General features: G+C 43.4%; 3 protein-coding genes and 1 long non-coding RNA gene across 11 annotated transcripts; 2 read left to right on the top strand and 2 right to left on the bottom strand.

The window, feature by feature from the left end:
* Positions 1-15,454: 15,454 nt before the first annotated feature.
* B9D1 (B9 domain containing 1) lies at positions 15,455-24,320 on the top strand. Its single transcript, XM_067534125.1, has 7 exons — positions 15,455-15,994; positions 16,376-16,444; positions 17,396-17,507; positions 18,484-18,580; positions 19,007-19,069; positions 23,686-23,753; positions 23,938-24,320. Exons 1-7 carry the CDS (start codon positions 15,923-15,925, stop codon positions 24,081-24,083), a joined length of 627 nt encoding a protein of 208 aa, XP_067390226.1. The 5' UTR covers positions 15,455-15,922; the 3' UTR covers positions 24,084-24,320.
* Positions 24,321-26,732: 2,412 nt separating this feature from the next.
* LOC137144064 (melanin-concentrating hormone receptor 1-like) lies at positions 26,733-29,192 on the bottom strand. The gene has a single exon (XM_067534195.1). The coding sequence runs from the start codon at positions 29,190-29,192 to the stop codon at positions 28,131-28,133; it is 1,062 nt and encodes a 353-aa protein (XP_067390296.1). The 3' UTR covers positions 26,733-28,130.
* A 17,303-nt stretch (positions 29,193-46,495) lies between these two features.
* LOC137144131 (uncharacterized) lies at positions 46,496-49,090 on the top strand. The gene is made up of 3 exons (XR_010917332.1): positions 46,496-46,608; positions 47,176-47,225; positions 48,839-49,090. It is a non-coding gene; the product is annotated as an uncharacterized lncRNA (long non-coding RNA).
* An 897-nt stretch (positions 49,091-49,987) lies between these two features.
* Positions 49,988-113,978, bottom strand: EPN2 (epsin 2). 8 transcript variants are annotated; one of them, XR_010917335.1, is made up of 10 exons: positions 113,107-113,214; positions 87,526-88,300; positions 71,039-71,151; positions 68,917-69,009; positions 68,501-68,657; positions 63,045-63,218; positions 61,104-61,196; positions 59,844-60,059; positions 55,404-56,366; positions 51,041-51,135 (listed from the first exon to the last, which is right to left on the bottom strand). XR_010917335.1 is itself a non-coding variant. In XM_067534320.1 (10 exons), exons 2-9 carry the CDS (start codon positions 88,118-88,120, stop codon positions 58,859-58,861), a joined length of 1,473 nt encoding a protein of 490 aa, XP_067390421.1. In that variant the 5' UTR covers positions 88,121-88,300; positions 113,107-113,214; the 3' UTR covers positions 56,244-56,366; positions 58,816-58,858. The 8 variants fall into 8 exon arrangements, 7 of the variants coding, with proteins under 7 accessions (XP_067390419.1, XP_067390418.1, XP_067390417.1 ...); XM_067534320.1 differs by lacking the exon at positions 51,041-51,135 and adding an exon at positions 58,816-58,890 and having other exon boundaries at positions 56,244-56,366; XM_067534318.1 differs by lacking the exon at positions 55,404-56,366 and having other exon boundaries at positions 49,988-51,135.
* Positions 113,979-123,181: the final 9,203 nt, after the last annotated feature.

Here is a 123,181-nt window from a genome sequence, read left to right as displayed (position 1 = left end):
GCTAAGCAGAGCATGAAGGGCAGCAGAGTTTTACCTTTTTACCATTAGCGTGTCAATCAGCCCAGATTCTCGTTATGAAAACACCTCTCTGCCAGGTGCTGTCCATAATGGGACACACGCTGTGCTTCTAGACACCATGTGTCTGGCAGAATGTGACCTACTCTGTACAGCAGGTAGTAAAATAAGGCACCATAGCATTGCACAGTATCGTAGGCCCATCTCTCCCTGGTCTCTCCTTTATTCGGGAAGGTGGCTTGTTTTAGACTCATGGGTACTCCCAGACGTGGTGTTACCTTATTTAAAAACTAAACTAAACAAAACTCTGTGGTACTCAAGAGTAATTGCCCTGAATGTTATAGTAATATCAGTTTAAGCGGTACTGTCTGGGATGCATTTGCTATAGTGTTCTTTAAAAAAACCAAGCTGTGTATGTCCATTTTTCTTTTAAACATTACTGTATTAATGGCAAAAATTCTTCATGATGAAACTGAGAAAATATTAGTGACCCTAATTATATTGAGATATGAAATAAATAACATTAATTATATGAAATACATTTAATATCCATTTAAAATTCCTTGAGCTGCTTGTTTTCTTCACGTCCCTCCTGTTTTGCATTTGTCCCATTTTGAGGCTTTAGCAGACTAAAGCATGTGACAATGAAATCTAACACTATCTACAACATTACACATATAGAGCACCTTTCATCCCATCAGTTCCCCCAGCATTACATATTCTGGCTGCTGAAATGCAGCCAGCTCTGGGGTGGAATGCTGCAGCGGTGGAACGGTGCACAGAAACACTGCACAATACCTTAAGGGCCCCTGTCTCTAAAAACACTTCAACATGTACTTAACTCCTATTAAGTCAATGAGACATAAGCCCTTGTTTAGCGCTAAAAACGCATCGAAGTGCTGTGCCGAAGCAGGGCCTAAAACAGGTAACGAGGAACCCTGTATCCACGTGACACTATAGGGGCATTTGGTGGGCAACGCTATAGGGCAGGGCCTGTCTTTTTGCTCTGACTTTGTACATGCCTAGCACAATGGGTCCATGACTGGGGCTCCTAGGTGTTATGGTAATACAAATCATTAACAATAATAATATATTCTACCTGACACCCACCTTGAAAGCTCCATTAATTCCTGAAAGGGGACGTCAGCCCACCTGGTGCGTAAGAGGTAAAGATGCCACAGCTCTAAGGCATGATCTAAATGAAAACCCCCTGAACGGTAATGAGAAACAGGGAATGTTGTCAAGTGCTCGATCCTAATTGGTTCCTGCACCCAGCTGGGAAACTCCTCACAGCAGCTTTTCTTCTTGGTAAGGAAAAGCTCCCAAATCACAAAGACACCAGCTTGAATTTTAATGGAATGTGAGCTCTCCTCTGCCTACCCCGCTGCTCCTGAGAGCTGGCATGGCTGATTGACTCATCGTTTTTATTTCCTCGCTTCAGTCACTTTGCTTTGTATCCGGCTCATCCGCATCACCCACAAAACTGCACAGCACCTGCTGCCAGGACAGGAGCTTTGGAAGAGTTGTGGGCTTCCATGAAGATGTGAGTCCAGCTGATGGGGGGGGGGGGGGAACCGCTGTAAGAAAGGTCTCACCCCCAATGCAAGACTCTTCTCCATCTGGACCTAGTGAGAGGTGAGTGGTAGGGTTTTGGGGCGCTCAAGCCATGGGAAAGGACCCTCTTCCACCAGCATTCAGGTAGGAATCTCTCTCCTGGAGAGTCAGGTGAGGTATGGCACCTCACCTCTTGTTGTAAGCATGTTTGGCATGTGGGAGATGCTAGCTGAATTAGCTAAGCTGGGCTGTCTTCCTAGGTATCTATTTTAAATATTTCTCAGGTGTCAGTCACCTCGGTGTCTAAGCACTGACTTCTGGGGTGTGATGAAATGGGGGCGGGGGTCCCAATCAAGACCATTTTTGTTATTGCAATACATGCAGTGTTGCTATGGTGACTGGTGACCACATACAGGGCCCCCGGTTAGCAGCCATCCACAGAAGCACAGTAGCTGCGATCTTTAGTCCCAGCCCCACCATGTCTGCTGGCGCAGGAAGCTGAGGGAACGCAGGCCCACTTTTCTAGGTGCTCAGATGCAAACATGGGCCAGCGAGGAGCATCCGGGCAGTGCAAATCAAGACGGGGCGGGGGCGTTTCAGCCTCTGGGAGTTGAAAGGCATTTATCCCTGGGGGGAACTCTAAGTCATGGAGCCTGCCAGTGGAAGGCATCCCCGTCTCTCTCCGTAACACGGCTCAGCCCTTAATCCGATTTTATTTATCGCCCTTGTTACCGATTCGCTTATAGACGTTGACTGCCCAGCCAGGATCCAGGGGCTCAGCTGCCTCTCGCCCTGCCCTGAATGGCCGCGTGTAATTTATTCTGACTGGCTCTGATGGCGGCACTAATGAATTGTCCTCGTTTAAAATAAAATTAAACAAACGGTAGCGAATTCCAATGCAAATGAATTCTTCATAGAGCACCAGGCATTTCACAAATCATTGACAATCGCTCTTCCTGGAAGCCCGGGCACTCTGACCGGGTTAATAGTCCAACGAGCTGCATAGCGGCGCTGAGGTTCTGTTGCTCTACTGCCGTGAGAGGAAGGCCTGCTCGTCAGTTTTCTACTCTTCACCCCGTGTCACTTCACCTTTCAAACGTTCCTTTTCTGCACTTGTGGCGTTAGAGAGCATGCTGTGCCCTTCGACATACAAACCCTGGGAGCAGCCTGTTTTCTCTCTCTCTCGTGTGTTAGAGTTCCAGATTCCATAAAATAAAAGAGTGAGACACGGCAACCCTCCAGCGAAAGCATGTGATGGGTTTTTCTTGACCTAACTTTTCTGCGTGGATGCCGTGAACATACCCGAAACCTGCTGACTCACTGTGCCAGGTGTGGCTCATTAACTGTGTCTAGAATATAAGGCGGGGGGAGCAGCTCTCCAGGAAGAAAAAACTAGCACCCTAGGACATAGGAGGTGCTGGAGGGAAACCCTAGCTGGGGGATAGCCAGGAAGCTCACATCAAGGGTTATGTTTGGAAAGGGATGAGTTTGGCAGATAACTCAGATTAACAATGGTGTGGAGTCTCAGCACATTCACACACTTCAGGAAGCGACCTGATTACAGAGATGCGGAGATGCCAAGAGCATTTGGTGGGGGGTGCTCAGCACCTAGGAAACCAGGCCCCTTAAGTGCCCGATTTTAAGCAACCAACTTGCATTCGTTGGCCTAGCTGCCCATGGAAGCACACCATGCCTTCAGCCCTGCCTTGCAGCTTGAATTTGGAAGAAGGATCTGGTACATGGTGAAAGAAGGGCCACATGGGAAAGGGCCACAGTGGCTGATTTTCAAGGGAATCCAGTCATAGAATCATAGAAGATGAGGGTTGGAAGGGACTTCAGGAGGTCACCTAGTGCAACCCCCTGCTCAAAGCAGGAGCAACCCCAACTAAACCATCCCAGCCAGGGCTTTGTCAAGCTGCACCTTAAAAACCTCTAAGGATGGAGATTCCACCACCTCCCTAGGTAACCCATTCCCCTCATCGTTTTAGATTTTATTTTATATGTGATATGCTATATGTTCACTAGAGTATTGCTTGGTTATTGAGCTCTCTTGACCACACCCATCAGACCATATTAACCCTTCTGTTAACACCAGCCTTCCTTGGATTTTGAAAGAGTTTTTACTAATCCCCCAATCTGTCTAGCCCAGTTCTTGCTTGTATTTCCTCAATGGCCCATCAAGCTCAGGCAGATGATGCAGACAAACTCCGGATGCATTAGTTTGTTTTTTTCCCCCTTCTGACCCATCAAAACTCTAAGAGCAAATATATTAATCTAGCAGGTGTATTCCTCCCAAAATTCAATCCTTTCAGTGTAGTTCCTTGTCAATTAGTTTCAACAGCAGGGGGAGAGACTTCTAAGAACAGAAGTAAAAAGGCCATTAAAAAAAAGGGCAATGAATATGTTTGTCTCTCTTTATTAGAGATAAAGGCTGGCTGGGATGAGCCAAACTCACAGCTCTGTGCAAACAGACTCAAAATAAAACAACTTTATTGCAGATTAATGACACCATAAAAATGTATTTCACTGTCCATTTAGCAAATGTTGATCATAAATATTTTGGATTAAAAAGAAACTCTCTAATGTGCTGCTCTATTGTGATTTCTGTCTCTCCTGCCTCCCCCTTGAGCACTTTATGGGTAGCCATGAGTTATCCCTGGGGTTAGTTTCATCAGAGTTTAAAATACGGTGATAAAGTCTCCAACTTTCTAGGCATTGGTCTCAGATTCTGTACTGCCGCGGCTCTTTCGTTCAGGTAACAGCGTGTACCAATCATCATAACCGCCGCTCAGAGACAAATTTTTGCCCAGTCTTTGGTACTTCAGGGTAGGTCTTTTTCCCCTTTTACTCGCACTGAATAGTACTTACAAGGCACTGCCATTGAATGCTGCTGCCCTTACAACCAACCCTCTGTACCTTGGTGTGCAAAGGTGTGAGAAGACAGGATATGTGCCGAATAGCACACCCAGATTTCTTAGAGTGAAAAGGTTACGTGAAAAAGTGTGGTTATGTGAAAAGGAATGCACTCACAGCACCACTACCCCTTTCTTCCCAAAAAACCCTGAACAACCAAAAACACCACAAACTCCAATCCCTGGAACTAGTCAACCTAAAAACCCTCCAAAATCCATTCATGGGTTTTTGGGGGGTTTTTTTTTTTTAAATCAAAATAAAAACCCTCCCCCAAGTACAGTTTTCACCCCAAAGCGGGAGAAGTGCCAGAGACTCCCTGAGTCCCACTTCGTTATTGCTGTTGACTTTACATGGAAGGCCTCCAGTTACTAGGGCGATGGGCATCAGGATAAAATCCTCAGGCAGATAGCTGTGTTATGGCGCAACTAATGACATAGCATCTGCTATCCCCATTGAATCAGAGGGCCGGATTTTGATATCGTGGCTCAGTGAGTAGCACCTGAAGCTGATTTCAGTGGGACGACTGAATCGAGTGCGGAGCTCAGAAATAGAGCTGGGTGGCCACCTAGGCCTCATCCTGCCTCAACTCATTCTGAGGAAGGTTTTCCTGATATTCGGACTAATTTCTCCATATCTTACTTTAGTCCTTTCCCCCCAGTTACTCCCACGTGTATCTCATTGACTAATTCCTCTCCCTCCTTGGTGTTTACACCCTCCAGCTAGTTGCAGACGGCTCCCAGGGCTGCCTTAGTCATGGCTTAGCCAAGCCGTACAGCTCAGCTCTTTGGCTAAGTCAGTCCCCTCCGGCCCCTAGCTCCTTCTAGCTGCTCCTCTGATGTTCAAAGAGCTTTACAAACATTAGCTTGACTGAGCCTCCCACTGTGCCAGGGAGGGCGGTGCCGCCTTTCTGCATATTGAACAGGCCGTAAAAGAAAAGGGGTTTTCTCCTCAATGGGCCAGATCCAGAAATACCTCACTTCAACTCAGCACTTCCGTAGGCTAAACCTTCACTTGGACCAATGGAAGCGCTGCCTCAGTAAGGGTCATGTAAAATGGGGGAGTACCTCTGGGTTTGGCCCACTGGACCTTTAGTCTGAGTGAGAGCAGCTGTTATTCCCCCCTGTATTCAGGGGTTTGCATATCATCGGTCAGGGCTTTAACTCTGTGTCAGACTTGGGGTTGTTGTTTTTTTCCTCTGGAAAGGCCTGAAAGCTCCAACTCTGGCCTGTGCTTCAGCAGAGTGTTAAAGTGTGGAGCAGGATAAAGGGGAGTGTATCAGAGTGCTTTGAGTTAGCGCCGCACCTTGCTAGCCAGTTACACACGGACCAGCACAGCCTGTCTCCTGGCTGCGGTGTGTAGTCTCCACATTTAGGGTCTGAGGCTCTGTCCCTTACTCATAGGAGCAATCCCACGGCACTCATGTTTCAGGCTGTGCCATAGTCTCCGTGGGGGCTGGAAAGCTGGAGCGCTAAAACATCCTGCAAGGGCACAATTCTGCGTTCGCCCCAGGGGATGGGTTGAGCTTTCTCATTTCTAACCTCTCTGATGCTGTGACAATGAAAAGTGGGAAGTCACTCCGGGTTTCCTAACGTGTATGCACACAGGTGTCAATTACGTGCCATAATAGATGGGAGTTATTGCAAAAGCCCGTTTGTGTGGGGGGTGGGCGGGTAGCACTAACGGGGGTAACACTGCCTTCCCCTCCCCCCACCAGCGTGGCCCTAAAAGTCTGCACTCCTGTGTGCTGGGACGTTCAGCTTGGCAGAGGAGCCCTTTGCGCAAGTTGTGCACAGAGAGCAATGTCAGCAACTCAGACAACATTATCCAGTCCTTGAGCATTAGCCATCCCTAAAGCTCATCTGTGACTGATGTGAAGAGCAAATCCTATTTTAGTGGCGCTTCCAGAAACATGTTACTTGCCCTGGACCGGGAGAATTTTGCAAATCTGCTCTTGCTGGGACACAAAAGCCAGCCTTCTGGGAAGGCTGCGCTCCGTTCTGAACGGGCCAACTCAGCTTTTTATAGTTTGCCAGTAGCTGTTATTCTCCATTTGCATGTCCTCTTTCAGAGAGCAATTGAAGGGACCTCTCCTGCACTGTACACACCTGACAAGCGTCTGCCTTTGATGTAGGAATGAGTCATGCATTAACCGCTGGGACAGGATACGCATGCAAACAGCAGAGCCACTTGTTCTGCAAAAGGGAAAAGTCAGACATCAACAAACAGGTCTCCTTTGTGCACGATGTAGGAATTAGGACTGATACAGCACCCTTTACCATGGGAGGCCTTGATTTATTTCTTTCACAAGAGGTAACATCATATAACTCAGGGGTGAAGAAGGAGAGTAATATTTTACCTTGGCCAAAAAGCAATACCAGCATCATTAAATAATGTGCATGGAATCGCAGTGATACACGATTTTTCATTAAAGCCAGAAAGCAAACTCCCTGCTGCATTATTTGAGTTTTCTGTCCAGGTAAAAAGCCCTTCTGCCTGAGATTGCATTATATTCATAAAGATTAAAAATGAAGCTAATTAGAGAGAGGTTGGCAAGAAAAATCGCTCACCGAGCCCGGGAGGGGGTGGAAACTGTACATGAAGCATTTACAAATGACCCTTCTTCAGAACTGATAGCAGCCTCTAGCAAATGAATAACCTTGATACCATGTTGCTGCTATGGGGCAGGTATCACGGTGCTGATTTTAACTCCTTTAGCAGCCTGCTGATTTGAACAGTATCTTGACAATGGCTCGACTGCTGGTGTGCGGAAACCGCTGACTAGTGTTGGCTCATTGTTTCCTTGTACTCCCTTATCTGGCTATATCCATCCGTTGATTCTTGGCTTGTACTTAGACTGGAATCTCTTTGGGGCAGGGACTGTCTTCTTGTTCTGTGTTCGTACAGCGCCTAGTGCAGTGGGCTCCTGGTCCATGACTGGGGCTCCTAGGTGCGTTAATAGCACGACTAATTAATAACACTAATTCACAGGACTCTCAAAATTGCTCTCAGCTAGATCTGATGTAGCTGCTGGAGAAAACAGCCAGTGTTAATTAAAGGCCAGCTCTTGCTGCATCACAGCCATACCTGGTTAGTAAATCTTTTCTTTTTCCCTGGGAAAAATGTGGATGGAAATATGATTTTGTTTTCTTTTACATTTTTCTCTGATGTTTTGGGGATTTTTTTTTGTCCACAAAACCAAAACCTGAAAAATGTTGTGGCTTTGGTGGCTGAAAACTGAGAATAGGTTGGGGGGGAGGGGGGAGTGTCTGACCAAAACCTGAAAAATGTTGAAAATTGATATTTCCTGTGGACATGTCCATTTGGACACACCAGCTATTTTCTACCAAAAACTGCCTAGAGGTGAAAGTGGGAGAGTCTTAAAGACATTGATTCAATCCCACAGAGGAGAGAGAATCAAGTAACTGCAGCTCCTGAGGCCTGTGGGGAGGGCAGATCCAGGGGAGTGTCACTAATCTGAACCAATTACCAGACCCTTAAGCCTCCAAAGGTGTTCTTAAAACTAATGGATCCAGCAGCCTACCCAAAACGCCACATTTCTGAGCCTCCCTTCTTCCAGAAACAGTTGTCTACACATGACCCTTGCAGAATGAGGAGAAAGGACATCACTGCAAACTAGCAAACGTGTGCACACTTGCTAACCCAAGCCCCTAGACCTGATCACCCCAAGAGCACCGACAGTTTGGATCCAAATCAGAACTGCAAGGAACTAGAAACTGACCCAGCCCATGTGCAAAGGATTCAATTGCCCAGAAAAAGCCAAGCACCTCTGAAGAGGGAAGTCACTGGAACAACTTAGAATCAAGCCAGCAAACTCTTCAATTAGGTTCAATTCTAACACCATCCAATACGATGCAAAGTGCAAATGTCCTCTCTGCTGGACGGAATAGAGGCCTATGAGGAGGGAGTGGTCTCCTGCAATGGTAGACAGCATATCATCCAGCAGCACAGGCGAAATGTACATTTAATGACAGCAGGTAAGAGCTGAGCAAATATCCAGTTCCCTGGGATTTTTACCAGCTAGCCACCCTTCCAGAAAGTGTTTGGTGTCGAGATGTCATTCAAATTCCCCAGGATTGCTTGCAACTGCAGTCCCTTGTCTGGAACTGTGGGGGCGGCTAGTGAGGTGAAACGCAGCAAGCGATTTGCTAGATCTTATTGGATTTCGACCACAGTCGAAATTGCTAGGCTTCCCGTTGTGTTCTGTGACATTTACACAGATATGAGTGTAGGCGTGAGGGATTCCCGTGACTAAAGGCTGCATATGCATATTGCTGCTGGCATCACGAATGCACAGAGCGCTTGCCCATCTGAGCCCAGAGACAGCATTCCATTCTGAATGGCTGTAGAGAAATGATAAAAGCACAGCTGTGGTGCATAGATTTCAATAGGATTCATTCTTCAAAAGATTTCTTTACCTAAGAAATTAAAGCACATAGAATATCCATGAAAAGGTCCCTAATATATCCCCTATTTATTAAAGTTGTATGTCTTTAACTATCCTGGTATAATTAAAGTGGTACAATTCCCCTTAAGGTATATCAAAATAAAAGTGCTTATACAGGTATTGCTTATTCCCTTACAGGAACGGGTATAAACTTTTATACTGGTATAACTACACATGCACTAGAGATTGTACCAGTATAATAATACAATTTAAAAAAAAAATCAAACCCCTAGACACCCCTAACCAAAATAGTTACACCAGTATGAAGCTATGTGTGGCTCAGACTGTAGACAGGGGGTCAGTGCAGGGAGATAACGATGCACTGATACATTCCCACATGACACTCTCATAAGTAAACTAGGGAAATGTGGTCTCAATAAAATCACTATAAGATGGGTGCACAGCTGGTTGAAAAACTGTACTCAAAGAGTAGTTATCAGTGGTTTGCTGTCAAACTGTGAGGATATATTTAGTGGGGTCCCGCAGGGGTCAGTCCTGGGTCTGGTACTATTCAATATTTAAACTAATGACTAGGATAGTGGAGTGGAGAGTGTGCTTATAAGATTTGCAGATGACATCAGCCTGAAGGAGGCTGCAAGCACTTTGGAGGTCAGAATTAGAATTCAAAGCAACCTTGACAAATTAGAGAATTGGTCTGAAATTAACAGGATGCAATTCAATAACGACAAATGCAAAGTACTTCACGTAGGAAGGAAAAATCACATGCACAGCTACAAAATGGGAAATAACTGGGTAAGTGGTAGTACTGCTGAAAAGGACTTGGGAGTTATAGTGGATCACAAATTGAATATGAGTCAGCAATCTGATGCAGTTGCAAAAAAGGCTAATGTCACTCTGGAGTGCATTAACAGAGTGTTGTATGTAAGAATGGGAGGTAATTGTCTCGCTACACTCAGCACGGGTGAGACCTCTATCCATTTTGGGCATCACACTTCAGGAAAGCTGTGGACAAATTGGAAGGAGTCCAGAGAGCAACAAAAATGATAAAAGATTTAGAAAACCTGACCTCTGAGGAAAGGTTAAAAGAACCTGGCATGTTTAGTCTCAAGAAAAGGAGAGTGAGGCTGGGACTCGATAATAAACTTCAAATCAGGCAAGGGCTGAGGTTAAAAGGATGGGGATCAGTTGTTCTCTAGATCCAGTGAAGGTAGGAAAAGAAGTAATGGGCTTAATCTGCAGCAAGAGAGATTTAGGATGGGTATTAGGAAAATCTTTCTAACAATAAGGGTAGTTAAGCTCTGGGATAGGCTTTGTGGAATTCCTATCTCTGGAGGTTTTTAAGAACAGGTTGGACACTCACCAGTCTACATTTAGTTGGTCCTGCCTCAGTGCTGGGAGCTGGCCTGGACAACTTTCCTGCCTGCTATTTCTATGATTCTGTAACTACCATGATTGTGCCACTCTCGGCCAAAGTCCAGCTGCTCAAAGGTATGGAAGCCCCTAACTCCCATTGATTTCAATGTGAGGTGCTAAGCACCCACTGCACATCTTGGTATTTATGTTATGCTCTTTGCCATAGGGGCTGAGCACCACTGATATCAATGAGAGTGCAGAGCAAAGCGTATCTTACCGGAAGCACTCAGCACCTCACCGACTTGGGCCATTGAGAAGCTCTGGTTTAGGGATGGATAATAACTCAGTGATGACATGCTGTTCCATGCCCTGTCTGTGTACGGCTATTTGTTAGGAGACCCTGGGTGAGATCTCAGAGCCAGTCTGTGCTTTGTGGACATTAACAATCCTGTGTATCAGAACAGTTGTTTGCTCTGGGTGAAAGCCACTGATTAGGGTGTGTTATATGTCTCCAATCCACAGAAGATGTGGAGCTGTTACAACTCCCCTACAGAACGTGGCTCTGTAGTTCACACTGCAAAGACTCAGGCTTTGTCTACACTAGAAAGGGCTTGCCAGTAGAGCTATACCAGCAATGCTACGCCAGCAAACCCTCTGAGTGGAGACAGTTTATACTGGCCAAAGAGTGCTTCTGCCAGCACCTTATATCAGGTCCCCAAACAAAATTAGCAACACCAGCAAAAGGACTTTTTTTGCTGGTGTAACTATCTATGCTCAGGTCTTTCTGGCAGAGCTATGTGGGGGTGGAGGGGTGATTTTTTTTCACACTCCTAACAGACACAGCTATGTCAGCCAAAATTTGAAGCATAGACCAGGCTTTTAGCACTGGATGATCCCCAGTTCAGTCCCTGGTGTACCAGCCAAAAGAGCATCCATCTCTCTTAGGCAAAATTTCCCTTCTCCCCACTGTTCTGTGCTAGCTGGATACCCCACGGAACCCCGAAGGAGGCTGCGTTGCAGAGGGATTGTAGGCAGACCAACTGTGAAGCAGTTTTGGCTCCGTGAGATGATAGACTGTATATTAAATACTATCATGTTAATTTTATTATGCAGTCCTCTCCCGTAAAATGCAGTGGAAAGCCTTTCTTTATAATAACATGTACCTCATCGTAATTCCCCTCTGATAACATCACCTGCAAGAGTGATCGTAGAGTGCCAGAGCTCCTTAGATACCATGAGCTTATGTGTTTAACAGTTATTGTGCAGAAATTATATGAGTTCCAGAGGGGTAGCCGTGTTAGTCTGTTTTTAGCAAAAAATGAGAGTCCTGTGTCACCTTAAAGACTAACAAATTTATTTGGGCATAAGCTTTCGTGGGCAGAAACCCACTTTGTCAGATGCATGAAGAGGAAACTTCAGTTTGGTAGGTACATATACAGATGCAAGGATGGGTGAGGTACATCACAGTGAGGAGGGCAAATGTTAACGAGGTTAATTCAATCAGGGTGGATGAGGCAATACACAATAGTTGATGAGAAGGTGTGAATGCCAAAAGAGGGAACATTATTTTTTGTAGTGGGCTAGCCACTCCCACGCTCTATTCAGACCAGAAATTATATGGTTATTTTTGCCATGTAAAATATTGTGGTGCCTTCAAACTTTATTTCAACATTAATATGTAACATATTTCCTTTTAATGATTCTAGCACTTCTGTGCTGCAACTGGTAAAGCACTGGTGATATCTAGTGGCCATTAGCAGTGTTACATAGGTATACAGTAATGTAGTTTGATTTAAGTGCTGGAGGACCAAAACAGCCTTTGATCATTTGTGTTTTAATGTAAAAAGCAAGCAGAAGAATCTTTATTTTGGAATAAAGCAACTTTGAAGCTATCTTTACACAACTATAATGTGTACACATTTTTTCTTTCATTTGCAGTTCATCTGCACAATGACTGCTAGAATCTGCTCAGTATATGTAAGATGATGTTAGTAGTTTGCTGTTTTATGGATCAGGTTGCAGGGAGCATTTGGATATTAGAGAACAAATTGGAATTTGCTTGAACTGATTCTTATACTGGGAATATACCGCATGTATAATAAATAAATATGGTAAGTCTCTTTCACCAACAGAAGTAGGTCCAGTAAAAGATATGACCTCGCCCACTTTGTCTCTGTTCTTGCCCTGTTCAACTCCTATTAAAGTCAATGGGAAAACTTCCATGCAAGTTGAACTGGGCCTGTGGTAACTGAATGCTACTGTGATTGTACATACTGGATAGGGTGACCAGTCATCCCTTATTTTAAGTGACATCCCTTGACCATTTTAAACGTCACATTGAAGTTTATGGTAATTGCATTGTATACTTGACGGCAGTAGAAATGTACACTTGGGAGAAAATTCATGATATGCTAAGGGAAATGGTATTTACCTAAAATGTCCCTTTTAAAAAGAAAAAGTGTTGTCCCTTATTTTTTCATGTGGTTTTCCCTTATCTCCATCCAAAAAGGTGCTCACCCTAATACTGGATAAATTAGACAAACGAAAATCAGAGTGGACTGGAACATTCACATAGCAACAGCATTCGTCTAAGCACTCAGTGTCATTAAGATGTGAGGTCAGTTTATACAATGATCAGATTTTTACGCATCAAATCCAGGCAACCAAGCAGGCATCCTGGGTGTGCCATGCTGTTGGGTGTAAATAGCAGGATGGAGTTTGGAGGCCTGGAGAGATAAGGCTGCCCATTTCTGCCACGTTCCCGCTACCTGAGATCCAAGTACAGAGGTGCTCTTTCTCCTCTTCCCCCAGCAGACATCCTTCCTCCTGTGACACCCACTTTGGTCCATCCCGTGTGGTGCACCAGCAGGTTCAGGCTGGGGGAGATCTATCATCACAGCATGGGCCTGACCCCAAAACCTTCTTTTCCAACTAGCTTCTGGGTGGGCTAGATGGGCTGTAAATGGAGAGGCAGAGTCACTCCACTGACTACTACCCATTATAACAGAGCCCGCTGTGCTGATTCAGCGTCTCATATGGCCACTAGGCTGCTCAAGAAGACGGAAACCAAAGGCTGAGACAGATTCCAGAAACCAAGAGATTCCCAGTTTTCTGGGGTCTCTAAAACAGCTCCTCAGTAGTTACTGCTGACACAATCGGCCTATCAGACATACCCGAAAAATAAAGCCACCTGCATTGTGGATTTTAAATGGAATGTCCAGTGGTTCTCATGTTTCAGGCAGTAGCATAGCTATTTTTTATTAACTTGCTTCTGCAATATTGGCCAGTCACCACTGCATTATTTTCATCAATGTTTCTAACTTTAAAGTGCTCCATGAGCTCTGTGAATATTTTATACAGGGCTGAATATTTCTAAATGTCAGAGGGTCTTCCTTGAAGCCTTCGGCTGCAGAAAATTTTGTTCAGATGAAGAATTAAGCCTCTTCCCTGCCTCAGCTATGATTTTCTGCAGACGAGGGAAGGCCAGGAATATATGAACTGCTATGCAGGATCAGGTCCATGCCCTATCTAGCCCAGTATCCTGTCTCTGATAGTGCTCCAGTAACAAATGCTTCAGGACAAGATGCAAGAAACCCTGCCCTGGATGATTATGGAATAAATCTCTTCCTAACCCCTGACAGCGGCTGACTACTGCATGATTGGAATTTGCACCCCCTGCCAAGGGGTAAGAAAGGACAGGCAATCTATGAGATATAACAAATAAAGTGCAGGTCAGCTAGATTTTAGATCAGCAATGATTTTAAAATCAGGTCATGCCTCTGGTCTCTTTTAGGTTTGCATTTCAAATTTGTGTGGGGAAACTGTGACATCTAGTGGCCTCCAAGGCTCATCACACATGTGCGTCCCCATGACTCAATGTGGCCAACTTTTGTGCTATTTAGTGTTCTTCTAAAAGCCTCAGCACCTGGAGTCATGTGCCTATGGGAGTTTTTGTTTTTTAAAGAAGTTAGTTTCTAGCCCTCGTGCAAAGGAAAGTGTGAGCCCTAAAATGCTGAAAACCAGGACGCAAATTTAAAAACAGACCCAACATTTATTATTTGGCTTAAAAAGTATTTATTTTTTAAATGTCATGATTGTTGAACACACAGGATTGGCAATCTAAGGGTATGTCTACATTGCAGTCGGAGGCGAGGCTGTAGCACATGCAGATATCTCCAGCTTGCTTTGAAAAGCTAGCTCATGTACCTATAGCACTAAAGCTACAGCAGCACTGGCTAGCCACCTGGGTATGTACCCTAGGTCCCTAGCCAGTGTGTACAACCCATGCTGCCTCAACTTAACTGCTCTTGTTATACAAACTAGCTAGATCAAAGCTGTAGTCACGCCTCTGACTGCAACATAGATATCCTAACCCACTGCTGCGGAAAGCATTGGGATGGGGAGGGAAAGAGTAATCTATTGACTGGAATTTTCTAGGGCAGAGAGCCATTGCACCCAGAGTCAGAGATGAGATAAATGACAGAGAGTCTGAGGTCCATGGGACACAAGGCCCTGGCTACATTAGTAGGTGGCACTAGCATAGCAAGTATATTGATCCTGGTGCAAGGCCCTGATGTAGACGCACCGCACCCTTGTAAATCGGGTTGGAAGGATTCAATTTTTATCGGTAAATGGCAGTAAACATCCATTTCTATGAACACACACAAACCGATGAAAAATACTTCCAGCGATAATCATCTAAATTTACACATCGGCAAAGTAAGAAAAATGCTGCCTGAGACCTTACGAGAGTTTAAGGGTATTTACGTTGTATATTTTGACACCAGATGTTGACAGTTTGTGTTTTAATGGCTGTAAAACTTTAATCATTTCAGTCTCAAGGTCTGCCTCATTTAATCCTCACTGCCGGACACACCCACCCCAATCATTTCCTGCAACTGTGAAAATTTAAATCGATACAAATAAGAGCTTAACTCCCTTCGTTTTGCACAAGTGTGAAAACTGAAATGAGCTAAAAGTAGAAGAAAAGGAACTTCACTGTTAAGAAACAAACAAAAAAATCAAATTCTGCCAAGTCAGCTGGTGGCGTAAGGCTGGTGCAGGTGCTGGTTTGATGGGGGGGGGATGAATTGGTGCCTACATAAGACAACGCCCCAAATATCAGGATGTTCCTATAAAATCAGGACACGTGGTCACCCTCGTCTGCAGGGGTGTTGTAGCCGGGATGTTAGCTAGACGAGGCGGGGGAGGTAATATCTTTTATTGGGCCGACTTCATCTGCTGGTGGAAGAGACCAGCTGCCACCCAGCTCTCCTAGGAGCCCCGGGCACCACCCACGGCAGCAGCCAGGCCTTAGGCATGACTGGCAAAAACCTTCCCCTGCAGCACCCGCCCCAGGGAGGCAGCGGGCAGGGCAGCGGGCAGCCTCTCCTGTGTGTGGGGGAGGGGGCCTGGCACGCCCTCTCCTTGGGGGGGTAGCACCCCGGTTCTTCCCGCCCCTTTGCGAAGGAGGGGGTGGGAGACCCCTCTCCTGGGGGGGGTCCTCTCTTCTGAAGAGGCAGGATTTTGCCCCCCAGCCTTTGGGCCAGGCACCGCCCGCTTCGCGGACGGCGAAATTTGTCCCGGCCGCCTCGCCGTCCGGTATCCAAGGCGGGCCGAGAAAGCGGCCCTTAGCAACGGGCCGGATGGGCCCCCGGCGCCATGGCAGCCGCCGCCGCCGCCGGTCCTACCGTCTTCCTGCTCATGGTGAACGGGCAGATCGAGAGCGCCCAGGTGAGTGCGCGGGGCCCCGAGGCCTCTCTCCCGAGCCCGGGCTGGCAGGAGCCCCGAGGCTCTTTCGGCGGGCGCGCCTGAGGGGTGCCGGTGAGGGGCGGGCGGGCGCTGGAGAAGCCTCGAGCCGGGCTCTGGTGAAGCGAGGGCCGCCGCCCCCCGGCTCGGGGCGGGGTGAGCCCCTGTGGGGCGGCTCTGGGGCAGGCCTCAGACTAGGAGCCACGGGCCCGGGCACCCATCACCCCCCGTCCCACAGGCCACCCAAGGCGTTTGTCTCCCTTTCCCCTCCCCCCCCCGGCCCCACAGAGGGGGTAGATCGTGGAGGGGGATGGGCGGGAAGCGCCCGTGACCTGTGTGACCTGCTGTCTTCCGTTTCCTCTCCAGTTCCCCGAGTTTGACGACCTCTACTGCAAGTACTGCTTCGTCTACGGCCACGACTGGGCCCCCACCACGGTAAGTGCCCAGCTCACGCCCCGCCGGGCTGCCCGCCACCGCCTCGCAGGGAAACGGGGCACAGAATGCCCATAGGCTGGGGCCGGGGTGAGCTCGGTAGGTGAGGCTTGTGGGTATTCGAAATGTGAGCTCCGTGGGGCAGGGACTGCCTGCGCTGTGTTTGTACAGCACCTAGCGTAATGGGGGCTCGGTCCATGGCTGGGACTCCTAGGTGCTACCCCACTACAAATAATAAATAAACATAACTCAGCCAATACACGCAATAGGATGTGTGTGGGGGGGGAGAGTGCTATGAGTCTTTCCCGTTATGTTGCCTTGGAAAGGCGAGGTGGTCTAGTGAACTGAGCACAGAGCTGGGACTCTATCCTGAACTCCAGTACCAGCTCTGCCACTGAATTTTGAGCAAGTCATTTCACTTTCCTGTGTCGTCTTATTCTCTCCTTTAGAAAACGAGATTAATTCTTTCTTCCCACTTCACAGAGGACGTGCAAAGATCTATTAATGTTGGGATAGCGCTTTGAAAAAATAGAATGCTGTGTATGTGCGTGGCTTAGTTATACTTACCCCTTGTTTTGTGGTTGACCTGTTCAAAGCACTTCAAACTGTTGTTATGAATCCAATCAATGCTTTTCGTAAATGTTGATAAGATTAGCTACTTGCAAATTAGTATGAATACGGGTCAGATTTTAAATGGGTTTAATTGTGCATCAGTTTGCACATGCAACCCTGAATTTGCGCATGCAAAATTCTGTGTATACAAATTGAAGGGAAGGAGCAGTGGGTATTAGAAATATAAGCTCTTTGGGGCCAGGACTGGAGCTTGGCCCTGATGATCTATCCAAAACAGTCAACGAAGTTTTACATACACTAAAAGCATATGCACTGTCCACTCTGTAATGTGGGTGAATATCAGCAGCTTGTATTTGTTAACTGTATAAGCTCTTGTTTTAGGGTTTGGAAGAGGGAATATCTCAGATCACCTCTAAAAACAGAGATGCACAGCAAGCCCTTGTCTGGAATTTTCCAATTGACATCACCTTTAAAAGTACCAACCCCTATGGCTGTAAGTAAATCTCAAAGAAGACAAATGGCTGAATACAGGTACTTGGTACATGAAGACTGTGGTTCTGGTCTGGAATGGTGGGAGGCTGCGAGCCCTTCGATGCGTCTCCATGGCATATGCTGGCATGACCTTCTGAATAATGAAGATTTTGTCACAAATATACATGGTTCTGCATGTCACCTATTGCCTTTTGAATGAAGGAAAAACCAACAGTACAGCTTAATCTTTTTTTTCTATTGAGTCCAGTTTGTGTTTTTTCTTGGTAGTGCTTTTAGGCAATTCAGTTTTTGAAGTTTCTCAAAATGAAATTACTGTGGGCTTCCCCTTTATCATTTTCTGGCAATTAAACGTGCTTGGAGTAGACCAGGGGTTCTCAAACTGGGGGTTGGGACCCCTCAAGCGGTCCCGAGATTATTTGGGGCGGGGGGGTCGCGAGCTGTCAGCCCCTGAACATGCTGTGGCTGCATCTGTCAGCCCTGTGCATGGCTGACAGCCAGAGCCCTTCAGATCTGGGTGGCCAGAGAGCAGTGGCTGCTGTCTGGGTGCTCTGAAGGCAACACCGCCCTCAGCAGCAGTACAGAAGTAAGGGTGGCATGGCATAAGGGGGTCGTCACAGCCTGAAATATTTTCAAAGGGGTTCCCAGAAAAAAAGTTTGAGAACCCCTGGAATAGACTCTTTGGGGAACCATATTCCTTTAAACCACCTTTTCTGAATGAGATAATTTCTTAGAAACCAGAAAACTTTACATTAATTCAGTAATACAGTTAACACTGTTTGCTTTCTTATACCCACTGACTTTTAGTTCCCTAATATAGGTAAATAAATTTTTGGACCTGCAGTTCTTGAAATTTTATAGTTGTTTTCAGGTAATGTTAAATAACAGTAAATTAGTAATGGGATTAGGAGATTATAGGAGTAAATCCATCCCCTTCCTTGCCATTGACTACCTTGATATTAACTCCTTTTGTTTTTAAGGGCCGCAAATAGTAGTAAGTGTCTATGGACCTGATATTTTTGGAAATGATGTTGTCCGAGGTTATGGAGCTGTTCACGTTCCCTTCACACCTGGAAGGTTGGTTAATCTTTCACTTTCAGATGTTCCTCTCAAATACAATTTGACTTCAGCTCCCTCTTCTTATTTTCTAAGGTGAAATAATCAGAGCCAAAATAAATGCCCCCAAGCGTCTTTATAACTTGCTTGCATCATGGGCATGGAATCTATTCTCTGGTAGAAGCCCTTGGTCATTAGACCTGAACCTTGATGCCTTTTATTCAGTGCAGTTCAGCTTTAGTTTGTGGGTGGCAGGGCAGTTGAACAAGCTGGCCCAGATCCTCAAAGGGATTGAGGTACCTAACCCCCCATTTCTTGTGGGTGTCTCACCTCATTTTTTAAATCTGTATTTGGACTTTCATTATCATAATGAATATAGGAGTATTGGAAATTGGCATTAGGTGCATTTCATCAATAAGTTCTGTCTCTTTATCAATTCCATTTTAGTCACAGAAGAACCATTCCTATGTTTGTTCCAGAATCTACATCTAAGCTGCAAATGTTTACAAGGTAATAATCAAAGGAGTTATTAGTAACGTGGGACAGGATATTTTTGTTTACATTGATGGTGTCTCTAACTACTTGTGTGCATGCACATGTGAGTTTTTGTATGGTTAAAGACTTTCCTATGAGTTTCATGGGCAGGGTGGTTGTATCCATTAAAGCCTTACCTTAAAATTAAATGTTAGCAATCTTCTTGGAGTAATGCTCTTTAACATCATCCTTTTTTATATCCGTGCGTTTGAACAGTGTGAATTTGAAAAGCACTTGCTGTATTCCTGCCAAGATAGAGCTAGCTATGTCTTTTTGAAAACTAGCCACCAAATGATAGCAAAGGCAAACAACCACACATTTTTTCGCTGAAGCTTCCAAGAGAAAAAACATTGACCCTGATGACACTGTGTGAGTAACGGTACAAACCAAATTGGCTTCCTAGGTAGAATTGAAGTAAACACGTTAATTTCTTTTTAGTGTGGATTTTCACTAGTATTACACTTATTTTTCTTCATGTAAAATTCAGAAAAATCTACTGCAGGAATTACTCCAAAATGACCACGATCATTATGAGGATACAGAATGTTAAGTGTAGCATAAAAAGCTTTAAAAATGTAATATAAATATAAAATGTTCCACAAGGGATGTTTTTACTTTCTAAGAATGAGTGTCTGAATTTATGGGTTGTAATCAGTTCATTTTCTTGAGCAGTAAGTGCCTCTTTCATCTTTCTACATTAATTTTTGTTGTTTTTTCTCCCTCATATTTTTCCTCCATCCTGGTATAAAATATCAGTGTTTAAGAGCCAGAACTGATGGGGGGACCATGGGCTTCACAAGAAATGTTTGTAGAAAATGGGACATCCCATATCCAGCTGCAGTGGGCGAGTGGTTAAGGTGCTGATCATGAAACTCATTGGGATGTCCTTGTACACATGAGTCCTGCTCACAGCAGCTGTGGTTTAAGGAGGCAGTGTGGCCTAGCAGATAGAGCACTGGACTGGGACTCAGGATATCTGGGTTCTATTCCTAACTTGGCCACTGGCCTGCTAAGTGACCTTGGGCAAGTCGCTTCACCTCTATGTGCCTGTTTCCCCATTTGTAAAAGGGGGTAATGGTGCTTACCTCCTTTATAAAAACACTTTCATCACTAGATCTCAAATGTGGTGCTATGAAGATGAGTGCTAGGAATTATTATTTAATTTAATGGGACCTGGGCATTGAAATCTATTAGGCCGCTATGAAAATCAGCCTCTATGTCTAAATAATGGGTGGAATTTTCAAAAACACTTGAGTTAATTGGAACTACAAGTCTTGTTGAAAATCAATGTAACTTACGTGCTTTTGAAAATTCCATGCAATGGCAATAATTAGCCCCATTTGTAGTTGCAGAAATCTAAGACACAGAGAGACTGCAAGACTTGTCCTTCATGCAGCAAATCAGTGTCAAGACTGTCATTCAAATCCAATTTTTCTCTCTCTCCTACTCATAAACACACAGGGTCCCATGCTGTGTCCACTGGACCTTGTCAGCTCTCAGTTGAATAGCCACAGAAATATCAATTCAATTCCCTTATAGTGAAAAGCAAAAGGCATTATGGAGGGAATGATTCTTAACTTTTGAATCCTGTGGCTCTTGACACCTTGTGTTATACCTTACCATTATTTAAATGAATCTTCTTTTAATTTAACAGTAACAACTTTCAAGACAGGTTGCAAAGCAGGAAGTATTTTGATGGCCAAATGATATATATTGAATTATTGTTAATTTCCTAACATCAGTCCTGCCAATCCTTTCATTATTGCTGTTAGGTTAATGATTTCTTGGGTTAAATAAGGTTAAGCAAATGTGAGAAATCATTTTCTGAGAGCTGCTATTACGGGAATTGACACTGAACTAAACAGGAACAGGTAATTTGGTAAGGGACGAAACTCTAATTTTAAAACATCACTAGACCTAAAACGTTACACATGCTGTAAGAATCTACAATATGCTTGGCTTCTGTGCACCTTGTCCACTTAAAACTCTAATCTGTTTTATTACTTATATTACATTTTGTGCAGTAAAATCAGAAGGCAAGATGCATTCAATCAGTAGCCAGTGATCCTTCTGTTGCAGGAGGCTCTCATTGGTTTTCAGTAACTTGTCAGGTGACATCCTGATAGTGATGTGTTGATTGCTGGAAAAGCTCAAATTCACTCTCACTCAGACTGGCTAATTCTGAATTTGTGCTAGTGACCAGCTGTGATGGGTGGAAATTACACATTGGACTAAGCTGTAGGTGGTTAGGACATTGACAGACTTGGGCTTCTTTAAACTGGTGATGAAGTGGGACTGCTAGAGGCTGTCTGAGCCCCAATATACTGCTCCTGTTATAATCTTTATCTGTTCTGATTAACATATATTAACCATTGCATACTGCATGTAATTTTGTATGGCTTTTTTTAACTCTGTTAAAGGAATGGCTCTTTGAGGTTAAGTGCAGCTGGTCATTTTGCAGTGAATCCAGATTTGGACTGCCTGTTCAAAATTTTTCTTAACTGAATTGTCCACTAGTCTCTTGTCTGGGAAAGGGCCGCACATATTGACAGAATACCCTTTAGTCCAGTGGTTTTTAACCTTTTTTTCGTTTGTGGCCCCCTAAAAAATTTCAAATGGAGATGTGGACCTTTTTGGAAATCTTAGACAGTCTGCGGACCCCAGGTTGAAAACCACTCTTCTATGGTAAAGACAATCTTTTGTGGACATTACACACAGTCTGCGGATCCCTAGGGGTCTGCAGACCACTGGTTGAAACCCACTACTCTAGTCTGTCTTAGTGAAAATTCCAACATTCATACTCCAGAAGTAGCTGAGCTAATTGAACATTTCAGACAGATTTGTCAGTCTTTATTAAAATCAGTGATCCACAGGGAAACAGTTTATAGAGTCCCAGAGTTTGTTTGTGAAATGTCACAGAGCCCTGAGCTAGATTCAGTTGTTGTAATGTCTCTGACAATAGAGATTAAAACATACCAGGCAAGCCAGATAGAAATACCCTGTGGAATGATTTGGGCTATTTGTTGAATAGGTTAAGCAGTTCAATAGTGGGTAACGAGTTAAGACTCAAAATGGCTTTGCAGCAGCAGAAATATAGCTGAGTTTAGAGAGGGCGAGAGAGAGTTGTAATCAGCTAAATCAGGGTAGCCTCTCTCTGTTTTAATTAACACATTGATGTAGTTGCAGTTCTGTTATGATTATACTAATTCTCTTTTGAAAGATGAACATTTCTGGCACCAGAGAACAAACTGTACTGCCTCAGATATGTGTATTAAAGAAAGAAAAACAGAAATTCTTCCCAAAGTCTGGGCAGTTTTTTAACCTTTTAATTGTCTATTCTAGCATTGTCGGTATAATGTGTTAGCAATTGCAATATGGCAGAGCAGCGTAGAAATGCAATAGATAATAAGGATTTTAAAATATGAATTAAAGGATCGGTAGAGGAGGTAGGAAAGCATTTCCTAATATATCGATGAGTGAGCCTTTCCTTTGTGGGCAGCTAGAATAGAACCAGCAGTGTGAGGACATACATCTTTTTAACTAGTGATCTGTGGTTCAACCCTGGTTTATTCTGGTTGTACAAAGAAGTTCCACTGAGAGTAAACACTTCCTAGTTTTAGCATGCGAGTCTTTAAGGATCAGATCATGCTACCTCAACATTAATAAGTAGTCTTCTTCATTTCAATGGGACTTCTTGCAGCATAAGATACTACTCAAGGTGCCTGGTCCACTGATCAATGAAGTTAACAGAAGGATTCGCATTGCATTCAGTGCATATTGATAAGGCCCAGTGTGAGTAGGTATTTTGCAATCTGTCCTTAAATTAGTCTTAAACTACTGCTGTATAAGACAATCTATAAAAGAATGCAAAAACAACGAGTTCTGTAGCACCTTAAAGACTAACAAATGTCTGCGTGCATAAGCTTTTGTGGGCTGCAACCCACTTCATCAGATGCACCCCATGAAAGCTTATGCCCGCATTCATTTGTTAGTCTTTAAGGTGCTACAGAACTCTCATTGTTTTTGCTGTATACAGACTAACACGGCTACCCCTCTGGAACTTATAAAGAAATGGTACAGCATAAACTTGAGAAATCTCTCCTGAATGAGGACTCGTGGTCATAACTTTTTCCTTGTCCAGTGTATATTTGTTATAATGAATGGCACACAGATAGGTTTAATATACACCGATCCTGCACAGCATAACAAAGCATTAGGTGTCGTCCGTCCGTCCCCTCTTCTCCCCTCCCCCCCATCCTTAAAGTTAGGTGTTATTAAAATATCTTTGACATAAACTGACTTTCCCTCACCCAGAAATAACTTCTATTTAATAGAATGTATGTGAAATTAGGAAAAAAAGGAAAACTGGTAAAAAATCCAGAGGTAACATTTATCTTTGATCAAAGTAGATAAGAAGTAGCAAGGGAAAAAAAATCAAACTTTAAAAATTCCTACTATGAACGGGGGGAAGATTTTTTTTATTTATTTATTTATTTTTAATTTCAATGCATACGATGAACCTTCTTATAACAAGTCTAAATCCTACCAAGTGTGACCCATGAGTAAATTGTTTTCTTTTCTCCTTCTCCAAGTTGGTTTATGGGAAGACGTCCAGAGTTCACTGACCCAAAAGTGGTTGCACAGGGAGAAGGACGAGAAGGTAAATGATCAGGAATTACGATCTCTGACTCCTCTGTAACTATGGACCAGACTTTGGCCATTCAGTTTCTTTGTTAAAAGTTTAGAAGGTTAATTGAGCATATTGAGAACAACCACATACAGCTATTCTGTGTTCTGTAATGATTGTTCAATAATAGCTAATGGTGGTGTCCTCCTATTTATAGTGACCATGGTGCGATCCCAAGGCTTTGTGACTATTTCCTTCAATGTGGTGACTAAAGACATGAAGAAGCTGGGCTATGATGTAAGCTCAACTGACATGCAGAATCCTTCAATAGTATCGCTAACAGATGGGATTCATAAATATTAAACGGTTTGGGGGTGGGAGATTTTCAAAGGCACAGATGGGAGGTAGGCACAATACTTGTATTGATTTTCTATTTTAATATGCAAGCTCAAACCATAAAGTGTGATGCAAAATATCTTTCTATCAATACCTTTTGTACAATTTTCAGTTCATGAATAACCAGTTTACATATTTTTTAAAAAAGTTCCATGTATTCAAAACATCAGTGCAGGCATAAAATTGTTTATTAATGTTTTTGAAGTGGTAGTGGGAAATTCAAATTGCAAAACCTTCCAAAAGGAAAGTAATCTGAGAACGTTTAAGTGTAACATTCATGCACTTCCCTCTGCTAAAGCAATATTTCTTCTTCATGCTGCTACTGCAGTTTTTCATTATAAACCCTTTTGGAAGTTCTTTAGAACTTGCTTTCTAAAATATTTTATATGCAATAGGAGTAAATCCTTCCAGAATTTTCAATGAAAGCAGTTTGGCTTTTGCTTTTAAAACAAGTATGAGACACAAAAATACAACTCTTCCATTTCCAGTTCCCTTCCCCCTTCTGCAATCAAGCTTAAGTATACCAACAGCTACCAAAAAAAAGTGGCTTGTTTGGCCGGGGGGGATTCACAGAGAGCTAAGTGTTTAATATCTGCTTTCAACTTCCATTGGCACCACTGAGATTTAAGTGCCGATATTAAGGGAGAAATAGATCTCTTAGTGTGAGGATCTGGAAAAGAGCCCAAGTAAACAGAACGTGCACTCAGCCATGACAGTGGGGAATCCTCTGCCCCAACCTGTTACAGAGACACTCTGCTACAGGGGTTGCCAGGAGTAGTCGTCAGGGCCACCTCTCCCTCTTTATGCAACTTTTTGGAATTTGTGCATTCTTTTTGTTACTGCTGAAGCTACTTCTCCCCTTGCCTTCTTAGCCCAGCTCTTTCTTACGCTTGATTGCAAGCAAAATTAATAATTCCGTGATCCTGGCATCAGCCTTTTGCCAATGAAATGAGTGTGATATCACAAATTCAACATTCTAATGACATTGCAGGCTGGGCTGTGAGGCAGATAATGGTTTACGTGGATCTGTCATGGCTTTCAGTAACCAATAAACATGGTAAGGAAAATGATAGACATGAATGTGCTGACATTCAAGTTTGATTTCTGAAGGTTTTCCTCACTGTTTGTATAACCTTAGAAATTGCCATAATATTTGTTACGGAAGTACATGGCAACGGCTCGAAAGCTAACATGCTCTTCTCCGACGGCGGCAGTGTGAGGGTACAAAACATGACCTTCATTCTGAGGATATGTCCGCGCCTCAGTAAAGACGTGGCAAGGCCACAGCCAGCTCAGATCAAGCTGTAAAATTGCTGTGTAGATGTTTGGACTGAGGCTGGTGTCTAGGCTCTAAGACCCTGCCAGGGGAGTGGGTCTCCGAGCCCAGTGCCAGCCTGAGTCCAAATATCTACGCTGCCATTTTTAGCCCTGCAGCTCAAACCCAAGTCAGCTGCCCCAGCCTTTCAGACTCAGTGCCACGAATTTTTGATTGCAGTGTAGACGTACTCTGAATGTCCTTCCTTCCCAGACCTTTCACTTGATTCTCAGAGAAGCTGATATTAGAGCTCTGCATTTGGGTTGAGTAAACCCGGCTAGCTAAATATTTATACTTTTGTCTTTTGTGTGCTTTTTTTTTTTTCTTTGAGGGAGCCAATTATTAGTAAAAAATAACACAAACTCTAGTCGTCTTAGGATATTTCCACCATCCTTTATTTCTGAACTTAAATCCATAGTGAGACATCTGATTTGAGAGACTATATTTGGGCACATAGGTTTGCAAACTTTGACTTCAGCTACCACAAGAAGACCAGACTTAATATTATTTCAGCCCTATTTATAAATCACTGAGACATTAAAAGCCTGTGGAAAAACAAGCACAAAGAAAAACAAATTTTGAACCGCTGCACATCCATGGTGATATTAAATAAAGCATGCTACTTATATTACTATCATTTCTTATGCATGTGAAGCTGTACACTACAAACACTTTATTATGTAAATGATGAAGGTAATGTAAATCATCTTTAAATTTTGCTCTGTTCGCTCATCATTTTTTACTTCTACAAATGATTTTACAAATGTCTGGTGCACAGATTATTTTTCATATGTCAGCTCTTGTTCTTTATTGTCGTTGTCCTCCTTTTTGGAATTATAACATTAACACCCATTATAATTAGCTGCTCTACAGCAAAGCCATAACTGAGCTCAAATTATTCAGACTATTTTTCCTATTTATTGGTTGATGTAGGAGAAAGAGATATTGGATTATTGCAGTTTTTTAAATACTTCTTTAAAAATGTTGGGTTACAGTGGTGAGGGCAGCCATAAAAGTACCTTGATAGACCAGTTTTGAAATGTGTGAAAAGCAGAGATAAATAGCCTAGCATAAGTTATATATAATACACAGGAGATTTTTATTCACTTGAGATTACTTAACTCCCCTGTCCAATTAGAGCAAAACTGCATGATCTGATGATTCCATTAAACTCAGGAAAAAGTCCAAACTTCACGCCGACCGTGATACAATGAATTTATTCATTTCCAACTCTGTAGTGCATTTTGGATACATGAGCTCATCTATTTACCAATTTTAAGGAGATTTCACATAAAAATTGCACATAGTAGTTTGAAGTTGGCTATTTGTACTATTGCACATAGTAGTTTGAAGTTGGCTATTTATACTATTCGTGGATCCTTCCTCCTGTGTCCATCTTCTGCTATCTTTTCTTGGCTGAAACTGGCAAGTGCTCCTCTGGTTAAGGCTATAAGAACATACCTGGCTTGGCCACCCTGTCCATGTAGAATCATGACCTGGCGAACTGAGCAGCAGGACCCCATATGGCTAAAAAGCAGTGTAGACAGGGAGGTGTGGCATGGGCGAGTAGAGAGCCATGTAGGTATGTACTCGGGTACACAGCTACACCTTTCAGATATGTCTTTATTTTCTCACCTAAGCAGTTCCTCACCATCTCCACTTCAGTTTATACCCATGCCAAGGAGGCTGCCCATATTTGTACTCTACACACCACCAAACAAAGTCACAGTGTAGACATACCTTGCGTGAAAAAGGGGTACATGCTCCACTGAGGACATGGCTATGTTCTAATAACATAATGAGGATAAGGAAGAGAAGAGATCACAGCCTAATGCTCAGAGGGAAAGAGGGTGACGGGACAGTGTCCCAGGCACAAATCATTATATTTAACAATTAAGATAGTTACAGTTTGCGAGAAATCTGTTGAGATTTTGTATGTGCAACTAGTACAAATTTACTAAATGTTAGAGTTCTTGTTATAAAAGGGACGTAGCCCTAAATTAATATATCTCTAAAGCCATTTCTTTCTGCTCCTTCCTCAGTGAACTGTAACCACGCCAATGGTTTCCAGTGCATTCTCCCTATCCCAGTGTGCTGGTCACCTTACTATCACCAATTGTGGTGATGATAAGCTTATACTTTATTAGACTGAAGTCTTCCAGACAGTCAAAAATTGCAGAACTGGTGATCGTTAACCACCCACAAGATTGAAAATATACATAACTCAAGCCAGTCAGAAACCAGCATATCCATACCATCCAATGGGAGCAGTATTAGAAGAATGCACTTTTCTGGAAGCCAGGTGAGGTGTTTAACGGGCTTCAGCTAAACAACTAACAGAACCAGAGACTGTAAAGATGGGTAAGAGCCACATGGTCATTTAGCTCTCAGCCAGTTCAGAATCCTTCCTTTCAATGTACTCTTGAGTGCTTTGTCAAATCAGGTTTTAGTGCTGTGACTCGAGCAATGAGGTTTCCAGTACAGCCCTTACAAAATTATCATCCCACCATGTAGCAGGTCTCACAGTAAGGAATTCTTCTTTATATTCAGCCTAAATGATGTTTTGCTCCGGTTCACCCCATTCCTTCTAAAGACAAAACTAAACTGTTAGTTTTACTCCTTGGAGTCTGCAACCTCAAAAGCCCATACATTTATTTGTACCACCTGGCCATCATTTAGCTAAGTCGTGCTGGTTCCCTCTAAGGAACCAAGACGGAAAGAGAGATACAATTGTCTATATTATGAGAGTATGTCATGCTAAGATAGGTCTCCTGATTTGGCCCAGGACTTATTTTCACAGGGGGACTGACTTTCCCAGTGGCGTGTCTATCACCTCTTCTGGCCTGCTGTCCCGGGCAGATGGCCTTCACCAGGTTCCTTTGGAAAGTATCACTCAGCACAATGTATATGAAAGGGTTGATGCAGCTGCTTGCATAACCCAGGCTGATAGCTACGTTATAGGCATAGAGGAACATAATGGAGGGCTGGGTGACTTTGAGATGGACCAACTGCAGTATATAATAGGGTGCCCAGCAGATAAAAAAGGCAGAGCAGATAGTTATTGCCATCCGCATGATCTTCTTAGTCCTGGCTCTGAAGTTTCTCTGTGGCAATGGCAGCACGGTGCATGAAATGTGCTTCTGTATCTTCAGGTACACGGTGCAGATGACTGAGAGCGGGATGACAAACGCCAGGAAGAACTGGTAGAGCGTGTACCAATAGATATCGACTGAGAGGTTGGGTAGGATGATGCCACACCCAGCTTTGCTGCCAGGCAGAGCAATTGGCTGGGTGTACATGAACACGGGCACGATGGTTAGGAGAGACAGGAGGTAGAGCAGCAGGATCACCAGGGCGGCTGTGCAGGGAGTGCGCATGTAGGCGGAGCGGATGGGGTATACCGTGGCCAGGTAGCGGTCAATGGACATTGCCGTGAGGATGTATGTGCTGGCGAACTGGCTGTTGGCATCTAAAGCAGTGATGATGGTGCACATGGTAGCCCCGAAAAGCCAGACCCCGTTCCCTAGGAGCTGGTGGATGAGAAAGGGCATGCCCAGCAGGAACAGGAGGTCTGTGATGGAGAGGCTCACGATGAAGACATCTGCCGTGTTGTGGTTTCTCTCTGGTCTTTTGGTGATGGTGTAGATCACAATGCAGTTCCCCACAGTACCTACCAGGCAAATTATGCCAAAAATGACAGGCAGAACGATGCTACTGTGGTCTTCCATTTCCCTGGCACCTGCAGAGAAAAAGAACAACATGCTGGCTACAACTACCACTTGGACACAAGCCTCACAGCCAGAGGATGGAAAAGTTGTGAGATATTCCTCTGTCGATCTGCCCCTCCCCCATACACCTGCACATACGTTACTGGGAATCAACCAGGGAAAGGCAGAATAAATAAGAATCTAACTCAGCTTCCTCCCAAGAATCAACCCAGACCTGCTTTGAGGTCGGAAAATGTTTAGATGGTCTTTAGCATTAGCTTATTGTATACCAGGAGCAGAAGCATCAAATACTGTTCTCTTGTGGTATTTCCAGTCCTACAGGAAGCAGGAGCTACTGGCAATTGCATGAGAATTTTGTTCATGTCATCTACCTGGAAAACAGACCTTCTCAAAGGTCATTGTGAGGCAGCTCTCCCCCACCCCTTGTTATGATCATCTGCCGAGCTCCCTACAAAATTAATTGTCAGAGCACTTTGGAAATATCTCTGCCCTGGCATAGAACTGCAGAAGTGTATTAGGGCTACCTGTGAAGGTTCGGTATCAAGCCGTGAGCCTCAAAGATAAATCTTCCAAGGATGTTATCAAGGGAGGGGAATATTCAAGGTCACCTCCTCCCCCTTCTGCCCTTACATTGTTCCTCTTGTCCACATCCCTGCTAGCAGGCAGCCTTAAATGGTGGGTTTTCATTCATCCCGCAAGTCACGCTCTAGTAGGTGGTCGAGCTAAGGCAAGCCCACATTCTCCGGCTTAGCACCGTGACCGCAAACTGACTTAGACGCCTGCAGACACAGGGAGCTAATTGGACACCTCAGTGAGAAGTCACCTTTGAAAAATGAACTTTTGACAAAAGCCAAAATTTCACATTTTAATTAAAAATAAAATACAAGCAGCATCTGTCATAGCAGATCCCACTCCAGCCCCGATTTCTCCAACTTCCTGCCTTATGCTAATTATGGCATGGATCAGCTGGTTATTCCAAAGTTGCTTGACATCTTCGTGTCCAAAGGCCAGCCCCAACTGCCACTGACTTTGATAGGAGCTGGATTGGGCCATAAACCTGGAATCTTTTGGTTCTGACTGATTAGCATCTCAATAAGATAGCACTGTCAACCTTTAATGTCTTTCGCAGCATCAGTGTTTAAGCTGTTACTAATTATCCTCCATCTGAGAACATTGTTACTTCAGAATGGCTAAAAATCAATACAAAACAAAACCCCACCATAGTGCTTTTCCTTTTTAGGAGCAGCAAGATGGGCCATCATGTATTCTGTTGGGTTCTTTTTTTTTAATAGAAGAAACCAATTGTACTTTCCTTTATAAGTAAAGTACATTCCTCCTTTTGCTATGGCTCTGCTAATTGGGCAGATGACTGGAAGGAAGGAAGGAGAGTTGCACAAAGGCAATTAAGAAGCTCAGCTTCATTGCAGAGCCTTGGAGAAGATAAACCTAAGAAGCAGGAAAGGGGTAGCTGGAGCTTACAAGGTTGCCCTGTTTTATTAGCCAGCCTGCACAGCAGATTTGGGGCCAAATGTTCAGTCAAGCTCTAAACCCTGTGCACGCAGATCATGAGCTTCTAACAGCCATGGGATGACTTTCACATGCAAATCCATCGGGGGCCGGTGTATGTGAATCCTCTGTCCTGTGTGTACAGAAAGGTTACGGTCACATGGGAGACTTGCATTTGGGCATAGGGTTTAAGGTGACCCTCTCTACTGCCACCAAGAGGTCATGAAAATAACCTTAAGCTGCACACTTACTGATGTGCCAAAGCCCATTAAAGTCGATGGAACTTAGGTGGGTTTTGGATTAGCCCCAAAGTACAAGGTAAAATGCTGAGAGGACAGCCTACAGAGTGTCCCTTTAGTCTGCAGCAGATAAAAGAATGATGTTGCCTCTGTCCCCGAAAGCATGGCGCCCACACTGGCAGGAGTGCAAACCTAGCACTCTAATGCCAGGAGATTCTTCTCCCCGGGGGTAGCGTCCCCCTCTGTGCCCCTGAGCTTACACGAGCAGCCCCAGCCTGCTCCTGCTTGCTGTGGTTGGAAACCCCCCAGCCAACAAGCAGCAGCTTTCTAACCTTCCGTGCCATTGGCCAGTGAAAATCCTGAAATGCGCCATGAAAAAAAGCCACCCACTCTACGGATTTGCTTAGTAATTGGGATGGGAAAATCAACTGGCAGCTCATTAGCTGTAGCACTTTGCTTTTAAGTGGGCTTTTGTCCATTAGCTGCCTGGCAGGGAAGAGAAGGGTATGTGTATTGATATCTTCCCGTTAAAGTACAGTTGGGGCTGGGCTGTGCCAGAAGCTGGGGATGGGAGACGGGATGGATTACCTATTCTGTTCATTCCCTCTGAAGCACCTGCCATTGGCCACTGTTGGAAGACAGGATACCGGGCTAGATGGACCATTGGCCTGATCCAGTCTGGCTGTTGTTATGTGCTACCCTGGAAACTTACATTGGCTTAGCTATGTCTCTCAGGATGTGAAAAATCCACATCCCCTGGGAGATGCAGTTAAGACGACTTAACCCCTGATGTAGACAGTGCTAGGTCGATGGAAGAATTCTTCCATCAGCCTAGCTACCGCCTCTCAGGGAGGTGGATTACCTACAGCAATGGGAGAACCGCCCCCGTCGCTGTAATGAGTGTCTGCACCGATGTGCTGCAGCCCAGAAACAGCAGCACACGGAGCACAGAGGCCAAATTTTCAAAAGGGGCACTTAAAATTAGGCTCTAGCTCTCCAAAGCTGAGCCTCCACCCCCCCCCCCCCCCCCCCCCAAAAAAAAACCCTGAGACGCCCCAAACTAAAGGCCACTTTCAGCACAGCCCATCCACCCACTCCTCGGTAGCCAATGTCCTAGCTGCCTCACAGTACTGGCAGTGAATCCCAGCCTCTCTGGTTTGCTAATTTCCCCTGTGGCCCGGTGGCAAATGTTTTACTGAAGGCCGAATATATCAGAGCTACTGCAGTTCCCTGAGCTAAAAAAAACTGAATGTATTTCCTCAAAGAAGGAACTCGGGCTAGTCTGCCATGAGCTGCTTGTGGTAAACCCATGCTGCATTGCAGCCCCTTTACCATTTACCTCCACGGTAAATTAGCTTACACTCATTAAGCATAATTAGCATGCCGTTACAAATTGCTCCAAATCCTCACAGTACTGCTGAAATCTCCCGGTGCAGAGCATGGTTCAGGACCAGGGCAGTTTTTCAAAGCTGCCTAAGGGAATTAGATACCCATAGCCCACTGACATTCAATAAGAGCTGGGGGCTTGACTCACTTGGGTCCCTTTGCAAAGCTTAGCCCATGCCCCCTGGCTGTAGAGTACAGTCTGGTGCAGGGCTGGCTGAGCAGTGAAACGGGTGCATTTCAGACATTTGCTCAGCCAGGCCAGGCTCTAATCCATGGTGTCAACCCCCATGCGCCAAGCATCCATTTTCAGAGGTGCAGCCAGCTGCTTGTGACAGGATTACTCACAATTGTTTTACCTCTTTAGCAGGCACTAATGACGTGCCCTCGTTCCAGAAGGCCATAAATCCTTACACTAATTACACTGCTGGGAGGTGCACTCTGGAAAACACGCCACGCACTGTGAATGAAAGCAGAACAAGGAAACCCACCCACCCGACCACACTCCTGTGAATTAAACACAAGGGCTGCATACCCGCAGCTATACTCTCACTCCCTCGCTGCCCACATAAAATATGCCTGCAGTGCACATGCCGTGCATTCCTCAGAGCTCAGGCACAAGGGGGCCTGCTTTAATGACTCTCGAGAGGTGGGATGAGCACGGGCAGGGCCACGGTTTCTGTATGTTTCCCTCAGTGCCAAGTGTGTGTGTGTGGGACTGATGTAATGCTTGTCCAGGGTGTTGGTTCCACTTTGCTGTGACTGCTTGGGATTAAACAGAGTCCGCTTCAACACTCCTTGATGTCAGTGGAAAGTTTCCTGTTGCCTTTAACGAGGTTTGGCTTGGCCCCTTGACGAGAAAGTTGCATTTACCATTGGGCTATAGCAGATGCTGTCTGCACTCGCGAGGAGGAGACAGCGGCTGCAGCCCCCTGGAGGACGGTTTGGGGCGACTACCTATGGTGAGTGAACAGCAGAATCAAGTGTGGGTAACAGGTCAAACACAGAGCCCTGGAGCCAAACACCTCCAAAACACTAGGGGTATTTGACACACTAGTCCACCTACAGAAGGAAATTAACACACTCAGATTTTTTTCCATATGCTGCTATTGTGTAAATGATGGTAGATGGGGCGGGATGAATGGCTTGGCCACGTTTCTAATGGTTAACTATGTCCCTGACTTTTCGAAATAGGTAGTAGAGGCTAGTTGTGTGGCAAGCTCAGGACTTGACTAGCAAGGGGGCTGTAAGGCAGGCTTGAGGGAGCTCAGCACAGCAGGATGTGGGGAACCCAGGACTGGAAGAGCAGGGGTCTTCATGAAAGGCTTAGAGAGCCCTGGCAGAACAGCTGAGGTGGGGAGCCCAGAACTGGAAAAAAACCCAAGGGGGTTGAGATTGCAGCGCATCAGCAGAGCTGTGTGTGGGGGGGGGGGGGCCGGAACTTGGCTTCTCGCCGTCCTGCAACACAGCTCAATTAAAAATGAAATCGGTACTGGGTTTCCCAGGCCTCCATGCAGCCCTCTGCAGTAGCTCATAAACAGACTGAAACATGAGCGGCAGGAAAACACAGTCTCAGCCTACTTCAGTAAAACACAGCCTGTGCTGCAGGTTCTAGTGGGGTTGCTTTTAACCGAAGATTTTTGCCAGAGGGAGCCGGCAACCCTTGAGTGTGATGACCTGCCCTTCCTCATGTGGGTGAGCACAGCTGTCCTGCACCTCACGGGCACTTGTGGCTACTAAAGAAGTAGCAAACAGCCAAGCCTTTTGTTTCAGGTCAGAGTATGTGAATTGCAGCAGTACACAAAGCACTGATACTGCAGCATGAGAGGGGCAGCCACTTATAGTCACAGCGGGAGCTTCACTCTTGTGCAGAGGGCCAGCAGAAAGCCTAGGCACCACTTCATTGCCTGGGACTAGCACAAAAGCGTAGCTGAGATTAGGGTTAGATGAGCGTTAGCAAGAGAACAAACAACTGGGCCTGTCCGCGTACAAACAGCCCTGGATCCCTGCTTGAAATCGCAGGGTTACTTCTGAGGAAGTTAAATTCACAATATTTTACCGGTTCTTTTCCACTCGTGCAGCTATTGCTGCATGCCCTGGCTCTGGCAGGGGCTGGGAGCATAAGAGCGCCCGTAAACTACCATGAGAACGTGGCAAACATTTTGGCCGGCACCTCTCCTGCACCAGTGAGCGGTTTGGATGAGGTTTCAGGCAATTTCTCCCAACCAGCCTCGCGCCTCTAGGGTTTAACTCATCTCCTCTGCATTGGGCCAAGGCAAGAGAGCATCACTGTAATGTACAACCCCAGCTTTTAGCTGATCTACATCAGAGGGAAAAGATCATGTGGGGGGGGGGGGGTATCTAGCGAGAAATGGGGGCTGTTAGGCCTTGTCTACACTCACGGTTATGCTGGCAAAATTTTGGCAAACTTATGCCAGCAAAGCTGTTCAGGAATGGGGAGGTATTTGGGGCAGAGACAGATTAAAGGACAGAGTGTAGGTGAAGCAGCACAAGGTGCATCCTCAGTGAACTTTGCCGCACTGCTCAGCGCTGCAGTTTATTCCATGCCTGCTGAAATAACTGACTTAGCATAAGCCCTGGTCTACGCTACAAACTTACGTTGCAATGACTACATGGCTCAGGGGTGTGGATTTTCCACATGATTTTCCACATGTGGATTTCCCTGAGTGACATGATTATACCAACTGAACTCCCAGTGTAGACAGCACTCTGTTGACAGGAGGGCGTCTTCCATCAACATAACCACCGCCTCTCGGGGTGGTGGATTAGCTACACCGACGGGAGAAATGCGCCCCCTCAGCATAGGTAGCGTCTTCACTGAAACGCTCCAGCGGCGCAGCTCCATTGGTGCAGGCGTTGTAAGTGTAGACGCTCTAGTAACAGACGTTATTTGTGGGTGTGTACCTAAACACACACTGGCCTGCTGGGTGACCTTGGGCAAGTTACATCGCTGCTCTGTTCCTCAGTTTCCCCAGCTGTTCTATAGGGCTAATGATACTGCCTCCCCTTCAGGAAGTGCTTGGAGACCTACTGATGAAAAGTGCTATATAAAGCTAGGAGGCGTTAGTGTTGCTATGGCTGGTCATGATATCCATGGACTAAACTAAGTTTGACTGGAGTTAAATGTGTGACGTAAAATGGCAAATCTCAGGCCATAAAAAGCTTTGAATATAGACTTTTAGTTATGAGTCAACATTGTGGTGCAAGTTACTTTGTGGGTGCATGCAGCGTCCCTACGTGTAGACAGAGCATGCCTGTGAATGTGTATACGACACGGAAATCTAACTTGGACAGCCGGTAGCTGTGTCAGTGCCAGGCTGCTGCACAACGTCACTCACATGGGGATGTGTCAGATTTGGAACCTGGGGCAGGGACAAGACCGAGAAATAAACACGGAGTGAAAGGACGGCACGTTACCTGCCCAAAGCGCAGCTGTCATGTTGGAATCGTTCAGTCCCCACAAGCGGCTAAAGTAATTGCTCTTGGGATCAGCCATCTCTCTCTAGGATTCAAGAACACGTTCAGTCCCAGTCTGTGGTCTAACACGAGTACCTGTTTGTAACACATCCTGCCACTTTCCCCAGAGGAAGCCAGAAGACTCAGCCAGGAGCTATTCAAAGAGTGATAGTACCCGAAACATGATTAACAAGTGATCACATCAGTCACTAATAGGCACTTACTTTGGAATAACGGCTCCATAGAAGAAAAGCTAAGCCAAACCAGAGACAGCCGCCTACACAGAAAACCCAGCCTTCTAAAAAGCCATTAGCTCTTTCAAATATAACTGTATCTCTAAGCACCATTTAATTCTCTATTTATGTGTGTTCTTTCTTACTCAGATCGATTGATTTAAGGTACTCTGAGTCAGCACACGCGCCCAGAAACATACTTAGTCATCTGGCTCAGCGATTAAAGGCTATTCATCAGTATAAAACATATTTTCAGCTTTAGGGCAGCTTACAAAAGATTGCATGGGGTGGGGAAGGGGGAGAAACTAAAGGGTCCTCACAAAGAAACCAATGCCACAGTAATCTTCTCATTTAGACCAGCGCTTTTGTATGCTGGTCTTTTTGCTCTGAGCTATGCTTGCATTTAAACATATGTAACTAGCTGAAGAAGTGCTTTAATCACAGAATACACTCAACAATAATTTGGTATGGTGGTGAGCATGGAATAGATGTTAAGGCACGCACTGGTGAGATGTGATGGTTCGCACCAGCGTGTAAATGAAAGATGCAGTGTTGTGCGCACAGGTGATTCAGATAGATGGTTACATGAGCGATACATCACCGTTAGTGTTAGTGCCTGTGTGTCCTGGCTAGCATGCACTCAGATCCCACCCCGGTCATCTGCCCTCGCTCCTGTTGGTCTATCAGCGAGCAAATCCTTGATTGTAAAGAAAAGGAAGCAATTAACAATACCTCTAAAGCTGCTTGGCGCTGCCGCCAGTTTGTCTCGTCAGTGACCACCGACGCTGGTCCCCTCCTGGTGCCTTGTGTGTCTCGCTGCTGAACGGAGCTGATTTACTAAGCGTTAGTGCCTGGTGTGGAGCAGTCAGCCAATAGAAAAACAGACCAGCCAGCGCAACGGTAACACAAAGATCTGTTCCCACCATTCTGGCAGTATTTGATCCCTCATCAACCCAGCCCCGGTAAAACGTCTGGGCGTGACACATGCACAGAATGTACAGCTGGGTTTTCATCAGTGAGCATTAAGGAAACAATAGTTACCTCTATACACAGGCGTCACCAGCAAATCTAGACTCACAGACTTTACGGTCAGAAGGGACCCGCATGATCCTCTAGACTGACCCGCCCGCACGTTGCACCCACAGACCCTGACCCCCTAACCTCTGGCTGAGTTACTGACAGTCTCAAATCACAGTTTAAAGACATCGCATTACAGAGGACCCGTTTTACTCCAGTTTAAACTTGCACATGACCCGTCCCCCCGTGCTGCGGAAGAAGGTGAAAATCCCCCAGGGTCTCTGCCAATCTGACCTGGGGGGATTCCTTCTTCACCCCCCCCCCCCCCCCCCCAAATATGATGATCAGTTAGATCTAGCTAGGCCCATGTGATGCAGTCACTTTCTAGCACCCAGACAAAGGATGCAGCTCCAGCCCTGGCCATCGCTGAGCTCCAGTGCGATAAGGCAGCTGAGGTCTGAGCTGTAGGGCCGTGTTCAATGCCAGTCATGGCACCCATCCTGCTGCTGTGAACTAATCATGTACTAATACCTTACAATGCCAGCACCTTTCGCTCCGCAGATGCTACCCTGCTTTCCAGGGACAGCCCCATCGTCATGCACTGGGCAGGAGGCCTGGTGAGGTGGTTATGAACAAGGTATCCAAACAAGCCCCAGCCAGGGCTGCGTGGCTCTGTGTACATGCCCTAGCGGGACTAAGGGACCCTCTGGAGCTGGCTCTGGGGGTGGGGGCCACAGAGTCACAGGCGCCATGCCTCAGATCTCCACTCTCAGAGCGTGGCAAAGCATTGCCCGACTCATAGCTCTGCTCTTCCTGCTTGGGAGCAGAACCTTGACCGCAGGTGTCCCCATCCCAGGGGAGGGCTGTGAGCAGCCGTGTGTTGGGGGGGGGGGAATATTCAATTTGTGCCAGGGCTGAGCCCCGGCACCGCTTTCATTCCAAATGAAGCACTGGGAGATGGCCCGGGGGGGGGGGGGCTCGCTCGCTGGAGCTGTTGTGCTTTGTGTAAATAATTAAATGTTCATTGCGCCAGCAGGCGCGTGGGTCACACCAGGCCAGCAGCACGGGCGCTCACGCGGGAGAATCAGGGCCAAGTCCCTGCTCCACAGAACATTTAATTATTTATACGGAGTGGAACAACTCAGACCGAGAGACACCCACCCCAGGGGCGCACGGAGGGGGCCAGCCCCCGCTTCTGTTCAGACAAAACCAGGCTCCCAGCCTGGGTCGCCTGTCTCCCCGCTGTGTGCCCTAACCCCCGGGCTACTGGCATGCCAGCCAGGCAACCCCGGACACCCTCGCTCCCGACGGCCGTCGTGCAGAGGCCAGCCTGGGAAACATGCTCTGAGACGCCAGGCCCTGCTGCGGAGACCAGCCGAGGAACACGGATGCTGAGCCGCCCGGCCGTGCACGAAGGGTCTGAGCAGCTCATTAGCTGTGAGGCTGCATCAGGACGTCAGGTGGCTTTAGGCACCCCCAGGGCTAGGCAGCAGCTGAGCGATGGCTTTGAGAATATGGGTGGCCCCTACAGGTTGGAGCTAGGTGGCTGAAGAGGCTCTAGCCATAGGAGACTTAACGCGGCAGCCTTTCTGCCCAGCGCAGGCCTGCGGCGGGAATGAGATGAACGCTGCCGTTCTCAGCCATTTGCAAGCCTGTCCGTCAGCCGGGGTTGAAGTGCCCGTGCAGGAGCTGGTGCACGAGTCAGAATGAGCCCTGAGACGCTGTGCGCAGAAGGGGCCGGTCCAGGGCCAAACGTGCACACGGCAGCTCATCCCATCTGCCCCTTGGCCTCAGCAAGCGTCTGGCCTCATGCTGCAGGAAAATGCTTGTAAGACTCCAATGAAGGTAGGTGTGTGATGTACGCCGGGGGTGGAGGGGCTGTTTGAGAAGCCCCACGCCTGCGACTAGAGGGGACCCTCCCTTCCAGCCACGCGTTCGCTCATTTCCAGGGCTGGCCGCTCCAAGCTGGCGCCACCTGCCATACGGTGCGGTCCCCAGCGAGCCGGCGAAGGGCCTCGTTCGCAAAGCGGCATCCCAGCGACGGGCAGCACAAAGCGCTGCCGCTGAGTGTTATATGGGGCGGGAGAAGGGGTTAGCCGTGAAAGCACAGGACCGGGAGCCTGGGGTTGTGCTGTGGGCGGGTGGCAAATCAGGGCCCCTCTCGCTGTGTAACACAGACAATAGTAATTGCCTGGCTCTGGATGGAGCATGTAAAGACGTGGGATGCTCCCTTCATAGCCCTGACGCTGGAACGACCACAGGAGAGATTTTCCCCAGCTGCTGCCTACCAGCCCCAAGTCACTCGCTTGGCACAGCCCTGGGAACAGTCCCGCCCAGCCGCGGTTACCGATGTCACTAGCTGTCCCACTCTGCGGTGCCCAGAGCTATTCCCCTCGCTGCACTTGCAGTCACCTTAAACCAACTGAGCCAGCGCCTTCCCTTCCCTGTGGCCAGTGCAGCTGCTAGCCGGGTAAAGGGGGCGTAGCTGGCTCAGTGTCACATGCAGCCAGCCCCCCATCCTCGCCGCCAGCCCCTCACTCCTTGGGCCCAGCACACGTTGGCTGGCCTGAAGACCTGGCCCGCTGGCTCTGCGACCCACGTCTGGCTACGGCGTTGAAGACACGCTGTGCTGCGTCCAGCTGGCCGTCCGCCAGCCGTCTGCACGTCCTTCGCCAGCATGGCAGGGTTCAGGGCAAACCACCGAGGTCTGGGGTGCTGCAATGCCAGGCTGATGAGGTCTGCGAGACAAACAAGCGCCACTGATTCACCTCATGGACACCCAGCGGCCAGAGAGACACATCCCAGCCCAGGCCACACACAGGCAAACTCGGCAACTGTCGAGCACTGAGGAGCTTACAGCACCTCCAGCGCCGAGGTCCAGCTACAACGCACTTCCCGGAGGTTATGGGGTTTGCAAGCTGAACGATGCGTGCGGCCCAGAACACAGCACACAGCGCTGCCCTTGAGGGCAAGCGTGGCCCCGGGGTCTTTGCAGTGCCGGCCTAGCCCAGGTGCCCATTACAGCGCGTCAGCCTGGCTCGTGGCGATTGTTATTGATGGAGCCAGAGTTAGCCTCAACCATTGCTGCTCCCCCAATGCTGCAAAGGCTCCAAGCGGCAGCCCTGGAGAACCAGGCCAGGAGCGCCCGCCCAGAAGCTGGTCCGATTCCCGGGCAGAGGTCTGTGAACTTTCGTGTGTAGCCGGGCCCGAGGCCAGGTGTGTGTTCAGTGGTTTCAGGTTTCCAACATAAGAACAGCCAGACTGGGTCAGCTCAATGGTCCATCTAGCCCAGTACCCTGTCTTCCAACAGCGGCCGATGCTGGGTTCTTCAGAGGGAATGAACAGAACAGGGCAGGCATGAAATGATCCATCCCACAGCCATTCCCAGCCTCTGGCAAACAGCAATCCCTGCCCATCCTGGCTAATAGCCATTGATGGACCTATCCTCCATGAAATTATCTAGTTCTTTTTTGAACCCCATTATAGTCTTGGCCTTCACAGCATCCTCTGGCAAGGAGTTCCACAGATTGACTGTGCGTTGTGTGAAGAAATACTTCCTTTTGTTTGTTTTAAACCTGCTGCCTATTAGTTTCAGTTGGTGACCCCCAGTTCCTGTGTTATGAGGAGTAAATAACACATCCTTAGTTACTTTCTCCACCCAACACATGATTTTACAGACCTCTGCCATATCCCTCCTTCATCGTCTCTTTTCCAAGCTGAAAAGTCCCAGTTTTATTAATCTCGCCTCCTATTGAAGCTTTTCCATCCCCCTCATCATTTTCGTTGCCCTTTTCTGTACTTTTTCCAGTTCCAATATATCTTTATTGAGATGGGGTGACCAGATCTGCACCCGGGATTCAAGCTGTGGGTGACCATGGATTTATAAAGCGGTGATGTGCTAGTTTCTATCTTGTGATCTGGCCGTTTCCTAAGGCTTCCCAACATTTCGTTAGCCTTTTCTTCCTTGGGATGCTGGGTCAGTGCTCGAAGCTCAGTTCTGACCTGGGCTGAGTTCCCAGTGAAGTCAAGGACCCATTGCAAGCTGAGCACGAGGTCAGGGTTTGAGCATTACTCAAACTATCAGCAGTACTAGGGGGTTTGGGTGCTTAACTCCTGGCAGGCGCCAGGGGCTCCTTGCATCTCCCCCATGGGCTCCCTGGGTGCCACCTTCCCAGCTTCTTCGATGTCAGGAACTCACTACAGTGCCCCCCCCCCCAGGCCAGTGGCTGTGTGTGCACCCCAATTCCCATAGCCCCCACTATGCCTTCTAGGGCTAGGGCTCCATGTGACACCCCCCCCCCCCCCAGACTACATTTCCCCTATTTCCCTGCACCAGGAGGTGTCTATCTTTCATTCCCCTCCCCCAATTCCCAGCTGCCATTCTCCCCCCCATTCCCAGGGCTCTGTGTGTACCCCCATTTCACCCTCTTCCCTGTACCAGGCTCTCCCGTCCCCCCCGTCCCCCCCCCACACACACACACACCCCATTGCCAGGAGCTGACTGCTGAGCTGCAAATAGCATTCAACCCGCCCCCCTCAAAAACGGTGCAGTGCCCCACCCACTAGGTCATGCTGCTTCTAGGATGAGCGGACCAGGCCCGACAGCAACATGGGCCTGTGCAGTCCCGGCGCTTGGGGCACGCGCACACCGGTCTGTGCTGAACGGCCTTCGGGTGAAGCATTCACTGGTTCGTACCCGTAATTATTGTTTCAGGCTAGGGCCCGGGGTGAACAGGTGCATCTGGACCAGCCCCACTGCCCCAGGGGGACACAGGGCCCTGGGGGCCAGATGGCTGGTTTCTGACCGGAAAGTCCAGTTGAAAAGGGAACCTGGCCATGTCCCGTCAGCAAAAGTCCGGGTAGCCGGCCTCCCGGAGCAGCTGGAGCCTGGAGGAGCTGCTCCACTTAGCTGCTGACGTCTGATGGAGAGAACTGGCTGGCTCCTGGACCAGGCTCCGAATTAGATACCGCTGCCGCCACCTGGGGTGGAATACACCCGGGGGGGGGGGAGGGAACCCCCACCCCGATGTGCCCCAATTTCCCCATCGCAGCCCCTCACTCTGGTGGCCTACTCCCTCCCTTCTTCCCGCTGTGCCCCGATTTCCCCATCTCCTCCCCACACTCCAGGGGCTGTCACCCACGCCTCTCTGTGCCCCTCACTCCAGGGACTGACCCCCGTCTGTGCCCCGATGGGGTGTGGCCTCAGGAAAGGGGGCAGGCCATGGGCGGGGCCTCAGGGAAGGGGCAGGGCAACGGTGTTCAATTTTCAGCGGTTAGAAAGTTTGTCACACTAGCGTGACATCAGTGTCCCCGCTGAATGGCTGCTGGGGGTAAGGTGGAGCATCTCTGGGCAGCTCAGGACAGCAGCTAAGGCCTGGCGGAGCGTTGGACGGGCTTGTGTGAAAGGCTGGGGGGGTTGTGTATTTGTGTTGGGCTGCGTACGCGGGCGGTGGCATGTGTGTTTGGATTATACAGCGTGTGTTTTGGGTTGTGCTGTGTGCGGTTAGGTTGGGTGTGGATGGACCGGGCACAATTCTTTTGCTTTCTTTCCACAGTGACAGTTTTGGGGCCCGGTCCTGCACGTTCACGTCCCAGAATCACTTTTGCTCGTGCAAGCAAATCCGCCTGCCTGCAAACTGACCTCAGCGGTCAGATGAAAAAGGGTTTTCAGCCCCAGGTCCTGAACCGTGGCTCCGTCCCTTTTAACTTTTCCCCTTCAACATCTTCAAAGCACGGACACCTTGTTTAGTGAGAATCCAATGCCAGTTTTAGTTTTAAAGAGGAGCGAATGGGGCCTGGGACGGAGGGGGCGGAGCTGGGGGCGGGGCCTCAGGGGAAGGGGGCGGAGCAGGGGTGTCCGGTTTTCAGAAATTGGAATGTTGGCAACCCCACGGGAGGGCCCGGGGCCCTCCCCAGCCACTGCCATCTGCCCGAAAGCTGCTGGCGCAAGCCGTGTTCTGCTCCCCACCCGGAGGAAGCAGGGCGCCGCCGGGAGTCCTGCATTATCGACCTGAAATCGACCGCAGCCTGACATCCTGCAGATCAATGCTCACATCCGCTCCCCTTTCTGCCTTTGGAAGAAACCCAATCCCCAGAGCTACATCCTGGCCCCACACTCCCCCTGGAGAACCACTGGTTGGGGGGACAAGAGAAACGGGTGCCCCTCACCGATCGCTTGGAAGGTTGCCACCTGACTAGGTTTTCCCAGCATCATCCCTTGGTCGAGGGTGCCGTCCTGGGAAGTCTGTAGGGGGTAAGCCCAGTTTTATGGGCTCGGATCAGCCCGATGGTCTGGTTTTTTGTACCTCAGCCACACAGCCCCATGCTCCAGCTAGGGCCTCAGAGCTGCTGGAATCCGGGGCAGTACCTGGCTGGGAGCCCAGCCAAGCCCCAGCTCAGAGGCACTTGGTAGCAGACAGCCCTCTCCCAACGTGAATGGACTAAGAGCCCGTCCTCCCATAGGCGAGGTCAGTAGGAGGAGAAGCCAGCCAAGATACTGCAGGAAGTGACGTGGGTGGGTCAGGAGGGGGCACACTTTTCTCTGAGCCCGTCTCACACACACACACACACACACACACACCCTCTCCCTGCCAGGGTGTGGGGGGCCTTGGGTTCTGCTCCTGCACTCGGGCTCATTTCCAAACCCTCAGTGACAAGGACTGAGCTGAGACTCTGCCTGACTTTTTAATGAACGGCGTCCCAGAGAGACCCTGGCCGGGACCCCTGCTCTGATGCGCTTGGCGTGGGCGGCTGGAGGAGTCCCTGGGTCTCCGTTGCACTGTCTCACGGTCCCCAGCACCATCTGTCTCGGGCAATCCCTTGACAACAGCTTTGGCTGAAAATCTTCCCCTCCCCGGGGACCCAGCACCGGGCGTGGAGTGAGCCATCACCTTCGAGTCCCTTGCGGAGGGACCGGGCTGCAGGGACGCTTGAGGGCAGCTATTCATCTGCCGCCATTATTTCTATTCCGCTGCAGCAACAGCACTAGCACTGAGGCCTTTGCTGTCGCACTGGATACAGGCTGTGGATGAAGCAGGAAAGGGAAACAGATTCCCAAAACTGAGAGTGGCAGAACGGTCGGCCATATTCCAGCAAATCTGTGGCCGTCTCCCCGGCCGCTGGGAACGTCACAGCAGCTGTGGGCGCTGAGATCACAGTCCCCAAGCGCCTGAGCGGAAGGCGAATCGCCGTCAGCAGTACAAGGCCCCGCAGCACAGTGGAGCAGCTCTGCGTCCGCGCAGCAGGGGGCAGCACTGCATCGACACATTGCTAGAGAACGGGATTCCCCATTGCCGCCCTCAAGGCCCCGGCTTCCCCTCCCCACCTCCCTTTCATCTGCCGCTTCTCCTCATCAACCCGGCCTCTGCCAGCGTGGCCAGCACCCCCTCCCCCATGGTCGCGTTTGCCCCCCCTCACTGCAGCAATGGGGCTGGTGCTAGTCGCATCCTCCTCTCCCCCGGCTGGGTCCTTCTCTTGCCTGTTATGCAGAAGCCTCCTGCTAAACATGCTCCAGCCAATTCACTTACCCACAGCCCTAGCAACCCCCGTTTCCATGGCGAGGAGGACAGGCTGCATGCTTTCAACCCTCTGCTCCCTTCGGGCCGGCTGCTCCGGGCCGTGGGATTCTGGGGACAAGCAGACGGGGACAAGGAGCAGCAGGCCGCCCCGCCATTTAGCATGCTGAGGAACGGGGCCAAGCCAGGGACAGGAGAACACACTACGGCCAGGCCTAGGCAGCGCCCTCATCCTCCAGCCGGCTCCCTGCCTTAACGGCAGAGAACAGCTGAGCTCGCCCTAGTGACTCGCTGCTTTTTCCTCCTCTCCGGCCAGGCCCCTGCTCTGTCTGCAGCCAGCCCAGGGGGCGAGAACGTGGGCACGGCCGGGGCAGCCCAGCTCCTGGCAAAGCCGCCTTCGTGCGAACCGTCCTGCCTCTGCGGGCAAACTCAGCTCAAGGTCTCAGGCCCGGGAGCTGCACGGGGCTGGACGTGGCCGGCAGAGCTGGGCGGCTGGTAAAGTCCCTGAGGGACGAGCTAAAGCAGGGAGGGACCCTGCCTTCGCTCTAGCTGGCGTCCCGCCCGGACACCTTCCCGGTCACATGTAATAGGCACCCGGGCAAGGCGGCTGCTGCTGATTTAGTCACTGGCTGGTGCTGCCTTTCCTAGCCCGGTTCCTGACCTGCGCCCAGCAGCTCCGAGAACGGAGGGGCACATGGTAAAATCGCCAGTACGTCCACGCCTCGGCGAGGGGGTCAAGCGTGCAGTGCTGGAGGAGCCCTTCAGGGCGAAGGGAAGTGATGGAAACCCTGGGTTTTGCCAAAGCAGGGCGAAGAATTCAGACCCGAGCCGGACCGGGCCCCGTTGAGTCGCGGCTACCTCTGCGCTCGGAGGTGGGGGGGTGACTGGGGCGCTGATATTCCCAGCTGGTGCGGATGTGCCCACGCTGCCTCTGCTCGAGTGAGCGTGCCAAGAACAGCCGCGGTGCTGGAGTAGCACAGGTGGGAGTCCGGGCTAGCTGGTCGATGTACATGCCTACCCGCTGGGAACGCACACGGGCAGCTCCCCCCATGCTGCTAACACTGCCGGTTTTAGCACTTTCGCTCACGCAAGCCGAGACTCTGCCCCCTGGCTCCTAGCATCTGTGGGGCCCAGCCGGCAGGCGTGGTGAAGGACCATGCCCATTTGTGCGTCGCCCTTCATCACCCGATATTGGCAACGGGCCCGCTCCTGATCAGGCCAAGTTCTAGGCCTCTCCCTGTGGTCACCAGGAGCAATGTGAGCCGTGTGCGGGCGGGCACCGGAGAACGTTCCCTCCGGCTGCCTTCAAGGCAATCCATTTAGAGTCTGAAGCATTCGAAACTACCAGAGCACAGAGCGCTCCCCCTTGACCACAGCGAGAGTCCCACACCTCGGCCGCAGCAGGGTCGGGCCCTTTGCCGATTGCGGTGGAGTTAACGGGCTAAAAACAGCAGCAGAGCCAGGTGGTGGCTCGGGCTCGCCCCGTCTCTGCATGTGCCAGCCCAGACCTGCTGGGTACACACACAGGCAGCTGCTGGCCGACCAAAGCTACTCCTCAGGGGATTCTGCACCCAAAACCCCAAAGTATTTTAAAATGCTGCATGTTTTCTTTGTCAAAATAACACAGTCTAATCCCGCCGGGTTCCATTACTTTGGTCATTTATTTCAGAATACCTGCCCGCACGCAGACCTGTAACAATACAGACAACAGAAAAGGCTCCCCAGGAGCAGAGCGTTAAAGACACCCCTACGACAACGCACTTCCACTTTCTGTTGTGCTTTTGTCGGGCTCCTCAGTCTTCGGGTGTGTAGCCAGGGGGCGTGGCCTGCCTCGGAGACGGACAGGGAGGGATGGCCTAGCCCCCTGGTGGGCGGAGCCAGGACACCCACTCCTGCCCTGGCAGAGGCAGAGGGGCGGGACAGGAAGTATAAAAGGCATGCCTCTGGCTCAGTTAGGCTACAGCAGCCGGAGGAGAAGGATGTCTCTCTTCTGCTGGTGCCCGAGCCGGACCACTGCAGCGTTGGGGAGCTGCCGCTCACGGTTTACCCTGGGGAGATAGATGGTGACACCGAGGGCCAGGTACTCTAGGGAAGAGGGGTAGGAAGGCGCCCAGGGGAACCAGGCAATCATCTGGTCATGTTATGGTCTGAAGCAGCGTCCGTGAGTTTTAGCTAGAGCCCTGCTGGTGGAACACTCTGCCAGCGGGAGGGCCCTGGGCTGGGACCTCGTAGAGGAGGGTGAGGCTGGGTCCCCCTACCCCTCATGGTGGCAGCTCGCTCACCCACTGCTTGTGAGCCCTAGACTTTGCTGGTGCTCACCTCCCGGCTTGTGAACACACAGACTGGCGGTGCTCAACACTCCCACCTTCCCCCCCCACCCCACCCCCAGTTGTGAGCCCCAAGACTACCTGACTGCCCTGAGGCCATTGATTACTTGCCTGCCAGAGCCCTCGACTAACTTCCCCTCCCCGTGAGTCTCACTCCTCCCAGGAGCACGGTAGTGAGGGGGCGTAGCCTCCCCCCAGACGGACAGGGATGGACGGCCTAAACCCATCTTGTCACGCATGCCCGCTGGGCACATCTGGGGAGAAAACTCCGCCCCTCTGGTCTTGTAATCTATTCTTGTTTGTTCTCCCTGTGCCCGTAGGATTACCATAGTTCAAGCTCTCACACAGGACACTGCCAGGGGAGCTGCAGGTGAGGTACTGGTGGAGGGTGGGTGTATTTAGGGGTGCTGGCAGGTAGTATTTGGGGAGTGTTGAGAGGGGCTGCAGGGTGCCCCCTGCTCAGACACCTGTACCTACTATCCCAGTCCAGATGCCTGCATCCCTCCCCCCAGACCTCAACTGCAAGCTCCACTCCATGTAGCTGTTACTGTCCCACTGGGTAGAGCCAACCCGTACATGCTGATGGGGGATGCACTATTTAAAGGTTTGGCCACCCCCAGAACTTGAGTCATGTCTCCTACAGCAGCCCCCCCTTTCCCTCACTTTCCCCTCCCGGAAAGTAGCAGCTTCTTCCTGCAGATCCTGGTTGTTTCTCCTGCCTCTCCCTGCAGGGTGCAGCTCCCTGGCTCCATCCGCACCATGGGACTAAGCAGGGCCGGCACATCTGGGAAACATGGCCCTCCCATGTGGGTGCACTGGAGACCCAGGCTCTGCCAGGTCTAGTGGCCCCTAGTGGCAGCCAGCAGTTCTGCAGTGCCAATTCTGCAGAAACAATGGAATTCTGCACAGAACATTAATTCTGTGCAAATTCTGCATTGCGCAGTGGCACAGAATTCCCCCATGAGTAACAAGAGCAAACCAAGACACAGGACCCCACCCTTCCCTCTTCATTCATGCCTCCCAGGGCAGAGATTTTAGGTCTCCTATGGAAGAAGGCAGGTTTATACCCTAGGCTCCACATGGTGCTGCCTCCACATGGATCCCAGGACAACTAGGCTAGAAATAAACCCCAGTGCTCCCACCCACGCTACTGCTGACATCTCATGCTTCCTAAATGCTAATAGAGCGTGCAGTAGTTACTTGGTCAATGTCAAAATGCTAGACCACTGGGGTTTGAGGAGAGTAAAACAGGTTGTGTGCAATGCTCCTGGAGAGGTCTCTATATCCCATCATGTTCTAGACCCATTTCACAGTGAAAGGATGAGATTAAATCAACCTTTGACTAACCTTCCTGACCCCCCACATGACTTGAGTTATTTACAGACTCCAGCCCAGGGCAGCTGGGGCCAGGCCGCAGTAGGAGAATAGGGCAAAGGCAAATACCAACTCCGAGGACCTCTCTAGAAATAGCTCTTGGGTACAGGCTGCTGCCATGGGGTTGGGAGCAGGGGGCCTCTTCCACTGACTTTTATTATTGAAAGGTGGCTGTCTTCTACTAAACCAGCACGAAGAGTCTACAACACCTGTAACACTCCCAGCTCCTGGGCTGACTCTACAGAGGGTGGTTCCTGGCTGAAGAAAGATTTTTCTTTTGGTTCAGTTAAGTTTGTCCATGGTGGGAACTCACGCCAAGTTTGAATGGTCTCAAACTCTCTAACGCTCTCCAGACAGCAACCAGAGAGAAAGTAACACACACACACACACACCACCACCACCAGCCTGATCCACAGAATCTTCCAGGGCTTCTCGCTGATTCTTTTAAATAACTAATGAATGAATCCTTAGGCTAGAACGTCTCAAAAGGCAAGCGAAGCACGGCCTGGCAAGAGTGACAGCTAAATCTGCCTTTCTAAGACACAGCTCGCCCTTAACGGTGTTCTGACCTTGCACTGTTTTCACACTTGCTTTTATTTTCACAACTAGGGGTCTTTATGAAATGGAGAGCCTGGCTATCTTTCTGGAGAGGCTTCAACTGTACTCATGATCTCCAGGAGGGGGAGAGAATTGTCGCTGGAAAGCACGGGACAGTTTTAGGGAAGCCTTTCCAGAGTCTCAAGCCTTCAGAGTGAAGTCGAGCAAGTGGGTTAACAGATACCAGAAACCACTACTTAATCTAAGCCAAGGTCTTCAAAATCTGGGGCCCAACGTTAGGCCCCTTAATTTTTATTCTCAACACCCCTGTGAAGTAAAGCAGTGGTAGTATCCCCTTTTCACTGGTGGGGAACTGGGACACACAGGCAAAGGTCCAGATCCCCAGAGGCTGGACATCAATGGGAGTTAGGAGCCTGACCAGCTTGGAGGGTCTGTACCTAAGCGCCTTGCTCAAGGTGTCAGTGAAAGTCTGGGATGGAGCAGGGAAAGGCATGTGGAGGTCCCAGGCTAGCAGCTGAGCACTGGGCTGCCTTCCCTCTCTCGGAGATCTGGGTTCTGTGGAGCCCAACTCATTCAGGCTTCCCTCTGCCTCAGTTTTCCCAGCTGTAAAATAAGTCCTAGATTCTGGAATGAAGGGCCCCGATGCTGCCAACGCGATAGCCAGGGCCCCTGATTTGAACATGCTTGTCCCCTAACCTGCTCGGGCATAGTGAATATCTGGACAGGCCCTAGTCCTGCTACAAGCTGAAGCATAACCAGGCCCAAGGTATTGCCTCATTACAGAGCACTGCAGAATTATAGATGTGCTCTGGCACCTGGCTTCTCCTGCAGTTTCACCTGGACACAGGACTACGCTGCACTTTCTGCTCCTAACATGTTGTGCGTTAGTATAGAGCTGTGGCATTCTACTCTAGAGGAGATCACTACCATGCTTAATGGCTTCTTAACCCTCAGATTACATGTGCTATATTGAAGTGCAAAGCATTATATTGTGCAAGATTTCAGTGATAATTGGTTGACAGGTGAACCTGTCTCATTCACTGCTGAGACAAGGTAGGTGAGGTAATGTCTTTTATTGGACCAACTTCTGCTAGTGGAAAATACACACGTTTGAGCCCCCCAGAGCTCTTCTTTAGGTCTGGGGAAGGAAGCAGAGGGTCTGAGCTAAATACAAGTTTAGAAAGACTGTTAAGCAGAAGGGATAATGCAGGTGGGAGGCCGTCACTTGAAATGAAGTACGGTCAAGTTTGTACCAGCGGGGTTCAGTCCACACATCCAGTAATTGATACACATTAGTCATCTGGGGGGGGAAACTTTTCCTGAATTGCTTAAAAAAAATCTGAGATTACTCCTGAAACATGCCCTTGGATAGTGAGGCACAAGAAAACACAAATTGTTTCTTCATCAAATGATATTTAAGGATTTATTTGGATAAATTATAGAACAGTTAATTATAGAACAGTTAAGATTGGTTGTGCCATGACCCACGGTTGTAGTAAAACTATACCCCTGGGAGAGAATCACATGTCCATTACATATCTCTGGCAGTTCATGTTTTCAAACACACCTGGGCCCACCTCTGCTGACATGAGGCCGCCCCATTCCTACAGCCTCACCGCAGAACTGCTCCCACATAGCTAACGAGAGCAAAAAGCTACAAGTCTATTACTGCATCGTTGTGATTATGGTTTTTTAAAAACATTCAGGGAATTGGAGCTTTGCACAGCTTTTACACTCTCAGGCTCACATTGATTGCACTGTACACACACCATTTCCGTTCTATCCACTTACAATTTACCATTTTGACCTTTGCAGAAAACTCAGCTGGATTACACTGGTTGATTGCCAACCCCCTATTGATTCCCAGACTGCTGCCTATTAACCAATGTAATGGGTAATTGCCAGGGATTTTTAAAGCACCAAAGGGAAGGGGGCCAGTGTATTTAAATTCATTGAAAACCCCGTGTCCCCAGCAGTTAGTTTACAATCGATTGACAGTCATGAATTACGAGCAGGGATTGTTACGACCATGTACAACATTGGCGGTTAGCTATTTGTAATCTTTAGCTCTAAAATAAACTTGCTGTATTTATTTGATCAGCTGTGTCTGAATTCAAAGTGGGGACAGTGAAGTTTACCTGGAAGGATGCTGGCAGCTACTTTAAAATAAAAAGCTTTTAATCTCAGGGATACATGTGAATGGAGTTGGTTCAACTTTCTCAATGGAGATTGCAAGCAGCTGTGAAAGTCTTGCCACGCCATTTGCTCACGCAGTCCCAAAGCATTTTCTGCTCGCTCAATGGATACGTATGAAAGGATCGGATGCTGAACGCAGGAATGCATTAAATCTGAATTTAAAATTAACAGAACAATGATGCCAGTTTAACAGGGAGGGAGAAAGATATTTTAAGCGACAGAAATGGTAAGGAGGGAGAGTTCTATGATAACGCCAGGTATGTCTACACAGCAAAAAAACCCACAGCTAGCCTGTGCCAGCCGACTCGGGCTTGCAGGACTTGGGCTGTGGGGTGGTTTCATTGCTGTGTAGATTCCCAGCTCCCACCGCAGGGTCCCAGAGTCATCTAGTTGCTGTGTAGACATTCCCTCGGGATTTTTTCCCTCATTGATATAAAAACACTTTGCAAAAGGTGGCAAGGATCATTGAGTTGGGTGGCCCAGGTGCTACACATAAATTATTACACTCCCTTTTTTATAGAAGGAGAAATGGAAACGGGGCTAGTGACTTGCCCATGGTCTAAATGCAGATCAGGCTCACTTTGGAACAGAACATTGCTTTTATTCATTCAATCATGCTGCCTGCAGTAGCCAAGGCTTACAAAAGATTGCGATGCTCAGTTGCATTTAAAAATAGTGTAGATCATTACATTTCCAATTCAAGCCCTTTCTAAATAATTGGGATATCTAACCTGGTGTAGTTAAATCTTTCCTATTTAAGTAGACAATTCCTAGCGGACAAAATTCTGGGGAGGCCATGAACCAGGGCTTCCCCAAACTTAGTTCTAACATTTCACCATTGGTATATGAATACTGTTCAGACTCCTCTGATGTAACAGTTAAATATCCCTTTGGAAATGTTCTTTAAAAGAAGGTGCAGTTTGGAACAGCCATGTGGATGGGGCCAGGGCACCAATATTTCTGTTTCACTGGATTACTAAGGACTCCACTGAATCTGAATTAAATAAGGATGATCTCTTTAAAAAAACCTAATTTTTCCCAGGACTTGCTGCTTCTGACCATGAAAGAGACCAAAACCTGCAAGGGAAGTCAGACTCTCAAATACGGGAACTATTACTCTAATCCACTGTTAGACTTAGTTTGGGATCTGGATTTTTACCACAGGCTTTTCAAGGTCAGATCCAACCCATTCCTACCATGCGTACCAGACCACACCCTAAAATGACTTTTTAAAAACATATCCTTTTTAAATAGGATACGAATGCTACGCTTGAGTTTAGAAAAGGAATGCAACTCTAGAATATATGCAATACAATTTTAATTCTGACCAGTCACCTACAAACCCCTTGTCTTTCCTCTGTTGTGATGGCATTATTAAATATCACATTTTTGTGACATCGCTAGGGAAAAAAATGACACAAAGATTCAGAACATTATGATACAATAGTACAAATGATAAATTATATTTATACAGTAAATAATGTCAATAGTCAGCACAAATTCATAAAAAGCAGCCTGCTCCCAGTATTATGAAAACAGTTTGGTAAATATTTCAATTGTAACACTTGTAAAAAGGAAGCGAGTTTTGTGAGATTCTGCTATGAAAAATAAACAGTATATTTCTCCACAATTTGTGCAATATTAATACATACAGTACACATTAGAAACGGCAACAGTAAAAAGGAAGGTGGATAACATAACAGCTGTCTTAGCTATGGGATTTCAAAGAGACTGTAAACAGCACAATCCACTATGGTCTCTCTTCCCTGTCCCCTCAAGACATGTTTTAGTTTCTACACAGTATAAAACTGAATAAATAACTGAGCTTATTTTTGGGCTTAAAATTATACCAAGATGCTTTTACAAAATAATTAATACTATTTATCTTTGGTCAATTTGACCAGTAAGGCTATTTTGGGATACTAACATTTTAACTCAAAGCACCTTATTATCTGGGGGAGAGGGAGATGTCTGGAGAAATGAGAGTGTGAATGAATCAGATGCACATTAAGAAGGAAAGAAAGAATCAGTTCAACCACTATTCAGAATATGACCATGAAATGGATTTAACAGTCTGGACACAACTGATGCTTTGATTGGCTAGGGCAGAAACAACCTTTCATTGTTATTTAAATAGGGTCACAGGTCTGCATGGGATCTTTGCAGACACAGGTATGCCTACTACTTAAACAAAAAGATATTTACCAAACCATCTGCTTTTTTTCCTCAGTTTTATTCTATTTCATATCCCAACACACACTTCAGGCTGGGGATCTGAAGGTTGTTAACTTCCTTGGCCGAGTGCTCTGTAGCACCATGACAGGTGCTTGTCACTGCTCAGACAGTGTGTCTTGTCATGGTTTATTGTGCAGTATATGTACGAAGTAGTACAGCTCTTACAAAAAAGTGACATGGTAAAAGCTACAATTTGCCATTCAGCAGCTTCATTCAACTAGGGCATGTAAGCTCCCTACCAGACCAACAGTACACTTGTATCACTCCATGATGATCACTCATTCCCCTGAGCTGCAAATGATTTTAAAAGAATTACAAACATGACCAGCTCCGTCCTGTCTCCAAATGAAGCTAGCTAATGTCTTTCAGAGGTCACAGTCAGAACCTATTGGATGAGTGGATGATGCCGCCACCTAAAGTTTGCACATACAAGCAACTGACTGACTAAACCCTGGGAAAACATTAAATGAACTAACTCCATTGTTGAGAAAATTAAATTGAAAACAACATGGAGTGAATCTTGCCACAGATCAATTGGAATTACTTTTTTTCATTTGCTTAGATCACAACCCGTAAAAGTTCCTACTACTAGCAAGAATTACGCCCTTCCTGGCCTATACTGATTCATAACTTCCAAACAAACAGTCTTTTTTCCTTATTTTGAAAGGCAACACAAATTATCTGAAGACTTTCTGGGTATGGACAGTATTTTTTCATCTTATATAAAATATGAGCAGGTTAATATTCTGAATCCTACTTGTAAACCCAATAGCAACAAGAGGATAGAACAATCTGCATAAAAACATCCACACATTTAGCTTTCCATAAGCTGATGAGATCTACTCCAAACTACACATCTAAAATTGGTGACTGTACCCTAATTATGATAGTTTTTCAGCCTCCCCTATCCCTGCAAAAGCATACAAATCCAGTCCCTTTCACACCAACCAATCCTTCCTTTTTGTGACACATTCGTGTGGGCGGATACAATCCACATAGCATAATTACACCAGAACATGGAGTTCTGCCATTACTTTGTTTCAGTTTTTTTGTAATCCAGGGAAAAGGCCACCAAAAGGTATCAGTTTATATGCAGGGATGCCCTAATCAAAGAAGTTATGAGCTTTAGGACATTCCCTAAATGTGCCCTGTTTACGTTTGCATTGCATGTGAAAGTAGAGTTTTAAAAATGTTGCCATCTTAGAGAAGGCCAGGTTTATACCAGTAACATTGCCTGAAACCTGTGCAAAGTTTAGTGTTGATGAATCTGACATGCGAGTTAAAATGTATAGCTCAGTTTAAAATTAATAGCTGTAAATGGAACCGGTGAATAACAGAGTGCACCTTTAGTTAAAAAAATTAATTTGATCAACTCATGAGTCAAGTTTATAAATTTAGAATTTTTAAAATTTCAAGAAGTCACTATTACAAAAAGAAAAACAGCCTCATAATTTTCTTAAAGAGGCTAGAAGTCTGTCCATTTTGGTAATCATCAGAAAATGGGGAGTGAATTGAAGGAAAGGCAGCATTAGTGTTTTCTAACTGTAGTCTTAAGTAATATATTCAAATTCATTTCCTCAAAAAGTAATTAGTCATGAGAATGTTTTAAATTTCATTATGAAGTCTTAATTCAAAAATAAAATATTTTAGTGTTAATCTTCCCTTTTAAATTCTCTTTACAGAAACAAAGAGCTAAAACCATAAATAAAAGGAGGGCATTAAACCATAAAAATGACATTTGCCAATATCTTAATTTTTCAGTCTGACCTGATAAAAGTATATTAAAACTAGACCGTTAAATAAGAACCACATTATAAAAATTAGCAAAAAATGACTATTGGGTTATTCTGCAAACTCAAATATGAAACTGTACTAAACAAAATATGTGCAAAAGTATACAAGAGTAACTGCATATAGCAAGGTTAAGCCTGAATTAGTTTTAAAGCTTGCCGCAGTGAAACTGAATTCAAAGTTGTCCCACTGTATTTCTTTTTCCTTTCATCTCACATTGTAAGTCAAATAAAAATAAAATACACACAACTTCCAAACGAAGTCACGACTGGACAAGCAAAGAGCAGAACACTCATTTAGCACGAGTGCAGCATGCCACTCACAGGAAGTTCCTTAATAGTCCTTAGATAGTAGTGTACAAATTCAACACTGCATACAACAGCACACATTATACCTGACAACTTGAGAATTTTCTTCTGCTTCTTTCTTCCTTTCAAGACAAACTTGCTTTGTCAGTCAACCGCTGATAAGAAAGCAGTGAGATTTTGTGTTGCAATGTGTAAAACCAGCCTTCTGGGCTCTCTTCTAAGAATAAGGACTATGGGTGAACCAACAGTCTAGAACTGTATATAGTTATGTGCAAAAACATTCACTACCACTCCAAGTCTGGTGTCTATCATATGAACATGGGAAATGATAGATGTAGGTAATAGTAATTTTAGGATCCAGCACATCATCTGACATCTACAAAATAGCAAATGGAGCTTAAAATGGCAGGTTCTCCCTAGAAAGTGTATTGAAATGGTTAACAAAGTAACAAAATGGGCATAATCTAACTTTGGCGAAAAGTCTGAACATTTAATGTAATGCTCAAGAAGCCAAAGGAAGGTACCATCTGTAGCAGAGACTAGATTTAGATTAACTGGTAAGTAGAGAACTCTTCAAAGTTCATAACTGTAAACTGCAAATCTACTTCCAAGTCGCTTACACACCAGTCATTCCAAGCAGACCTGGTTTGTTTTTCCCCAAAGACTGTAGCCTGGAAACATTATGAAAAGAAAGTTCCTTCGAGTAGGTCATTATAGGAGGAAAGGGTTAGTTGTATTTGTGGGCTGGGATGCTGATGGGGGGATTCCCGTATTGTGAAGAGGCTGGGTCATTGATCCGGCAATGCTCATGTTCATCCCCTGGCCCATTCTAGTGACAGATGGCATGGTGCCCAGGGCTGGCATTGGCACCATTCCCACAGCCACTGGTGCCACGGAAGACAGAGGTATTTGCTCCATGCTCATTGCTGGCACAGCATTAAAAGAAGGACTCGTTCCCATCACAGGACTTGCTCTCATCTGATTTAGTGTGAGGGGCTGAGGCTGATTCACTTGAAAGGGGTTGATTAGAGTTGGTGCTGTAGCTGTTCCTAGTTAAGAGAGAGAAAAAAGAATGCAGCTCCAAAAAGGTCAAGGATTTGCAGACATGCCATGGATATTTACAGCTAAGGCAGAGAACGCACATCCTTTACACAATACTTCTTCCCCCCTAAAAATAACCCCAAACAAACAAAAAACACCCCTTTAGAAAAACTCTTCTACAATACCATTGACACATACTGGGGCACATGTGCCTCTCAGTGTCCCAAACTCCATTTACTTCAGTGGAGTTTCATTGGTGTACCACAAAAAAAACCAACGAGAGTTCTGTAGCACTTTAAAGACTAACACATTTACGAAATTCACAAAAGCTTATACCTGCTGAAATTAAATTTGTTAGTCTTTAAAGTGCTACAGAACTCTCGTTGTTTTTGCTGTATACAGACTAACACGGCTATCCCTCTGGAACTCTTCTACATTGGTGTACCAGTATATTTGTCCCATTTGATCTTTATGAATGTCAGCAGAATACCTCAACACTGATGGGTAGTTTTCAATTTTTAGTAAGATAAGCGGTACAAACAGATTCGGAATTCAACAATCAGGAGTGTGCCTGAGCACGACTTTCTCACAATATATTGCAACTGATGGTTGCATGTTATTTTTATTCCTTTACTGCTCTTAGGTTACTGTAAATTTATGCTCCCCTCACCCTCCAGGATGTCAGCAATTTCACTCAGTTTAGAAGCTGTACACATATGACTCTGAGATTTGTCAGGAATTCATAATGTAAACAAGCTCTTTCCGAAATACAGTAAAGCTAGAAAAAGCAAAGAACTTTCCCAGCATTGAGTCTCTGGACCACTGTCAACATGATACCATAGATGTTTAGACTTATTTAGATGGCCTAATGACCCCTTGTAAACTTTTTGTAGCATCTGCTAATGACATATGTAGACTTCCTATTGCTGAATAGCACTAAGCTGTTCAGAATTATTGTTCATGATTCTGTTTCCCCCAGTATTTTACGGAATTTCATAAACTACCAATTAAAAAAATATATATATGTAAGATGAATTTACGCCATTTTGAATACCCTGAACACACACCAAGTTCCCTTGGTGAAGAAACTGCAGTGCACATAAAGACACTGAAGTAACTGTTTTTTCTGTTTGTTTACCACTGGTAAACAACACCGCTTAGTCTTTACCATAAATAAAGGGTCATAAATGCTACTACAATTCAGACCTTTTGGCAAAAGAGCTACTGTAGCAGATGAGTTTTGAAGTACACCAATGGTTTCTTCCTGATCAGATGAGGTTATTTCCGGGCCAGCCTAATTACAGCACAGCCTCATCCTACTGACATGTGGACTGGAGTGAGCACAAAGGTTTCTTCAGGGCTTCCCCTCCCTGCAGTCACAGTTTGTTTGCACACGCTACTGCTGCTGGCAGCATTAATGAAAACATACCCTGTGGGGAAGGAGCTCGGCAGTCAGAAAGTAATTTCCCATGTCTTCAATAAAATTGAATGGAGAAGGGGGGGGGGAACGACGGGGACGGGACGACGACGACGGAACGTGACTGAAGACAAAAAAGAATTTTGTAGAAAAAGACTGAGGGGGAAATTTTCAAAAGAGCCTCAGGGCAGGACTATCCTTAAAAACACTGCAGTAGCAGTGCTTCAGTGACAACGCTACTATGCCAACAGGAGAGCTTCTCCCATCAGCATCGTTAATCCAACTCCACGAGAGGCGGGAGCTATGTCGACGGGAGAAGCCCTCCCATCAACACAGCGCTGTCTGCACCAGGAGTTAGGTCATTATAACCGTCACTCAGGGTGTGAATTTTTCACATTTCTGACAGACGCAGTTACACTGATGTAAGTTTATAGCATAGACCTGACCGAAGTTCCTAAGTCCCATTTTCAAAAGTGCCTTGGGCACTTTGGAACCTAAGGGCTTGTCTGAACTATGGGGTTGTGATTTCTGAAGTGCACTAATGTGCTGCACGTTAATTGGTCCATGTAAACCCTGCTAGTGTGCACTCAGAGCTCCCTAGTGTGCTTTAACATGGGCTGTGCAATATTTTTTGATATTTTAATGTAACGCAGAATTAAAGGGGCCACAGGCATATTCTGTGTGAAAGAGACCAAGCTTTTGGTGGTATAGGGGTTTTTTTTGTTTGTTTCTTCGGGGGGGGGGGGGGGGGTGGAGCGGGGGGGGGGAAGGAGGTGAGTTGAACAGCATGCAGATTATACCAACAATCAATGCTCCAGTACTGTGGACTATATTTTTTAATAATTTCATAACCCACTAGTTTTTTTTTATTTTTGTTTTTTTAAAAAACACTGACTATAAAGAGCCAGGACTGGCCCAGCACAATATCAGTTATGCCTTGCTGGAATGAGTGGATGGAATTCTACATCAGCAGGAACAGCAGAGAAAGAAGCATGTTCTCTAGAAATAAATATCTAAAAACAAATTGAATTGATGCTCACTTTGTCTTTGTCTTTAGGCTCAAGCGTAGTATCAGTGTAACATCTAATGTTTCCTACGAGGGTCGTCAGCTTCACCTTGCAGGGGATGGAGTGTATTTAGTATGCCTTCATCTCTATTTACTATCGCTCTTCCATGTTTTAATATGGCAGCTTTTAACACCTTTGACTGAATATATTATTTTTTGCATTTATGTTCATGTTTGAGAGGAAAGATGCATACATGATTAGCCAATGCAACTCCAACTCAAGTTGATAGTTTATCTCAGGATCCAGCCCTACAGGACTAGACTAAGAACAGGAAAAAACTATTAACGCTTAGGATGACACAATGATAAAGGAGGGCACGAGTATTTATTATTTGTGTAACAGTAGTGTCTAGGCATCAACCAAGACAGAGGCCTCACTGTACTGGACAGCGTACAAACTCATAGTAAAAGATTCCCAGCCTCACAGAGCTTATGAGATAAATAAAGAAGGTAGACATCGCATTGGTCACTCTAGTTGCGTGTTCTACCCTTTCCCCCACCTTGTGTCTGTCTTGTCTATTTAAAAAGTATGGATTCATTGTTTCTTTGTATTCCCCCATCTGTAATCTTGGCTTATACTTTGATTTTAAGCTCTTAGGAGCAGGGACCGTCTCTTGGTTTTGTGTTTGTACAACACCTAACACAAGGGAGTCCTGGCTCCTGAATGGGGCGTGCAGGTGCTACAGTAATACAAACAATAAATAATAATAGCGTTGAAGTCACTTGCCCAAGATAACACAGCAGAGTGAGGAATAGAACACAAGTCCTTCCATTTATCCGTCCATTACCCTGCCACAAGACCATGCTGCCTTTCCCGCCTAATTGAAATAGAACAAGCCCTGCTGGGTCAAAATCATCTAAAATGGCAAGCAAGCCAGGAAGTACAAGATTTGGATTGAGCTACTTGCACCAGAGTAAAGTAGGGTTTCTTCTACAAGAACAAATTTCGAAGACAAGATATAAACAAAGTTACATATTGGAAAGGAACGTATTGAGACGTACCTGGAGCTAAGAACGGATTCAATGACGGAACAGGCTGTGGTGGCTTAGACACCAATGAATCCAGATTCACCAAAGCCGCATTGGGCCCCAAGAAAGACTCGGGGGTTTTCCGAGCCGCACTTTGTTTGCTTGATGTCATGTTTGTTGGCTGAGAATCAAAGAGATCAGGACTTGTTGTACCACTATGCTGGGACGACAAAGCGGAACCTGACTCAGCTGTAACAAAAAGTCAAGAACAATCTGTTAGATTTCACAATGCCAAAAACTACAATTCACTAAAGCCTGTTATTTGTCTGTTCATTATGTATTATAATCATGCAAAAAAAAGTCTCTGATGAAGGAAGCAAGTGATTTCATTTTACTATTAAAAATATATTCTTAAATCTGGTTTTATACTATAATTTTGTTTAAATTGCCAAGTATGTTTTACACTTTTAGCAGGTTATTAAATATATTAAATCCTAAGTATCCCATAGAAGTGTAAAACTAGAATTACAATTGCAGTGTAATATAAACAAAGCTTCTACACAACTGACCTGGATATCCTTCTTTAGTGTGCTGTGATATAGACACGGATTAATAGCCTCTATGGAGAAGACATTCATAAGCATCAGAACTGTGGCCTCTGAACTATCATCTTAGTATATTTTTTCATTCAGTGCTAGCCATTCATCAATTGACAAATTTCTTTTAAAAGAGGGACTTGGACCAACACTGAGCTACATCACCAATGTTACAGAAGGTGCCCCTTATGAAGAGGTACACGGTCTCAAAGCATTTGCATTTTTAAAATCTAGCAATTTCATTTTCATTAAGTGAAATACAAACTTCCACAAAAGTTAACTTTCTGTAATTCTTCCTTGAATACAAGTGTTTTCATGTCTATTCGACAAACCACCAGACAGGTTACTTTTCATTGCCTCTTACCAGGGCTTTGACCCGGTTACCCTGACTCATACCCAGAACACGTGCTGAAGACATGGTTTAGTTAAGCACTTGTTCTTGGCTCAGTGCAGGGGTAAACTGGATGAAATTCTATGGCCTGTGCTACACAGTAGGTCAAACTACATGATGGTAACTACTGGCTTTTATTGCTACATTATCTATAATAATTGCAACAAGCTTTAAGTACCCCCTCCCCCCCCAGTTTGAACTTATCCACTGTGAAAGGTGCATCTTGTTTCTGTCATAAAAAGATTAAACAGTTGGTTTAAAAAACCTGTTACTAAGGTTATAAAAAGCTGCCCATTTGCCCCATACCTGGCTTTTTGGAATTTCGAAGGTTGTCAAATTCAGAAAAGTCATCTTTAACTGTACCATTCAAATTACTGAAAAGGTCAAACGATGTACTTCCTGTTCAGGAGAACAAAAGGTATCAGTCATTAATAGATTTTCAACTGCACTATGTCCAGTGCTTTTAAAAGCCATTTCTAAACAATTCATGTTACTTGAGAAACCATTTTCCATTGTGTCCTATCATGGCCATTAAGATGAGCTGGAGTGTGTCTGCCATCATTACCCCATGTCAAACTCCTTACAACTAGTAACAATGCATTTTTGGTACAGGGCCCTTACCTATGGTACTATCTTCCTCTGACTGTTTAGTATAGAGGGCCTTCAAGGCATATGTGGTTAAGTGCCTTTAGGTTGTAGGAGAGGTGCACCAGTCAGTCAAACACTACCACTGGGAAATGAGAGCAGCAGTGATTTTACTGCCCAATAGGCAGGTAGCAGATATATTAACTAGCTGTTCAATCGAGTGTGCATCCAGATGCTGTGGAGATGGGCATCACAACTTGTGTGTACTAATGGAATTAGAAGCATGGATACAAGCCAATGATAACAAGCAAAATGGAATGTAAGTGTGGCCATACTTGGGGTAAGAATTTGATTCCCAAATTCAGCTTCTTGCTTCACAGATTAAAGGGACCGGGAGTGCAATAGAAAAGATGTGCTCAGCACCTGGTGTAGAGAAGGCTCTAGACGGCTAAGCGAAGGGGAGCCTAGCTTTACTCTGAAATCAGTGAAGAAATATTCCCTAGATGTGGAAAGAACTTTAGCAAAACAGAAGGGAAAAAACCCATGTAAATGAAGAGTAATTATATTACCCAAAACCTAACAGAGGCTGGAATTTGAAAGCCCTCCTTTTAAACAATCAATTAGCATTAAGCGTCATTAAATTTTGAAATATCACAAGGATACTTAGATGTGTCTAACCAAATAACTCACGGAGAAGAAATAAGAAGAAAGAATGCGAGTAAAGATTTTGTATTGAGAATGTTATTTATCTCCAGCAAACAAAAGGAAGTTATAAAATACCTTCAGTCTCATGAATTTTACAGAATCATTTCTAACACACTGCATTTTCCTTTGCCCATAGAAAGCTACATTAGACATGATCTTGCCATCATTCCATCTACACACCCTTTGTTTATTAGCACAGAAAGTCATACACCAATCCAAAAACATCCTGGTATTAAGGTTATTGGGAGCCATAAGAGTCCCAAGGCGTAAGCAAGGAGTTGCAGCAGCACCTTCTGCACCTTTATACATAAGAATTTACAGATGGAGCTTTTCAAACGCCCAAAGGGCAGTTAAACACCCAACTCCGACTTGTGCCTTTGAAAACCTCCTCCTCAAAACACTGGATTGTGATCAAACTCTGAACTATCATCAGTTTACATCTATAGAGACATCTTTTTGCACAGCTAGTCACCACATAGAAAGCTCCAAAACTACTGACATTTTCAAACCGTTTTAATTCTCTGGTTTTTGGAAATTACATTTTTAGCTAATTAAAGAGAGGATTAATGGTAGCATTGCAGTCTCAGGTGCATGGCTTAACTGAGTGGCAGGTGTACATAAGTACGGACTGGAGAGGATGTGGAAGAAAGCATGGAGGAAGGAGCTAGATGAATGCAATGCCCTGACTCAAAACAATGGCACTGAAATTTCTCCTTGCTGAAATCTATTATAGGTCTTATTTACTTTGAAATCAGCACTGCAAGTCCTGCAGTGCAACTGTTTGTTTTACCCACTTCATTTAGCAATCGCCCATGTCTCCCCTAAGTCAGTCAATGAATAGAGGCTGAAAAAGTAATTCCTCTCAGTTAAAAAAAATGTAAAGGCATGAACACTTACACCACAGGTTCAGTACAGTGTATTTACTGGAAAGGATGTCAAATGTAAAGAATCTCTTACCAGAAGTGGAAATAGGTTTGTTTGCAGGTGCTGGTCCCCATGGATCTATAGTAGCTTTTGTTGCAACAGAGGATGACTGAGAAGGAACCCAAGGGTCTGCATTTTTGGAGACAGACTGAGTAGTGGATCCAGCTGGTGCGCCCCATGGATCAGCAGAAGCAGCTGGCTTGGCACCTGGAACAAGAGACAGAACCACAGATCATATATACAGTCACTTTGAAAAGCTTTCCTAGGAAATTAATTGTATTATATTATAAACACCACCCCTGCAAAGGAAGCACTAACAGAAAATTGTGAAAAATTAGATGCTGCCATTACCTCAATTTTGCCATGCTGTATGTACAGACATCTAATGCCACTAATTTCAGTGGAAGACTCCTGAAGAATAAAAATAATCTCCCACTTGAAGATTTAATTAAATTTACAGCTCTTTGCTTTCATGGCAGACTGTCACTCACCATGGCACAGAATTATTGTTCAGAATGAAAGTGACATATTAAATCACAGATTATGTTTAAAATAAACGCAAGTGAAAGAGTGTTTCTATAAGCCATTACCTAAAAGAAACTAAAAGAAACTAAGTACTCAATGTAAAATCTCAAAGTGTTCAGGGGAAAACCTACCTAAACGATTAAAACGAGCCACTTTGAAACTCTTACAAAACTAAAATATGGTGAAAAGAGGCATAACAAATCCCTCAACCTTCTCTGAGCTACAATTTTTTCCCCATTTGTGAGCACAGTTCCTTCCACAAGCCATATCTAAAGTGTCCCCACCTATTTCCAAAACATCCTATCTGTTCTTTTCCCCATTTTAATGTCTATTGAGGGTGGGGAATAATTACAGCCAGTAGTACATATCCCTTCTCTAATGTTTTAATCATATGATCTACAAGTTCAGGACTCTTATTTTTAAATGAAAGATACCTACAGCATATTTAATCCATCCTATTTCAGTACATTATTATTCAAGTCTGATTCTTTACTCCCACAGAACAAAACCCCCAAACTATTTATATTCCAGTAGAACCTAAAGACCCCAACTAGAGTGGGGGCTCCATTGTGTACCCATACACTGGAAGACAGTCCCTACCCTAAAGAGTTTATGATCTGACAAGTCTCCAAAGTAAAATACAATTTCTTGCTGGTTTCATCCTCTCAAACTCCATTCCCTGCCAACCTTCCCTGTGATCAAATGCCAGTCAAACGTCTTCAAAATCTTTGCTCAGCCCAAGTGTCCTCCTTCCACCCTCCCCCACCATCGTATGAAACACTCAGGCTCAAATCCAGGCCCCACTGAAGAAGCCAAATTTGGGACTTCAGAGAGGCCAGGGCTTCACCCTCAGGTGAGGATTACACTTTATAGCTATACTATACCAGGAAAGCACTCCTACACAAGCATCACAAAGATCAGTATTTAAGATGCAGCCCCCTACCCAACAAGGGCGCTTCAGTACCTTGGAACCGTTGCTGCAGTATGAAGATTCCAAGGCGCGTTTTTAACAAAGCAACACCGAGCAGCAAATGTATCAGATACATGCCTGTACTCAGCATGCAAGTGTGCAAATGGGAACCCAAAACCAAGAAACTTCCACTTACCAACCCAAAATAATATAAAAGCAAATAATTTTGCTTTAAAGCATATCCACACAACCCTTTAAAGTGAACAATTATCTCCAAGTTAGATTTTGTTTGTTCACATACATCCCTTTTCCCAAAACTACTTTTCTTCACACGCCAAGATATAGTTAGCAACAGCAAACATAAGCATGAAAAAGAAACTAATGCAAGACGAGTACAGAGCTACTTTTGTAATAGACAGCTGTATCACCTCAGTTCACCTGGCTGATTTCAGTTTATAACCAAATCATCAGTTTAAAGAGCAGCACCACGAAAGCCAATTAGGAAACTAGGAGATGAGCATTCCAGCAGGAGTTCCGATCTGCAGGGTTGTTAGCTCACTTTCATTAACAGGTGGCATGTTTGTGTTCCATCTACAGACCAGGAAATGCCACAGGGCTCTAACTGAATATGGCTACTCTTGTTCCAGCATTTGCACTTCCTTCATCTGTATTGTGTGTTGAGTTACGATCAATGATGCCATTAAAGAAATGCTAATGAGACTACTCCCAATAAATGGAAGCTTTCAAAAATGTCTTTTTGTTCTTTCATAAGATAGATCACAAAATTAGAACAGTTGTAACTAAGAGCAGTTAGGAAGATACCTTCCCCCATCCTCCTTATCTCTATTGAAATGTCAAAGCACAGTTAGGCAGGACTAAAATCCTCTATTTTAATGAGTCACTGTTTCACCAGCACTCAAGATTCATAAATCTGACATCTTCAAGACTATCCCTGGGAGCCAAGTAGTTGGCAAGCAAGAACAAGGAGTTGTTATAAATGGCATTAACAGAGCTGGGAGCCAAGGAGAGGAAACTCGACAGCTGCAGCTAATATCAGCCATTGACAAGTTTTCGCTTGTATCTTAAACACAAGGTTGATGTAATTTTCCATGTAAAAAAATTAAAAACAGTCTCAAAAGCCCAGAACTTTGATTGACCTTTTCTCATCTCATGTTTCAATGCTCATCATAGATGAAGATACAAACTGTTTAAAACAAAACAATGAACTATGGCTGGCCCAGTGGTTAAGCAGCTGCACACAGTGCTACCATGAAAAGACATCAGTGCTTCAATACTAAGTGCTCTACTTTGCATCCTGTAGATCAACTGGAGACAATTGCTAGGGAGACCTCCTGATCATAGGGAAGGGAAGAATGAGGAGAAAAGGAAGTGGTTCTCCCTACCTGTCAATCAGGTTTTGTCTACGGTCATTGAGGTTAAACCATCTTCTGTGAGATCTTGATCACTGTGGAATTTTGGGAAGAGAAGACATTGGCCAACAGGAGTGTCCAGAGGGGTTTTCATGTGGAATCTAGCCCACAGGAGACCACAATCCCTATAAGGTTCACCAGGACCTGGACCAAGATTTCCAGAGGAGCTGATGACTCCTGAATGAAGCATTTCCTTCAACTTCTTTTTGCTTTTCTTCTGAGGCACACTGTTGTATGGTGTCCATCTGGGCCTTCAGGCACAGAATGTACTAGTGGTATCTGGCTCCTCTCCCAGATGATCATGACTTGTATCTGTATGACTGAAAGATCTGTCAGCTAATTCCCCACCACTCTGGCAAGGGGCTCTGATCAGCAAGATGTCTAGGAAGGGGTAAACGTGCACTTCCTCAAGCCTGGGTGCCACTGTCAGGACTACCAGAACCTTTCACAGGTAACCCTCTGTGAAAGCATGAGCTGGACTTGTTCTGCTTTGCCCCTTTTGATTTTTAATTGCGTTCCTTAGGAGTCCTGTGTCTCACAAAAGCCAAGGAATAAAAGGGATGATCTTTTCACTCTTTTGTACCTTTTTTTTTTTTTTTTTCCAAATTCACAACATCACCAGGCATTCCCCTTTCCCCCACCCCCAGTAGCTGAGTCAACTGGGTTGCATTCAGAAGGAGATACAGGAGTCTGGATACGATACTACTGGCTTTTTAGGGAGTTTTTGGTATTTCTGTTTTTATTGTGCTGGAACTTTGGGTTCTACTTTCTTGTCCTAATGGAGATAGAGAGGCTTCAGGCCTGTAACCATGGGATCTGGAGAGAGGAGAACTCTATAGCCCATGAATGGAGATGCCAGAAACTAAATCTCAGACCTTTGGTTTCAGGTGGGAGAAAACAGCTAACAGATTATGGCTACTGAAGCTGGCTGCAGATGGTAGACCATCTGAATAAGAGCCAATTGAATAAAATATCTGGTTAATGCCTGATATTGGAAGAGAAGAAGGCGTATGATGGCAGAAGGGGATACTGACACGTCCCTTATTGGTACTTGAGATTTTTGATGGGTTTAAGCTGTTGTATGAACCGTTGCCAGTTGGTCTGAGAAACAGAGGGAGTGGAGCAGACAGTGGGGTAGGTCTGCAGTCAGGAGCAGTGGCTGCTACAATATGGCCCTCAGCAGTTTTACACCCTTTCACAAATTTTATTTCCTTCTTGCCCAGGGAAAAAAGGAGGAAGGAGGAGAAGACCTATATCTGACTCTCCTGGGTCTCTGAACTAGACTAACTTGGTGCCTGCATGAGTCATTCCTGGCTGGATAGAAACCATCTAGATGGACCCCTGGCTGCAGATTACACAAAATGCAGAGGTCCCCATCAATGCATTCAATGATGAGGGAATTTTGAGGAACAATCTTTGGCCTTCCCCTGCTTTCAGGGCTTTTCTACCATTCCTGCACACCTCATTGTATTACTTCACCTCAGTGAACAAATCCCAGGCAGAAAGCTTCTAGGAAATAAACCTCAATCCAGCTACATAGTTCAGCAAATCAACCCAGAGTATATGCTTCAGAATTTTAACTAGCAACTTTTGAGGATCATTTGTTTTAATTAATTTTTTCCCAATGTCATACAGAAGGGGGTCCTGGAAACACCTGCTTGAAACTGAGGAGGCAGAACTAAACTGTCGGGCATTCAAGGAAAGGAGAAACATCTCTCTGTCCATGATGTCTAGTTCTGCCCCCGAAAGATGAAGAAGACTGAAGATCCACTGTAAGAGCTGTGGACTTTGCTATATAAAAGAATAACTCCTTGGACAGCTTGGCTATTTATGCGCCTTAGAAGCAGATTGCCAAGCAGGCCTGGCAAATCCAAAAGGACTCTGCTGGGAGGCATACTACTGAGGCAGTAAAATAGTATAGGGAAGACACCCAGAAAATGAAATATGCAGTCCTCAAACATGTGCAGGTTTGGATCTTCCATGTCAGATACATGCACATTTGGATTTAATACTCAGAAATCAAGAAATCTTCAGTGTTTCATAAAGGTTTAAAATTAAAACAGATTTAAAGTTAGATGTCACCCAGTATAGTTCTGCTGATTAAAAAATAACTAATTTAAACAATTTAAATGATTTACTATTGATTTGTACACCAGTATAAACACACTTTTTCATTAAGAACAGTAATAACACATGGTAAGTTCACTGCTAGTGGATTACTAATTATAGCAACCTGACTTAGACGCCTGTCATTGCCTAATATAGTTTCTTAATCTATGTTGCTGAGCACAAGTACAAGTCAGAGTATGAGTATCTCCAACATGAGAAAAGCAATTTCTCCTGCCAAGAGGAAAAGGGAAAATCAGTTCCCACTTCCCTCCCTTTGGGGTATAGGTATAAAAAGCCTACCTACAATGGTATAAAATCATACTAAATGGATTAAAATTCCAATTACAGATTTCTCTTGATGAAATGAGATATCTGATTTCTGAAAAATCAACCCCATTAGATCAAAATACTTACATTATGGAGTATGTCATTCTGCTCACTTATTGAACCTCTTGGACAAAGTGAGCACCAGGAAATGGTTTTTCGGCACTATCTCTGACCGTGTTTGTTCTTACCAAATGATTGCCATGGGTCAGAGGTGGGAGCTGTAGCTGCAGATCCTCCCCAGGGGTCTGTTTGGTTTGATACAGCTGTAGGTCCCCAGAGTTCGTTTTTTGGGGGGGCTGGAGCTGATGACGGCAGTGCATCCATGAGATCCAACAAAGTCGTATGCTGTGGGAAGAAGCATTTTTTAAGCTTTAATAAATAGGACTACTACCCTGAAGTAACATGCTCATCATGTCACAAAGCAATATTTTGTTCTTTTACAAACACCCTCATTGATCAGCTGCATAGTCTTTAACCTGAATGGATGAAGCTTAGATACCACAACAAAATCCCAAAAGCATATACGGGCCCAGATTAAGTTATATTTTTACTCTATTTCATCATTTTGCAGCATCACCAGCAATTTTTTAATTGAAGGCACTACCTCCTTCTTTTTGGGAATTTTAATTGTGTCTCTGCGACTCTCCTCCAGAGCCATCTGTAATCTCAGATCATCTCCGCGTCTGAGGCGCTCCTCCTGCAAAGGAAATCAACACTGTTGATATCGACTGTTGGGCTAGGGACTGTGCCTTTAAAATGCTGATGTCTGCTCCCTCCATGTGCTTGGCAGGGCCAGTGATATCCTCAACTCTTCCTAGCCCCCTCTGGAGCGATTTGCACCAGTAGAGATGTGCAGTGGGTGGCAAAGAATAGACTGGCTGTAACGAGGGCTCCTTGGGCATCTCTCCCCACTTATGTGCAGAACAAAACAACCTGACCCTAGTTCAGTGGTTCTCAAACTTTTTAAATGGAGTCCCCACCTGCTGACTTTTGTCTAACAATCGCGCCAACCTCTCCCCTGAACAGCGCCTCCCTTTCCTCCTTCTGAAAGCGGGGGGCCCTTTCAGAAAAAAAGGGGGGTGCTTCCTGTGCTGTACGCCCTGTTTTTTTCCTGAAAGGTAGGGGGATTCAGGGGAAGGGGGCGCAATTGTTAGGGGGGTGCTTCCTGCGCTGTAGGTCCTAACAATTGCACCCCCTCTCCCCCCCCAAACCTCCCCTTTCAGAAAAAAACAGGGCGTACAGTGCGGGAAGCAGGGAGCGCGGTAGCAGCAACGCGGGGAGTAGCGAGCACTGGCAGTAGCTGCGGCAGCAGCGCAAGGGCGACAGCAGGTCGGGGAACGTGCCCAGCAGCGGCAGAGAGCTGCTGCTGCTACAGGAGGAGGGCAGTGGCTGCTTCCGTCTCCGAGGAGCAGGGAGCTGGACCGACTCTGTCCCCTGCTCCACGGTCCCCCCATGATCCATCTCGCACCCCGCCACGGGGACCCGTCCCCCTGCTTTGAGAACCACTGCCCTACTTCACAAATATTAAAGATGAGACCAATTAAACCTATATACACAGTCCACTTGAAATCTTTGCTGAAATCTTGTTTTCGTTGTAACTTTCCCAGAATGAGTAAAAAAAGATGGCTTAGATAATGAACTGACAAAGACCAGGGAATTTAAAGATAAGTGGAAGATGGAAAATTTGCTTTATTTTAAAACATTTCCCTTTTAAAACACTTAAGAATGAGGCATCAGTTTTAACTTCAGATTTCCTGGCTTTTGTCAGCATCTCTCAACATTTGATAGGGTTGGGTCTACAGGGAACCAAGACGTCTTCTAGTGAACTCTGCATTTGTGGATTTTAAAATCTCGAGGCCATCTGTAATATGTTCATATCAAATTGTAACTTTATTACAAATGGTTTTGATTCTATCACATCTTTCAGAATTTGATCTTATTCCCCAATTGCTATATCTTTTCTACTTTTAGTTTAAGTCCATTATTTGTAGCTTTACTGCTAAATGAGAAAAAAAATCCTCTTCTTTAGTGTTTCCCTTTACAGACATAAGGACTTCTGAATTTAATGTACAGTTGTAAACTGCTGTTTTGTTGTAAAAAGGTTAAAGATCATTATGGAAGTGCTTAGCATGGTTCCCTAATTAAGGGTGAGTTTTGAATTTATAGTTGAGATGCAACCGCTTTGTTATGTATTAATATAATACAATTTCCCCAGCATTTACTGTGAATACAGAATGCATTTTCTGTGAATTTACAAATAAATTAGTAGACTAGCTTGAGTTAAAATTAATTAAAAATAGGAGCTTAAAGAAATTTAGCATCCCATGTCAGACCATATTTTGTTGTTGTTGCCAAATGACCTTAACAGAACAACACGCTCTTATATCTTTGTAGTTTATAGTTACAACTCACTAAAATTTGTACATTGGCCACATCAACCCTTAAAAAACCCTACTAATCATTTTTTGCAATTATTCTTTATATGTGAAAGTTCAGGAGGGGCTGATGAATAATATTCTTCCACACAGGATGGCTCATTTCAAAATGTCTTATTCTCAGTGTGTCTCAAGCCATAGTTGCCCTCTTCCAAAATGGCTATGGCAATACATAGCTCTCTAACGAGTGACGTCGAACCCGTTAATGGAAGATGGTGTTCCCTTTTGCAGTTAGAGCAGGGACAGAGAATGATTATAATTACAACTTATAAACCTACACAGAAAACTGACCTGCTCTGCAACTTCTCTGCTCATTGCTAATGCAAGCTGCAGTTGGAGCTCTTCCTCTCCACTTGTCTGAGGTCGTGCTTGCTCTAGCTCTGAAGAAACTCGAGGAGATGTAGCTGTTGAAGGAACAGAAACATACTGAATATAAAAGAGTATATATGACAAGCTTTATTGACATGTCTGATTGAATTCACTTTTCACACTGCATTTCACTTCTACATAGCTACTCTTGCAAGCCAAGAATTACAAACACTGGGCCTTATTCTGAGAGGCACCAAGGACACTCCACTACCACTGATGTCAAACGGGAGTAGAATATGCTCAACTCCTTGAAGGATCCTTGGGTCTGATCTGAGAATGTTCTGCTTCCATATGACATCAACGGACAAGACAACAGAAGCTTTAAAGGGAGACGTCAGGAAGAGTTTGATAGTTTACAGGAAAACGGCTTGGAAAACAAGGGATTAACTAATTAACAAGGATTATAATATCAAGAAATACTGAGTATCTGACTTCTGTGGATGCTAGATATAATAATGCCTCAGCAAATCAGAGCTTTAGAAATATGGGTCACTGATTTCACAAACTGTGTGGTTAATCATTCAAGAGATGTTTTAAGTACCTGTAACATGTACCAACATTTTAGTACAGTAAGAAACTTTGCTGGGAGTCAGCCAGTATGTAGGTAAAATGAGATACCAAGCACATTTTATAAGATAATGCCCAATCTTGGTCTGGACAGATAAGTAATCTATTTACATGCACAGTTTATAAAACAGTAATATCTGCAAAAACATTTAATCCAAACAGATTGATAATTTTTTTAAAAGATTAAAATTTTAGTATTAAATATCTTAAAGGTAGGAAGGATGCAATATTTCATTATCAGCCTGGTTTAAAGAAAATGATAGCGTGTTGTGTTATAACTACTACAGAAGTCTTAGCTAGAGGTCAAGAATTTATCTGCTGAGAATTAGTTGCAAACCTATGCTGTCATGTCATTATACTGCAATGAAAGCAATCGAAGATGAAAGACTACATGCTAAAAGAATACATGCTTCATTTTGTGTCAAAGCTGCCTTTTTACAATTCTAACATTTGTATTACAGTAACATCCAGATGTTCCAATCAGGATTGGAACTCCATGTTCACTGAACAACTATTAACTAGTAGTTGTGCTCCATCACAGATTATTCTGGGTACCTTGAAACATTGTCTTACCAAGACATGACAGTTGCTATTTAAAAGTTGAAATGTGAATTGTGATCTTGCAGAAACCACTAACATTTTATAAACATAAAAATTCATTTACATTGAAAGCTGGATTACACAGGTAGTAAGAAAAATGAATGTTTCTTCTAAATAGCACAATCTAGTGTTTAAAAGTTAAATAGCTAAATAGTCATTTTAAACACAGTTCTGAGTCACCTTTTATAATTATGCTTTACCACCACCCCCGCCCCCCACCCCCCACACACCTGATTCTAGTCAATATCATTTCCTGAATTGGTATACATTTTCACTTTTCCCCAAAAAAGTCACCCTAGAGGAAGTCCATGTTGCAAGAGAAGGTTAGCACCAGAGCAATATAAAGCAGCTCCCTTTGCTCCATACTCACAGACTCAGGATGCCATTTCCACTGCATTACAAATATAAAGGAGTGTTGAATGAATTTAAGACCTGAACTACATTCTCTTACATTGTATTGGTCCTTTGACTTCCAAACCAGCCAGCCAGGCCCACTACTTTGAATTCTAATGATAGCTACATTATTTAATTTGCAGTCTTACTACTTTCTCAGAACTCTTTTCCATATAATGTTGATATCCAAAGTTTTGCTGCTTCAAAAGTACCCTTTGGTCCCAAAATGCCAGGCCAAAAGAATCTTACATTGGGAAGAACCTCCAGTCTTCTCCAGATCTTAGTAAGCCAATCACTTTAGTAATCGAGAATCTTCACCCTTCATTTACACATTTCAACATTTAGTTATATATGTACTCATCTGAATTTCGGGGAAGTTGCATACTTATGTCCCTACTTTTGGAGATAAAAACATAATCCCTCCAAATCAGTGGTTTTCAACCTTTTTTCATTTGCAGACAACTAAAAAATGTCAAATGGAGGTGAGGACCTCTTTGGAAATCTTAGGTATAGTCTATGGACCCCCAGGATCCGTGGACCACAGGTTGAAAACCAGTGCTCTTGATAGAAAAGCCAAAACATTTAAAGTGCTCTGAAAATATAAAAGGCTCCAAATGTTGCAAAGTGAATGAACAGCAACGAGGAAGCAAAAAAAGATGCCAAGTAAATAACTAGCTTCATTCTTAATCATTCTTGCTTTTTCCTTTAGCTCTCAGCTTCTGTCTTTTGATGTGCTGCCTGCACTTTCTTTTGGTTCTCTGGGGATGCTTTGGTAAAGAAGCAAGTCATGAACTGCAACCTCTGCCTCTCTAAAGTTTATATTTGGGCTCTGTTAAATATAGCATGCCAAATGATTGCAGCTGCCACAGAAGATCCTTGAAAAAGAAACAGTCTGGGATAGCATGGGCCTATCCTGTTAAGAGCTTTGCAGACCAGTACCAGGATCTGACCAGGGGTTATGGTGACAAGCAGAAAAACCCATGAGAAATATTAGCATAGTATGTTCTCTTAAGAATTTTTTTTTTAATGTAATGCAGAAGTTGCAGCTTCCTTGTAAACCTGTAATACAGTTCCAGGTGGGAGTGAATTACAACAGCACAGCCTGCAGTAGATGGATACATGGGCATGGATATAGTTAGGTCACTGTCAGAAAAAAAAAATGGAGTCTTCTTGTTACCCAAAGATGGAAGGCTACTCTTGATAACCAGCATCAGTAGATGCCACAAGGTTAGGCTGCTCCGCTATCTTGAACTAGAATAGCACCATATACCCACTGGTAGTCCCAAAACACTTCTCTTCCAACTAGCATCAGTTTGGCCTATCCTGTGATCATTTTAAGCCAGCTGTTCCTCATCCAGGCTTTCATTTTCTTCATGTACCATGACAGACAGAAGCAGTTCTGTCTAGGCTGGAGGTAAAGGACAAAAAGTACTGCAGGTCATCAGCGTACTGCTGGCATCACAGCCCTACATAGCTCATCTTTTGTTTTCTCCCAACTGCCTCCAAGGACGGTATATAGGTGTTAAACAGCACCAGTAACAGAATGCAGCCACAGGAGACTCCGCACGCAAGATTTTGTGGGGAATGGGACCATCAGCCTGACTTTGGGATACAAAGGAATGAGGGTAGGCATCTTACTAGTACAGGAAAGTGATGAGGAAAATACAATAATTTTTCAGATAATATTTCTCCATACTTCATAGACTAATAAACCCTTACTATACTGCAGCTGAAACTATGAAATATTCTGTGGCCAGAATCTAACTGGGTTTCCTTGAATATTGTGCATCAACGATTCTTCTCCTCTACCAGTGTTATTAATCTGTGCTATGAAATACCTGATGGGCTGTTGCTAATGTGGCTTCAAAATTATGTGGCATGGGGCAATTAAGTGAACTCCTTTATTATTCTCCCCATTTCCTCTATGAAGAGACTTCTTAGTGCTTGTATTCATAGTAATTCCAGCTTGTAGGGGCATACAAGTTGCAACATCCCAACCATTTCCACGTTTAAAGCTTCAAGAATGAATAGAATCAAGTCACTTAACCCCCTCCCCCACTCCATTTCCTCCTACCCACCCAAAAAAGTGTGTTCAAGAAAGACAATCTTGCTTTATACATTACCATACGTTACCTCAGTGTTCCCAATAGTGACCAGTATTCAGCAGTGCCAGGAATTCAACACAGTTCTTAACAGGAATAAGCTATATAAAATGAGACCTCAAACCTCTTTTAGAATTTTCAGTAATTCAGCATATTTGGTTTTTATTAATTTTAAACTAAAGCTGCACTGTGGCGTTCCAATTCAAAAGTTACTTTGTCTAACTGAAATTCTCAGCTGTGCTTCATATTGAACACTGATGAAAATGTAAAACTGTATTCACACCGATGTGGCCATCAACCCATTTTTCATGAAAGAATTAAAATAAACTAAGTGCAAGAGTGTTATTTAGCATTCACTTTTTTTGTCATGCAACTCCACTTTTAAATTCCTAAATTTATCAGAACTGTCCCTGTATATCAGCTGCCTACTACATGATAGGTTTTAGTTGCAAGGATCTAGTATAAAGGTTATTGCCTTAGTAACAGTATCTCTGCCACACAAAGAATCTCTTATACCAAAGCACATGACCATTAACTCAGATGTTTATGTAAGATGGAACTGAATAGATCAATTCTGACCTGTTAAGCCCTGCTTTGTTACTGCTTTGAGCATTTTCAGATTCAGGCTTCTCTAGACCACATGAAAACAACTGTGTGGGATATTTGCTGTTACAGTGATAAATGCCATTGTCCAACTCTCTCACCAAGTCTCTCTACAGTTTAAAGAAATAATTTCCCACTTCAGGTAATCACTAAAGCAGGATTCTGTTCTACCATCTGTCTTTATTACCAGCTATGACGTCTTTCATATGTATTTACTGATAATCTACTATATTTTGGCTATACTTAAAAGCCAACTGGGGAACCTGAAAGGTTTCAGTTAATATATTAGAGTAAACAGACAGCAATGTTACTGTTTACATCAATGACACTAGTCAAAAAGCAGCCACAGCATAAAAATGGGTCTAGCATTTTCACTCAAATACTTAGACTACAATTTTTGGAAAGCTTCTCTATATCAAGCCATTTTATATGCAATGGGGAAAAGAGTCTGGTCTCTACCCCACTTCCCCTTGGCACTCACTTCAAGGTCTACCATTGACTTTACAATCAAGCTATCTTCTGCAACAGGCATTGCTATTATGTGTAGACTGTAGAAACTAACATGTAAAGAAATGAGAAGCGGACTAATGCAAGACTATAGATTGTTGTATCATCCTACAAACTGATACCAATCCATCAGTAACCATACACAGATCCTGTATGCCAGTCTAATCAGGAAATAATAAGGTAAACTGAATAAAGAGGAAGTGACACTTCCCAAGAACCAGTATCTAATCTCCCACAGTGAAATGTAGCATATAGATAGTACGTTCTATGAGTTAGTTTATTTCATGAGTTTATTGGTATAAAAGGGTATTTTGATGGCAGGATGGGAGTTAAGGCACATAATAAAGCAAGGTGTGAAGAAGTCAAATTTACTGCACATTTTCACAGTCAACTTCGGAATGTCTCATTCCAATTATTGACTGACAGGAGAATAACTGATTTTAAGAGTTAACCTTGAAACTTCTCTCATTCAGCATTCAGTTTAGTTTCTGATCACAGAAAAAAGATTAATTTGCCAAATAGCTCAAAACTGGACCACTACACACCGTTCAGACTTTTTTCAGTTACTCTGACCCATGAAATACATAACATCCTTCCTTTTTTTGTAAAAATATACCTACAAGGATAAACAGAACATGCCTACATAGATTTAAAGCTTCCCTACTCTACTCTTCAAAAAAATTAACACATAGTTGTTATCCAGTCCATTCTGAGAAGTGGTAATATAAAGTGCATTTTAAAATTCATTTAATATTGAACACATCCTTATAACTTGTTTCAATTAAGTAGTGATTTTTATAACAGTTCTTGATGCTCCTTACCCATACAATAAATGGTTTATACCCCTCTCTGAAAGGTAATTGAAAAGTTCAATTACAGCAACAATGTTCATCTTTGTTTTTAAGCTCTTTTGGTACACTAAGTAATAAATAAGTGATAATTAAATCAAGTTGTCTGTTAGCCATCATTTTTTTAGACTACACATGACATGTCAATGAAGACATAGTCCGAAAAAATACATGAACTATCAACACACCCTTGGACTAATTAGAATGGTTCTTATGAATGCTGGTCCATTTTCCTCACTACTGTATACACTCTGACTTTGATAGAACACGAGGGATGAATTTGGCCGGGTGACACATTAGCATGGGACACAGGGGGAAAAACTTTATGAACATGAGCATTCTGAATTTCCTTCAGTGAGAAATCCAATTAACTAATTCCACTGACATTCTCGCTATATAGAGTCAGAGTAAAAGTTGAATTAGAAGATCAAAAATGGAAAAATCAAAAAGTTTCATATGAACAACAAACAATATTAAAACTAAGCAGATTTAATTCTTAAAAACCACATCTAAAATTACTTAGGAAAAACCTTTAAAGCCATCTTAAGACAGCTCCAAATTTCACAAACTTTAGAAATGTTCTTTTTAGGCCATCTATCCGGTCACCATCTATTCATTAAAATTTAGGACTATAAAATAAAATTAACTTCTCATTTAAGAGATCCACTTATTGCAACAAGTTGAAAGGATTCTTTGAAAGTGGGTCACCATGTGCACAGTGTGTTGTCCCTCTAGTCTGCCTGCTCTGTTCACACAGGCTGTTCTAGGGTATTAAAACATGCAAGAATCCTGCTCTGCAAGGGCAAGTGCTTCAGAGAGCAGGATTTTTGTCTATTGTGACACACGGCCTAGTACATACTCAGAAAAAGGCAGCAGATAAGCAAGGGAAAAGTACAAGAAGCATCTCTGGACATGCTCAAAATGACAGAGTACACTTTGTCTTCGGCCTAACACAGCAGTGTCCTTTAAAAGCAAGACAAAATGTATTGCATTCAAGGGGCAAGATGGGAAAGGAAGGAAAGAGAAGAAGCTTTGTTTCACTCCTATCAGTCCAACTAAATATAATACAGATACAATATTCTCCATAAAAATCAAGCAATTGACTTCTCTTCTCCATTTCTTCCTTCCACTTCTATGAATTTTAAGGTCTCTTAAAATGTTCCCCACACACCTGATCATGCCTTTGTACTTCCTGCTGTAGCCTACTGTGTTTCCTGAGTAGCCACAGCAGACTGACAATGACAATCCTGGAAAGCTGATGATGATGAAAAGACACAATGATTCTCAGTTGCTGCTGTGATAGGGGGAGAGGGATGGGAAAGAGGGCTAGTTTGAGAGGGAGAAAAAAGGTTCGACTCCCTAAACAACTATGCAGTTTCATAAGACTTCCAAGCGGCAGCTGAGGATCTTGCCTGCGCTAATCCTGCATTTATGCCCCTGGGTGGAGTGCCACACTGAAACAGACCAATATTGTTTCACTCTTATTCTGCTGATGACTGGTTGACACCAATGCAATCCTAGAATAATGCAGGATTCCTGCAGTCTAATGTCTAATTTACACTCCAGTTTAAGGTGAACATTAAAAATATTGCTACATTGGAATGGTTGGTGGTTTCGGTCCAATTTTAAGAGAATAGGTTTCCATGTCAAACACCATCACAACTGACACTCGTAGTTGTGTTTTGTATTAGGAACACTGTTCCATTTATCTATCAGCAATAAAGCAATGCCAATACAGAACTTATCAGCACATTTCTCATAGACATTTTAAAATTACATGCCTAACCTTGGGCACCCAAATTCATATTTGGGCACCATAAAAAACTGAACTTATTTTCACCCGCAGTTCCCAATTACTTCAATTTCCTGGACCAACTTTTCTTCGCACCCCTAGAAGTAGCCCCCTGGATCAGGAATGAGGCATGTTGACAGGGTAAGGTGTTACCTGTAACTGTTCTGTGCGTCAAGATGCAGCTTTCGTTTCTAGTGCTGTCAATCCAGCACTAAATCAAGAGTATTAAATTAACGAGAAATAAAGTAAAATTTTGATTTAACTTTCACATAATTCACTTCAGCATTTATTTTAAAGTTGACCACAATGACCTTAAAACAGCACTTTCATATACTTCTATCATATGTTTATTTTAAGCTTCTATCATATGTTATTTTAATACTTCTATCATATGTTTATTTTAAGCAACATTATCGATCATAGCTTATTTAAAACTAGAAGGCAGCAAATCATCTCTGGTATCAAGTCAGGATCTGTCAACATGGTTGCCTTTTTTTAGTTTTACACTACACTGTTGGGTTTAATTTGCAGATGACTTTACTAGGAAATAAAATAGCAAAAATGTTCGCACTAACTGCTGTTACAAATATCGATACTAATGACACATGAATACTGCTACTATAATACATCCCCTAGGATTACTCCAGCTTTACAACATAATGGTTCAACAACCCCTGAGGATATCGAAAGTAAAGCTTTGGGGAAAGGATTTTGATTGAAACAGTGAAGCATGGGAATGTTTATAGTCTGCACTTTTAAACTGATTGTTATTGATCAGATAGAATATGCTTGCGGGGAGTTGGGGAATAAGCTTTATAAAACATTCTCAAAAAGATGAACTACATCATCTTCCATATTATGGAGCTGTCTCAAATTCTCATCATGTTAGTCATTTCCTTTGGAAATTTGTGTAAAGTACATACACAAAAAGTAACGTACAAAATCTCAGCTCAATATTGAATATAATACACTTCTCACTAAAATACCACCCTACAAGTTTGTGTAAGAAATAAGTACATATTAAAAATTGGGACTCATGATAAAAGTAATTTGATTGGCTCAGAAAGATAATGGCATCTTGGTATCAAGCATCGGAGTTTTCCCATTTTCAAATCATGGTACTGGTCCAAATAAAATGAGTGAAAATACTTTGTGACTCTGGGCTTGTCTACACTTCAAACACTGCAGCAGTACAGATGCAGCTGCACCACTGTAGTGCTTCAATGTAGATACTACCTACACTGACAGGAGGGGTTCTCTTGTCGACGTAGGTAATCCACCTCCTCAAGAGGCAGTGGCTAGGTTGACAGAAAAATCCTTCTACTGACCTAGCACCTTCTATACCAGGGGTTACGTCGGCTGAACTATGTCACTCAGTGGGGTGGATTTCTTACACTCTCGAGTGACATAGCTGGGTCATCCTAACTTTTTGATATAGACCAGACTTTGAAGCACTTATCAGAATATCTACAAGCCCTTTGCAGCGTTTGGAATTATCTTCAATGGGAAAATGGAGATACAGGGTTTGTACCCACTGGTGATATTTGCACATGCAATAGCCACAAGTGTAAAAAGTGACCTTCCTTGGAGCATCTTAGCCTTGTTGGAAACTGAGGGGACTCTTGGAATTAACCATGACCAGCTAACACATTTTGAAACACTACTTGTCTGTACTAGAGAACAACGTCAAGGCAAGTTTAACGTGTTCGTTAACAATGTTCTCCCAAAACAATGCACTTTCCCAGTCTAGACAAACCCTTAGTGACTCTTCTGCAAGCACTGGTCTGAGCCAACAAATTAGAGAGGAAAAAATTTTAATCTCTGGGAATCCTAGGCGTTGCTGTGAGATTTCGTCAGAATAAAAAATTCTAGATGGTCTAACTAGAGTCTGATTTAACCCCCAACATCAATGAGACCGCCTGCAAATGATTTCAAAATCCCATCAATCTGACTCATAAGTAATTTCAAAGGTGCCTATCACTGTCATATAGTTTCTAAGCACTGATTAAAGACTGCATGAGATTGCCATTAAATGGATGTCTCCCCGAGATAAGACAAAGGTGACATCACAAAATTTAAACTTCCTCATAAAAGGAATAAAGCCTTTACGCAAGAAATGATCGAGTTGACATGTTGTTAACTTTTTGTTAATAGGAACACGCATTAGCAACATCAGATTAAGAATTTAGAATGGCAGATCCAGAATTATTTCAATGAGAAGTAAAAATCAGTATCTCCACAGTAGCTGGGAATCCGAGTTCAAATTTGGTGTTATTTTAAAACTCAGAATTTGAGCTACAATTGCATAGTTAAGGGCTTAAACAGATGTCAGCAATTTTACAAGAAATGGAAATGTTGCAGATGGTAAGGAGAGAAGCATTAAGAGTGACTGCACAATAAGACTATTTGCAAGAACATTTTTTGTTGAAAATAATAATCTTCCAATTATAAATTTCCAATTACAAATACAAACATTTGAACTAGTCTCCTTTGGTGCCATATAATCCTGCCACTGTAGCCCTGAGGCAGCACCTCACAGATATCATGCTTATTCGCTCTTTTCCACCCCATTCCCACTCACGTTGCTGCTATGGCTATTCCACTGCCTGTCAGTCTCCTGCCACTCATGCAATTTTATTGATTTTACAATACATTTTACATCCTAATACTAAGCACTTACTGTTTATCATTTGTAAATCACCAAATGCTTTACATATATTGCTACGCATCATCACCCTAGTTTTACATATGAAGAAACTGAGGCAAGGAAGTTAAGTGACCAACTTAATGTCATACATTAAGTCAATGACAGAACTGAGACTAGAACCCAAGTCTCCAATACCAAATCTGTTACGCAGTCCACCGGAGCCCACTGCCCCCGTTTTCATAACTACTCCCAAACAAAACTATTAAGTGAGCCCTTTTAAAATCACTTTCATGAAACTCATCCCTCACAAAAACAGAATTATAAGTATACAAGCCCCATGACAATGAATTTCATCTCAAATAAAAGGAATGCACACAAACAGCATTCCATTAAGAATTCAAAGGTATTACCCAAAAATTCCTATACATTGTCTAGCCAGCATGAATCAAAATAAGATTATCTACAAGTTCTCCAAGCCAATTATTCAAGGAACGAATCCCAAATATCTGTTTACACTAATACTGCTAGATATAGGAGGAAACATCCCAAACTTCAAAAGTCCAAAATATTCTCAATAGCAATACAAAGAAAAATACTAACAGTAAGTATATGAAGAAGTGATGTGGCCATCTATCTACCTGCACCCCCACTAACTAGTATGTTAGCCCTAAGCAGAAATTTGGAACTATATAAAAATCCACACAAAAGATGAATTGGCTATGTTGATATGATCTTGCATTAAATGGTAGGTGGCTGTAGCAAATAAAAGTATAATATCTGCATTGGGGTGAGAGAGGAGAGGAAAGCAGCTTTTAGAATGGAGAAGTAAAATATCCCACAGCTAGAAATAACGAAAGTGGTTGAATAGTTTGGGGGGCCCTAGATGGTACTACAGTATAAACAGTTTCTACAGAGATGGTTTTTAACTGTTACAATACTGCCAGATTTAAATCAATATGTTAATAAAAGGAGTTAAAGACGTAGTAATATTTAGGAATGTGTAGATAAACTGTAAATTACATGCATTTTTTCTAGAGGCAAACCTCTCATGCTACAGGATGAGAAAACACCTTCCAATTATACTGGATGCCCCTGTACTCATCTCTAGCAAAGAGTAGGGAGAAAGATTATCTTCCTATTGGACTAGATCAGTGTTTCTCAATTATATTTTGCCACGGAACCCTTGCGCGGCCATGCCATACCCTCCGCCAACAAGTCCAGGAAATGTTCCCCTTTTCGGCGGCGCGCTCTCTAAGCAGTTTTCAGCGGCACTTGATTTCTCTTAATTTCAGCGGCGCGGTTCCGCTTTTTCGTGGAACCCTTCAACTCGGCCCGTGGAACCCCAGGGTTCCACGGAACACTATTTGAGAAACACTGAAATAGATAGTTGTGACTTCCTCCTAAAACTGCTTAAAAGGGAATTTCCCAATGACTTGCAAAATGAAATTTTTACTCTTTCAATGTACTTTGTTAGAGCTATACATTCAGACCACACAAGAAAAAAGGATAATACAATAGACATGATCCATCTTCCTCTGAATGATCTAAAGATGGAAACCAGGATTTTCCATTACCTTTTAATTTATTTATTTATTTTAAAAGCCTACGTTAATTCTACACTAATTTGGAAGACTTAACGTCTAGGGTTTTGGTTTGTATTTTTATTTCACAATGTAATACTCTGTACCTCACTACACAATCTCCCACTAATCTCTGGTAACTGACACGGCTGGTTTGAAATAGTTTCTGGTTCTCTCCATCTGTCAATGTTGCTTTGCTCTATTGAGTTGAAAATTCTGCTTAAAAAAAAAAAAAAAAAAAAAAAAGGCGATGAATTTGATGTGTGGATTGTTTCAAAGAATATTTTTAATACCCAGCAAAATTTTGGTGATTAGAAATGAAGCATTGGGTACACTATAGGCAGAAGCATTGGAGCTTCTAAAGCTTCCTTGCTTGAGGGTGTCTGAGAAGGAACTCAAAAAATCATTGATGCACGAGTGGTTCTGCAAATAAAGATACAGAGCAGAGTCAGGTGCACAAGTACAAGACAAATAATGAACACAGTAAACTAACATTTTGTTTTGAAAGAATGACCTGAACTTGGTTCTGCTATCTAGCACACTATAAAATTCCTAAAATGTAAAAGCAATAAAAATTCAGCGGGACACCTTCTCTGCAGCAAGAATATAGCAAAAAAGTTTGAAACTCTGGTATTTGGTTTAGGATGTCAAATAAAAATGTTTAAATATACCAAATAATGTATCATTTTTTGAAGAATAGAATGAAGACATTATTAACATGCCATGGTGAGGATCACATCAATGAAAGTTAAGAGCCATGACATTTCATCCTAATCTCCTAATCCAGTATGTTTCGGTTAGATTAGTACTTTGAAGGGAGACCCCAAAAGAAAACCTAATATCCTAGTAATGCAATAAAGATGATCTTCTTCAGAGTCAGTTCTGAAATAATACCCCAGCATGACAAAAAGAGATACTCAGCACGCATACCCCAGTTTTGGCCCCAGACCATCTTGTGACGGAGTACATCAATAGAAAGCGGAACTTCTCTATGGTACTGCAAGCGCTTGTGGATCACCGTTGGCATTTCACTGACATCAACACGGGTTGGTCAGAGAAGGTGCATGATGCACATATCTTCAGAAACACTGGCCTGTAAAGAAAGCTGCAAGATGGGACTTTCTTTCCCAACCAAAAGATTCCAATGGGAGACGTTGAAATGTTCATAGTGATCCTGGGAGACCCAGCCCTACCCCTTACTACTGTGGCTCACGAAGCCTTGTAGGGGCAACCTGGATAGCAGCAAGGAGCACTTCAATAACAGGCTGAGCAGGTGACAAATGCCCGCTGAATGTGTGTTTGGCAGATTAAAAGCTTGCTGGCGATGGCTTTATGGCAGGTTAGATGTAAATGAGGAAAATATTCCTATGGTTATAGCTGCCTGCTGTGTGCTCCATAATATTTGTGAAGTTAAGAGTGAAAGATTCCCCCTTGGTGGTGCACAGAGGCAGATCGCCTTGCAGCTGACTATGAACAACTACATGTCAAGGCTACTAGAGAGGCACAACAGGGGCCATTCGAATCAGAGAGGCCTTGAGGAACCCTTTTGACAATGAGCACCAATAAGGTGTCTTTGTAAACAGCACTGTGCCATACTATGACTGCTATCCAGCTTGCACTATGTATCAATGTGAGTTGCAACTAATGTGTGCAAGAGACAAATAAAGATAGCTTATTTTGAACAGAGCGTGTCTTTATTAAATAATAATTCACAACACACGAAAAACTGGGCTGGAGAGGAGAAAGCCACAAGGGACAGTATGAGCTATGACAGATGGGTGTAAATACAGCTATCTGAATGACTGAAGTGAACAGGGTACCAAGAAGGGCCAGGAGGACAGTGTAGGAGGAATGTGTAGGAGTTTGGGGAGGGCACGGAAAGCAATTCTGTTTTGGCTGCAAGAGGGGGCGAGCATGCATGAATTCAGTCTGCAGCATTATGAGTAACTTTAGCAGCTCCATTTGCTCCTCCGTGGTTTTTATCATGCGCTCCTGACCTGCTATCACTCACTCCTGGTTTTCCCTCCTTTCCTGTCTATCAATTTTCTGATTTTCAGACACAATATGGCTCCATGCCCTTTTTTCTTTTTTTCCCCATCTCAGAGGACTGGAGTAGTTCTTGGAACATCCCCTCTTTGCTTCTCCGTGGTCGTTTCCTTATCAGCTGCAGGTGTGGAGCGGTTTCCCCTGAAGGGCACATCTGTAGAAGCACAATAAAACAATGAACAGAAGCATGATTGAGAGTGCAACAACAACACTGATGCATTACTGTAAATACACCTCTTTCTCACTGTCCCCTGGCAAGCCCTGTTGATCATTGAGCTGTGCGCATGATGAGCTGTGTAGGAGGGCAGGGAGCACTCAAGTTGGGAAAAAGGTTCTAGGTGGTTGTTTGGGATATTGATGCAAGTTCATAGGGACAACATTTCAAATTGTGGCACCATTTTCCATAGGCAGGAACCATAGAAGCCGATACCTCACTCCTGAGAGTAAGCAGGGATGCTAAGTAGCATCTCCTCCATGCAAGCAGCTTCAAACCAGGTCCCTATGCTTCTCACCTGTGTGCCGCTTTGGTCCGTGCACAAGTGATTGCTGGTTAGGCGCGGGAAAGTTTCTGACAATGGGGGAAGAAACAAAGCAGCTCTGCCGAGAATCTCTGGCAGAAGATTGGCAAGTACCTCCAGGAAAGTTTCCTAGAGATCTCTCTGGAGAATTCCTGTGAAATCTCACTGTGCATTAATACACTTTTCCAATACACTGCCTAGCTGAACAGGGGAATGGGAAGCACATGCAAACAGAGCTACTCTTGTGTATTTCTATCCCTTCAACCACCCGTATAATGCAACAAAGCAAAGGATAGCTGTAGCTCATGTAACCAATCAGCATCAGCTCAAAAAAAATCACTTACCCGAGCTCCCCTTTCCCACGTCCTGCATGCCATAGCTGGAGGGCTCGAACCCTCCTGGGTTGCAAAGAGGTCCTTGCTCCCCATGTCAGCAAAACACCCGGTCCTGTGCTTCGCATCATCCTTCAACTCAACCTCCTTGTCCACACTTCGTCGGGGCTCAGTCTGGTGCCTGCTGCCTCCAGGCCAGGGGAGGTATCCACGGGTCTCTTGGCAGAAGAGGTGGGGTTGCTGCTGATGATGGCTTCTGGGCTCCGTATAGAAGCAGCAGGTCTTTGGCTCTGCATCAGAGCAACTGTTTGACTCCCTCACCTTTTGGTACTCCTGTCACAACTTCTTGATTTTAACATGACACTACAGCGTGTCCTGTTCATAGCCCTTCTCTACCATTATACGAGAAATTTGATTGTACACATTGAAGGTCTTTCAGCTAGAATGGAACTGGAACTGCACAGCCTCCTCTCCCCAAATGCCGATCAGATCCAGAAGCTCCGGTGTGCTCCAAGCAGGAGAGTGTTTGGTGCATGGAACCGCCATGGTCAGCTGGGAAGATGAGATGTGAGCTCTCCATGCTGACCAAGCAGGAAGTGGAATTTCAAAAATTCCCAGGACTTTAAAGAGGGAGGGGCGGATGGCTGTAGGGCAGCAGAGTTCAAACTGATGGCCAGGGCAGTCAGAATAGGCATTGTGGGACACTTCCTGGAGGCCATTTACCGTGACAAAGCCAGGCACAGGGTCTACACTGACTCTTTTTAGCTAAAAATGTAGCACAAAAAGCTCTACACCTCTCGTTGAGGTGGTTTTATTTTGTCACAAAATCAGGGGAGTTGGGTCAGTGCGGGAGGGGGTGAATAAGAGGGGACTGCAGTGTGTACATCACCACTGTTTTAGAACAAAAAGCTGACTATGGTCAACAAAAGTCTTTAGTGTAGACCAGGCCTGATAAGCATTCATTTAAAAAATTAATTTTCCTTTAGAATTATACCACAACCACTAAGATTTCAGCCAAAGCAGCCTTCAGCAGATCATTACTTATGTTATCAAGTACCAAACCAAAACTTCTTTGTAACATGACTGGGCCCAAGCAGAGCCATACAAAGAACCCATTCCTCTGACATCATATTTTCATGAATTTTTAGAATGAAACAGTATTTAGTATTGATATTTGTATATTAAAAGTTGCTATTATAAATTTGTATTGTGGAGATTTAAACACTGAACTGTTACAACTGTATTTGTTTAAAAGAACTGTTGAGCAATGAAGTTATCTAAATGCCATGCTCATACTAAAATAAAATAGCAACAAAATAAAAGGAAGTCTAGTCAAATTGATGGATGCAAGGGAATTCCCTGTGCTGATTTTATTAAAGTAGAATTCTAGAAAGAAACCTAAAAGGATGAAGTGTAGAACAAAACATGACAAACTTTTCATCACACACGCCTCTCAAAACTGGAAACGTATGAAGAATATTAACTGAAAGAATCCCCTTTATTACTCTGCCTCAGTCAAACATGTCATATTAAACACTGGAACCCATTCATGGAAATGGCTAGATTTCACCACCTTTGGGATAAGTAAAAATTGTTTTATAAATCAAGTTAAATCAACATATTCATCCTCTCCCAGACCAACAATTAAGTCTAGTAATTTGTAATGGCATTAGTTCTTCCTGGAAGACCTACAGAAAGTATCAGTCACTGAAAAAAAAAAAAAAAAAAAAAAAAAAAAACTTGTGATCTGTACACATACTCCCACTTACTCTCTCATCCAATTGCAAAACAGAATCTGAAAGCTCTGGAATAGATGCACATTTATAGAACAAAACCGCCCTCATTTTTACATACATTTTATTGTTTGTACTTACAGCCATGGTAAGATGCAGGAGAGCCTCCAGATTTTCCATATTCTTGCTCTGAGTAGCTAGTGGATAGGTTAGGCTGACTGGAACCTCGGCCAAATGTGATCTGGTTACTACCAACTCCAGTGGCCACCTGAGCCATACGCTCTTTCGTCTTCAGTGCTTGGGCTCTCTCTGTCTTGAGTCGCTCATCATCCTTCAGAAGAGAGACCAGCTGCTTGGACTTCTCCCTTACATTGATGCCCTGGTCCTTACCATCTCGATCGATATACTGGAAGTCCTTCAGTGTTTGAATAGCAAAAATATTCTCTTTACATTGCTGCGCCACCCTTTCAGAGCCCGTTTTAATCAGGTAATCTAACAGAGTAAGGGCCTTATATACATGCCGCCAGTTTTTGCCATGGTCATTCAGTCGTTTCCAGATCATGCTCATAATTTCAGAAAAGGCTACCACATTGTAAGTCAGATCTGCTATTTCAGTCATTAAGGAACTAGAAGGACCCCAGGGGTCATTGGAGGTTGCTTCCCGAACTTTTATTTCAGCCTCTGAATAATTGTTCACAATGTTTTTCATTTGCCGTCTAATAGACGAAGTCGTCATTTTTTCCCCCTTTTAATAAGACAAACTTCAAAAAACCTTCAAAAAGATTAATTCCCCCTTCCCCCCAAATGCAAGTTTCTGGACTGTGAAGATCCTATATCAGTGATCGATTTGAAACAAGTTCTGCTAAAACGATTTCCTCCCTTCAAGAGAAAGGTGCCAGAAACTGGAATCCATAACCTAAAAAAAAAAAAGAAAAAGAAAAAAAGTTAGTTGTAACTCTAATTATTCCTTTGTGAATAAAAATGTCCAACAAAATTGTCCAAAGTTTTTAAGTCAACTGACAGTGCTTTTAAAGTCCCTAATTCATTTTATCTAGGAAAAAACCACTTTTGCTCCTTATCTCAAGACTAAGATATGATTACCTGCTGGAAATTCACAATATTTAAATAAGCAATATAAATATCAAAAGTAAAAAATATCCGTAGAACAACTGCAGAATATATCAATAGAAAGAGCATGACTATTACTATACTCTGATTAGTTTACAGGTTGTTTTATCACAAGCATGCACATTGACAAAGAGGGAAAGCTAAATCAAAGAAATTATTTGTGAATTTAGTTCTGAACTTGGGAGGTATATATTATCTATCTCATGGGATCAAGTTCTAGAGTCAGGTCCTGTCTCCTGCACCCATGAGTCTCCCCCTGTTCGTTTCAATGTTCTATCTGGTGTAACACTGCTGTTGTGGGAACTCATGGTCATGGAGCGTAAGACAATTTCCTACAAACTAATCACGCTATTGCTAAGGTATCCAGGGACAAGTTCATAGAGGGCTTTGAATATCAGGGAAGACACCTTGAACTAAGTTCAACCAAGAGCCAGTGAAGAGGGGTACCAGAATGATGCATTCAAGGTGACCTGTATAACTAAGCAGATTAGAGGGAAACACTTATTTGTTTGTTTACTTCATGTATTTGATAGCACTTTATGTCTATCAGAGTCACAGTTTCTGCTGCTTGGGAGTGTATTTCACATAGCACAGAGGAAGGATTTGTTTTAAATTATATGAAAATGCAATTGTAAATCCAAAAATACTGTCAGGGAACTCAAGTGTAAGCTTCATAAATGGAAAGCCTTTTAATTTTTTTTTTTTTGAAGATAATTAGATTTCAAATTGGCAGAGACCCATTTAAGCTTTGCAATGCATCACTTGAATAAACAGACATTCAGATATTTATGCTGCATGTTTACTATGTCAACTGTATTAATATCCTTTGCAATGATTATTTTCAAATTTGAAAATCTATGTTTTACAAATTATAAATAAAAACAGTTGTTTAAATACTCAAAAACACAGATTTCTTAAGGGAAAAGTTACCACATTGGCAGAACAAAGATTGTACTTTTTTAAAAGCTCTCTAATAATGTTTCTCCAGACTTCTACAAGAAACTGCACTGTCAGTAACAAAAGGCGTGGGTGAGAATTAATGCACTGATTGCAAGCTTAACATTACCATCATTCTTGAAATTACTATCATGCCGTTTTGAATGAAAGCAGAATTAAGTTTCATCTTAGGAAGACAACTTTTCTAAATCAGTAATAAATGTACAACTTTATAACAGTGAAAGAACGGTACAAAGGAATATGACCTTTCAAGAATACAATTCTCAGCAAATAAGATCAATAACAAAATTTATTTATTACAAAAAATGTTTTAATCTGTCTCAATATTCATTCTTGGAAGAATTAAGAAAAAAACCGTTATAGTTTAAGTATTGCAGAAAATTAAGCTAACCATAATACCAGACCTGAAGAAAAGCTGTGTAAGCTTGAAAGCTTGTCTTTCTGCAACAGCAGTTGGTCAATAAAGATATTACCTCACCCACCTTGTCTCTCTAAAAAGAGTTAAAATCAGAATTAAAATAAAATGCATCAGCACAGTGTTTGCCTTTACATTTATTTAAATCCAACTCATAGGAAAAGAATTTTGACCTATTAAACAGACAGACGTCAGAAGGAACAGAGCTCTGTAGGGGCCTCTGAACAGGAAATACAGAGATTACACTGCTCCTAAAGGAGACTCCTCAGCTTTGCAACTCCAGAGTATGGCAGAAGAATTCCCATCTAAACATCTGAATTCCACTACCTCCTTGTCCAGGAAATAAACTGGTGGGTTTGTTTTGTTTTGTTTTTGGGGGGAAGAGGGAAGGGAGGGGGAGGTGCCGGCAAGAAGAGAAGGTTTGCCACAAGATATCAGTGAAGCCAAGATCTTAGCGGCAATCAGAAAAGGCTTGGCTATTTATATGGATAACAAGAATATTTAGAATTATAATAGTAGACATTAAAAATTAACTATTAGTCAAGTTTTGCAAGAGAAATAAACCCTCTTGCTTCAGGACAAAAGCTAACTTCAAACTGATGCAGGCTAGGAAGAAACTTTCCTTGTGGGCAGGTTATTCCATACCTGCATTCTGCACGGTTTCTTGCCCTTTCCTCTGAAGCAGCTGATACTGGCCACTGTCAGAGGCAAGATGCTAGACTAGATCAACCTCCAGTCTGACCTGGTGTGGCAATTCCTACGTTTCTGTCTCCCCTTCAAAAAAACCTGAAATCAATTGCATGTCTTAAAGTGTTTGTTTAGAATTGACAAACATGCAAATGTTATGTGTGCACATGAGGCGATTAGTACTTAGCACCCTGGCCCTATCAATACTGGGTTGGGGTTTTTTTTGTTGCAGTGGTGTACATACACCTATGTAGCTACTACACCAGTGCAAACTGCCGATATAATTACTTATATAATTACAGCATTGGTGTATGACTGGACTCACATCAGTGCAAATTACTACAGTGAATTACTCCAGGACAAGCCCTGTTTTGCACCACTGGTTGCACCAGTGTAACTACAATTCTGTGGCTAATGAAGCCAAACACGGAAAAAAATCTCCTGTAATGCACTGCCTCTTCCGGGGGTACCAGTTTTAATGGTAAATTAAACTAAATGGTAAATAAAGAACAAATTTGTTGCAACCTTGAGATTAAAATAAAAACTAATTACATTTGAGCCATAATTAACTCTTCCTACATCCACAGTTTGCCACATGGCCCTCAATCACAGTAATTATAATGGACATAAAACAATCTAAAATCTTTCTAAATGGCATCCTACAATCAGCCAGGTGAAGTTGCCCCTCAATGCTCCCCTAAAAAAGAAAAAAAAAATCAACCACCTACCAAGACATTTGCTAGTGTCCATAAATTGTTTCCAAGGTATTAATAGTCTCCAGTGCTGCTATCTTTGACAAAATAGGCACACTGGAATCATCAAAAAAAAAATGAGATCCTGTGTAGTTTATATCCAGGTATTGCAGTAAGTTCAGATTAGGTTGAAGGGTGAAATAGTACTATACTAAAAAATTCTGTAGAATATAATGAGAATTCTGAGCGGAAAGAGATACTAATCCTAAATCAGAGGAATACAAGCATACCAGTAGGATTATATGACTGGACGTCTGATCAGGAAAAGGCTATTGGGTGCCTAATGTTTTGAAAAAATTTAAAATGGAAGTAATAAAGAAGTAACAACAAGCAACTTCCAGTTAACATTCAGATAGTTGTAGTGTCACAAATGGACAGTTTGGAAAAGTAATTTCAACACCTTAAACGTTTTCATGGACCAGCTAGTTATAGAGTACACAAGAGAACAGCATTTTTGACCTAGTCCTAAGTAAAGTCAACATTGGTTCAGGATGTAACCACAGCTGAACTACTAAGTAACAGCAACCACAGCATATTTAAGTTTAAGACCCTTGGAGGAGGATTCATTTTAAAAACCAGCACTGTGCCGCTAAGCTTTGGAAAGGAGTATTTCAAAGTGAAGTAGCCTTTGAAAAGACCCTTAATTATTGCTTGACTTTAATCATGTGCATAAGAAACCATGCATCTTGCCCTAGACTGAATGTGTCCTAGACTGAAGCACCATTTTAAACAGAGAAAGGAAACCAACCGGTCAATCCCACGCCTCAAAACAGGCCAAAAGCATAGCCTCTTCTGTTGAGTCTCAAGGTGCTTGAACCCCAGCATAAAGGTAAAGTGTACATGATGGTCAATCATACTAGCAGGTAGACTGAATTAGCTCCAACCTGGGCCGTGTTTACACTAGGAAAAAAAACATTTTTATTTTTATTTTTCTAGTGAAGACAAGGCCCAAGATACAAGTGGGATTTGAAGCCTCTTTCAGTATAGAGCTTATTTGCAGAGAATCCAAAGTTCAGGGAGAAGAAAACAAAATGTAAACCTCAGCCTAAGTTATTTATTTTTGAGTTACCAAAAAAACCTAACACTGGAAATGGGTGAGTTTGGACAATGTGTATATGCTCTGGAAGGTGATGGGAACTCCATTTGATTGCAGCTTCAGAAGCTTTGCTGCACAACTGTATCAGATGCCCTGCAGTAGTAACAAAAGGTGATAATGCTATAGGCACACGTCATAAGCCTATAGCAGACAGAACAGAAGAGATCTAAAGAGAAATGAACACTTTGAAAAATATGAAATTGATTGCTATATTTAATAAGTTAGCACACAATCAGGTGCAACAGAAACAAAAGTGTGCTTAGCTCTTCAATAGAATTAAAAATTTCATTTGATAATTTGTACTATTGCAATTATAAGACTGCTACACAGTGCAGACTTGAGCACTCAGATGCTTTACGTATTAATACATTAAAATAATTATACAATTTCAATTGCTAATTAAATAGCTTAATTTGCACGAGTCAGCAAAACCACCCTGGGTCCAGTCATTAACATGATACCTTTTTTGAGACCCAAAGGTAAGTTTAGAAAAATTTTGCCTCTCGGTTACACACCTATATTCCATTTTTTCTGCTATTAAAAAGCAAACAATAGTATTTTGAGAGACTTTCATTTTATCCTATTACAAATGGCAAAGGAAGTCTTGGGGGAAGGATCACCTTTTGTTAATAATGTGTAATAATATATATTATATAATAATATGTAAATAAAAATTTGGCAAGAGTTTAATTTAGTTTTTATAGCTATTTTGGCACTATCAATAAATCAAGTTCTTGGGCACTTCATAAAGCAAACACTAAAAAGTACACAACTCATCTGCTTCCCCACTCCTACGAAATTAATATTTTACTTGACCTTAGCACTTGCGGAATATGAGAACAGACTTTGAGATAAAAGTTAAATATTGCCATTTCATAAAGGAAATGAGAAAATATTTTTAATGCATGATGAGTTGCTTTCATAGACAATTATTTTCATAGAAAATTTAGGATTCTTTTAAGAGGCCTTAGTGAATTAACATCTCACCAACGAACCACAAGGAAGTACAATATACTTGCAACTTCAACAAAAATCAGAGTCCCCATTGTAAACAGTACAATTGCGACTGCAGCAAAAAGTAAAACTAGTTTATTACAGTTACTGCTCTTTGCAAAAAGCAGCTGCAGAGACCATCAACTTGAATAGATTTCTTAAAAGAGATAGCCAAAGTTTTTTCTTGGTGGTTTCTTTTTTTAACTGAGGTCCCCAAATTTCATCTACCTAATCTTTCTGCTTAACGCTGTGGGCCACTTTTTCCTCTGCTTTCTAATAACCTTGTCACTTTTGATACAAATACCAATGGAATATGCATGCAATTCTGCAGAGAGCAAACTGAAGTTTACCTGTAATGTCGGGAGTAATCGGGGTTGGGAATATCTAATTTCTCAACTTCCTTTATGTCTTATTCAAACACTTTCATGATATGTGTAACCCTGAAGAATTCTCCTTATGACAGTTATTCAGATACCAAATGCAGATGGAAGGACTCTTAACTATTTCTGCCTATCAGATCACTCCCAAAAGATTAAATTCACTAAATGAAATTTTCACAAATTGTCACCATCTTTAGTTTGGTGAAACACAGAAATGAAGCCAATCCACACAGACATTAATAAAACTTAATTCAAAGGAGAAGCAACACAAGTCCACCTAATGTGTGGATTTTCAACAGAATCCATTGAGCTATCTGAAATGTAAGCCACACCCTAAAGTTCATCTGCACTGATAAAATGGCCTTCTCTCAAAGCAAGAAACGAAGAAAATCTAAACAGGGTCAGGTTGAGTATGCATCTAGAACAGCTGAAAAATACAGGTGTGAATACCTCTTTCATATCAAGAGGGTGTTAGTGTCAAGGTTTTAAATATTACCAATATTAAACTAGCCTGAACACAGACACCAGGATTTTAGCTGGAAGACATACCGGGAGGAAGAAATATACATACAAGATTAGCCATTACTATCAGCGTATACTAGGAAAAAAAAGTCTTTTTTAAATTGCTGATACTAATTATCTCATTACTTCAGGAGACAGTTAACAGGTTAAACTGCAGATATTTCTACAAGCTAGATATTTTAACCCATATACAAAAATATCCACTTTTATCCCCCTTTTCCTACAACAAATGGAGAAATAGCTGCACATTTTCTCACCAAGATTCAGATTACATTTATAAAAAGGGATTCAACCAGACACAGCTAAAAATGTCTTCATATTCTAGAACAGTTCAATATGCAATAGATTAATGAAACATCCGCATGACATTGTGTGTGCAGTTTCAAGTAGATGGAAAGGAGTGGTTACACGACTATACAATACAAAACAATACTTTTTTTAGTAGCATCAGAGATACTCAAACCCCGACCTGCTTCATTCATTTTCACAACTAACTCTTAATGCAAAAATATTTGTATTACTGTAGCGCCTACAGGCCCCAGCAAAGATCCCAGTTGTGCTTCACACCATACATACAGTGACAGACAGTCTCTGCCCGAAAGAGTTTACAAACTAACTAGATAAGACACAGGGTGCAAGGGGAATCAGAGGCACAGTGACGTGAAGTAACTTGCCCCAAGGTCACACAGCAGGCGAGTGGCAGAGATAAAAACAGAATCCAGGTCTCCCAACTCTCAGTTCAATTGCTGCATCCACATGCTGCCTCCCATAAGATATGCCTTATGCCACGAATTTTAACATCAAGCTAGTGAGTCAAATATAGACCTAATGTAAGCGGGAGCAACTCTAATGAAGTTAATGCTTCTCTGTTATTTAATTATTGGGAAAGCTTCAGACAAAAACTAAATTAGGAATATTACAGTTCCAAAATAAATTTGCAGTGTTGGTCCCAGGATATGAGAAAGACAAGGTAGATGAGGTAACCTTTTATTGGACCAACTGCTGTTGTTGGAAAGTACATGCTTTTTAGTTAAACAGTGCTGAAGAAGAGCTCTGTGTAGCTCAAAGAACTTGTACCTTCTATACAAAAGAAGTTGGTCCAATAAAAGATATTCCCCCCCCCCCTTCCTTGTCCCTCTCAGTTTCAAAGTAAAGCTTTCAAGTCAGGAACTGGTGAAGTTAGAGTTAACCCTTCCCTTTCTCCCTCCCGCCCCCTTATGATTTGTCTTTTATAACTCAAGGTAGCAACCTTGTAATACCTGACTGGCTAGACTAGTGATCACATCCACTATGGCAAATCCTATATTCTATATTAAAATCCATTTTGTAAATCTTCAGGACTAACCACATTATTACACACAATTTCTTAATAAAGCTATTAACACCAGTTGCTAAATTCTAAAACATTGTGTTGCTTACATTTTAATGCTCCCTAGAAGATGCGAGCAAGTTGTCTTCTAATTTAGTAACTGCACTGTGTGAAAAGTCCTCACTTTCCAGAGAGAAAAAACAACTACCTTTATTTAATACATTAATACCTGCCATGAAGGACTTTAGCCAGAAATCACTAGTAAAACAGTCCAGAAAAATGATGGTATGCAAATGCATTTTCTAATACTGGACATATGCTTATAGTCCTATATGGCTTCAAATATTTTAGATTTCATTCTATAACCCACACCACTTTGAAAAATATCCTTAGGCTCAAATGGACTCTCTTTCACAGATTTGCCTTATTCATAAAAAATTCTTACAAAATGAATAGATAACTAAGTGGGTATAAGTTGTATTTCCGAGTGCACATTAAAGTACTTTAATACAAACACTTGTTTCCAAAACCGAACAGGAAGAGGAGCGATTGTACTTTGTAATGCCTCACAGAAGAGTAAGAAAAGAAGCTATGAAGCTTAGCACAATGCATAAAAGCCAATAAGGCGTACATATGAGCTTTCCCATGCTATTGTACAGCGGAGAAAACATATTGATTCATGAGAATAAAGCAATATAATGAAGGCACAGAAATTACTGCCACCCATAAACCCTTCAATCTCTCACACATTATTTAAGAAGGCTAATTAGAGGCAGGAGTTGACCAAGGGTTCAAAACACAGGGTTCAATTTAGGAGAAAAATCAGTCCCCTCTTCTCTGAAGTCTAAATATTGGTCTTCTTTAAACTTTCAATTTTTTGGGTGGGGGGAAGCTTCAAATGTTACATTTTGGAAGCTTTCCACTCCCCTTTTACAAATGAGAGAACAAATCCAGCTGTCACGAAGGGCAGGTGGCCAAACGGTTTCTTTATAGAAAGCATTAAAGCAGAAAGATATGCTTCTCCAAATGCATGCATATTCATGATTTACAAGATTGTTAGATTCCACACGGATTTTTTAACAATGCCTGAGGCTCTCAGGGATAAATTAAATCTTTAACGTGGGCAGTGATTTAGCTACCTAATGGGTATCCATACATTGTGATAAAAATTAATCAGACATTTTATCAAACCCACTTTTTATTACAGGCAATTTTAAAGCACCCATCATCTGGTATAATATCTGAGCTCTATAGATACAGTATCTTTACATTCCTAGACAGTTTATTGAAAAGGGGGGGGAAATGAATGGCAAGTTTCACTTTGTGATTGAACATAAATGAATCACCTAGCCACTTTGATTCAGGACTTGCAAAGTGAAACTTGCCAACGATTTGTAGGTTTCATTCTGCAACCTGTAACACAATTGGGATCACTAGAAAGAAAAAAAACTGTGTTCCAAAATGCATAGAGGGCAATACCCTCTGGAAGAGTCGAGCAGATCACTACAAATGATCCAAGTCACAGCTACAGTGAGTCTAATTTTAGACTTACAAGCTTTGGCAGAGTCTCTTTAAAAATAACACATTCCTTTCCCCATGGCTAAGTCAAGTGTCACAGCACACAAACCACATTTCATGTCTCACTTTATTTTTCACTAGTGATACAGAGACTACTGGATAGGTAATGAATAATATAATATGGTAGAACTGTAGAAGAGCATAGGTCAAGTCATTATGCACTGAGCCAAACATTCCAAATCCAGATTAATGCAATAGTAATAGTACAACAGACAATATCTTCCTGGACTCCCATCAAATGGGATTTATTCTCTGGGGATCACCTATCTGAATAAGAGTACTTCAGTTTCCCTTCATGTATTTAGTAAAGGGTAAGGCAAATAATCAAAATTAGATCATGTACCCCCGAAATTAGAAAAAAAGTAGAAATCTGAAATAAATGCAGATTGCCATGTCTACTTGGGTATTATTTTAGACTGAAATAAAGGTGGAGGGAGACTTTCAAAAGTACATGGGAAGAGAAAATTACGGCATGATGGGATCACACCTACAAGAAGACACTCCTGTTAGAATGTATTACCCATGAATGAAGTGTGTCTGTCACTTCAGAAGTTAGCAAGCCTGCAAAGGAAAAGAAAATTCTATCACAAGAAAATGTGAATTGAGATGTAATCTTTAAAAAAAAATAAAAAAGTTTAAAAAGTTCTGTGGCACCTTAAAGACTAACAAATTTATTAATGGGTTTTTTTAAATAAACTAGCAAAATGTAATATTAAAACCACAAAGTAAATGAAGTATCCGAAAATCATTTTAATTTTTTTTAAATGACTATGTTTTAACTTGATGTCCCTTTAATCCAATAAAAAGGAAATTAACAGGCAAACTTTAATTTTACCTTCAAAGATGTCCATCGGTCCTTTATAAAAGAGATGACCAACAGAAAATAAAAGATTCACGTGAGAGACTCAATGGAGAAAATCATTGAAATATTCTTCCCTCTTCACTTTCCAAAGAGTATTGATGTTTTATTTCTTCAGGAAAAACAAAACTAAAAAGATAACTGAGTAAAAAACAATTTATTTACAGATGTACTATGCAACAAAGCACCTTCCTTCCAGACGTAGGCAGAAAAAGCATGTCCAGCATCATTACTTGGCAAAGATACCAAAACATACCAAGTAGAAGCTTTTCATATTTTCTCTGAAGAGAAAACCAGTCTACCTATGAAGATGCTGCTACTGCTCTTATGAAAGAACCAGAAATTCCGTCTAGAGTTCTGCTTACTGTTACAAAGAAACTACGGATCAGGATCCTGTTTGGCCTACTGATGTGTTGTACCAGTTCCTGAATCTTAACCATATTCTTTAATACATTCCTGATGGGGATGATCTGCTAAAAAAGGAGAGCTGGCCACATGGTATGCAAAGTGCTTATTTAGAAGCAATAGACTTTCAATAGTATATGCTATACACACAGAGGGCCCTGAATTAATAAATCTTTCCCGTCACTGGGATCATATTTTTGACAACATAAATGGTTGTTATATGGACTAGTTAATTTTGCCTTGTGTGAATTTAGGGGGAGAGGGGAGATTCCCTAGTGTAAACCTGGTATTAATTCCCACAAATTTTTTGGTGGATGTGTACTGATTTTTGGCTTCATCAGAATGCTTCCTAAGTTTTCTGAATATGTCCTTCAGCAGTAATATTCTACCTGTTCTCTTATCCATTAAGGACTCTTAGCTGGTGTATTCTCTGAGTAGGTGTTAGCTTGCTTTTTTCAACAATGACAAAGACTTGCTTTTAGAAAGCATCTGCTGCCTGTTCTATTGCTAAATGTCGCTTTCCCTGAGTTGGCTCTTGTATGAAACATGTGTTCCTTCCTCTCAGACTTGATACTTTTGTCACCCTACTCACCAGCAACTTCGTAAATACCCTCAGTGCTGTAACTTAGAGGATCTGTACTGGTAGTGTAGTATACATTCCAATGCCCAAATTTGGATACTTTCAACTGAAGTGTTTATTTCTAGCTAGGGTGGGTATCTAAGATTTTTAAATCTAAAAGAGGTGAATAAACTCCCTTGAGATACTGATGTTAATATTTTCACACAAACAGGTACCTGTTTAGCATTTAAATCCAACACTGCTCATGCCTCTGGACTGCTACGAAAATAATTAGCACACAATATCATCCTTGTACAAATACATACTTGGCAGCTTACTTTCATGTGTGAGATTACCTTGTTTGTACTTCCCTGTTGGCAGACCAAACACTAAGAAAAAAGGTTGGTGGAAGTAAAGTTCTAGCTCCAAGTATCATACTTCTATCCCATCTATAACTCATCTGATGTTCATTGCCATCAAATCTCCAGAAATCTTACCAGATACTAAGCTTTGGTACCCAATGACAATGTGTTGCATTTCCTATGCCAGAATCTAGCTGTCTCCTTTAAGTCTCCCATGACTTTATGGACAGTCTCCTATGCTATACAGCTTGGAATCTATTCCCTGGGCTTTAAAAAAAACACTTCTTTCATGATTCCCTCACCAATTTTTCCAGTGTGTCACCAAAACAAGTCTTCCTTCTGTATATTTAGCTAGACAAAACTGCTGTAGGACTACTCTCAGCCAATGGCTGAAGTCTAGTAACTGCATGGGCTGATGTTACTGTGGTTGAAAATCTCAGATTATACACCACAGCTTTAAGAGAAATATTTATTATTGAATATTAATACTGAAGTGAAAAGATCTCTCATTAAAGCTGACTGATGCCCACAATCCACCAGATGCAAAAAGTTGTCTTTGCAGAAGATTCCGGTTTGTGGTCCATTAAGTATTTATATAAAGAGCACCTCCCTTGCCAGTCTGGTCACTGTTGTACATATTTGTGACTATCACAAAGTCTTGTTTTTCAGACTGAATTTCATAAAGCTTCATCAGCTGCTTTGAGGAATCTGCCTTCAATACAAACTAAGATCATTCAGAATAATTATGTCCACTAGTAAGAAATGGAAAAGAATGATCAAGGAAAGACTTCAGGAGATGCTGGAGCATCCGGTAACTGACAACCAATTAGGGTGTATGCCAGTAAGGTCAACAAGGGATGCAAATGTTTGCAACCCAAATATTGCAGAAGTATAGGGAGAAATGCAAGAAACGCCACTTAGTTTCTGTGGATTTAGAGAAGGTTTATGACAGTTCCTAGAGAATTATCATGGTGGCACCTGTGGTCATGCAATCTGTCGGAGACACATATTTGGACAATCAGGTTGTTGTGCCATGAAGACAAATACAAACTGGAAAGGGACCCAGAACTATGGAGGGCTGCACTGGAAGAAAATGGCTTCCGGCTCAGCCAACAAAAGACAAAATACATGTGATGCTTCGCTGAGAGGGACAAGAAGTCAATAAAACTACATGATGCAAATTTAAGGTCTGTGCAACAGTTCACATACCTGGGTTCAGAGCTGAACCATGATGGGACTGTGGATGAGGATGTTAGGAGCCACACCAATAGTGGTTGATGTAAGTGGAGGGAGTTGACGGGAGTTCTATGCAATAAGAATATGCCAAGTAAACTAAAGAGCAAAGCGTACTGGATCATGAGTAGGCCAGCCAGGGCATACGGGTCAGAATGCTGGTCAATGAGGAAGAGGGAAGAATAACTATTTCACACTGCTGAAATGAGAATGCTCTGGTGGATGCCGGGAATAATGAGAGCTGACAGGCTACACAACGAAACATAATGCAAGAAGCCCACACCACAGAAAAGCTGTTGGAGTGACGACAGAGATGGATGAATCACGTGAGATGAGATATGGAATATGCTGGCCAGAGAGTACAAGAGCTCACAGTCAAAGGATAAAGACCACGACGAAGACCTAGAAAAAGACGGTACAAGACACTGAAAGAGAACATGAAGAAGGCTGGTGTCAGTTTAAAAGACTCCTTTGACAAGAACACTTACAGATGAGGAACAAGAGCCGCTGACCCCAAGTGACAGGATAAGGAGGAAGAGGAGGAGTAAGGAATGGAAAAGCCTGTCGCCTCTATTTTTTAATTTAGAAAGGAAACTGGTTTTTTTCCACTCTTTTCCTCTTGTTCTGGAGGTACTCACAGAGTGTTACTTATTCTCTTAATCACAGATTTGAGTTATACAGGATACTCTTTCCTGACTGTCAGATTTCTCCTTCTCTGAATGAACTCTCTCCTCCTCAGATGAGAAAGGGGAAGTCAAGCTTGCTCTTGTGTTTTTTGGCCATTTTATTCTTTTGCTTAGACACCCCTCCCACCCTACTCTCTTCCCCCCCCCCCCTCCTCCCTGCAAGAATATTCCATTATATCCAGACAAATTGCAGAGGAGACTCTAACCTACAAATGTTCATCTACTGGCAGAGGGGCTATCAATTTTTCAATACTGCCCCTAAATGCGTGGGCACAAAAACATCATGCTGAACCTGTTATTGACTGCATTTTGAGCTGGTAAAACTCCAGCATCTCCTGCCGTACACTGACAGCAACCATTTCATTAAAGGAGGGGGAATGGATATATTAAGATCACCCCCAATTTTGTTATCCCCTTTGAATGCTTGGCAGTGTTTCCATTTACCAATATTCCCATGCCAATAAAATCCTTGTCCAAAGAGCTGCAGCAGATATCTTTTTCCTTAGCAGAGTCGTCAGCATACTCTCTAGAAGCTTGCATTGTCCATTTACCCGCAAAGGGTATGGGGGACCATGCCTTTCCCTGCCTGTCAATGATTAAATCAGATGTTATTAAATAGTGGTCTCAGTTGGAAATCAAGAACTCCATTGTTTCCTTAATACAAGGTTGTTGCAAATGTTACACTACGTTGGATTTTGACTCAACCTTCTCAGATCTTTTCGTGTTATCCATTTCAGAGAGCTATGGAATAAGAATCTCCTGGCTATGTTATGAAGAGAGTTTTTTCCCTAAGTGCTAATATATGCCATAAACACAGGAGAGCCGCTAAAGTTAAAAAAATAAACACTTATTTGCTGATGTTTCAAAAATTAATTAGAGTAACAAAAGTAGAAGTACTTTAAAAACACTTGTTTTTCCACGGTCAGAGCAACATTCGGATAGGAATAGGAAATACAGGTTGTCAAAGATTGGAAACTGACACTGTCTTAAAGGTGAGCTGAAAAGGTGGGGGAGAAGGGAGGTTACTAGAATTTTTTACATTGTGTTTCCACAGAATATATAAAAACTACCTGAATGGTTTTCCAACAAGAGTGCTGAAGAGACAGAGGCAATACTGCCTCCCACCCTCCCCCCCCTTTCTAAAAAAAAAAAAAACAAAAACACCTTGCAGATTTCAGGAATGTCAAGTCTGATCTTCCCTGGTTTTGGAAGAGCACTTCTTGCACGTTAACCGCAAGACTTAACCATAGTTTACTTTTATTTCTGGTAACTCTTACTGATATCAGCGCACCAGCTCAGCTTGTGCACAAAGGATGTCTTTGTTATGATCACCTTTAAAGATTCAGCACCATTCTTCAATATATAATAGCACAGGATACATATCTATAGCCTTGTGTACAGTAAAGCCTTGTCTACACTAAGGAAGTTCGGGGGGGGGGAGATGAGGGGGGGGAAACGGAAGTACTAGGGGAGCGAGCAAGTGTCTGCTGGCATCATTTTCAGCACCATGTCATCTAACCCAGCTCACAACAAGACCAATCAACATGGTACTGAAAATGATGTCAGCAGCTGATTACATTAGCACTCCCCGTAAACATCAGGTAAAACTGAACCAGGTAAAACGGGGGAAATTTTCAAGAACTCTTCTCATATAGACAATACCTCAGTGTTTAAGAGTCTGTATGGATCTACATCCTCAGCTCCCACATCTTAGCTAAATTAAGTGTTAAATCTTTAAAGGTGACTTCCACTTTTTTGAACTTTTAACAGCTCTCATATGGTAGCATGTATGGTTTTTTTTTTAAATCCCTCTAATATTTTTAAATACTTTTCTTCTGACTTTCATTCCTCCTTAATGTTTTTCTTTTTGACATAACCCTATGCCCTCAGCAGCTTCTGAAACTGTTTTCTGTGAAAGGGTGATATTACAAATGCCACAAATATGTTAATCAAGTTGTAATGAGTTTTTTCCTCTCCCCCGCCCTCTAGGCTGGGAGCAGCAATGTAACAACTTTAATCAAAACAATGTAGCAACCTGTAAGTAAAGAGGGTGTGATTGAGAGGGGAATGCTATTTGCATCTGCTTAGCATGTAAACAGTGGTTGTGTCAGCAGGGGGGGGTGCTTAAATCCCTCCTACTTGGCTATTCCATGAAGGGGAAACAGATGCGAGTCACTATTTTTAATAAAAAATTAATTAAAACAAGGGTTTTGACAAAAACGTAGCAGATATTGATCTTTATGGACCTCAAATCTCAGGGTTGCATTTAACATCCTCTCTCTCATTTTTATTAGGCACTGAAGTTAAAAAGAGGGGTTAAGATTTTTGCAGCATCAAAAGTCCTGGAGTACACTTAAAAGTTTTACTGGTGTAGCTATGTCAGTTAATGTGTGATTTATTTTTAAAACCAGTATGGTTACACTGGTAAAAATCCTAGTGTAGATACAATTATATTGCTATAAAGGTGATACATCAGTAAAGTTATTCCCCTTCCCTTATTGGAATAGCTATGCCAATATAAAGTTCCTTTATATGAATATATCTGCATTCACAGTATGGAGGGGTTATATCGCTTTAACCATAGTATACAGTTACAGTACAGTATAGTACAGTTAAAGCAGTACAGCTTTCTAGTGTAGACAAAAGCCCTCATTGAAAATCTTTCCCTCCCAACTGCTAGACTTTCACTTTCTGAATTTTTAATGTTAAAAACCCCCAAAACTGTTTCTGACAAAAGACGTTTCATATATGCTGTACTATCACAGAAAACAGCACATGACTTCCCTTCCCTCTCCTCCAAGTCATTTTAAAAAACAAAGAAAACCCTTTGTAGAAAAGTTAGTGGACATGATTTCAGGCGACAGAAAAAGGAATGTAGAAGAATCATAGAGTTTGCAAACAGACCAAGAAAGGTTAAAAGATGAATGGCTGAACTATCCTGTAGCATTCAGACCAGTTTGAATGTCTTGGTATATGTAATAAAATCTATTACTCAATTCAGAATACTCAAGTATATGTTCTTTTATTTTAGTCATTTTACTAGCTATCCAAGATAATGACATAGGCCCCAATCCAGAAAAGTGCTTACCGTTAAGATGGTGGGAGTGGTAGATACGCTGGAGGATGGGGATAGGATAAACAGTGACCTAGGCAATTGGAGGATTGGGCCAAAAGAAATCTGATGAGGTTCAACAAGGACAAGTGCAGAGTCCTGCACTTAGGACGGAAGAATCCCATGCACTGCTACAGACTGGGGACCGACTGACTAGGCAGCAGTTCTGCAGAAAAGAACCTGGAGGTTACAGGGGACAAGAAGCTGGATACGAGTCAACAGTGTACCCTTATTGCCAAGAAGGCTAAAGGCATATTGGGCTGCATTAGTAGAAGCATTGCCAGCAGATCAAGGGAAGTGATCGTTCCCCTCTATTCGGCACTGGTGAGGCCACATTTGGAGTAATGTGCCCAGTTTTGGGGGCCCCACTACAGGAAGGATGTGGACAAATTGGAGAGAGTCCAGCGAAGGGCAACAAAAATGATTAGGGGGCTGGAGCACATGACTTATGAGGAGAGGCTGAGGGAACTAGGCTTGTTTAGTCTGCAGAAAAGAAGAGAGAGGGGGGATTTGATAGCAGCTTTTAACTACCTGAAGGGAAGTTCCAGGGAGGATGGAGCTAGACTGTTCTCAGTGGTGGCAGATGACAGAACATGGAGCAATCATCTCACGTTGCAGTGGGAGAGGTCTAGGTCAGATATTAGGAAAAACTTTTTCACTAGGAGAGTGGTGAAGCACTGGAATGGGTTACTTAGGGAGGTGGTGGAATCTCCATCTTTAAGGTCCAACTTGATAAAGCCCTGGCTGGGATGATTTAGTTGGTGTTGGTCTGCATTGAGCAGGGGGTTGGACTAGATGACCTCGAGGTCCCTTCCAACCTTAATATTCTATTAACAGCAACCCATAATACAATCCTACTCTATATCATTCAAAAATCCAACATAGTATAAAATTACCGCCAGGCAGTGTATTTCTTAATATTATGCATGCCAAATTATGACATGCTCTGACTTTAAGAAAGCATTTTACATGTGCTTTCAAAAGGAATCATAAATTCATATTTTCATTAATTAAAACAATTAAACTACAGCTACTAACTGAAAGATGAAGGACACAAAACTCCTAATTATACTTTTCAGTCTGCTCAACTGAACCAGCTATGCTAAGAGACCATTTTAACTATTAAAATAGCAAAATAGTCCATCATAAATTCCCAATACTTCACAAATGAGTCAATTTGTAAATTTTAAACATTACACACAAATATCTGCTCATACCGAGACATTTCTCTGTTGTAGAGCTATTGAAAAGTGATTTTGCCCAATTCTTCTCTTAATTTTAAAAATTCAAATACATTTTGGTGTGTTCCAAACTTTTAAACAATCTCAGAAAGATTTAAAACTTCAATTCCAGCACAATTGTAATTCTGAAAACAATGCAAAATCAATTTAAGAACATTTGCATATATCATACTCATACCAAATATACATAAGGACTTCCACACAAAAAGAAACTATTTTTCACACTAAGGTGGCCACCCTTGTATAATGATTTATAATACTGATAATGTTCCTTTACAAAATGTGCCAAAAAAGTGGGCTGCACCCTTACGAAGTTTACAGCAATGAAAACTAACAACTTTCTGGACCTTTCGAGCAGTCCGCTGCTATCATATGCATCAAAGCAAATGAGAGTGCACTACAGAGATTCTCAGAAGTAATCATTAAAGTGTTAACTAATAATTTCTAGTCTATATTTGCACAGTCCTAATGGGAAAGGTACTTGGCATCTACTTCATTGTTAATCTACAAACATACCAAGGAAGGCATTATCTTTAATTTTTGGGAAATGCACTCCAAGGTTGCTAGACTAAGCGCTTAACTTATATGAACTTTGCACAACAAAAAAATTAGCTGTTTCCCACCCCGATAACAAATGCTTCAAAGTCTTAAAAAGTCAATGCATGAGAAACAACACTGGTTAGCAATCATAAAATAAGCTAATTCATGCTTTAGGAGGAAAATATTTCAATAAATAAAAGAACAGATGTCAGTTGCATGCTTCCAAGTGGTTATTATGCAGAGAACATTTTTTTAAATGATTAAATACCTGGACACTGGCTCTTTTAAGACTCACAGGAATTCTATTAGTCTGATTTGACAGGTAGGTGTAAGATTCATATGCCTCCCGCAACTTCCCAAACAGCCTTCCCTATTCACACTCCAGCAACATCACAAGCTGGTGAAGTACTTTGCTGATTGATTAATTAGCTATCTAAATATTTAAAAGCATTAAAGTTCTGGATTTCAAGTAATGATTTCACTGCTTTCCTATACATATATTCATATGCCAAATCATTTTTCCACAGACATTTATTAGAGAATATAGCCATATTAAAAGTACTGTTATAATCATGTTTAGAAATGAGAATCAGGAACAATGAATGGCCAATCTTGAGATCTTTTAAAATTATTTTAATTTTATATGATTAGAAGCCATCCTCTCCTATTTCTGGCTTCTTGTTGCTATAAACCTTGCCCCTGCCCAGATTGTGTTGAACATGGGGTGGAAAGGGGGCGCACCTGGGGCAACAGAACTTTCCAGGTGCTTGTTGATGCTGGTTTTGCCCAGCTAATGACATACGCAACTGCCTGAATGGGAGCAGTTTTCTACTTGCAAAAGGAAGAAATTAGAGTGTGTCATTATGCATGCATCAGAGAGGAGGATAGACAATATAAAGACATAAAATTAGGATAAAAACATTAAGGATCAAGAATGGCTATTTATTGACCCTGAGAGCAATAACTCAGAAAAAACAAAGTTCAGCCACACCATGTAGTGTGCTTTTAGACATTTCTTGAACACTTCTTGTGTGGGCTACAGGAGTCCAAGATAGAAAATGTGACTAAATTAAAAACTGGTTCAAGAAGAAAGAAGTCTCCTCAAATATCACTCTATGAAGAATCTGAGACACAAAAATCTGAAAAGAAGCCATCTTTAGAACACAATGATTTCCCCTTCCTCAAGGGATATCAGAACCGCATAAATCAATTACTTGACATTTTTTAAATTATGCCCATTGCAAACAAAGGCCTCAGTTGTGAATTGTGCAATCCTTACTCAACCTGGTGAGCAACAACTCATGTGAGTAGTCCTGCAGAAGTCAAAAGAACTATTTGTGAGAGTAATTGCTCACCAACATGAGTAAAGGTTGCACAATTAGGATAAAAGTTACTAAGTTACAAAACAAACTCAGAAGGGGATAAATCACAATTGACAAAAATACAGACAAGAAATAGTAGATGAGAGATTTTTCTTTAAGAGTGAGGAAGTGATTTAAACAGTTAGGAACAGATGAACAGTACTAAGATTATGCAATTCTCCGCAAAGATCCTACTTAAAACGTTGCTTGTTCCAGTAACACTATGAAAAATTATTATAGCACTTGTAAAGGTTCAGAAAAACTACACAACCGACCAAAAGTCTAGAAATTAAGATTCCTAATGTAGTACAGAAACCACTAGAAGAATTGAAGTAACATCATTATTACATGTCATCCTTGATGCTATTTTAGGCTAATACAGATACAACAAAACACAGAGAAGTCTTCCAGGGTAAGGAACTAACAGCCAAACAGAACAGGCCTAAGGGTCAAACTCTCTGCTTTTCCTTGCTGTGTTTCATGGAATAATAAAGTGAATTAAATGGCTGGGGGGCAATTTCTTCAGACCTAAAAGATGGAGATATGTCATCTACTCCAAGATCCTCAGGACCCATGTCTATCTTTATACAGTCACTTCTAGAATCACACACAGTAAAAATGACCCTGCATTTAACTATCACTACACTGGATTCCTAACAATGCAAACTTACTTGCAGATTTACAAACCTGATGGAAGAACACATACAACAACACTTTAGTGAGGTGCTTAGCACACTTTTGAGTGCTGTAAAATGATAAATAGAACCGAAAACAATCTAGCAAGATAGTTTTGAGAGCTGCTAATTAATGAATTGATATAAAAAACCCAAATGCTGTACTACAGTCTAGAAAAATTAAGCATAGGCCCTTAACGTGCAAATAATAGACTTATTGTAGGGTACCATACAAGAGGATTTTTGTCAAGACTTTGGATCTAGACTCATAGGGTCATGAAGTATACAGGAAAGAAAAAAGCATACTGGAACCCACTCAGGTGTCAAACATTACTACAACTCAAAAACACATATATGTGTCCAATTATACAAGACTATGATTATGGAGGCCAGAGAGGTGGAAAGAATAGGAGATCTTCAACAAAGACAATAAAATCTCTTTGTACCAATAAAATCTGTCTGGGAGTTGACTCAATTCAAGAACTCTCCCTACAGCATGGCTTCTGGAGCAAAGGCATACTATATCTTGCAACATTCTGTATTTATTAAAATAAAGTTATATTTCAGGGGACTCTGCAGCTGCAGGCAACTCTACTAAAGCTAACTACAAAAGCAGCATTGGGAGCACAGAAAGGAGCATCTGACAAACTACGGGAGAATAGTGCAACATCAGAAGAAGTCTGATACAAGAACTGAGACCAACAAATAAGATATTAAGCAACTCAATGAGAACAGAGGATATATTGCTAAAACTTGAGAAGATTTATTCTGATTAAAACAAACAATTTTATATACAGTATCTAGGAAAATGAACTTTGTTAGACTTCGGACTCTTCAGCATCCTGTGCGTCCAGCACCACCAGGAAGCTAGGATGCTATTAACAAAAGAAAGGATTCAGAGAATATTGTTTGAGAGACTTAACTAGTTCAAACTGTTGATGCTTTTAGTATATTACACGATATATACAAGGAAATCTTTACATTTTGGGGCATGTATTGTAATAAATGGAAATGTGTCTTTGACAAGTATCTTTTCACATAAAAACATTGTAAAGGTGGACAACAAATCAAAATTCAAATATTACTGGATCCACAACTGCATAGCAACCTGGAAACACATATAAATAGTTCATAACATATTAAATTGTCTATATTTACCAGAGCCCCAATCATGCAAACACCTATATACAGGCTTAAACTTTACATGTGAGTAAATTTGAGCATGTGCTACAGTTTGAGGGATCACAGCACAGATGTGTAAGTTACTTACATTTAAAGGAAAATCACTTGAAATGTAATTAATTTCAAAAGATGGTGTTAAAAGTAATTACAGGTATTACATATGCCTAAGTACTCCCATCAATTTTTATGATTTTACAAAATCACATTTGCCTATTATTTTTAATGCTCTTTCCTCAACTGATGTGTGAAAGATCAGTACTAACAAAGGGAATCTGGCTAATGCTATGGGGCAAAAATTAAACTGAACATACTCACAGTGCTCCCAACCATACAAAGTGAACAATCCAAAAAGATTAAAAAAAATTTCCTTCTTATATTTTAATTATGCTTCTCTAGGCTTGTCTATATATGGAGTTATTCAGAAATAGATACTGCACTTAAAAAATTCACAACTTACTTTAATCCGAATTAACTTTCAAGTGTAAACGTGCCGTAAGGAGTTACGTGTAATACTAGTAGGCAAAATATTTTAGGACTGAAGTGTAATCTTTTTAATTCGGTGCTCTTTTTAAAAGCAAAAGTTGAAGAACATTTCAGCTTCAAGATCTGGACAAAATACCAACATTTACCTTTTTTTTTTTTTTTAATTAGTTTGTCATTTCAAGTAATTGATAACTTAATGTTTAAAAAGGGGCCCTTTTAGTTAGATCGGTCTTGTTGAGGAGCGCAGCTCAATGGGTGAACTGTAAAAGCCACCTTTCAGATGGAAATTTTAGCTAACTTTAGAAGCTTAATCTCACAATCTCTCCATTTATCAACACTTTATTTAATAAAGCCATTATTTAATAAAGCCAACTGAAATCTAGATCTCTAAATCCAAGGTCAAAATTGCAGTAGTAAGACAGCAATAAAATAAAGTTGGTGCTTGCTTATTTCTCACCCACTCTGCCTCCCTTGCTCAATTTTTAAAACTGTATGTCAGGGCAGGATCTATCTAGAAAGCTGTGGTCATTGAATTCACACACTGTAACAAGCATGCGGCTTGAAGATTCTTTTTTAACAGAACAGGAAAAATCAGTCTTACACTGGCAACCCAAAAATCATGAATTCTGTGAGGTTTTTAAAGCATACTATGCAACACAGCATTGTAGCCCAATGAAAGGACAATATCAAGGCTGGGAGGCCTGAAGTTAAACCAATCCGTTTTGTTTTACAAGAGCATGCACACTGTTCCCCTCCACTGTGCCTGCTGCCTTCTTATGAGCTGGCAAGGTATTGATACTAAAATCCTGCTCTTTGAAGCACTTAAGACAGCAGGATACTAGTACATTTTGATACCTTGCCTATTCACATCAAAACAAGGCAAAGCAGAAAGAAAGAATAACTGCACTCATTCACGCCGGACAGCCTGGATTTTCTACCAGTGGGTCTTCCAAGAGAGTAGGTGGCATTCTGTAACTATGGTTTTGGAAGGCTGAAGTGTTCCCCCCCCCCCCAGATTATCATTTTAAAAAGATTTTAGCATTAATTATATTGAGGGACCACGCAAGCCTGGCAGTGACCCTTACAAATCTTAACATTTGTTTTAATTTACCAGTATCTTTACTTGTGACTTCAAATATTCAATCTTATCTCTGCTATGCAACACCATGTAGGATATGATATTCCATATTAGCGTATGCTTCTATTTACTTTATTAGATCAGTCAGTCAAGTCACAGTCCGCAATAGCACTTATGTATAGGTGTCAATTTCATCCCAATTTGCTTTCTAGGTGGTATGAAATCAAGCTAAGCTAGGGACACTCATATTCACGGATAATTTAGAGTCAGACCTTGGTAGCCTTGAAAATATCATTAAAATATTGATCTATACTTGAAAATTCATTAGCCTGGTTTACCAATACCTAACATTTTTGACTGTTCTCTGGTATAAGTTCCTGCTCTTCTGCATGAAAAGCCAATGCAACAAACATCTAAGATCAAAAGAAATGAGGACATCTGAGTTTGTCTGAAAATAATTTACTGCAAAATGACTGAAGACATACCATTTAGAAAGTAGGACTGTAATTATGCTTTTTTCTGTAATATACAAATACTATTACAAAAGATACACGTTTTCCTATTTAGCACAAATTAAGCTGTAGTCTAAAAAGGGGTAAAACTGCATACAAAGTTTCATATTTTACTGTGTCCTAACACCCCAATTTTCTAAAACTATGTTTTGCCCTATTTTACACAGTATAAAATCATGTAAACGAAGCCCCACATTACCATTAAAGTAAAACATGTTTGGGCAGATAATCATTACGCAAAGCTCAAACTAAAAGAATCAGAATTACCAGCATCCTGAACCAGTCGCTCCAATCTACACAATTCATGTCTGCAATATATCTGAAGAGTCAAATAGTGACACGAAAATATGATATAGATCTTTTGCTGAAAATACAAGTTTCTCAAAGAGTCGAAAAGAAAACCACAAGTTTAACTAATTTTATACTTTATGTGACTAAGTGGAAAACACATAACACGCTATTGGTGCGACCAGAAACAAATTATTAATGAATAACATCCAGTAAACCATACACATAAAACCAAATTTTCCGACGTAAGAGACTTTCATCACTGCTAATATGCAAGAATCCTTTATTTAAATGACAATAATAAGAAGATTTAACAAAAGTCAAGCACAACTATTCACATTCACTACCTACAACTAATCTGCAGGAGCAAGTCCACTGCAGATAAAACTAGAGGGGGAAAAATACTCAGCACCTTCGTACCAGTGTATTCTAGGAAAACATAAACTGGTGCCACATTTGATATCATCCAGACCTCTCCTTCAGCAAACAAAACACAGTTTTCAGAACTTATCTCCAAAACTTGAACAGAAGTTTTTCTTTTTTTTTTTTTTAAATGGAGTAAACTGCTGATGTTCACCCAACACAATTCAATTGAAACCTGTAGCCAGGTCGAGTTAAAAGAAAGTTGGCTTTGTGGCATCTACAGATGGAAACAGAGGCCCGAACTTCAGTTTGGAGGTTTAGGGTGCATCTCTTCGGGCAGGTGTTTATCAGTCGCAGACCGTTTGTCACAGCACAAGACAACAACTTCCCTGCTGAGAGAGTGACGGGCTGATCCCGCAAGTGCTCTCCCAAGTCTGCAAGCGGGGAGCGCGGACTCAGCTGCCATGATGGGGACCGATTGTTGTCACCATCCGAACACAGACAACAAAGGCTCCTGGGAGCCCAAAGGGCGTCCCTGACATTCAAAGGAACCCCACAAGTCAGTCACTCCCCCCCCCACACACACACACACCAACGCCCCCGGCAGGCGACCACACACTCCCGCACACACACAATCCAGCGCACACCCTCGAGGCCCAGACACACACACACACACTCACACACTCACCACACTCACCACACCTCCCGGGCACACCCTAAGGCACCTCCGCTGCTCTCCAGCCACACACCAGCGGCAGCCGCCCCGCAAACCCCCCCCCAGCCTGCCCCACACCGCCCCCCCCCAACTGCCCCCGCCCCCTTCAGAGACACACCCAGCCCCCCACCGGTGAGCCGAGCCAGCACAGAGACACCCCCCCGCGGGAGCTGCCCCCATCCATCCCCCAGGGGGCGGGGAGTCGCCCCCCGGCCCAGGCCAGCGGGGGCAGGCGCCCGGCTCCTCACTGACCTGCTGCCGCCTCCGCCGCGGGGCTGGGAGCGGGGCCCGGAGCTCTGGCTGCCCGGCCGCCGCCGCCGCCGCCTCTGGCTGGCTTTGACACCCACACGCACCATCCAACATGGCGGCGGCTGGGAGGGGGGAGGGAGTAGTAGAGGTTCCCGTGCGCGTCCCCGCGCCCCCCCTCCCCACGCCCCCGCCGCCCCCCCCCCCCCCCGTGGCGACGCGCGGGCACGAGCGGGGAGAGCGAAAGGCGGAGCCGCCCCGGCCGGTGCCACCGCCCCCCCCCACCGAGCTCGAGCCCACCGCGGGGCGGGGGGGGAGTCACAGTCATGGTAATCACAGACTCTCTCCCCCCTTCTCCCCCCTCCCCCCTTAGGCGGGGGGGCATGGCAATCACAGACTCTCTCCCCCCTTTGAGGCGGGGGGGGCATGGCAATCACAGACTCTCTCCCCCCTTTGGGGCGGGGGGGGGGCATGGCAATCACAGACTCTCCCCCCTTTGGGCGGGGGGGGACATGGCAATCACAGACCCTCTCCTCCCATTTCGGGTGGGGGGCAGGATTTGGAAATCACAGCCCCCCCGGCTTCCCAGAGCCCCCCCGTGTGTTAATGCACAGGCTGGGCAGGGGGATCCTGACATTTTTGCAGACAGGCTTGAAAATCCCCCCCCCCCAGCCGGGTGAGACAAGGGCAAATGCCCAAGTCTCCCCTTCCTGAGGGATCTCCCCCCCCCCAACCCCTCCTCACCCGTCTACTCTCTCCCCCTAACTCCCCTCAGTGGCCAAGAGCCCATCTCCCCGTTCCCACGGCACCAGGTGGCTCACCCCGGGGCCCTCATGGAAGCCCGCTCACCTGGCCGGACGCCCCACAAGGCCCATGTGTTACAGGAGCGTTAAGGCAGATTTTTAAAGTCTCTCCCTCCTGGGAGGAAGGAGCTTGCTCCGGGTGCTCCAAGGAGACATTGCAAATGTCACTCCTACAGATACATGACTGTCAGCCTGACAGCCCCACCCTGCCCGGGGAGTGACCAAAAACCACCACAGTTCCCCTCCCCAAGCCCTACCACACCCACTCTCAGGAGTGACTGAAAATAGTCGGTCCCCACTCATCACAAATCTCTCCTCTAGCTCCCACACTCCCTGCCCCTGCCCCAGAAACTTGAAAACAAGTGTTTTCTCCTGACAATTTCCTTCTTTTTTCAACTAGGGCAGAAAAAAAAAATATTTTCGTGCCTGGTCCCTTTGGCTCTAATGTAGCAAACACCAAAAGAAATCTGAATTGTGAGAAGGTTATGCTTAAGTGACATCCTTGACTTAAGGGGACACATCCGAGTGGAACAACTCTGAGAATATTGTTTGTCAGTTAAAAACTGGGATCTGTTCTTTGATATGAATCCTTACTTCCTTTTAATGTGGTGTGCGTGTCCCACCAGTGGATGGAATTATATCACATCTGTAAGACTTTGTCTACACTAGGCTTTTCCCCTCCTATTTCCCACTATTGCTTCCATCATTAGTCACAATGTCATCTGGCCCTGCTCTTAGCTAGGTTAAAACATGAGCTTTACTCTCTCTGACACCACACCAGTGGGAAGTCAGATGGAGAAAGCTCGAGGGTAGTCACAGCCTTCCTGTCTGTGTCAGTTCCCTGGCCTAGCTAAGCCCTTAGATCTGGGTGAGAGGCCCATATTTTTGGGAGCTGAAGGTCATAAGTTCTATTTCCAGATGCTGTAAGCATGCAAGGACAGCTCTGGTATTTGCAGTGCACTGGGTGAAGGAAGATATGCAGGATATCAGACAGGCTTCTGTTAACCCACAAAGCACATCTGGGAATGAAAGGCTGAGCAGCTGGGTGCTTCAAAGAACGGGGGGTGATTGTCAGGAGTTCCAGAGCGTTTTAGCAACTCTGCTCTGCGTGCTGCTGACTGGGAGAAGGTCACAAGGATTTCATCAACTAGGGAAGAAGAACAGCGTTGCCAAGGGAAAGAGAGCCCATCCCATGGTTTATTTTTCAAGATAGGCAATTCATGGCTGGCCGTTGGGTGGGTTAGGTCCTGGGTGTATGGTCAAAGGGCAGGGCAGGTGCTTAGTTGACTAGCATAGTGTCTGTATACATGGAGCTGTGGATAATTTCACATCATCTTCCTCTTTCCATGCTGAGTAATCAGTGCAAACAAATGACATTACGCATCTGGGATGAGTTCAGAATCACAGTTTGAAGCTTATATTAACGGAGCTGAAATGAGATAACATTTATGGTCACAACACCTGATTACTGCGACAGGCGCTCACTTGAGGAAGCGCTCAAGGTGCTTCAACAGTCATCTAAGTATAAACATGTTACAGGGAGCCAGGAAACTTAAGGGGAATAAAGCACTTGTCTCTCACCTCTGAGTGTTAACAATCCTTGCTCAGGATCGCAAGTCGAAGGAGTTTAGTAGTCTCATTTTAGTCCTCTTTGGACCTGTGTTTCCATCACCAAACCATTAAATAATTCCAGGCAGTTAGTCACCTCTGGCAGAGATGGTGCTAGCTCATTGGGGGCCCTACGCAGGAATATTTCCCTCCCCCAATACATAATAAAAAGTGAATAGCCCCCCCCTTGAGCTGCTCAGGGCCCTAAGCAATTGCTTAGTCTGCTTATGCTTAGTGCCAGCTCTAATCTCTGGTCAGGAGAGACCAGGGCTGGTCAGTAGTGAAGTGCATTAGCAGAGCTGTGCCTGTGCTATGTATGGATCCAGCTATGGCTTTAGTCACTGACAAGAACCAAATTCCCCAGGAGTTTTTCTAAAAAACCCATGTAAAAAAAAACCATGTAGGGCTGGGGACAGCCACTGATTAGCTAGTTTTAAAGTGTCTGGCCATGGCTCAAAACAGTTGAGTCAAATGACACAACAGGAACACCGTCCTGAAAGCATTTCACAATAGGAAATGCATTTCCCTCCTCCAAGTGACCCCAGCTTAGCATTAACAAATAGGTTACAAACAACAGTGCTTTATAATGACCTGATCCTCTGGCCATATGTCAGCCAGGCCACACACACACACAAAAAAAACTAAACTAAAAATTCTAAGGAAAACTTGATAAATAAAGCCCTGCCGTTTGAAATTTGATTTCCACATTCTATGGTTTCCCATTTCCGGAGAGTTGGCTTGGTTGATCACATTTTCTTCTCCTGTCTCCAGTCCCCACATCCAAACAAGACTGAATCTCATTATCCTGATGCATGACTCTAGCTACGTGCAATTCAATCTCTACATCACAGTCATTTCGCTCCATTACTGGTTTTCTCTCCCCACTCCCAATCTGCTGGTCATTAAAGGAATCAATTTAAAAAACAGAGGCCAGCGTTGTCAAATGTAGGTGCCTAATGTTAGGTGCCTAAATCCATATTTATGCACCCATACAGAAACCACCTGGTTTTCAAGGTGTTTAACATCTTTAGCTCCCAGTGGGAGCTGGGGCTGGTCAGCATCTCATAGGCCATTTAGGTGCCTAAATATGGATTAAGGCGCCTAACATCTAATTTGAGGACCCCAGCTTGGGAAATTTTTTTTGTAATTAATTAAATTTGAAACAACAAGAACAAAATGCTAGTAAATTTGACCATTATCATTAGGGCTGAATGAATAATGTGCAAGGAATTATTTCATATATGCAGCCTCTTTTTGTCTTTCTGAATTGTCTACAAGGTGCTGACAAAGTTATTGAATTGATTTCATATTCCAGTTCACGCACAACAATTTCCACCCCCAATCTGTTCTGTAAATTGTTCACGAGCAGTTGGTTACAAGTGATCACTATCCAAAATCTGAGCTATCTTGTGATTAGTTTTGATTGGACACACCAGGTCTATAAGGTATTGTTTCCTTTCCCAGTCTGGATGAGTTTAACTCTTAGGGCCTTGTCTACATGGACCCAAAATATATAGATCAGTTGTAATTCACATCCTTAGTTATTTTGGTTTAAGACTCAGAGATTTATAGATGAAGGTCAGAAGGGACCATCATGATCATCTAGTTTGACTTCCTGCACATTGCAGGCCACAGAACCTCATCCTCCTACTCCTGTAGTAGACCCATAACCTCTGACTGAGTTACTGAAGTCCTCAACTCTTGATTTAAAGACTTCAAGTTACAGAGACTCCACGTTTACTCTAGTTCACACCAGAAAGTGATCTGTGCCCCACACTGCCGAGGAAGGAGTGATCCGGCCTCATGCTATCAATCTGGCCTGGAGGAAAATTCCTTCCCAACCCCAAATATGGCCATCAGTTAGATCCTAAGCATGTAGGTGTGGGTATGGACTCCCTTATTTCAGTATAAGGGTGCCTTTATATCAACTGAGGTCTGGTCTACACTATAGACCTATATCAGTATAAGGACATCACTCAGGAGATGTGGAAAGTCCACGCTCCTGAGCGATGTAGTTATATCAACTTAACCCCTCATGTAAACAGTACTATGTGAGTGAGAGGGCTTCTCCCATCAACATAGCTACTGCTTCTCTGGGAGGTGGATTAACTATGCCGACAGGAGAGCTCTCTCCTGTCGGCTTAGAGTGTCTTCAATAAAGCAGCTGTGCCTATCCAGTGTTTTAAGTGTAGATTTGCCCTTAGTTAAGCCAGGATTATCTCAAGTTATATCAAAATAGGGCACTCTACACTGACATAATTATTTCAGTTTCATTCACAACGTAGACAAGTTCTTAGAATCCTGTTTCCAGGGCAAATATTTATATTTCCGAGTTCCAAATTCATTCGCCTTAAAATATTCTCTAATAGTCACTTCAAGAGTGCACTCTTTCTGCACCCATTAATTCATTAGAAAATGACTGGGAAGGGGCGTGAGAACACAATCCAAGCAAATTCGATGTTTTTCTTGGAAGGAATATTCACTAAAGACGTTATGAGGCATGTGCTCAGGTCTAGTCATGATCAAGCACTGTGCTTCTTCAGAAGAGATAGGGACACTCTGATCTATGGTTGTGCCACCTTCCCTTATTCCTTCCATCATGGATTCAATTCGCCTCTGTGCATAAAGCCAATGCATTATTTACAGTAAGACCCACTTAAGTCACATTTTGAGAATTTAAGTGGAACTTACGTGGTGCCTGGGCTTTATACTGGCCCCATACTCAGGATGACTTTTCACCCTACCACCACAGATTTGTGCTCCTTTCCTGACCCTGCCGTGATCCCTCCCCCAGTTCACAGTGCTCTGGGCCTTTTTCCTTGTTGCATCACTGGCATGAGTGGAAGTCACTTGTTGCTCCTAAAGGGCCCATTTCTGCAGCCCTTATACACGCTGGGTAGCCCTCACCCAAGCAGTTTCATTGGGACCATCGGCACCAATAAAAGTTGCAGAATCAGCCCAAAAACATTTAGCGAAGATAAGGTCACTTGATGTCACCTTCCACCTCAGTGGAGGGAGAGAAGAGCAAGGAAAGGGAGGCATCAACACCAAGTCTGCGGGTCTACTCTAAGGGAATAAAATGAACCTGTGGTTTCTGGAGTTTGCATCTTCTAGAAGTAGGACTTCTTGTCGACTTCCATCTTCCCAAGGTTCTACATCCAAGAGAGTTTCCAGACAGCAAGGAGGGCTGGACACAATTCCTTTCAGAACTTCTCAGTACCAAAGAATATCTCCTGAATGTGGAGCAAGTTACTCCCACCTTGTCCTGGGGCTGTCCTAAGACTGTTGCCAGCTCCTCTTGGCTTTTGTAATGAGGGATGAAGCTCAAGATGGCCAGTTTTGTTCCACAGGTCTCTCACATGGCCCTGGATTATGGAATCATAGAGATCTAGGGCTAGAAAGGACCTGGAGAGGTCAGTTAGTCCATCATTCTCCCTAGCCCCAGACAACTTTTCTTTTGAGAAAGACAGAAACTCAGTATTAGCAAAAAGTCAGCAGAGCAAAAGGGAAGAGAGAACAGAACTCCCTGGGCATAGCGGCGGCTGGCAATTAATCTCCTATCACCTTGGTGGGCTGGCGACTGTGCTAATTCTTCAGTCTGATCAGATCTCTGGGGTGAAGAGGAATATGGGAGGCTTGTGCAGTGAGGGCAGTGAAAAAGAGCGTGTTTGACTGACAAACAGAAGCTTAATGAACAATCGATCAAAGGTGGTCAGGTAACAATGCCCCTGGGACTGTTCTGAACGCTATTGCATTGTGCATTTTAATCAAGCCGCCAACCATACAGACTGCAGCACAGTCCTTTGGCAGTTTCCCAGTCACCACCAGTGAACCTACAGATAACAATAGAGGATGGGGGAGGCCTTCCACTTTGGCATACAAATCTAATGCTCAGGGGAAAGTACTGTTCTTAAATACAAAGAAGACTAAGGGTCTGACTCTTCTGTCATCACATTCAGGAGTAACGCTACTGAAATCAATCCGGTTACACCAAGCGTAACATTCATGTAAGTAAGAGGAGACTCAAGACTCTTGGTTGTTTCTCCAGGGAAGGTATCCTGGGCCTATTTAATCATTAACGGCTCTGCTACCAGCCACAAGGCAAATCTCAGACTTCTCTCTTGGAACAAGAACCTTCTATAGCATGAGTTTGAATGTATGCAATACTAAGACCAAATGCCCACCAAAATATCCCGGGGACTATATCCACTCCATGCAATTTATACTGAGAAAACCAGAATGGAATTTCACATCGAGTTACTGCCACTGTTTGCCTGGAATCCGAAGAGTGATAGCAAACTCACAACTAAGGCAACATGCCCTGCAGTGATGGGCAAACCTCAGAGGGTCAGGATGTTTGCACAGCACCTAGCGCAATGGGGTGGTGGCCACAAGGTGCTACCATAACACAGAAAACAACAGTAGATATCGCGAAATCTCCTTATCCAAAAGTCAAGCTGGAAATCTAGTAAGATTTCTGGTGCATCCTGTTTCTGGCCGGGGAAAAAAAAATAACACAAGAATAGTGTCTTTCCTGTAGTATTTTCATTATGAAAGCCACATTTTTCACATGGTGAAACTACCCCTCCAAACAAAGAGTTTACCAAAGTTTTTTGAACTTGAGAATGAGTTGGTTTGGGTTTCTGGGCAACTGTTCACATCTTTTTCTCTAATGTGCCCATCACCCAGCATCTGGGTGTCTATAAAATTTAAGAGATCCATCCCTCGTGTTTCCCCATATTTAGATAATGCATTGCCAATCCACACCTTGGGTGTTGCTATAATAAGAAAGATTTGCAAAGAAAAGAGTCTTAAGTCTCATCTGCAGTGGATATTTGCCCCCATTACAGTTTGCCCCAGCAGTGCAAACCCCTGGTGTAGACAGGATAAAACAATTCAAACAGGTGCAGGGTACCCTGATTTCCAGCAGGGGTAAGCACCATCAGTGCAAACAGTGGCTTTTCCTGTCTATACTAAGGGTTGTACTAGCGCAGCTACATCAATAGCTGATTGTAACTGGAGCAAATCCCCAGTGTAGATAAGACTTTACCTTTCTGTCTAGGGTGTGAGTTTTTCCTTTACTTCACCCCGGTTGACTCATCCCTACAGTTATCACTACTGACCATAAAACAACCCAGTGGCTGCAATTAGACAATGGGAATTGGAAAACAAAGAAAGAGGTTCTAAATGCTCCTTGCCTAATGGAAAGCCCACTGAAGAAAGAAAACTGAACGTCTCCCACCAAATTTCCAAGGATGGAACATCACACAGATTAAATGAAAGAGGAGTGGGGTGGAGAGAAAGAGGCAAAATGTCCTTTGTAGTCATCCATAAAAGTTCATCGGCCCTTCATCATTCACAGCTTCTCATACTCAGCAGTGCAAACCAATCAGAGAACAATACCCGTTCCTAATCCTGGGAACAGGCTTTGTCTACACGACCATTTTTTTCTTCCTAAAACTTTCCCACTGTTGCTCCAACAGTTTCCGTTCTTTTGGTGGTAGCCGCGATGGGAACCCTAGTGCAGACAAGGTGTTGGAAGCCACTGACATTTTAAGCACCGAGTCATTGCAACCAGGACTAGGTTACATAATGGTAGCTGGCACCCTTTCTACAGTCGTGTCTCCATCCTGGCTTCAAGCAGCAGAGCTGAAACCCTGGTAGCAACAGGGGGGAATTTTAGCAAAATAATCTGAGTGTACACCAGGGCCTAGTGACCTCCGAGCAACATCCTAAATTCACCACTGAACTAATATTACTCCTTCTGTCACTCTCCCACTGAAGACACTCACAACAGTCCCACTTTCTGGAATGCAAATATGAGGCAGAGACTGTTTTTTGCTCTGTTTATACAGCACTAAGCACAGCACAAACAAATGTAGAGTCATAAATAGATGGTCCTTATACCTCAACAAGCAGACTGAAAATTCAGGACACAGGCTGGAAAAGATCCACTGTAATGTGTCAAGAAGGTACAGGGCAAACCAGAACCAAACTGCACTGAAGGCAAGAAACACCCACAACAATATATTTGGTCCCAATGTCTTATGTGGGTCATCCTCAGTTCTGATTGCTGCTGCTGAACGATTGCTACACGTGTCTCCTTGAAGCAATGAGTTCTAGCCCCGTTCAGACATGCACAGAAGAAAAATCTTCATCTTGCAAGGACAGCAAGTTTCAGTAGGTACCGGAGTGCCAGGGCCGGTTGGTCAGGTTATAATTGGCTGCTCCCACGGGCTGCCACATTCTTCTGAGCTGAGCGGCATGGAGAAGAGCAGGATTCCTTCCTGAGTGTAAGCAGTAGAGGAAGGCAGAGGAATCACTTTTAGTCTAATCCTTAAAACCACATGTAGCACTGATCAGTGGAAGCAAAGGTCAAACATCAGCACAGCTGGGAACTGGCTTTTGCAGCACATGGCCTGTTCCAGATGGGGTTTGAACCAGGATAGCGTCAGCTGTCGTAAAAAATAACTGGGAAGTATGTCTCTGCTGCAAACATGCTGGCTGCCACCTCTTTCCAATGGCTTTTGTTAGCACTGATGTAGCTCAGTTTCCCCATCCAGCAAGTAGGCTGATCAGAGACAGGTCTAACCCCCCGACAAGCAGTCTCTATAAATGGTAGTAATGCCCTTTGTAAGGAATATTAAGCACGGCTGCAAGCTGTATTATAGCCACGTTAGGCTGTAACCGTGTTAAAAATGGCTGGAATATGGCCTAAAATTTGATGCATACTGTGATAATCAGTACCGTACAGTACAAGCAAAAAATCAAGTACACCTGGATTGCCTGTGCATTGAAAATCCCAAAGAGGGCTCCACTCAGCTGGAGGAAAGCTAGGGCATCTGCTGAGCGAGGCTTCTAATTGCGTCACACCGAGGAAGATCTGAACTCCTTGAAAAGTCTAGGCTGTGTCTTACAATTGGTTTCCTCTGCCGAAGCCACCAATTTGACCCTCACGGTGATGCGTGCAAGAGCATCTTGGCAGAAGCCTTGTTCTAGGGAATAAAATGAGGCTAGTATGCACTATAAGCAGATTACAATACCTCATTATTTGGCTGTTGATAAACAGCGACCTGGCTCAGCAATGCCACCTCTTGTCTATGATACCCGGCAGGTCCTTAAAGCCCCATCTCCTGGAGCCCTGTGACTCACCTTTCTTTTTTCTTTTAAAAAGAGTAGTTTCTAGCCTTCCTGAACTGGGGAGAAAAAATTGAAAATGTAAACCGTAGCACCTCAACATGCAGAAAGCAACTGAAAAGAACCCTGCCTGTCTTATTTTTTAAATCTCTCTCTTTTCTTTTTTAAAGGCAGTCTCGTGATTTTAGGGAGCCTGACTCATGAGTTTTGAGCCTGTGGATTTGACAACACCATGATCCCCCACTGCCTTGTATTCTGTGTCTTCATTTTACACCTGTACAGAGTGAGCAAGCCAAACAGTGATGCTTTGCACTGGTAGAAGGCCCTGATTCAGCAAAGCGCTGACACACTGGTTACAGGATCTCCTGAACAAGGGTTGGATTTAAACACAGGCCAGAACAATTTGCTGAATTGGGGTTTAAATGACTCTGCAGTGAAGAATCCAGCCCAGCCCTGCAGAGATAACAATGCTTCAACAGCTGTGAGACCAAAGGTCAAGTGTCGACTTCACCTATTACAGATCAGGAACATGC

The sequence above is a fragment of the Emydura macquarii genome, unplaced genomic scaffold (genome assembly GCF_026122565.2).
Source record: "Emydura macquarii macquarii isolate MOO-44397 ecotype Brisbane River unplaced genomic scaffold, CSIRO-AGI_Emac_v2 contig_3390, whole genome shotgun sequence".
Classification (NCBI taxonomy): domain Eukaryota; kingdom Metazoa; phylum Chordata; order Testudines; family Chelidae; genus Emydura; species Emydura macquarii.
Note: the sequence above shows the minus strand (reverse complement) of the source record. Positions and strands in the feature narration are given on the sequence as shown.

Coding starts and splice junctions, on each gene's coding strand:
- B9D1 (XM_067534125.1), top strand. CDS start 15,923: ATGGCAGCCGCCGCCGCCGCCGGTCCTACCGTCTTCCTGCTCATGGTG. Junction 15,995..16,375: donor GGCAGATCGAGAGCGCCCAG/GTGAGTGCGCGG, acceptor TTTCCTCTCCAG/TTCCCCGAGTTTGACGACCT. Junction 16,445..17,395: donor ACGACTGGGCCCCCACCACG/GTAAGTGCCCAG, acceptor CTCTTGTTTTAG/GGTTTGGAAGAGGGAATATC.
- LOC137144064 (XM_067534195.1), bottom strand. CDS start 29,192: ATGTTGTTCTTTTTCTCTGCAGGTGCCAGGGAAATGGAAGACCACAGT.
- EPN2 (XM_067534317.1), bottom strand. CDS start 88,120: ATGACGACTTCGTCTATTAGACGGCAAATGAAAAACATTGTGAACAAT. Junction 63,219..68,500: donor TGACCCATGGCAATCATTTG/GTAAGAACAAAC, acceptor CTCTTGTTCCAG/GTGCCAAGCCAGCTGCTTCT. Junction 56,367..59,843: donor GAATCCGTTCTTAGCTCCAG/GTACGTCTCAAT, acceptor TCTCTTAACTAG/GAACAGCTACAGCACCAACT.